The 138,321-nt window shown below is 46.1% G+C and overlaps 10 protein-coding genes and 1 long non-coding RNA gene across 23 annotated transcripts; 8 read left to right on the forward strand and 3 right to left on the reverse strand.

Moving 5' to 3' along the window:
- The first annotated feature begins 13,629 nt into the window (after positions 1–13,629).
- pou3f1 (POU class 3 homeobox 1) lies at positions 13,630–16,358 on the forward strand. The gene is given in 2 exon segments (XM_088998573.1): positions 13,630–14,467; positions 14,470–16,358. Coding segments are annotated over 2 exon segments (1,140 nt in total). The 5' UTR covers positions 13,630–13,900; the 3' UTR covers positions 15,043–16,358.
- Positions 16,359–29,837: 13,479 nt separating this feature from the next.
- utp11 (UTP11 small subunit processome component) lies at positions 29,838–35,022 on the reverse strand. The gene is made up of 8 exons (XM_088999539.1): positions 34,712–35,022; positions 33,771–33,832; positions 33,588–33,690; positions 32,658–32,786; positions 32,458–32,551; positions 31,822–31,952; positions 31,619–31,729; positions 29,838–30,722 (listed from the first exon to the last, which is right to left on the reverse strand). Exons 1-8 carry the CDS (start codon positions 34,769–34,771, stop codon positions 30,639–30,641), a joined length of 774 nt encoding a protein of 257 aa, XP_088855665.1. The 5' UTR covers positions 34,772–35,022; the 3' UTR covers positions 29,838–30,638.
- Positions 35,023–37,301: 2,279 nt separating this feature from the next.
- On the forward strand, positions 37,302–52,607 carry fhl3a (four and a half LIM domains 3a). 2 transcript variants are annotated; one of them, XM_088998606.1, is made up of 7 exons: positions 37,302–37,489; positions 41,302–41,538; positions 46,363–46,543; positions 46,822–46,996; positions 48,017–48,186; positions 48,262–48,448; positions 49,394–52,607. In XM_088998606.1, the coding sequence occupies exons 3-7, from the start codon at positions 46,388–46,390 to the stop codon at positions 49,543–49,545; spliced, it is 840 nt and encodes a 279-aa protein (XP_088854732.1). In that variant the 5' UTR covers positions 37,302–37,489; positions 41,302–41,538; positions 46,363–46,387; the 3' UTR covers positions 49,546–52,607. The 2 variants fall into 2 exon arrangements, with proteins under 2 accessions (XP_088854732.1, XP_088854731.1); XM_088998605.1 differs by lacking the exon at positions 41,302–41,538 and having other exon boundaries at positions 37,304–37,489.
- A 1,814-nt stretch (positions 52,608–54,421) lies between these two features.
- Positions 54,422–62,590, forward strand: gnl2 (G protein nucleolar 2). Its single transcript, XM_088999038.1, has 15 exons — positions 54,422–54,625; positions 55,978–56,059; positions 56,146–56,240; positions 56,641–56,780; positions 56,943–57,127; positions 57,216–57,282; positions 57,586–57,744; positions 58,060–58,173; positions 58,343–58,471; positions 59,262–59,366; positions 59,450–59,608; positions 60,998–61,521; positions 61,829–61,893; positions 62,187–62,281; positions 62,403–62,590. The coding sequence occupies exons 1-15, from the start codon at positions 54,562–54,564 to the stop codon at positions 62,544–62,546; spliced, it is 2,127 nt and encodes a 708-aa protein (XP_088855164.1). The 5' UTR covers positions 54,422–54,561; the 3' UTR covers positions 62,547–62,590.
- Positions 62,581–66,411, reverse strand: dnali1 (dynein, axonemal, light intermediate chain 1). 2 transcript variants are annotated; one of them, XM_088999040.1, is made up of 6 exons: positions 65,893–66,411; positions 65,082–65,200; positions 64,849–65,018; positions 63,986–64,164; positions 63,302–63,466; positions 62,581–63,238 (listed from the first exon to the last, which is right to left on the reverse strand). In XM_088999040.1, the coding sequence occupies exons 1-6, from the start codon at positions 65,962–65,964 to the stop codon at positions 63,203–63,205; spliced, it is 741 nt and encodes a 246-aa protein (XP_088855166.1). In that variant the 5' UTR covers positions 65,965–66,411; the 3' UTR covers positions 62,581–63,202. The 2 variants fall into 2 exon arrangements, with proteins under 2 accessions (XP_088855166.1, XP_088855165.1); XM_088999039.1 differs by having other exon boundaries at positions 62,581–63,466; positions 65,893–66,199.
- A 143-nt stretch (positions 66,412–66,554) lies between these two features.
- On the forward strand, positions 66,555–70,224 carry snip1 (Smad nuclear interacting protein). Its single transcript, XM_088999592.1, has 4 exons — positions 66,555–66,976; positions 67,449–67,575; positions 68,380–68,906; positions 69,729–70,224. The coding sequence occupies exons 1-4, from the start codon at positions 66,843–66,845 to the stop codon at positions 70,003–70,005; spliced, it is 1,065 nt and encodes a 354-aa protein (XP_088855718.1). The 5' UTR covers positions 66,555–66,842; the 3' UTR covers positions 70,006–70,224.
- A 1,874-nt stretch (positions 70,225–72,098) lies between these two features.
- On the forward strand, positions 72,099–88,586 carry LOC148897275 (mitogen-activated protein kinase kinase kinase 5). 3 transcript variants are annotated; one of them, XM_088999122.1, is made up of 28 exons: positions 72,100–72,775; positions 73,371–73,510; positions 74,152–74,339; positions 75,140–75,308; positions 75,658–75,764; positions 75,853–76,023; positions 76,320–76,432; positions 76,767–76,926; positions 76,997–77,147; positions 77,631–77,735; positions 79,040–79,089; positions 80,231–80,326; positions 80,914–80,998; positions 81,071–81,204; positions 81,280–81,407; positions 81,478–81,614; positions 81,710–81,815; positions 82,439–82,596; positions 82,668–82,866; positions 82,934–83,105; positions 83,690–83,855; positions 84,281–84,448; positions 84,526–84,631; positions 84,800–85,025; positions 85,694–85,800; positions 87,241–87,338; positions 87,428–87,504; positions 88,253–88,586. In XM_088999122.1, exons 1-28 carry the CDS (start codon positions 72,382–72,384, stop codon positions 88,350–88,352), a joined length of 4,011 nt encoding a protein of 1,336 aa, XP_088855248.1. In that variant the 5' UTR covers positions 72,100–72,381; the 3' UTR covers positions 88,353–88,586. The 3 variants fall into 3 exon arrangements, with proteins under 3 accessions (XP_088855249.1, XP_088855248.1, XP_088855250.1); XM_088999124.1 differs by lacking the exon at positions 73,371–73,510 and having other exon boundaries at positions 72,636–72,775; XM_088999123.1 differs by lacking the exons at positions 87,241–87,338; positions 87,428–87,504; positions 88,253–88,586 and adding an exon at positions 86,176–87,200 and having other exon boundaries at positions 72,099–72,775.
- Positions 88,587–92,285: 3,699 nt separating this feature from the next.
- On the forward strand, positions 92,286–105,360 carry map7d1a (MAP7 domain containing 1a). 5 transcript variants are annotated; one of them, XM_088999131.1, is made up of 15 exons: positions 92,286–92,455; positions 94,681–94,749; positions 95,002–95,022; positions 96,516–96,679; positions 96,752–96,845; positions 97,501–97,623; positions 98,806–99,088; positions 99,998–100,179; positions 100,745–101,013; positions 102,100–102,204; positions 102,568–102,618; positions 102,691–102,754; positions 103,686–103,770; positions 104,540–104,702; positions 105,012–105,360. In XM_088999131.1, the coding sequence occupies exons 1-14, from the start codon at positions 92,425–92,427 to the stop codon at positions 104,688–104,690; spliced, it is 1,692 nt and encodes a 563-aa protein (XP_088855257.1). In that variant the 5' UTR covers positions 92,286–92,424; the 3' UTR covers positions 104,691–104,702; positions 105,012–105,360. The 5 variants fall into 5 exon arrangements, with proteins under 5 accessions (XP_088855257.1, XP_088855258.1, XP_088855261.1 ...); XM_088999132.1 differs by having other exon boundaries at positions 105,015–105,360; XM_088999135.1 differs by lacking the exon at positions 105,012–105,360 and adding an exon at positions 104,426–104,468 and having other exon boundaries at positions 104,540–104,659.
- Positions 105,361–116,567: 11,207 nt separating this feature from the next.
- LOC148897277 (uncharacterized) lies at positions 116,568–118,488 on the reverse strand. 2 transcript variants are annotated; one of them, XR_016115363.1, is made up of 3 exons: positions 118,350–118,488; positions 116,911–117,193; positions 116,568–116,842 (listed from the first exon to the last, which is right to left on the reverse strand). It is a non-coding gene; the product is annotated as an uncharacterized LOC148897277 (long non-coding RNA). The 2 variants fall into 2 exon arrangements; XR_016115364.1 differs by lacking the exon at positions 116,911–117,193 and having other exon boundaries at positions 118,350–118,472.
- On the forward strand, positions 117,229–125,258 carry thrap3a (thyroid hormone receptor associated protein 3a). Of its 3 annotated transcripts, XM_088999127.1 has the most exons (11): positions 118,349–118,488; positions 118,563–118,726; positions 119,354–120,127; positions 120,245–120,760; positions 120,825–120,997; positions 121,182–121,293; positions 121,465–121,549; positions 122,042–122,202; positions 122,358–122,523; positions 123,816–123,947; positions 124,035–125,257. In XM_088999127.1, exons 2-11 carry the CDS (start codon positions 118,710–118,712, stop codon positions 124,179–124,181), a joined length of 2,283 nt encoding a protein of 760 aa, XP_088855253.1. In that variant the 5' UTR covers positions 118,349–118,488; positions 118,563–118,709; the 3' UTR covers positions 124,182–125,257. The 3 variants fall into 3 exon arrangements, with proteins under 3 accessions (XP_088855251.1, XP_088855253.1, XP_088855252.1); XM_088999125.1 differs by lacking the exon at positions 118,563–118,726 and having other exon boundaries at positions 117,229–118,488; positions 124,035–125,258; XM_088999126.1 differs by having other exon boundaries at positions 118,421–118,726.
- A 111-nt stretch (positions 125,259–125,369) lies between these two features.
- mnmip1 (manchette microtubule inner protein 1) lies at positions 125,370–133,015 on the forward strand. Of its 2 annotated transcripts, none has more exons than XM_088999129.1 (16): positions 125,370–125,840; positions 127,010–127,167; positions 127,235–127,292; positions 127,364–127,473; positions 127,546–127,636; positions 128,391–128,452; positions 128,525–128,564; positions 129,065–129,159; positions 129,251–129,352; positions 130,309–130,429; positions 130,491–130,608; positions 131,542–131,698; positions 131,812–131,880; positions 131,946–132,103; positions 132,351–132,414; positions 132,480–133,015. In XM_088999129.1, the coding sequence occupies exons 1-16, from the start codon at positions 125,498–125,500 to the stop codon at positions 132,510–132,512; spliced, it is 1,779 nt and encodes a 592-aa protein (XP_088855255.1). In that variant the 5' UTR covers positions 125,370–125,497; the 3' UTR covers positions 132,513–133,015. The 2 variants fall into 2 exon arrangements, with proteins under 2 accessions (XP_088855255.1, XP_088855256.1); XM_088999130.1 differs by having other exon boundaries at positions 130,309–130,360.
- Positions 133,016–138,321: the final 5,306 nt, after the last annotated feature.

Genomic DNA, 138,321 nt, shown 5'->3' on the forward strand with positions numbered 1-138,321 from the left:
GCTGGAACGCCGCCGAGAGCTTCAACAAACGCCGGGCGGGGGTCCGCCGGGGGGGCGCCGCCGTCCTCAAACAAGCGACACAACACAAGACTAATTGCGCATTAATCAGCGGCGCTGCCGCGGTCGGCGTTTTGGCTTCCGGTTTGCCGACTTCGCTCGGTGGTCCGCCTCTCAAATTGCTGACGGACGGACGGACGGACAGGCTGGCACGGTCACCCCTCAACCCCCTCCCAAAATGGCTTCTTCAACTCCAATCGTCCGCCCCGGGACAACGTGAGCATCGCAGTCGAAGGGAACAAATGTTAGCTAGCAAGCTAGATAGCAATATAGCTAATAGCTAGTCAGCTAGATAGCTATCCAGCGATCCAGACAGCTAATAGACAGCTAGCTAGATAGCCGTGCAGACAGACAGACATTTATATTATAGTCATTGTAGATAAACTCCTCCATTATTCTTTACAATAATAATAATAATAATAATATTATTATTATTATAATAATACATTTCATTTCTAAGCATCTTTAAAAACTCTCAAGGTCACTTTATAGTCACAGGATCCGTTTTTTTCTGTGGGTGAGCAGCGGCAGCGACACCCGCCAGCATTCACTCAACCCGGAAGTAACTCAAATAGATAGCAAGCTAGCTAGTGAATAGATAGCTAATAGCTTGTGAATAGATAGCTAACAGCTAGCAAATAGATATCCATTAGCCATCGAATACATGGCCTTTAGCCAGCAAATAGATAGCTAATGGGTAGCCCAACAGCTAGTGAATAGATAGCTAATAGGTAGCAAACAGATAGCTATTAGCTAGAGAATGCCTCTGTCGAAACTGAAAATGAGCTAGTTAGCTAATAGATATCGATCAATAAGTTATTTTAACACAAGTTATGATTGACAATCATGATTGAGGGAACACCCCACCCTCCAAAGTCATACGCCCTTTGTTCGCAGGCTGACCCCCCCTCCAGACATCCCAGGGAAGACCCCCCTGCCCCCCCCCCCCCCCGTGCCCCCGAGTCTCCTTTGCCGCTCCGGTGGAAGCGGCAAAGATTAAAATGGAGGGGATTAGGTTCCCCTGCCCGGCCTGTAATCCCGCCAAACAATGCTGGGCGACACCGAGCGCCGAATCCCGAGGCGCTCGGCTAAGTCCTGCCCGTCGGTTAGTCCGTATGGAAGGGTTCTCTACCCCCCCCCCCCCCCCCCCCCCCCCAAAAAAAAAAAAAAAAAGACCACCACCTTCTTTCCTCGCCGGCCGCCGCCATAATGAGCCAACGTGGGAGATGCAATTGGAGGGGGCTGGCGAACCACTAATAGGGTCAATGGAAGAACCTGTTTATTATGAGGAGGGGGCAGCGACGGGGGTGCTCGGTGTTGCTTGGCACCAACCTTCCTTTTGTCTGCTTCAAGTCGGATTTTTTTTTTTTTTTTGGGGGGGGGCCTGTTTTTTGTGTGGTGTAATTTTGGGTGGGACCTCTTGCTGCTTTTGCCTCTTTTTTGAGGGGGTGGGGGCCGCATCAAACATCAACATCAGCCAATCATAACGAGTCCAATAAGAGCCAAAGCACTGGAAAGAAGGAAGTAAGGACGGTCCCCCTTTTACATACGTCAGTGTGGAGCTAGCGCCGAGCTTGTGGCGTGGCGTGGCGTGCACTCCTTTCATTTCATTGCACTGTCAGCTTTTATTAAAAGCCATTTTTTTGTTTCTGGAACGGATTAAGGTCAAAAATTGAGATATCACTGTATTTTTTTTTTTTTTTTTTTTCAGAATGGTAAGGCTTCTCCTCAGGCAGCGCTCGGTACCGGCGGCGGCGCCAGGCCGGCCTTGTGGGGGGTCTTCTGAGCCTAAAGGGGTGTCCGTGACTTCGCCCCCCACCCCTCTATCTCCACGTAGGAGGAAGCGGACGACGCCGAGTTCCGGGGGGGAAGCCGGCGGAAAGGTCAGACAGGCGGGCGTGTACCTCGGCGCTGAGGTGACGCCCTCATGGGCGTCGCCTAGCAACCGGAGTCAACACTGTTTTGCTTTTCCGGCAGGCAGGAAATATTAATAAAAATAATAATAATACATTTGATTTATAAGCGCCGTTCAGAACTCTCAAGGTCACTTTACAGTCACAGGATAAGTTTTTCTGTGGGTGAGCAGCGGCACCCACACGCGCCAGCGTTCACTCAACCCGTAAGTAACTCAAATAGATAGAAAGACAGCTAGCTGGCTAGCTAAGAGTTAGCTAATAATCACTCAACCCGGAAGTTAATCAAATAGATAGAAAGCTAACTAACTAGCTAGTTAAGATTTAGCTAATAATCACTCAACCTGAGTGTAACTCAAATAGATAGAAAGCTAGCTAGCTAAGAGTTAACTAATAATCACTCAACACAGAAGTAATTCAAATCGGTAGAAAGCTAGCTAGCTAAGAGTCAGCTAATAATCACTAAACCCGGAAGTAACTCAAATAGATAGAAAGCTAGCTAGATAGCTAAGAGTTAGCTAATAATCACTCAACCCGGAAGTAACTCAAATAGATAGAAAGCTAGCTAGCAAATAGACAGCTAACACAGTAGATAGCTAGCTAGATAGCTAACCAGCCAGCTAGACCACGAATAGATAGCTAATAGAGAACTAAGAGATAGCAAATAGATAGCAAGGTAGGTCGCTTGATAGTTAGCTCGATTGTCAGATGTGAGACAATCTCTTATCGTCAATGGATGCTACGGCTTCGTGTTTGCTTTCAACATTTAGCTTGTAGCAGACGTGCGCATTCCACCATGACGTCCCTGATGCATTGGTGAAAAGGACGCTTTGATCCTCTGCTCCTTCATTTAGATAGATAGATAGATAGATAGATAGATAGATAGATAGATAGATAGATAGATAGATAGATAGATAGATAGATAGATAGATAGATAGATAGATAGATAGATAGATAGATAGATAGATAGGGATAGATAGCAGCTGATGTTGCCGGCAGCTGATGTTGAAGTGCTTTCTCTCCAAGTCCAACTCGGTCCACATTTCGCCTGGCGTGAGAATTCCGTCCGAGTGAAGACAGAAGGTCTCGCGAAGCCCCCCACCACCTCCCCCTGCACGGCCCAGCAGCTGAGCGACGTGCGGCCACAATGGCCCTTTCGGGCGAGACGGCGCTAATCCGCCCTCGCCCCACTCAACACCCCCTCCGTCCTACTGCGCCGCTGAAAGGGGGCCTGTCAATCATAGCGTGACACCCTCGGGTCCCCGAGAGGGACGTGGAGGATTTACTGTACCCCCTCATTTTTTTTTTTTTTTTTTGGGGGGGGGGCGGAGGCTGATTAAAAAGCTCCTCACAGACAGCACAAAGAAACAGTTCACTCAACACGGAAGTAACTCAAATAGATAGAAAACTAGCTAGCTAGCTATCCAGCTACCAGATAGCACCTGATAGATAGCCAGCCAGATAGCTAATATATAGCCAGCCAACTAGCTAGGGAGCTAACAGATAGCTAGCCATCCAGACAGCTAATAGATAGCCAGCTAACCAGCCAGCTAGCTAGCTACTGGATATACAACAGATAGCTAGCCAACTGGATAGATAGCCAATACATAGCCATCCAGCCAGCTAATAGATAGCTATAATTTGTCTCCGGTAGAACATGCTGCATGATACTAGTGCAGCATGCACTAATTAGTATCATCATTAGAAAAAAGGACGCACTAGACACTTCTATTTGGGTTACTGTTTCCAGAGTTAATGGTGACGGGGAGACGCAGAAGAAGCTGTTTAAATGTCTGCTGGATTTGGTGCGCCTGAGGGGAGTCACTGGAAGAGGTGGTGGGCAGGATGCGGAGGGTCCAGTAGGATTTTTTTCCGCTCCCTTGTTTAACTTACAAATTAATGATGAAGACAGCCATGAATGCAGACGAGGGATGGAGAATGACGAGGGTTTTGACGGCCAAGCACGCGTTAGATCGCATGTGTGTTAGCACGTGCGCGCGTTAGCCGTCAGCTGAGCCGCGCGCCGACGCGCCGTCCGTCAGTCTCCGCTGATCAAATGAAGCAGACAGCGACGACCCCGGCGCACTTTGTGCCTCACAGACATTGGCCGGGGGGGTTTGGGGGGAGGGCTAACGGACGTGGAGGGGAGGGGCAAGTGCTTGACCAACCCCCCCCGTGGCCTCCGGCTAGCATCATCTCCCCGGTGCAGTAACTGCGTCTCCGTATGAAGTGTGACAACGTGACAAACTCCCGATTGGTCGCAAATGTGCGATCGTGCGCGCTAGTGCTTCCCCGTTGCTCGCGCTCACACTTCCAACGTTGGTTAGCTCATTCACAAATGTATTCGGGAATTGAAAGTGTGACGTAGAGCGCCATTCCCAAATTAGTGTGGGTTTTGTTCTTTCACGCTTGGGTGCCGATAAAGTGCTGGTCAGACCTCTGGTAAGGTTTTTTTCCCCTTCCACAATGGGTACCATTTCCCTTTTTCCATGTTAGCGCTTTATTAGAGCTTTGGCTGTTGTTCAAGCGCTATGTCAATCAACACGTGAATTGCATTGTACTGTATTTTGTACAGCCGCCCCCATTTCAAGCTCAGATAACTCCAAACCCATTAAACTGACGGGATCTGGAATATTAACTCATTCACTGCTATACCCAAATTTAATCTGGGATACTGAAAGTGTCAGGTAGAGTGCCATTCCATTCCATTAGTTCGGGTTTTGTTTTTTCATGCTTGGGTGCTGATGAAGCACTGGTCAGACGTCTGGCAATGTTTTTTTCTCTTCCACAAGGGGGTAGCATTTCCCTTTTTCCATGTTAGTGCTATCTAGCTAGGTATCTGGCTATCGATTGGCTAGCAAGCTGGCTTTCTATTTCAGTTACTTCCGGGTTGAATGAACGCTGGCGTGTGTGGCTACCGCTGCTCACCTGCAGAAAAAACTTATCCTGTGATAAGAATACCTTTGATTTCCAAGCGCCTTTCAAAACTCTCAAGGTCACTTTACAGTCACAGGATCAGTTTTTCTGCAGGTGAGCAGCGGCAGCCACACGTGGCAGCGTTCACTCAACCCGGAAGTAACTCAAATAGATAGAAAGCCACCTAGCTAGCCAATCGATAGCCAACAAATACCTAGCTAGATAGCCAGCCAGTTAGATAGTGGATATCTAGCTAGATAGCCAGATAGCTAATAGATAGCAAACAGCTAGCAAATAATAATAATAATAATAATAATAATAATAATAATAATAATAATAATAATAATAATACGTTTCATTCCGAAAGACGCAAATCCCCAAACTGTCGATGCGTAAGGAAATGAAGAGTCGACGCTAGCCAACGTGCTAGCGACTGTTTTGCAGCCCTGAGCGAGTGAGCTAGCGTGTGCTTGCACTTGAGCTGCCCCATCCTCATTTTGTGCCCCCCTCCCACATTTGCCCCCCCCCCCCTTCCCACAATGCACCTCTTAATGATAAATCAACAAAGGGCTCACATGAAAGAAAGACTCGCTCTCTTCTTTTTTTTTTTTTTTTTTTTGTAGCCGACGAATTATTCATCCAGCCGCGCGTTAGCACTGCGGGCTAAAATCCTGCAGCGTTGGGCGCTACCCTTTTAATTGCCAGAAAATGATACGGGGGGGGGGACGGGACAAAAGGGGGGATGGGGTGCAGAAGGCCGAGCTGAGGCGAGGAAGGGAATAGGAGGACAACACCCCCCCCTCTCCTCCCTCTCCCAAAAAAGATGAAAAAAGGGGCAATCACAAGTGAAGAGCCTCTCCACCCCGAGCGCAAAAAGAAAGATAGCAGTGGAGAGGGGGGGGGGGTGCGATGGAAGCCCCCCCCCCCAAAAAAAAAAAAGAAGTGGGATTAGGTGTGAGAGCCAGTTTACGGGGCTCTTTTTGTGCGGCCAACCTGCAGGATTACAGATAACAAATGTTTGCCCAGGATGGGCGGCCACCTGCTGTGAGAGCCAGAGGAGGAGAGAGCCCACTAAAACAGCCGAGGATGGCACGGGGGCGGGGTCAGGGGGGACAAAAAAGGCGGGCGCGGCCCAAAAGAAATCTTGGAGGACCTCGTCGCCAAAATGAAGTCGACCAAACAACCTTTCAAAAAGCAGCCGCGTCCATACGACCACTTTCTTTGCCCATAATAAGAATAAGAAGAATAAGAATAATAATAATACATTTCATTTCGAAGCGCCTGTCAAAACTCTCAAAGTGACTTTACAGTCACAGGATAAGTTTTTCTGTGGGTGAGCAGCGGCAGCCACACACGCCAGCGTTCACTCAACTCGGAAGTAACTCAAACAGATAGGAAGCTAGCTAGCTAGCTAGCTAATAGATAGCTAATAACCAGCCGGCTAGATTACTAGCTATCTTTTGTGTAGTTTTAAGGCTTATTTGGTCGAAATGTATGTCTTATGGTGACCTGGGAATGGATTATTCTCATTTTAATGGTTTCCTACTGGAAATTAATGTTTGGAATACACACTTTTCACCTTACGCATACTTTCTGAGAACCAATTAAGTTCGTAAGCCAAGGTATAACTGTATTGAGTTTTAGGACATTCAATTTAGCATAAGAAACCTTAGACTCTCTTCCTTCATCACACAAAAAAAGTCAATTCCTAAATTATATGGGTCTGGAGTTATCTGAGCTTGAAATGAGGGTGGTTGTCCGAAATACAATCCATACATTGATTTGTATAGCGCTTTTAAAACAGCTGAAGCTAGAACAAAGCGCTAACACGGAAAACAGGGAAATGCAAGGAAGGGAAAAAACATTGCCAGAGGTCTGGCCAGCGCTTTATCGGCACCCAAGCATGGAACAAAGAAAACGCCAACCTATTTGGGAATGGCGCTCTATAGGTCATCTTTTCAATCCCCGAATACATTTGTGAATGGCAGTCAATGAGTTAATTGTACTGTTTTTGTGGGGGAAATACGACCAAAACTTTGTCAATGAAAGAAAAACAAGGAAAGCAAGCGTGTAACTGCAGGCGCTGCTAAACGAAGCAAAAAGACCCCGAGTGACCGAGGGGAATTATTTGGCTCCATTAGGCAGGCATTAACATGAATTACTAGCTAATTAAAATTAAACAGCTCATTAATAACTTGGCGGCATGGGCCACAACGCCAAAGTCCTCTTCACTCGTGTGTGTGTGTGTGTGTGTGTGTGTGGGCCAAGAGAGCAATGGAGTGGGATAAAAGCCAGCAGCTGCTCCACAGGAGGCTGTGAGGGTCTTTGGAGAAGGGGGCTCTCATCTCTTTTTGTTGGGGCGGAAAAATAAAAGTCATCAATAATAATACATGGAACTGAAAAATACATATTTGCTTTGGAGTAAATCAGCCAAAGGTATCCATCCGTCTGTACCAAATGTCACTCTTATAGCGGCCCTTGGCTTACCAATTTAATTGGTTCCCAGAAAAGGTGTGTAAAGTGGAAAGTGTGTATTCCAAACATTCATTTCCCATAGGAAACAATTAAATTGAGAATAATCTGTTCCCAGGTCCCCATAAAACATCATTTCCAACTAAATAAGGCTGAAAACTACACACAATACAGCTTATTTTATGTATCATAAATGTGCTATGGTATTGTAATTAAACACAAAAAACTGTACTATATAATAAAGTGGTTTTATTGACCTTTGTGATGGTCGTTGATGGCTTGATGGAATGGATAGTGTCTCAAGGAGCTGTGGGTTGTACATTTTAGATGTTGTGATATTGCAACAGATGCAGGCAGACACACTAGAAACTTGATTAATAGCTGCTTCCCTTGCTTGTATGTTCTCTTCAAATTGTACAGATGGCTTGTGGAGCCTGATTGATGGGATATTTTAACCTTGCAGTCTACACTCTGCCTTTGAACTATCAATGAAGTTGAAACGAGTCCAAATTTCACTGTGTGAGAGTTTTGAAAGACACTTAGAAATGAAATGTGTTATTATTATTATTATTATTATTATTATTATTATTATTATTATTATATATGGGAATTTTGTAGGCACCGGAGGACAGGGTGGGGGGGACTTGGTCAGATTAGCCGTCTTCCCAGCATGCCGCCGTACATGAAGTGAAGTGAAGTGAAGTGGACTTGGGTGGGCGAGGGTGTGGAGGAGGGGGGTTCGCCGCACACCGGCGTGCCGACTGGAAGTCGGCGTGGGCCTCAAAGAGTGCTCCTGCTTGGCTTGAAAAGGGGGGTGTGGATGGTGAATTGGGGGTGGGGGCTTAGTCATCACGGGTGCCTGTTCCGTGGCGAATGGGCCGCCTTCGTGTTTGGGAGCTTCGAGTTGGGGAAAGTGACGACTAATTGCGCTCCGGTGCCGTCCATGAATATTCACGAGCGCTGTGTTCAGACCCCGTCTAATTAGTGGAGAGTTCCAAGAAGAAAGTGGCACCTCGCACCCACCCGCGCACCACCCGTGGCGGACCCCCACCGACTCCCCCTTCCGCTCAACACGCGGCTCTCCAGGGAAAGATGGCAAAGTAGCCCGAGTTCATGAGTCAAAAAAAAAGTGTGGGGGGGGGGGCAAGTAAAAGTTACCTGAAAAGCGCATATTTGGTCTTCAAAAAAACAAAATGGCTGCGCTTATCGATTTTTTTCTTCTTGCATATTTGAGGCCTATTATGCATGTCTATCAAAGCGCAGGCACACTCAATTATCAAGTGGAGAATTTCAAAAATGTAAACATGGGATGGAAACGGCCCCGGTGAGGTTTTTTTTTTTTTTTTTGGGGGGGGGGGGGGGCGCTCACCTTAAAAGTCGAATAAAACACTTTCAACAAAAGTCATACTTTGGACAAAGTGTGCAAAGTACTTCAAAAAATACAACCAAATGACTTCCAATGCAATATTTTGCCTACTTTTGTCCTTCAGACACGGATGGAAAAAGTTGTTTTTTTTTTCAATTTGACAGTTGCTGTGCCAGTCAAGCACAGCAACTTCACTCAGATTTCATCAAGAGGCAACGACATCAACGACCATCACAAAGGTCAATAAAATATATTTATTATACACTACAGATTGTTTCTTTCATTACAATACAATAGCACATTTATTATACATAAAATAATAAGGTCTATTTTTGTGTAGTGTTACGACTTATTTAGTATAAAATGATGTGTTATGGGGACGGGGAACGGATTATTCTCATTTTAATGGTTTCTTATGAGAAATAAATGTTTGGAATACACACTTTTCACCTTACACACACTTTCTGGGAACCAATTAAGTTTGTAAACTGAGGTACCACTGTATATATAGGGCCAGAGTTACCAGCACAACTTCAGTTCGCTGACGAAGCTCTTTGGATGAGAAGCCAAACATCCGACACCTCGAAAGAAGTCAAGAGGACGGCGGAAGAAACCTTTTCCTCGATGGACCAGCCACTGAGAGCCTACAGAGACGTCAGTCCATTTTGTTGCTCAGAGTTCAAGACGAAAATTTTGGGTCGTGGGACGACTTGCATCCCGATAAAAGTCGTAGGTGACGGATGGAGGACGTGGACACTGTCCTCCATGACAACATCCCCCCCCCCCCCCCATTTTGCTCACATCCTGCATGTTGACCTGATGTCATGCAAGAAACTATAAATTGACATGCTGGAGAATTCCAGCCAACAAAGAAGACCTTCATGTATACGAGAGGGGGGGGGACGGTTCCCCAAGAACCCCCGTAGCCCCCCCCCCCTGACTTTTTTTCTGCTCATCATTTTCCCCGATTGGTCGTCATGGCCCGTCTTTCCCTTCTGTGGGCTCCCTTTCATGGCGCGCACCATGGAGACGTGGTTGGCCGGGGGAAAAATGCACCGAGGGTACACGGGGGTGTTGATGGGGGCACCATTCCTCCACAAAACAAGCCCACCTCCTCACCTCGTGCCCCCCCCCCACACCCACCATCCCGCTAAGCATCTGGATGTGCCTTTTCCTTCCACTCAGCCACAAGAGTGACGCTGTGCACTGCGCTTTTTATAGACACCGCCCGCCGCAATGGAAGCAACACCCAAAAAAAAAAAAAAAAAAAACAAGTCAAGTAGGCCTGAAAAGATCCAAAATGGAAGACAAAATGCAGACGTGCCACAAATCGCCAAGAAACATTGCGGAGCGAGTACATTTTTAACTTTCTTGATTCTAAATGTTTTAATTTCTCAACTGCCAGAATAAAAAAGGCTAATCCAGCTAACATTGTCAGCTAGATAGTGAGTATATAGCTAGCTAGATAGCTAAATGATAGCAAATAGCTAGCTAATAATAATAATAATAATAATAATAATAATAATCCACTTCAAGAGCCTTTCACAACTCTCAAGGTCACTTCACAGTCACAGGATCAGTTTTTCTGTAGGTGAGCAGCGGCAGCCACACGCGCCACCGTTCAATCATCCCGGAAGTAACTCAAATAGACACAGAAACAGACAGAAAGTGAGCTAACCTGCCAATAGATCGCCAATAGCTAGCTAGCTAGCTAGGTAGGTAGCTATCTAGGTTACTACATAGCTATCTATTAGTTATCTATTAGCTAGCTAGCTTATAGATAGCAAATAGACCCTTTTTTCCATGTTAGCGCTTCGTACCAGCCACAGCTGTTGATAAAGCGATATCTCAACCAATATGCATGTATTGCATTGTATTTTGCACAGGCGCCCCCATTTCAAGCTCATATAACTCCAGGGCCATATCATTTAGGAATTAACTAGTTTTTTTACCAATGAAAGAAGAGCGTTTAAGGTTTCGAACCCTGTATTGTGTGTTGATGTAATCCTAAAACTCAATATTCTGTGCACCCTTGAATTGGAGTGAAAATGACAAAAACCCTGGCACTGGAGTGGACACATTTTTGCACATTGTCTGAGAGTCAATGAGTTAACTGATACTCGTAAGAGGGAGCAGTGAATGAGTTTAAAATGCAAATAATCACATTCCAATCGCATTGTCAGCATTTGGCCCTTAAACATGCCGAGCACAGTATGGCTCCGCCCCTCCAAATTGTACACACACACACACACACACTTTCTGTAGCGCAGCCTTACCTTCCAAAGTCCCCCCTCCACCCACCCAAAAAAATACCAATGTCACTCTGTCAATAAATCGACCAATCACGCGTGAGGGTTGACACGCGTCAAGAAGAAGAAGAAGAAGAAGAAAGGAAAGTGGTTTAAAGGCTTTGGCGGCGTGCGGCCCGCTGTCCACTTTGGAGGCGAATGCGATGGCGGCGTTGCAGATGCAACATTTGTTTCAAGCTCCGCATTTCCATTCAAGGACGTGATTGTGTTTGCAAAAGAGCCCTTTTGCATCTTTTGCAGGCACACCCCCCAGGACACCCCCACCTCACACACCTTCCCCCCACTCACTGTATGTACCTACATGCGCCTTAGTCTACATGTGTGTGTGTGTGTGTGTGTGTATGCCTCAATAACCAAGTCCCCACCGTGCAGAAAAAAACGTGTGTGTGTGTGTGTGTGTGTGTGTGTGTGTGCGCGTGTGTGTGTGTGTGTGTGTGTGTGTGTGTGTGTGTGTGTGTGTGTGTGTGTGTGTGTGTGTGTGTTGGTCTTTCTGTCTGTGTATGTCTGCCTTTGTGTGTGTATGTGTGCGTGTTTGCGTGCGTGTGTGCGTGTTTCTGTGTGTACGTGTTTGTGTGCATGTGTGTGTGCGTTTGTGTTGTGTGTAAGGTTGTGTGTATGTGTTTGTGCGTATGTGTGTGTGGTGTGCGTTTGTGTAAGCGTGCGTGTATGTGTGCGCGTGTGCTTGTGTGTGTAAGGACGTGTGTATGTGTTTGTGTGCGTGTGTGTGTGCGCGCGCGCGCGCCCTCAGCGTCTGGGAGGCTGCTTTGCAATTCATAGAATTGGTAATTTGCTATTGGGACAAAACGTGAAGGGAAAAAAGAAGCAGATCAAGCACGGGAAGGAAAGGAAAAGTGCGCGCGTGGGTGTGTGTGAGGGATGGATTACCTCCCTTGCGCACGTATATGAAAAAAAAATGTGCGTTAATGTGTGTGCGGTGCGAGTGTGTGTGTGCATGTGCTCAAATATATGCACACATTTGATTGATTTTGGGGGTCGTATTACATTCAAGCAGATGTCGACATGACATAACACGACAAACGAAATCAAGGCCTCCAGTGATCAATTCAAGTATCGGAATATTAGGAACACCTCACAGTTACACACACACACACACACACACACACACACACACACACACACACACACACACACACACAAGCAAAGCAAAGCAAAGCACTATGTTCAATTGGACGTTTGGTTTATTTTATGGCAGGCCCTAATCATGTCTTTTATTCTATATATAATTGTATTTTATTTATTGTATTCTGTTTATAATTGTATTTTTATTATTGTATCTATAACAATAATACATATAATTTCTAAGTGTCTTTCAACATGCTCAAGGTCACTTTATAGTCACAGGATCAGTTTTTCTGTGGGTGAGCAGCGGCAGCCACACGTGCCAGCGTTCACTCAACTCGGAAGTAACTCAAATAGATAGTAAGCTAGCTACCTAGCTAAGAGTTAGCTAACTATGCTTGTCTGTGTGTTGCACTGTTGTGACTTTAAAGTGTCCTTGAGAGCTTTGAAAGGCGCTTGAAATAAAATGGATTATTATTAATATGATGATGATGATGATGATGATGATTATTATTATTATTATTATTATTATTATTATTATTATTATTATTAGCCGAATTAGCATTTTTAAACCCCTTTTCCACATGTTTGCCTCGATTGTCTTTTTATTTGTTTTAATAATAAATGAATGAGCTCAATGAACTTATTGACAGGCAGACAATGTGCCAAAATGTGTCCAGTCCAGTGCCAGGGTTTTTGTCATTGTCACTCCAATTGGAGGACCTGAACAGAATATTGACTTTTCAGACGACATCAACATTCAATGCAGCGTTAGAAACCTTATATTCTCTTCTTTCATCAGAAAAAAAAACGAGTTAATTCCTAAGTTATATGGTTCTGGAGTTATCTGAGCTTGAAATGAGGGCAGATGTCCAAAATTCAGTGCAATACAGACATCCAAATTGATTTAAATACTGTGACTTTACCATCATAGGATAAGTTTTTTCGTGGGTGAGCAGCGGCAGCCAAACGCGCCAGCGTTCACTCAACCCGGAAGTAACTCAAATAGATGGAAAGATAGCTAATATATAGCTAATAGCTAGCCAGATAGATAGCTAATAGCTAGCTAATATATAATAATAATAATAATAATAATAATAATAATCAATTTCATTTCTAAGCGCCTTTCAAAACTCTCATGGTCACTTTCTAGTCATGGGATATTTTTTGTGGGTGAGCAGCGGCAGCCACACGCGCCATCGTTCACTCAACCCGGAATAACTCACATAGGTAGAAAGCTAGCCAGCTAGCTAATATATAGCTAATAGCTAGCCAGCTAGATAGCTTGCCAGCTAGATAGCTAATAGCAGGCTAATATAATAATAATAATCGTCATCATAATCATAATACAGTTCCTTTCTAAGCGCCTTTCAAAACTCTCAAGGTCACTTTCTAGTCACAGGATACGTTATTTTTTCTTTCTGTAAGTGAGCAGCGGCAGCCACACGCGCCAGCGTTCACTCAACCCGGAATAATTCACATATAGAAAGCTAGCTAACAGATGTCTAGCTAACCAGAGAGCTATTTGTCATGGAAGGTAATGTGAGGGGGGGGGGCGGGGCTTGTCACGTTTGTACTTTTAAGGTAAGCGGGACGCGCGTGAGAGGAAAGCCCCCCTCGCGCGCGCCCGCCACGCCCCTCCTTCCCTCCCTTCTCGTCCGGCGCGCGCCCCCGCGGGAGGCGTGTCCTCCCGCCGGCCCAAGACCTCCCCGAACCTCCGCCGACGCCGCGCGGGGCCGTAAAGCCCGCCTCGCGCGAGGCGGGCGCCACTCGCGCGAGGCGCAGCCATGGCGACAACAGCTCAGTACGTCCCGCGGACGTCGGCGCCGCTCATGCATCCGGACTCGGACCGCATGCACCAGGGGACCACCTACCGGGAGGTGCAGAAGATGATGCACCACGAGTACCTGCAGGGCCTGGCGGCCACCAACGCCGGCCACCCCGTCAGCCTGACGCACCACCAGTGGCTGCCGGCGGCCTCCAACGGCGACTGGGCGGGGGGGACGCACCTGGGCCAGCAGGAGCTGAAGGGCGGCCGCGAGGACATGGCGACCCCCGGCTACCACCACCGGGCGCACCTGCCGCACCAGCAGCAGCAGCCGCCGGGCGCCCACCACGGGGGCTGGGCCGGCGGCGGCGGCGGCGGCGGAGGGACCGGAGGCAACCCCGGACACCACCACCAGCACCCGAGCCTCCTCTACTCGCAACCGGGCTACACCAACCTGAACGCCATGCTGGGGAGCCCGCCTCCGCCCTTGCCGCCGCCGCCTCCGGGGGCCCTCCACCACGACCCCGCCGTCGCGGAAGGCCACCTGGACTCCCCCCAGCGGGCCTTCGGGCAGCAGCAGCAGCAGCAGCAGAGCTGTCGGACGAGGACGCGCCCAGCTCCGACGACCTGGAGCACTTCGCCAAGCAGTTCAAGCAGCGGCGCATCAAGCTGGGCTTCACGCAGGCCGACGTGGGCCTGGCCTTGGGGACCCTGTACGGCAACGTCTTCTCGCAGACCACCATCTGCCGCTTCGAGGCGCTGCAGCTCAGCTTCAAGAACATGTGCAAGCTCAAGCCGCTGCTCAACAAGTGGCTGGAGGAGACCGACTCCAACAGCGGCAGCCCCACCAACCTGGACAAGATCGCCGCGCAGGGGCGCAAGCGCAAGAAGCGCACCTCCATCGAGGTGGGCGTCAAGGGGGCGCTCGAGAACCACTTCCTCAAGTGCCCCAAGCCCTCGGCGCACGAGATCGGCGCGCTGGCCGGGACGCTGCAGCTGGAGAAGGAGGTGGTGCGCGTGTGGTTCTGCAACCGGCGGCAGAAGGAGAAGCGCATGACGCCCGTCGGCGCGCCCCCCCACGCGGGCGGGGACGCCGACGACGTCTACGCGCGGGACGACGCCGCCGCCGCGCTCCGCTCCGTGCGCGGCCCCCTGCGCTGACGCGCGCACGATCGCCGCGGCGGGCGCCGTCGCGGACGGACGCTTTTGGGGGACGGCGAGGGGGGGGGCGGTGGACGCCGGTCGACAAAATATTCCGGACCGAGATTTATTCACAAGATTGAAACCGGGAAGGAGAATCTTTCACTCCGTTTTTTGGGGGGGGACCTGAACGCATCACACGCCTGCGACAACAGCCAAAAAAAGGAAGAAAACACTGGAGGTGAAAGGTCAGCACTGGATCAACTTTTTTTAACTTTGGATGGTTTATTTATTTCCTCTATTATTATTTTTACATTGCGCGCACGCGCGCGTTGTCATTTTTTGGACACTGTCAGTCGAAAACAACCCTGATTCTAAATGCATCAGGAATCGCATTTTTTGTTACTTTTGATGGCTTATTTGTCATTATTATTTTCATTTCATAACCCGCACGCGCGCACGCGCGCTGTCATATTTTTTGGGACGTTTTTAAGTCGAAAACAACAGTGATTTTAATCACATGCGTGGTCTGATTTTTTTAAAAGCCTTAATTTAATGTTATTTAATTTTATTTTAAGCCCCCTTCACGTCACAATTTCTCAAAGAAAAGCAGCACTGTGGCTTTCCCGCCCCCCCCCCCATTTTTTTCTTTGCATGGAGCACTTATTTTGTAGTTGTCAAAAATGCGATATTTCAAAACCCCCCCCCCACCGCCACCCCATCGCCCCGACCCCACGCGAAGTTGGAACAACTCAGGTAACTTTCAGTGCCCCCCACACCTCACCCCCCACCCTAAGACCCCTCATGTCAAAAAGTTGACTTTCTGTGATAAAACTGAAAAAGCCGATGGGCATTGAAGGCAACGCGGCACTTTGATTCTTGCTGTTTTTTTGTGCGCGTGTGCGCGCGCGCGCCTACTCGACTTTTCAAATCATATTTATTTGACGTTATTGTGTGCATAAGGTAGCCCTCCTCTCCCCCCCCTAAAAAAAAGAACAGTGCTATTCACCGCGGGGAAAAAAATGCCAACTATGAAAAAAAAACAAGAAAAGAAAAGAAGAATTTTAAAGAAGGCGATTTTAGAAGAAAAAGAAGTGTAAATATGTCCGATATGTAAAAGTTGTATTTGTTCTCTTTGCTTTGTTTTCCGGGGCAGTTTTGTACACTTACTAATAATATCCCAAAAAGATATTTTAATATCATTTGTTTTTCTTCCGATGACTCATTTCTAAATATATATTTATTATTTCTTCTTCAACGTGCTTATTTTTCTTTCTGTTTTTTTTTTTTATTATTATTATTTGTTTGTTTATTGGAATATATCTTTCTGTATGTGATCAATATGTTGCAGTGGCTGCTTTCGCTCTTTTCTTCATCGGTCGTTCACGTTGATTGCTTTTGCAAAATGTCAACATTTCTATTTATGTTATAGTCATATTTTATTACTGACATAAAAAAGGACAATATTCCGGAAACAAAAGATGCTCGGTCGTTGTTGCTGTGCTTTATTTTTTGATTTTATTTCTTTGCTTTTTTTTAATTGCTGTCGTCCATCCGGGTGACCACAAATAATAATAATAATAATAATAATAATAATAATAATAATAATAATACATTTCATTTATAAGCACCTTTGAAAACTCTCAACGTCACTTTACAGTCACTGGCTCCGTTTTTTTTTCTGCGGGTGTGCAGCGGCAGCCTCACACGCCAACCCGGAAATAACATAAAGTTAAAAAAACACACACACAAAAAATAATAACAAATAATATGACAACACTTTGCAAAAACTTTGGCCAAAAGTGCTGTTGTGGATTTTTCCCGTTTGACGTTTGACCCCAATGCCCTCCCACGGGTGACGTGGATCTCCAATTTGGATGTTTTTTGTTTTTTGATCGAATCGACGACGAGCGTTGATCGGCACTTCTTCAACGTGGACCTCCCAAAAAAGGACACAAGCAAATTGTCTTTTAGAATTTATGGAGGCAAAAAAAAAAAAAAAAAAATCTCCGTGGATGTTTTTGGTTTTTTCCCCCCACTCCGAGTCGTAATTTGTCGGGTAATTTTCCGATGCCGAAGGCCTCGATTGGGGCTGAATTCCATTTCCGGCCTTGCAAAAGGCGATTGATTGGATTGGATTGGATATGCCTTTATTAGTCTCACATTTGTGTTTAAAATACGCGGATCTCGTTTCTTTTGGCGTGGAAAAAAAGTCGCGAGGGGAAGTCTCGCGAGGTGACGCCAAAAAAACGGGATAAAAAAACGCAAGCGGGATAAATCGAGAGTGAAAGTTTCACCCGAAGCACCCACTCAGTTTGGCTTGGATTTATTCGCGTGTTACTTTGGCGAAATTGCGTCTTATTTCCTTTTCTTTCTCTTTTTGAATGGTCGTCACTGAAAGGCGGGAGGCCGCGTGACGTACGCTTGAATTAAAAAGGCGGAAATAAAAGTGAAACAAAGAGAGAGAGCCATTATATCCGCGCTTTTCTACCTAACATTTATCAGCACTCGCCACGCTTTTTACAAAGTCGTTTCGCCATCGTCCCAACAACAACAACAACAACAAAAGACCATTACATGGCGGTCAAATGTGTCAAATACGCCGCTTGGGGGGGTGTTGAACGAGCGCTGACCACCCCTCCCGCTCAAATAAAAGCGAAAAAAAAAAAACCGAAGGAAGAAAAGTGCGCGCGTTTCCTTCCAGACGTTCAAGTGGGCCAAAGTGTGTCCGGGCCTCAGCAGGCCGAGCTAACACTCACTAGTGGGGCGTGAGAGCCCCCAGGCGGTGGATCCACGCTACTGCATACTGACTAGTCCCAAATGGATCGATAGAGAGCTAGCTAACTAACTTACCCATCTAACTAGCGACACACTGACAAGCCACAAATGGATAGATGTAGATAGAGAGAGAGAGAGAGCTAACTAACTACCCATCTAACTACCTAGCAAGATCGCGATCTGGCTGATAGCAGTAAGTGTGACGTCAGGAGGACGCCTTACAAAACGTCGCCAGCCAATCAGAAGTCTGCATTCGTACTTCCGGACTTTCCCCGCCAGCGTCATAAGCCCCAGGTGAAAGATTGAAAAAGATGACGCTACAAAAAGTAACCTTGAAAGCACGGTTGAAAGCGGAGTTGGACGTGGTTTGAAACAGACGACCGACGCAACGCAAACATTGCATTGTGGGAAATGACGAAGAGTGGACGGACAAACCACAACTGGAGCAAAATCATCAGCAAGGGAGATTTAGCATCAATGAAGCAAGCGAGCATTTGAGCGAGGTACATTTGCAAGTGTTATTCTCTTCTATATTCGGATTGGCAATCCTTTAATACTTTGCGACAATGTTTTCCTTGCCATTAGTCGTCTTATTGTGTTTCAAGTTGTAAAAAATGGAGCAGGGAAATTTGATGATAGATAGCTGGATAGCTAAAAGATAGCTAAATCGATAGCTAAAGACATCGCTAGATAGCTAAACAGCTAGCTAAAAATATGGCTAGATAGCTAGCTAGCTAGCTAGCTAAAAAGATTGCTAAAGAGATAGCTAGCTAGCAAAAGAGATAGCTAGATAGCTAAAGAGATAGCTACATAGATAAAAAGATATCGAGATAGTTATCTAGATAGCTAAAAAGATAGGTAGATAGCAAAACAAAGAGCTAGCTAGCTCACTAGAAAGCTGATCGATAGCTAGACAAATACGTCTTAGCTAGACAAATAGTTAAAAAGCTAGATAGCTAGATAGCTAGACAGATGACAAAATACTCAAGAGCGCACGATGTGGTATAGCTTGAATATTTGACAAATACATTGGAGCAAAAGACGTCATGTGCTTAATTGGAGCAAAGTGACTGACAAGGCCAAAATGTCCAACTGAGATCTCAATTTCTGAGAACTACAAAAAAAATTACCTGTCACTCATCTGTTTTGTAAATAGCTAGTTAATAGATAGCTAGATAGATACATGGCTAGATAGACAGCTAATAGATATCTAGCTTGATAGCTAGCCAATCTATCGCTAGCTAGATAGAGAGCTAATAGATAGCTAGAATGCAGCGTAAAAAAAACCTTCGACTCTCATCTTTCATCAGTAAAAAAACTAGTTAATTCCTGAATGATATGAGCCTGGAGTTATATGAGCTTGAAATGAGGGCGCATGCACAAAATACAATGCAATAATAAGAATAAGAATAATGATGATGATAATGATAATAATAATGTATTTCATTTACAAGCGCCTTTCAAAACTCTCAAGGACACTTTACAGTCACAGGATATTGTTTTCTGCGGGTGTGCAGCGGCAGCCACACGTGCAATCTATCCATATTGGTTAATATAGCGCTTTAACAACAGTTAAGCTATAACAATGCATTAACAGGAAAAATAGGGAAATGCTGCCCCCTTGTGGAAAAGAAAAAAAAACATTGCTAGAGGTCTGACCAACTCTTTATCAGAACCCAAACAAGAAAAAAGTTGAACAAATTGGGGAATGGCGCTCTACGTCATTTTTTCAATTTCTAAATAAATTCTTGAATGGCGACCACGGCAGAAATTCTGAACATTTTGGGAATCGTGGGGGCGCCGCTAACCGCTAAACCCCATACTGTCCTTTATTCCATCCAAGTCGTCCTCGACAATCACGCCATGTTTTTTGAGGGTTCGTTCAAAAATGGCCAAAGACGGTGCAAAATTTGGAGAGGAAAGCCTCCAAAAGCAACATGTGACGCAAAAGGCTCCATTTTGTGTAGGTCATAAATGCTCAAGTCTGGCAGTGAGTAAGCTAGGAGGGGGGGTGGGGGGGGGGAAATCAAATGAAAATAAAATGAAAATGGCCCCCCTCGCCCACCCAAAAATAAATAGATGGGAGTGGAATAATGCCCGTTTTTTTATTTTTAACTTTTTTTTTGTGATGAAAAATTCCGTGTGTTGACGGGGTTCAAGGTGTCCTCCCCGGAGTGACTTGAAAGGGTGGGCAACAATGCGGAGAAACGGCGGCTTGTTACCATATGAAATGGAGACCCCAACGCTGGCTCTTGCGTTATTTATGATCGGGCAGGTGGGGGGCACCCTTCCCTTGCCTTCTCTTGCCTTCAAGCCTCCCGGAAGAGAATCTTCACACAAGCCTTTGAAGCAAAGAGCCTCTTGCACGCCTTTGAGGGGCGTTTTCCAAGCGCCTCAAGTGTCTGTCTGTCTGTCAATGCGTTGGATCTCGCCATCTTTGCCTCCCGGAAGCTTCGCACGCTCCCTTTCAATTTTCCCGCCTGCGTTTTGGGTCCTTGGTCGCATCCAGGCCGGATGAGCGTCGCCGGCTGGACTTTGGAGTGGGCTCATCCTCCATCCAGTGTCTCCAGCGGCTCCAAAATGATGCTACTCGCCACTCGGCTGAGAAATGGCGGCCGTCGCAATCAGAAAACCTTGAAGTCATTGACTGCCAGACTACATGAACGTTCAAGGAAGAAAAGAGTTAATTCCTAAGTGATATGGGTCTGGAGTTATCTGAGCTTGAAATGAGGGTGGCTGTACAAAATACAATACAATACATCCATATTGGTTTCTATAGCGCTTTAACAACAGCTGAATCTGGAATAGAGCGCTAACTTGGACAAAAGGCAAATGCTGCCCCCTCGTGGAAGGCAAAAAAATTGCCACAGGTCTGGCCAGCACCTATTATAATAATAATAATAATAATACATTTCATTTATAAGCGCCTTTCAAAACTCTCTCTTTACAGTCACAGGATCAGTTTTTCTGTGGGTGAGCAGCGGCAGCCACACGCGCCAGCTTTCACTCAACCTGGAATAACTCAAATAAACAGAAAGCTAGCTAGCTAGCTGATAGATAACTAATATCTAACTAGCTAGCTTATAGATAGCAAATGTATAGCTAGCTAGCTAGCAAAGAGATCGCTAGCGAGATAGCCAGATAGCCAGCAAGACTACTCAAGTCATAATGTAAAAAAGAACAGGAAGGACCCGTTGTACACTTTCTATTCATTAGCTATCCAGCTAGCCGGCCAGATAGCCAACAGCCAGTCGGCCAGACAGCTAATAGCTAGCTAGCTCCAAAAGGGGGGCAGGCGGGGCTTTACGTGGCATGGAAATGATATTCCGTTGGCTTGATTGATTGACACGACAGGATGTTTGTCTCCAGCCAACGAAATTGACCTTTTGGTTTATTGAAAAATCAGAAAGCCCCCCCCCCCCCCCCCCCCACACCCCACAAGGGATGAAAAGCAGGTTGATGTAGGGCAAAAGACTAAGCGTAGGCCATTGAAGCTGCACCGTCTGACCTTTGACCTTGTCAGCTGTGCTGTTGGTCTCTGTGTGTAAAAGTCACGCGGGCACATCCCGGTCTTGACGCGGCAACGGGGCCATCGACACCCGTTGAGCCCCCGGGGATGAAGCGAAATGCCGCTTTAGACATCCAAATCCATCCATCCATTGATCTATTGATCTATTGATCCATCAATCCATCCGAGTTAACCAACCAATATGTTATTATGAAGGTTTCTTTCACGGCAGTAACACAGGGGCAATACGTTAGCGCTCGCTAACAGGGCAGCTTACAAAAATATAGCAAGTCGCTGCGAGCCCTCTTAACTTTATTCTTATTTTTTTTTCCCTCACTTCACTTATTTTTATTTATTTATTTTATTTATTTTATTTATTTTAGCTAAATAGCTAGCTACCTGGCTTTTATCTAGCTATATAGCTAGATAGCGAGCTATCTATAAGCTAGCCAGCTTTCTATCTATTTGAGTGTTACTTCCGGATTGAGTGAAAGCTAGCGCGTGTGGCGGCCGCTGCTCACCCACAGAGAAACTTATCCTGGGACTGTAAAGTGACCTTGAGAGTTCTGAAAGGTGCTTAGAAATTAAATGTATTATTATTATTATTATGAGGACGGAGATTGCAAAACAGCTCAAATTGGTACGCCAGCGTGCTACTTGGGCGGCATTGTGGACGTGGTTGAATTGCTGCCATTCATGCGGCGGCGGCGGCGCGTAGGCCAGGCCGTCAGCGCCTTTTCCCGCAGCCGTCACAACCGTTTCCATTCATGGGGGGCGGAAAGGGGGGGGTTCTTTCGCAAGCGTTTGTCACCCTTCCAAGACCTTCCGTGGCGGGTGGGCGGGGCTAAATGCCAGAGCCCGATAATCAAAAGGGCATCAGAGATGGCCGTTGTGTGCGTACGCCCATGGGTGCCCGCCTGCGCGTCATCGGGATGGAAGGGGTGGAGCTTTAAGAGCGCATATTGTCCCCCCCCCCGTACCGCCTTAGCATTCCACGCCGGCTCGTTGCACTGCGGTGACGTGGGCGGTGACCTCTGACCCCATTACCCCCCATTGTGCCAGGCTGTTGACGGACTGTGTGATGCCAACATGTGAAGAGTCTACTTGACCTTTGGAGGAAAAGCTAGCTAGCTATTAGTTAACTATTAGCTAGTTAGCTAACTTGATCTATTTGAGATATTCACGGTTGAGTGAACGCTGGTGCATGTGGCTGCCACTGCTCACCCACAGAAAAACTGATCACGTGACTGTAAAGTCACCTTGAGAGTTTTGAAAGCCGCTTAGAAATTAAATGTATTATTATTATTATTATTATTATTATGTCAGGTGCGTGTGATGGTGAACTTGTCGTTGACTTGACGTTTGGATGAAAAGGACTAAAAGCTAGCTAGCTATTTGCTAGCTATTTGCTATTTATTAGCTGGCTAGCTTGCTATATAGCTGGCTCGCTAGCTATCTAGCTGGCTAACTATCTATCTGTATATCTATTAGCTATATAGCTAGCTAACTTTCTAGCTAGCTAGCTATTAGCTATATATTGTTAATATATAGCTAGCTAGCTTTCTATCTATTTGAGTCACTTCCGGGGTGAGTGAACGCTGGCGTGTGTGGCTACCGCTGCTCACCCACAGAAAAACTGATCCTGTGACTGTAAAGTGACCTTGAGAGTTTTGAAAGGCGCTGATAAATATATGTATTATTATTATTATTATTATTATTATTATTATTATTATTATTAAAAAGGACTAAAAGCTAGCTAGTTAGCTAGCTAGCCAGATAGCTATTTGCTATTTATTTGCTATCTATTTGCTATTTATTAGCTGGCTAGCTTGTTATATAGCTGGCTCACTAGCTATCTAGCTGGCTAGCTAACTATCTATCTGTATATTTATTAGCTATATAACTAGCTAGCAATTAGTTATCTAGATTAGCGTGATGGTGAACTTGTTAGTCTGTGACAATATTGTCCAAAAAATGAAAAAAAAAAAGCATATTTGGCGCTCAGATCCCACGAGAACAAAGCGAGCACTTGTCGGCGAGGGGGTCGAGTTTCTGCTTTCTTGCCATTTCCTATTGAGCCGTCACCCCGCCCCAACCCGCCCGTGACCCCCCAGGGTCAACGGCGAGGCGGGCGGAGTTCAAGCTAGGCCACGCGTCGGCCATCTTGCTCCCACCATCACCCAGTTGAGCTCAACATCAAAACATTATTGTCCCCTTCCGGGATCATCACATCACAACACATTGCTGTCTATTAGCTAGCTATCTGGCTGGCTAGCTAGCTGGCTACTGTTAGGTTAAAATGTTGCGCAATAAGGTAAATATTCAATTCAGTTCAAAATTGTTAAAATATTAAATGTAACTTAACGCTAATATTAGCAAAAATTGTTATGTTAGAATATTACACTACCTAACTTGCTACCTAGCTGGCTATCTATTTTCTATCTCTTTGCTGTCTATTAGCTACCTATCTGGCTAGCTGGCTATCTAGCTAGCTATCTGGCTTGCTACCTAGCTGGCTATATATTTGCTATCTATTTACTGTCTATTAGCTACCTGTCTGGCTGTATCTGGCTGGCTACCTAGCTTGCTATCTATTTGCTATCTATTTGCTGTCTATTAGCTACGTATCTGTCTAGCTGGCTGTTTAGCCAGCTATCTATTAAATATCTTGCTAGCTATCTTAACTATCTAGCGAGCTTTCGATCTATATGAGTTATTCCGGGTTGAGTGAACGCTGGCGCGTGTGGCTACCGCTGCTCACCCACAGAAAAAAAACTGATCCTGTGACTATAAAGTGACCTTGAGAGTTTTGAAAGGTGCTTCGAAATGAAATGGATTATTATTATTTGTCCATAATTACAAAGCGGCACACTTTTGCAGGGGGCCATTTTCTCTTCCGCCATGTTGTCACGTACATGTTGTCCCCTCCCCCTTTTATTTTTCCCTTTGCTGATGCGTCGTTACGCCGGCGGGCCGGAAGCGCCAAACGTCCGTAATGCTCCTTTAGCCTCTGAATACGTCCATTCCTCATCGTCTGGACTCCTATTACCTGGCCGGTCGGCGGGCCGGCGGGCAAGGTCGCGCCGAGCGATTAGCCATATTCAAAAAGCGCTCCATTATGCTAATGGCGGACAGCTAATGCGCACGTATTAGCGCTGATGGACGACTCTGCGACGGGCTCGCTGGGGTTGGTCGCAGTTCACTCGCCGTTGCTCGGTGCCTTGACCCCCCCCCCCCCCCTTAAACCGCCGATTTTCAACCAAACGCGGGCGCCATTATGCGCAAGGACGTTAGCCGTTCCACGCCGCGGCCGAACAATATGAGTCTTGGTCGCCTCGGGAGGCCGTGTGAGCGCTCAGCGCTAGCAGACATGTTAGCAAGAAAGGGAGGGCCACTCAGGCGGCGGTAAAAAGTAATAATGATAATAAATAATAATAATAAATTTCATTTCTAAGCACCTTTCAAAACTCTCAAGGTCACTTTACAGTCACAAGATCACTTTTTCTGCGGGTAAGCAGCGTTAGCCACGCACGCCAGTCTTCACCCCACCCAGAAGTAACTAATTGAGAGAAAGCTAGCTAGCTAGCCAATCGTTATCTAACAGATACCGAGCTAGATGGCCAGCCAACTGGCTAGCCAGCCAGATAGCTAATAGCTAGCAAATAGCGAGCAAATGATGATAATAATAAAAAGTATAATACAATAATTATACATTTAATTTCTAAGCGCCTTTAAAACCTCTCTAGGTCACTTTACAGTCAGAGGATACGTTTTTCTGTAGGTGAGCAGTGGCAGCCACACGCGCCAGCGTTCACTCAACCCGAAAGTAAATAGATAGAAAGCTAGCTAGCTAGCCAATCATTAGCCAATAGATACCTAGCTAGATAGCCAGCCCGCTAGATTGTGGATAGATAGCCAGCCAGCCAGATAGCTAATGATAATAATAATAAAAATATTAATATTAATAATAATAATGCATTTCATTTCTAAGCGCCTTTCAAAACTCTCAAGGTCACTTTAGCATTCACTCAACCCGGAATAACTCAAATAGATCGAAAGCTAGCTAGTTAGCCAATCGTTAGCCAACAGATACCTAGCTAAATAGCGAGCCAGCCAGCCAGCGACATAAAAAATCTGAAGATCATTTTGAGGATTAGCCGGCTAACGAAGTGGTTAGCAAGCTGGCTTCACAGTGTCGAGGTATCAGGTTCGATTCCAGCTTTGACTTCACGATGGGCCGTTTGCACGTTCTCCCCGGGCCCGCGTGGGTTTCCTCCGGGTGCTCCGGTTTCCTCCCACCTAACAAAAACACGCATGGCAGACTAATGGAACACTCACACACATTGTCCCTCAATGTGGACGAGAATGGTTGTTTGTCTCTGTGTGCCCTGCAACCGGTTCAGGGTGTCCCCCGCCTCGTGCCCGAAGACCACTGGGATAATTGGCTCCCCCCGACCCTCATGAGGATGAAGCGGATTGGGTGGATTTTGAGAATTTCAGCTTTGAATTGGATGTGACGTTTGGTCATTTAGGAGTCCCGGGGGGGGGGGGGGGGGGCGCTAGGGCGTTAACCTTTCCCGCTGGCTAAAAAGCAGCTAATGTCAAGTTATCTTTCCATTTGTTGGCTGTTTACAATGCAGAAGGCATACGAGTGGCACATCGGCCTTGCCGGAGGCAAGGCCGATCTATCGGGGAGGGGGGGCGGGTGTCGTCCCCCCCCCCCCCCCCCCAGGAGCCACTTTGACTGAGCGCTAGCATGTCGCTTCCATTGTGAAAAAGGTCCAATGCCACGCAAAAAAAATATGTTGTCCAAGATGACTAGGCGGACTAGTTGTCTTTGGTTTGTTATCAAGTGGAGTACTTTTGCTATTATGGGCCCGAAAAAGACCCCGCCACAGGCTAATGTTAAGGCCAAGAGGACACAAAAGAAAATGACGGTTGAGCAGAAGAAGGAGATCATGGAAAAACACCAACGAGGTGTGCGTTTGTGTGACCCAGTGTGTCCCAGTACCAGTACGCTAAGTCGACCATTGCTACGTGTGGCTAAGGGTGTTTCCGTGTTGTCGACAAGTTGAAAAACTTGTGTTGATTTGGATTAACGAAAAGCAGCTAGCAGGGGACATTGTGAGTGAGGGTATTATCGCCGAGAAAGCACGGCTACTTCACTCGGAGATCATCAAGAGGCAACGACATCAACGACCATCACAAAGGTCAATAAAACCACTTGATTATACAGTACAGTTGATTTCTTTAATTACAATAAAATAGCACATTTATTATACATAAAATAAAGTATATTTTGTGTCGTTTTAAGGCTTACTTAGTAGAAAATGATGTTTTATGGGGACCTGGGAATGGATTATTCTCATTTTAATGCTTTCCTATGGGAAATGAATGTTTGGAAGATGTACTTTTTGCCCTACACACACTTTCTGGGAACCAATGAAGTTCGTAAGCTGAGGTATCTCTGTCGGACGAATGTTGTGTCAACTGGGGGTGGGAGGAAGCATAAGAAATGTCAAGTAAACAGAAGGTGGCTCATGTGAGCGGTCGGGCCTTGTTTTCAGCTAGCTAGCGCTCCTCATTAGCCATGCACGCACGGCGTCTTGGCACTCCTCCCACACCTCGCGGCTCATCATCCTCATCATGGCGCCGGCCTTGGCTGCCGGCGCCAACCCACCTCCCCCCCCTGTAATCACACCCGCAATCACAGCATCTAATGAGGTTAATTAATTTGTATCAGCCCTTGTAGGGACTTGGCTGATGAGCCAGCCATAATGGTCTCCAAAAAGTGGGGGGTGCGGTTAGGGGAGGGGTGCAACCCCCTCAAAATGAGACGATAAACCAAGGAATCACCTTTTCCTCATCCCAGATTTCATTTTTATTTACACCCGTGCATCTAGCTAGCTAGCTATTTGCTGTTTATTAGCTATCTACCTAGCTAGCTAGCTGGCTATTAACTGTCTGGCTGTCAGCTAGCTAGGCTAGCTAGATATCTGTCATTCTATCTTTTGATCTAGCTAGCTTCTAGCTTCTATCATTTCTATCTTTTTGAGTTACTTCCGGGTTGAGTGAACGCTGGCGCGTAATAGATATCTACTAATAATAATACATTGTATTTATGAGCGCCTTTCAAAACTCTCAAGGACATAGCTAATAGCTAGCTAGCTCGCTAGCTAGATATCTATATTAGAACTGCAGCAACTTACAAACGAATTCACCTTACGAACGACCGTTCGTAACGTATTTCGTTCGTAAGTTGGGAGAGCGTCTGAAAATGTGCAGATGGCTCGGCCAAGTGCTTGTTTGTTGCCAGTCGGTGCGGCGGCCGTGTTCCCCCCAAAGTGGCCCGGGAACGGCGCCCCAAAAGTGAACGGCGGCGAGCTAATGATTCACTCGGGGGTTTATTTCTGCGTGACAATCAGCGGCTCTCGTCAGGCCGCTGACGAACCTAGCCTGATTAACACCCCCCTCAAACCCACCCTCATATGATTACTGCAATCACACGGGATAACCACGCGTGCACTGTCGCCAAAACCCCAACCTCCCTCACCGCCACCCATCTAGTCTCACACACACACACACAAGGTTGCCGATCAGAAATGTCGTGCACGCAACCAAAACAACCCCCCCCCCCCCAAATTCTTTTGGCAACGTGATCAACAACACAGAAAGCAGCATTTCTATTCACAGCCCGTTTTTTTAAAACGTTTCTTGTGCCCGTCACTTGTCAAGAGGCACGAATGGCCCCAAAACAACAACAAAACCACGTCAGTCACACCCTAAAATGCTTCCGTGATACCTTGACTTACGAACAAAGCTTATAACAAAAAACAAAAGTGAAAAAATGAAATTTTGACTCGTTTCAACTTTATTGATATCTAATTTAAAACACATGCTTTTCTTATAGTCACACCAGCTGAAAAAGGCGCGTCACAACAACATCCGTGACACTCTGACGTAGGCGGAAGTATACGCCCAAACATGTCAGGTATTTGAGTACACAGGCTGGAAGAAAAGAATGTGTTTTAACATAGATATCAAGCAGACAAGATGAACTTAATACAGCAACTAACTTTATTGATAGTTCAAAGGCAGAGTGTAGACTGCAAGGTTAAAATATACCATCAGTCAGGCTCCACAAATAACAAGCCATCTTTACAATTTGAAAAGAACATACAAGCAAGGGAAGCAGCTATTCGTGAAGTTTCTAGTGTGTCTGCTTGCGTCTTTTGCAATATCACAACTTCTAAGATGTACAAACCAGAGTTCCTTGAGGCACTTTATGCAAAACGCGATCCATTCCATCAAGTCGTCGACCATCACAAAGGTCAATAAAACAACTTTATTATACCGTACAGTTTATTTCTTCCATTACAATACAATGGCACATTTATTATACATAAAATCATGTGTATTTTGTGTAGTTTTCAGGCTTATTTAGTATAAAATGATGTTTTATGGGGACCTGGCAACGGATTATTCTCATTTTAATGCTTTCTTATGGGAAATAAAAGTTTGTTAGACATTACACACTTTCCAATGAGCTGAGGTATCACTGTATTTTGTGTAGTTTTAAGGCTGTTTCGTAGAAAATGACGTTTTATGGGCACCAGGGAACGGATTATTCTCATTTCAATGCTTTCTTATGGTAAATAAATGTTTGGCAGACGAACTTTTTGCCTTGCACACACGTTCTGTGAACCATTTAAGTTGGTGAGCTGAGGTATCACTGTATGCTTCCACACCACATTGAATGATAAACACAGACACAATCAAAGAGAGACGACAGTCGGAGACAAGGACGCCTCCGCTCGTTAAAACCTTAATGAACATCTCGCCAAGGCATCTCCCTAAATGATGGCCTGACAGTCATCGCGGACAGATGGTGCCCCCCCCCCCACGGCAAGTCACGGGGTGCTAGCTTGGGGGTTCCCCTCCCCCACCCGTCGTGATGCAAATTTAATCCATTGGATTACTTGTCGCCAGGCAAACCCCTTTTTTCTTTAAAAGAAGCTTGGATCATCCCCAACTTTGCCAAACGCTGCGCAAAACACAACAGCCATCTTGGTCGTCCTCTGGTCGGCCATCTTGGTCATCAGCCATCTTGCCTGATCAGAACTTTGCGACCCAATAGCAAATGATGTCCCAACCATAGAAGAAGAAGCGGAATGCGACGTGACGTCAGGGCGCATGACGTGCATTTCGCCCCCCACGTCACTCACCGAGACCCCGGCCGGCCTCCATAAACCGAGGGGGTGGAGGTCAAAACACTATGTGCGCAGTTCCGGACCCCCGCGCAGACACGGCGCTGTTCCAGCTCAGGGTGTCCTTTCATTGTCCGGCCCTCCCCCACAGAATCCGCCCCTCCGTTCTCAAGACCGGAAGGCGTCGTTGCCACACAGCCCAATGCCGCCATCTACCGCCACAAAATATCACTGACGGCAGGAGCCATGTTTTTGGTTTTTTTTTTTTTTTTTCCCCTTTCCTGATGAAAAACTGATCAATCTGATCAATGAATCACACCTGAGTCATTCCAAAATTTAATTTGAGCACATACAAAAACAAAAAAAAGGATTTTACAAAATGAGCCCAAGCCCGCCATGCTCTTGGACTGATAATCATAATCATAATTTCATTTCTAAGCGCCTTTCAAAACTCTCAAGGTCACTTTACAGTCACAGGATCAGTTTTTCAGTGGGTGAGCAGCGGCAGCCACACGCGCCAGCGTTCACTCAACCCGGAAGTAACTCAAATAGATAGAAAGTTAGCTAGCTAGCGAGCAAGATATAGCTAATAGATAGCTGGCTAGATGTAGGATAATAGATCAATTCTATTGTTCAATTGCTGCTCTGCATCATTTTTACTGGTATGAGTACAAAAGTGGACCTATTTCATTGCGTGTCCTCAAATGTTGGTCTTTTCTCATGCACAGATGATATAAAAATTATTCATATAAATAATGTAAATATTTGATGTGCAAATTGTAATTTTATTGCAAGTTATTGTGAATGCACGATGACTATTTTTGTGTGACTGTCAGACAATAGCATGCGTCTTAAAATAGCTATCTGGCGGCTCCCTAGCTACCTAGCCGGACATCTATTTGCTATCCATTAGCTATCTGGCTAGCGACCTAGCTGGCTATCCATTTGCCATCTATTAGCTATCCGGCCGGCTTGCCAGCTATCGATTAGTTATCCGGCTACCTAGCTAGCCGTCCATTTATGAGCCAGCTAGCTCCCCCATCTACTTGGGCCTCTCTCGCCCAAGCGGCGGCCACTGCTCACCCAAAGAAAAACGTCTCCCGAAAGGCGCCCAGAAACAAAACTCAGCGTTTCCTCTTGGTCTCAAACTTGTAGATGGCCGCAGCGTTTGCCGTCTCCTTCTTCACTTTGATCTTCTTGTTTTTATCCTGTAGGAAACATGGAACATCCTGTTTGCCATTTTTTTTTTTTTTTCACAAGTTGCCAGACTTAAAGGACAACCGACGCCTGCGGACAAGTTGTGTCCATCATTTGTCAAATGACTTCTACTGACAAAGATTTCACGGCATTTCGCTAGATTTGACCTTTTAAGACTCGTGCTGAATATTAGGAAGTCTTGTTTTTGAGTTGCCTTTATTAGTCTCACAGTGGAGAAATTTACATTTCACAGCAGCAAAGTGATGAAAGTTGGAGACGATTCCTGACGTGACGTCACGTCAGGAACGCCCCTGACCGAGAAAGCCACACACAATGCATTTTGGGTACTTTTTTGCTCTGAAAACACTGTGTTGATGGCGAAATGAGAAGGAAAACATATAAATAACACGATGGTGAATGGTTGCGTGTTGCACCAAGACTACTATTTGATACTAGTTGACGCAAATTCCCAGCAGACAAATCAGCCCATTTCCAACGAAGCTTGGGCGCCATCTTGTGCATTTTCTGGGACGCTACGCATCAGTCCTGAGGCCTCAAAATGACCCCCAACAACTCCTTCAATCGATTGAATCCTATTCATAAGTCACAAAAAAAGAAGCCATTGTTTTGATTCTGGCGTGACGTCACGACAAGGGGGCGGGACCTTCTGAAAGTGGCCACTTCCGCTTTCATTTTGAAGTCGTTTTGGGACACTTTCACTCATTTTGATTGGTGTTTTGCATTTGACTAAAACTATCAGCCTGCGCGTTTTGGCTATTTTAGATGCTAGCCATCAAACGTTTTTCTGATGGCAGTTTGGTGTCGGTTGTCCTTTAAGGATTCACTTAGCGTCTCGGCGCCGCCCCCCCAACCAGGTCGGCAAAACCCGTCTTGACGGGTGAGCTACCTGGAGGTCCTGGCGCATCTGGAGCTTCTGGCTGATGACAAACAATTTCTTCTCGCGGTCGATGCGCTGGGACAGAAGCTTGTACTCGTGCCTGCGTTCCCTGGACAGCTTCTGCGATGCACACGACCACGGATGGACAGAGATGTCACTCACAAAGATAGTTTTTCTGTTAGTTTTTTTTTAGGCGGTTGGAGGCGGCCGACCTCTTGGGCGCTAGGCAGCGCGGCTCCCAAGATGTGCTTCTTGTTTAGCGTGTCCACCGTAGGCCTGTTGTACACGCGGCCCACCAGCTCGGGGACCGTGTTGAGGTGCTCGGACAGCTCGAAGGACTCCACTGGAAAGCAAAAAGGCAACATGACGATAGGCTACCTAACTAGCTAGCTATTACTTATTTATTATCTAGCTAGCTAATTTTCAGTTTCGACAGAGTTATTCGCTTGCTAATAGCTATCTATTCGCTGGATATTAACTATCTATTTGCTAGCTGCTTGCTATCTATTCGCTGGCTAATAGCTATCTATTTGGCTAGCTGCCTAGGTAGCTAGCTATTTGCTATCTACCTTCAGAGTTTTGAAAGGTGCTTAGAAATGAAATGTATTATTATTTGCTATCTATTAGCTAACTAGCTGGCTATCTATCTATTTAGCTAGCTAGCTATTTGCTCTCTATCTTAAGTTGAGAGTTTTGAAAGGCGCTTAGAAATGAAATGTATTATTATTATTATTATTTGCACTGAATTTGCTCTATACTAGCTGGCTATCTATTAGCTTCATTGTTTTTTTTTTTTTTTTGCTGATGGTCCCCTTCGCCCTTTGGGTGCTCCGCTTGTTTATGATGACCTTGTTTTTTGGAATCCACAAAAAAGGTGTGCTGGTTTTCCTGATGGCAGACGACATCCAGAAGGTGGAGACTTCCTTTCAGCCTCTCAATTTTCTGCGGGGCAGAAAGGTAAGGATGTTTTGACATTTGGCTTTTCCAATCAGTTCCCGTTCCGTGGTTATCATCACATTCTTGCATCATCCGTCGCGTGCCAACTCACGTTGACTTCGGCGAGCCGCTTCATCTCGACGTATTTGACGTCTTGCGTGGTCATCACTTTCCTCTGCTCCTCCGTAACCTCCGCCTCCTCCTCTGCTTTTTTCCCCTTTTTGCTGATGTGGGTGCCATTCTGACAACGACACTCGCCATTAGCGTCGCGGGGAGGTAACAAAACGGTCACAACTAGTCAACTAGCTAGCTATTATGGCTCCCAAACGGCTCCTTAGTTTGGTTTTCGCTTAAATTAATTAACTACCAAAAATCGTGTAAACTTATGCGGAAAAACGAACTACTCATGTACAAAATATCACATATTTGTCTTTATACGGCTTGATTTATGTGTACAGAGTCGTGATGAGAATGTTCAGAGAGCCGGTTCTTTTGGCTCGGATCACTAAAAAGATCCGGCTCATTTTTCTCCCAAACGGCCCCTCAGTTTTTTGTTGTTGTTTAAATTAAATACCAAAAATCATGTACAAGTATGTGAAAAATGAATTACTCATGTAAAAAATACACTATATCAAATATTTGTATTTATATGTGCACAGAGAGCATCCACTAACTTTCCCTTTCCCTGTAGTTACTCTGGTCTGATGATCAGCTATCACTAATTTGCTTTTCATATTAATAATGCTTTCATACCAACTAGTAAAAAATGGAATCATAATAAGAGCATAATGTGATAACATTTATCTACCTGTCCATCCAAACCCCCCTCTTCTCACCGCTGCCTGTCTCTGTAATTCTCCCCTCCCTCCTCTACTACGGATCTTGACCAATCACGTGCGGCTTTAACCAAAGACTTGGGGCGGGTAATAGAGGCCAAAAAAAAAAAAAAAAAAAAATTGTCTCCCATTTCCGGCTCTTTGTTAGTTCGCGAACGACACCTCACTCGTCAGAACGCATCCATCGTGGTCGTCGTCTCCGTTACCTCCAGCTTGGAGTTGATCATGTGGTAGTAAAACTCGTCAGGATTCTTCTCCAAAGCCTTCTTGCGAAGAGCCAGCAGTGTGTTTTGTTTCTTGTGGTAGTCACTGTTCAAAACAAACAACACGTGGAATCAAGATGGCAGCTTTATGGCTGTACACGTTGACTTACTACGTATTTGACTTACTCGGCACGCTTTTTGTAGTCTTTCTTCTTCTGCAGTAAGCCCAAGTGCTTCCTAAATACAGGCTGACAAAAGCAAACACGTTCAACGGCTCCATTTATTTGTGATTCAATTTTGTTATTGCCGTTTCTACGTACGCTACAGTTCGCTATATTCCACCGCCATTGTTTCCGTCCAGTTAAGCGAGCGCACTTTTTGTATTTTTGTGAAGTACGTAATCGTTTTTGGGGGGATTGTCCAAGCTATGAAGCTTATGATGACGTATTACACATGTTTCCCTCCATGCTAGTTCTTGAAATTTCCCAATACGACCACGAGTTTTAGGTAAGTTGACGCTCTTTTTGCTAACGTTAAACGCTAAAGTTATGATAGTTCCAACTGTAATAAAGAACTCTGTCGCAGATTTTCATAGTTTTAACTGTCATTACAGGCAGAAAATCCCCTCATATTTCCAAAATTAAAAAGTCCATTATTTCCTTATTATTTGTCATAGATCAATAAACTATACATCATTTGAAAGCTATTTAAATAGACTTTAATATGCTATTAGAAAATGTGTGATGAATTATTATTGAATTTTTTGTGCAAAGACATGATTGGGGTCATTTCACTGATTGATGTCACCTGCCAACGAGCTAATCATGTGATACCCGGATGTTGTAAAGCCTTTTTATGAGCATGCGCATAATAAATGTTTGTTGAGTTCCCAGACCGATGATTGACACGCCTTTGCATCATTTTTTTTCTCTCTCGTGAGTATTAGCCGTCGTGAAGGCAAACTACTATCTTGGCGGCTGTTTAAAAGCTACGACTGCTGCCGGAATGTCTAGCGCAACACATTTCGATGCTATTGTTATGATGACTTTGTATTTCGCCACCTTCCCGGTGCGCCCGACACGCTTCGTGGTCTCACCGGTCGCCGAAACTTGCCCAAAAAAGCTCACCTGAGATCTTTCTTGGTGGTTTCGCTGTCGGGATTTCAGCGCTTTCCTGAACGACGACATGTTTGAGAAATGTTCCAAAAACAGAGGCTCGTACAACACCAACCTTTTCAAATCAACGAGGTTACAATTTTATCGAGCCGGAGGGAAGCGAGAGACCATGTTGTTTCCCTTTTCCGCTAGGGACACGCGGTTTCCTGTTTCCTGTTTCCGCGTTCGCCACAAAAATAAAATGATTCCTTCTGCGTTTGTTTGTTGGGCACAAATGTCACACGACGTATGAAATCATCATACACGTTAATGTATTTTAATGTAAGGTTTACAGCAGCGTATAATTTGGAATAAAGTCCCGGATGGCAATATTTGTTCCGGTTGTAATATTGCGTTGTTTCCTTTTCCGGTAGGCGTACGTAGTTTCCTGTTTCCGCGTCAGCCTTCCGCAGATTGGCCACAAAAATAAAATGATTCTTTCAGCGTTTCTTTGTTGGGCACAAATGTCAGTTAATGTATAAAATCATCATACGCGTGAATGTATTTTTAATGAAAGGTTTACAGCAGCGTATAATTTGGAATAAAGTCCCCGATGCCAATAGGTATTTGTTCAGGTTGTAATATTGCGTTGAAGGCGGCAGAGGTCGCTGTCGCGCCGTTTGGCGTGCTTTGTCCGGAAATTCAAACGTCATTAAAATGCAATTTAATTTCCAGTTTGTGTGATGATATTTAACAAATAATTAGTCTCCCAAACGCGTTAGCATTTGTTATGTTGTTATTAAAAATACAACAAAAACATCCTGTGTCTGATTGTAAAAATAAAGAAGTAGAAGAAAAAGTTAAGTAGAATAATAATAATAATAATATTATAATAATACATTTGATTCATAATAATTATAATAATACATTTGATTTATCAGCGCGTTTCAAAACTGTCAAGGTCACTACAGTCACAGGATCTTTTTTTTTTCTGTGGGTGAGCAGCGGCAGCCACACGCGCCAGCGTTCACTCAACTCAGAGGTAACTCCAATAGATAGAAATCTGGCTAGCTAGCTAATACATAAATAATAGCTAGATAGAGAGCTATACAGTCATATTGCTAATAGCTAGCTTGTCGCTTAGATAGCTAGTTAGCTAGCTAACAGATAGCGAATAGATAGCTAGTGTTAGGGCCATTATAACAGCTAGCTAGATAGTTAGCGAACAATTGTTCATCATATCGCCCCACAACTTGTAAGGGAGTTGCCAAGCAAACCGGCAGGGAAATTGTACTTGGCATTTTGAAAGATTAGTTTTTTTTGTGTGGTTTTTTTTTCGGCAGATCCGCTGGAATGGATTCTTCAAACGTTCCACTTGAAATCGAAAATAGTTGGCCTCATTTTCGGCCGTGTGTCTAAAAAGTGATTTTATTTTTCCGTCTGTCGCTCTCTGAGGAACATTTTTGGACACCCCTGATCGATATTTAAAGAAATATGTGGTAGTAGACACACACACACACACACACACAAACGCATACACAGGAATATAAATAAAGTCACATACGTTTTTAAAATGATATACTGTATTGTATATTTGTCGTAAATTAATTTAAAGGACAAGCGACGCCTCCGGTCAAGTTGTGCCCGTAATTTGTAAAATGACTTCTACTGAGCGTATTTGACAAAGATGCCACCGCATAGCCATATCGCTAGATTTGACCTTTTAAGACTCACACTGAATATTCAGGAAGTCTTGTTTTTGAGTTGGTGACGAGTCCTTACGTGACGTCACGGTAGAAGCGCCCCTGACCAAGAAAAGTGACACACAATGCATTTTGGGTACTTTGTTTGCTCTGAAAACTTTGTGTCGATGGCGGAATTAGAAGGAAAACACATCAATAACGCCATGGTGAATGGTTGCGTGTTGCGCCAAGACTACTATGTGATACTAGTTGACGCAAATTCCCAGCAGACAAATCAGCCCATTTCCAACGGAGCCTGGGCGCCATCTTGTGCATTTTCTGGGACGCTACATTGCTGTCATTGACGGCTCAAATTGATATGGGAGGACTCCTTTCATGGATGGCAAACATGTATGCTTTCCTCTTCAGAACTTATTTGAATCATATTCATAACTGGATGCTGAGTAACAAAAAAGCATCTTCTCTCAATCTGAAGCCATTGTTTGGATTCTGGAGCAAGGCAAGACGTCTGCCGTGATGTCACGAACAAGGGGGCGGGACCTTCTGAAAGTGGCCACTTCCGGCTTCGATTTGAAGTCGTTTTTGGACACTTTACTCACTTTTATTGGTGTTTTGCCCTTGACTAAAAATATCAGCCTGCGTGTTTTGGCTATTTTAGATGCTAGCTATCAAACGTTTTTCTGATGTCGGTTAGAAAACAAAGAAATTTGGTGTCGGTTGTCCTTTAAATGAACCTCGCCAAAAGAAGCGGCTCTCTAAAAAAAGCCGTAATGTGTAACATGAAAGTGATGAGTCAGTTGCTCTTCAGCATCGGAGGAGAAAAGGAGGAAGGGCGGGGCGGGGCTTCCTTATTTGGAAATTGAGTGATAGGGGAGAAGGGGGGCGGGCTCTTATGACTCACTTCCGGAGTTGTAAAAAAAAGAAACCGGCAACTTTTTATTTTATTTCCAGCACACGCGCTTACTCGCTTGCAGCGACGAGTTTTTTTTCTTCCTTCCTTCCTTCCCCCTTCAGCAGGCGGGCGACGCCGGACCGAAGCGACCTCGGCACCCGCCCCGCAGCGCTCGACCCCCGGGCGCCCCGCTGTCAAGCTCCCGCTTCATACCTGGTAGGACATGGCGACATTTTGAGCTTATTTCATCAATATTCTTCCTCGCGCGCCTTCGATGCGTTTGTATTGTTCAGACTTGCCTGCGATGAACGACCGCGGCAACGTCATTCCAAGTCAACTTTTCAGGAGGAACTTTAAGGAACCCTTGAAGGCAAAAAGGAATGCGTCCAAAAGACAAATGAAAAGTAAAGTCGTGTAGTTTATTCAATACATTGTCACAATAAAAATTGTAAAGAGCGTACATTGGGAGACTAAATTAATTCTCCAAAAAAGACTTGATCAACATGGCTTGCAGGGATAATACGAGTGGGCCTCAATCGGCTGTACGTTTGCACCTAAAAGCTAGCAACCACTCTTTTGACGACAATGAGGTGAAAATCTGAGCCAAAGAACATCGATGCTTTGAAAGGGGACGAAAAGAAGCGATGTTCATAAAACAGCAAAACCCTGCACTAAATCGCCACGGTGGGGTGAGATTCAATTTGGATCGTTCGTACAACAGCCTGCCTAGGCAACATAAGATTAGTAATGCTGATGCGGTAATACCAGAGCAAATAGGGCAATCAGGTCTGTCGTGAGTCAGGAGAATAGGAGCAATCAATGGAGCCGCATGGAGTAGTCCTCTGCTCCCCCCAACCTGAGAGCAGGGACCTATCATAGCAGAGTCCGGCACCGCCACGTCTGGACAGTAGGTGTATATATATATATATATATATATATATATATATATATATATATATATATATATATATATATAGGGCCGAAACTTTAGTTTGCTGAGCAAGTTTCTTGGATAAGAAGCGAAACGTCCGACACCTTCAAAGAAGTACAGATGACGGCTGAAGAAACCTTTTCATCGATAGCTAGCTAATAGATAACTAATAGTTAGCTAGCGGGCAAGCTAGCTAGTTAATCAGCCAATAGATAGCAAACAGATAGCCAGCAACGGTGACCCGTTCAACCGGGAATAACTCAAATAGATCAAGTTAGCTAACTAGCTAATAGATAACTAACAGCTAGCTAGCTTTCGCTGCAAAGTTCTGGCGAATCACAAATCCTGCATCAACGTGGTTGACTTTGAAGGGAAACAAGAAAACGTTCTGAGTGGAAGTGGAGTCAAGTCAGCTTTTATCGTCAAATACGAGTGTCTGAAACTCGTGAGAAAAAGTTGGCGGACAACTCTGAAAAGTTGCCTGCCCGGCCGGCCATCAAGTTGCCTGCCCCGTTTTTCACAACTTGAAACACAATAAGACACGGACTAATCGCGAAAAGTGTTGCGAAGTATAAAGGATTGTTTTAAATCTCTCAAACGTTCGTTTGGCAATTTGCGTACTCGGTACGGCAGCCAATCAGAAGCCTGTTTGGTGCTCCGGTGCATACCGTGACTGTAAAGTGTACTTGAAAGTTTTGAAAGGGGCTTAGGAAGAAGTCCACGTGGCCTGTAGCGCTCGCTTTGCTTGTTGCTGTTGCTTTATTGAATAAAACAAACGTTTGAGTAGAAAAAAAAGCATTTTTTGAAGTTGTACGCCCCGGGCCTCATTTGACATGCGTCAAAGCTATCTATCTATTTTCTGTCTATTAGCTATCTAGCTGGCTACCTATCTTGCTACCTAGCTAGCTATCTATTTGCTGTCTATTGGCTATCTGGCTCTTTAGCTAGTTATTTGCTATCCAGTCAACTAGCTCTCTATTTGATAGCTGTTAGCTAGCTAGCTAGCTAGCTTTCTCTCTATTTGAGTTATTCCGGGTGTGGCTACCGCTGCTCACCCACAAAGAAAAACTTATCCAGTGACTGTAAAGTGACCTTGAGAGTTTTGAAAGGCGCTTAGAAATGAAATGTATTCTTCTAAACACTTGTGACTTGAACTCTGACGCGAGTATTTCTGTGATAGGGGCTTAAAAAAAAAGGCCAGCCCTGACAGGAAGGCCTTCGCAGAAGGCTAAAGAAACCGCAGCGTGAGTGATGTCACGGCAGGAAAACGTGCCAACCAACGTCGCTTCAGGCAAATCCAAAGCGAACGCTCATCATCGGCGGCGGCGGCGTTTTCCTCCGCAAGCTGTAATTTGAGTCACGGCGGCCAACGGATGGCTAATGGAGGGAAAAAAGACTGCCGGCTAGCCAAAATTCCTGGCATAAATGAGGTCAAGACGTGCAATTTGTGCCCTCCGCTCCTCCCTGCCGGGAGATAAATGGCGCCTGACGTTTTTACGCCGCCTCGTTACAACTCGGCAAGAAATCGAACCTTTTCCATATATGCCATTATGCACTGCGCAACACTTCTTCTACTAGCCATCTAGCTAGCTACCTCACTAAGTGACCTTGAGAGATTACAAATGACATGGATTATTATTATTAATACCTATCTAGCTATCCGGCTAGCTCACTAGTCAGCTAGTTAGCCAATAAATAGCTGTAGGTAGGTAGGTTGGTACGTAGGTAGGTAGATCGCTAGGTCAGTAGGTAGGTTGGTTGGTAGGTAGGTAGGTAGGGAGGTAAGTAGATAGGTAGGTAGGTTGGTACATAGGTAGGTAGATCGGTAGGTCAGTAGGTAGGTTGGTTGGTAGGTAGGGAGGTAAGTAGATAGGTAGATAGGTGGGTAGGTAGGTAGATCGATCGGTAGGTAGGTAGTTCTGGAGGTAGATAGGTAGGTCGGTAGTCAGTCGGGAGGTAGGTAAATAGATAATTTTTGTTTCCGGCGGTGTTGGGGGTAATGTATTCGGCGGCTGCTGGAAGAAAAGTCCAGGTTGTATTTTTTGGGGTGCGCCTTCTCCGCCTGGAAAGACGGTCGTTTGTTTGCCAGCGACTGGTCGCCCAACGAGGCATGATGAAAGAAAGCGTTGTTCTCCGCCGTCGCTCGTCTTTTCGCTCGAGTATTGACGAGCTTTTGGCGCAAGCGTTGAAGTCGATTGGATCCATCGCAAAAGTCGGCGGGCGGCCGCGGCGCCGCTTGAATGGTTCCATAAATGGCAGAAAGTGTCGCCGGCGCGGCTATAAAAGGACTTTGGGCTCGTCCGCCAGCGGACGGACGCTTTGCAGATTTACCGCAGCAAACGGCCAAACGGGGAATTTCCAATAGTACGTAGACGTTGAGAGGAGAAGGAAAGGGAAGGCAAGGCAAGGAAAGGCAAGGTAGGGGCCTGTCGCGCGTCCGTCTGTCATTGACATTAAAGGACAACCGACGCCTCCCGACAAGTTGCGTCCATCATTTGTCAAATCACTTCTACTGAGCGTGTTTTAAAAAGGAGCTAACCAGAGTTAGCGATGGATAACCTCTGTCATTTAGCTAGCTAACTTTCTATATTTGAGTTATTCGCGGTTGAATGAACAATGGCGCATGTGGCTGCCACTGCTCACCCACAGAAAAACCAGGACTCCTCCCGTAACAAAGCTAATAAAATGAGTGGGTTTCGACAGATGCGATCCTCGCACAGTACAGGATTTTCCATCGTGCAAGGCGCACCCCCAACCAATGCTGTATTTTCACACATTTTCCACATATAAGGCGCACCCACCGGACTATAAGGCGCACCTAACGGATTATTCTCATTTTAATGGTTTCTTATGGGAAATAAATGTTTGGCAGACAAACTTTTCACCTTACACACACTTTCTGGGAACCAATTAAGTTTCATAAGCCGAGGTATCACTTTATAATATATGATTATATCATTTAGGTTGTCAATTTGAGAAGATTTTTTTGTTTCACTTTGCACACCTCCCCCCCCCCAAAAAAAAAACCTGCATTCCTCTGGCAGATCTGGTCAACATCAACAAATTGTTTTCACCTCAACGTCTTTTTTTTTTTCAGACGTTTGCAACTTTGCCCCCTTCTCGCCCTGCTTTTCATGGGCCAAGACATCCCTTTTTTTGGGGGGGGGGGGGGGGGGCACTTCCAATGCCAACCGTGGAAGTGAGCTCAACAAGTTAAATGGAGGCCAGACGGTGAGCAAAGTCAAGCCAGAGAGGCTCCATGACACAAGCGGCATGACTTCACCGACAAAGTATTCCCCCCCCCCACGTGCCCCCCCCCATCCTTTCTTGCATGGTGAGTGGAAAGCGTTTGGGCTTTTAATTAATACCGGAGAGCAAATTCAGGCCAATTGACAAATTGACAAATTGAGGTGTTGATTCTTCGGGTTGGGGGGGGGTGATCATCAATGCCCCCCACCCCCGCCCGTATCTTGCCCTTCTTTGCAACGGCGGCGGCAGCAGAGACTTTGTGCATGGCATTTTTTCTCCATGTTCGATGATCAAGAAGATGTGCACCACATGGGGCGGATTATTGGATTGGATTTGCCTTTATTAGTCTCGCAGTGGAGACATTGACATTTCACAGCAGCAAAGTTATCATCATAATAATACATTTAATTTAGAAGCGCCTTTCAAAACTCTCAAGGTCACTTTACAGCCACATGATACGCTTTTCTGTGGGTGAGCAGTGGCAGCCACACGCGCCAGCGTGCACTCAACCTAAAAATACAGTAAAGTCTCGTTATATCGATATTCAAGGGAGTCGGAAAAAATATCGATATATCCGACCCTGTTTGCATGTAATTTTCTCCGTGCGTGCATAGAAATAGTATCGATAGAACCGGGACTATCGATATATCCGATATCGATATAACGAGACTTTACTGTAACTCAAATTGATAGAAAGCTAGCTAGCTCAGCGATAATAATAATAATAATAATAATAATAATAATACATTTTATCTCCAAGTGCTCTTCAAAACTCTCAAGGTCACTTCACAGTTAGCTATCTAGCTAGCCAATTAATAGCTAGCTAGATAATAACCAATAATATAATATAAGTGCCTTTCAAAATTCAAACATAGCTAATAGATAGGTAGCTGGTTAGTTAGCTATATTGCTACTAGATAGCTAATAATAATAAGAACAATAATAAAAATAATACAGTGTATTTGTATGTGGCTTTCAAAACTCTCAAGAACATAGCTAATAGATAGCTAGCCAGATGGACATCGATATCGCTAATAGATAGCTAATAGAGGCGGACGGATGGCGCTTTGGCTTTGGCATTTTCCTCTTGGCCCGACTCGTCCATTTGCGAGTTTCCGCGGAAAACCAGTGGCGGCGTGTTTGTGCGTTGCCGCGGCGATGCCCCGTGCCAGAAGGGGCCACCTGAACCTATCCGGTCCCTGGAAAGAAAAAGGCAAGCTCGCGTTCTCCGGCCGGCAACTCTCCCCAAAAAAGAGGGAGACACGCCGGAGTCCTCTGCATAGTTTCTTCAACGCAAAGCAGATGTCAGCCACCATTTTTTTCTCCTTCAATGTAGGTCAAGAAAATGGAGCTAGCTGCCGTCAAAATATAGCCGTGCTCATTGCGCAGATCCTTCAGCGTCCTTCACGACGGCGTGCCAGGAAATTAATGACTTGGGGCCGCCGTCATTGTTCTTGGTACAGTCATACCTCGGCTTACGAACTTAATTGCTTCCCAGAAAGTATGTGTAAGGCAAAAAGTGTGTCTTCCAAATATTAATTCCCCATAGGAAACCATTGAAATGAGAAGAATCCGTTCCCAGGTCCCCATAAAACATAATTTCCAACTAAATAGGCCTTAAAACTACACTCGGTTTTAGCTAACAAACTTTTCGCCTCACAAACATCAAATTGACGTGAATATAATCTTGGCATACAAACTATTTTTCTTTTTTGTCCTCTATTCCCACCCCCAGTCTTCGGTTAAAGCTGCACGTGATTGGTCAAGATCTGGTAGAGGATATCGTCTGGAAATTTGTCATCCATTGATGATTTCAAGGCTAGCCACGGATGCTTCGAGAACTTAAAGCGTCGTACAGGGATTCATGGTGTCATTCGTCATGGTGAGGCAGCCACTTCTGACCATAAAGCTGCCAAAGCTTACAAAGAATCATTGCTCAAGATGGCCACTCCATTCCATCAAGCCATCAATGACCGTCACAAAGGTCAATAAAAACACTTTATTTTACAGTACACTTTATTTCTTTAATTGCAATACAATAGCATTTTTATTATACATAAAATAAGGTTCATTTTGTGTAGTTCTAAGGCTTATTTAGTAGAAAATGATGTTTTCTGGGGACCTGGGAATTGATTATTCTCATTTTAATGGTTTCCTATGGGAAATTAATGTTTGTAATACACACTTTTTGCCTTACACACACCCTTTCTGGGAACCAATGAAGGTGGTAATCCAAGGTATCACTGTACCGTGACCGCGTGGACGGCAATCGGCGGGCAAAGTTTCCGCTGCAGAGTGAAAGCTCCGCAAAATGGCCGGCGGGCAATCGGCGCTCGGGCGTTCACCAAAGGAATTTGACAGCAACGGCAAGACTCGACATTGACTTGACGGCGGCGTGTTGCCGTTGCGGCTTGTTGCCTTTGTTTGGATGAGACCGGGTGCTGACGGCACCACATTCGAGGTGTTACGCGCCTCTTTTGCACGCGCGCTGCCCTGCCTCGGAATGATTGGCGGCCGCGGAGGATTGCGCAAGGTGGAGGAGACGCTCGCAGCTTCGGATATTTGTCAAGGATGGACGACAAGCGATGTTGTTTTCTTTCTTTCAGGCAATTTGCTCGCGCTAGCACGGCGTCGATGACTTTCAGGGTGTACAGTGATACCTCGGCTCACGAAGGCTTTAGCGAATGAACTTATCGCCTTCCAAACATTAAATTTGCGAGCATATAGTCTTGGCTAACGAGCTAGTTTTCAGGAAACACACGGAGCGCCGCAATGAGTGATGTGTCGCTTCTCCGAACAAGGAGCTGAAAAGTGCAGCTGGCTTTTTTCCCCCTCTATTCCCCCCAGTCTTCGGCTAAAGCTGCACGGGATTGGTCAAGGAGGGAGGGGACACACGCAGCGGTGAGTGGGGGGAGGGAGTGAAATGGTGAGAAAATAGATAGAAAACACAGTGAAATTTGGACTTGTTTCAACTTTATTGATAGTTCAAAGGCAGAGTGTAGACTGCAAGGTTAAAAAGGTCAATAAACCGAATTTATTATCCCGTACAGTTTATTTCTTTCATTGTAATACCATAGCACATTCATTATACATACAATACGGTCTATTGTGTGTAGTTTTAAAGCTTATTTAGTTGAAAATGATGTTTTATGGGGACCTGGGAATGAATTATTCTCATTTTAATGGTTTCCTATGGGAAATTAATGTTTGGAATACACACTTTTCGCCCTACAGACACTTTCTGGGAACCAATTGATTTGGTAAGGCTGTCTAGGGTTTTCCTTACGACGAACTGTGCGTCGATCGACTCGCAATGACATTCTTTTTTCAGAATAGCGTCCGTCCATTTTTTGTTCCGTTTGGAGGGAAAATGTTTCCGGCACGCCCATGCGGCGTGTTTCGAAGTTGCGAGCGAGCGGGCCTCCAGCACCAACGCTAGCGCACGTTTTGTCTTGCCACTGCGGCTTCTGGAAAAGCAAAAAAAACAACAAAAAAGCCTGGGCGCGGTTTGCCGGCGCCCTTTTTTGGGGCTTTATATTTGTTTTCAAATGACGGACGGACGGACGGACCGTGCGACCCGTTGGTGAAAGTTCAGGTGACGAAAGTGGCGGGGGAGGGGGCGCCGCTTCTCCTTCCTCATTGCCGACTGCTGAGTCCAAACGGGCCCCCAAAGTGTTTTACAAGCGGTAGACAAAGCATGTGTCAGGCCGTTGTATCAACAGGGAGATGATCTGCAGCGCGGCGGCCGTCAGCGAGTCTTCCAAAAACAAAAGCGCTCCACTCCCACGCCAGTCGAAAAAGGGAACATTGGGCAGAGTTCCAACAGGCTCGCGGAATACACGGATATCTTGCCTTACAAACGCTTTAGCTAACCAACTTTTTGCCTTGCGAATGGTTACATTTGCGAAAATAGAATCTTGGCATACGAACTATTGAAGTTTCTAGTGTGTCTGCCTGCATCTGTTGCAATATGTCAACTTCCAAGTACAACCCAGAGCTCTTTGAGACACTTGATGCAAAAAGCTGTCAACCTAGCTAAACACGACACAATTGATGAGGAACTTGGTTAAATTATCACCGAGACAGAGAAATCACAGCAACTTTACTCATATATTGTCGAGTGGCAACCTGGAACTTCGTCATCCATTGATGATTTCAAGGCTAGCCACGGATGCTTCGACAACTTGAAGCGTCGTACAGGGATTCATAGTGTCATTCGTCATGGTGAGGCAGCCATTTCTGGCCATAAAGCTGCCAAAGCTTACCAGGAATCATTCCTCAAGATGGTGGAAGAAGAAGGCTACGTTCCTCATCAAGTGTTTAACGCTGATGAAACCGACCACTCCATTCCATCAAGCCATCAACGACCATCACAAAGGTCAATAAAACCACTTTATTACACGGTACACTTTGTTTCTTTAATTATAATACCATGGGATATTTATTATGCATAAAATAAGGTATATTTTGTGTAGTTTTAAGGCTTATTTAGTTAAAAATGATGTTTTATGGGGACCTGGGAACGGATTATTCTCATTTTAATGGTTTCCTATGGGAAATTAATGTTTGGGATACACACTTTTCACCTTACACACACATTCTGGGAAACAATTAATTTTGTAAGCTGAGTTATCACTGTACTTTTCTTTTTCTGCACATATCGGGGGTGGGGCCATGAAGTGCTGCAGCCGCAGGTGAAAATACAATACATGCTTTTCCTTTTTTTTTTTTTTTTTTTTTTGCAGACTTGCTTTTTCCTTCAGATAGTCGAGCACACGTCACTGTTTCCTTTTGTCGTTCCGACGACACAAAGCAGGACGGGCCACCCCCCCCCAACCCCCCACCCTCTTGGCGTGGGACCAAGAATGGGTCCATGTGTGACCCGTCTGATTTTTGCGCTTTGTTTCAGGGCCGGTGTCCGGGCGAGCGCTGCCATGGCGGAGCGCTTCGACTGCGACAACTGCAAAGAGTCCCTTTACGGCCGCAAGTACATCCAGTCGGACGCCAGCCCCTACTGCGTCCCGTGCTACGACAGCCTTTTCTCCAACACCTGCGACGAGTGCAAGGAGCTCATCGGACACGACGCCCGGGTGAGTCGCCCGGATGCCATTTGGGCCTCTCACCGCTCCAACACGTGCTCGCTAGCTTGATAGATGATCGTGCCAGCTCGGTTGCTAGATAACAATACATTTTCATTTCTTTCTTTAATTTAAAATTGCCTTTCAAAGCTTTGAGATAGCTAGCTCAGTTGCTAGCTAGCTTGATAGATGAGCATAGAATTTCCCAAGTTTGATTTGCTTTGACGGGTCACCTGGACTGTCTTCCTTTTCCATTCTGATATGATCTTGTTTACCCCCCTGGCCCCCAGGAACTGTTCTACGAGGACCGTCACTACCACGAGCACTGCTTCCGCTGTTTCCGCTGCGACCGCTCGCTGGCGGACGAGCCCTTCACCAACCAGGAGGAGGCGCTGCTCTGCAACGACTGCTACTGCAACGAGTTCTCGTCCAAGTGCGTCGCCTGCGACAAGATCGTCATGCCAGGCGAGCCGACGTCCGTCCGCCTCTTTGCACTTTGCACGCAAAATGTTCGCTCCCATAATAGCAAAAGTACTCCACTCGATAACAAACCACATCTGCACTCAAAGAAAGGGGGTGACAAAAAAAAACTAGTCTGCCAGCCTCCGTGACGCTGTGTGGTTTGGTTCGTTCGCCAAAAACTAGTTTGTCTGCCAAGACTATATTCTCGTGAATTTATAATAATAATAATAATAATAATACATTTCATTTGTAAGCGCCTTTCAAAACTCTCAGTCACTGTACAGTCACAGGATACGTTTTTCTGTGGGTGAGCCGTGGCAGCCACACGCGCCAGCGTTCACTCAACCCGGAAGTAACTCGGATGGAAAGCTGTCTAGCTAATAGATAGCTAGCTAGGCCTTCACTCAACCCGGAAGTAACTCAGATAGAAAGCTAGCTAGCTAGTAGACAGCTAATATATAGCTAAGTAACTCAGGTAGAAAGCTATTTAGCTAATAGATAGCTAACTGATAGCTAGCTAGGCCTTCACTCAACCGCTTATGATGTAATGTAGGGAAAGATGCACGTCTGCTACGAGCTAAATGTTGAAAAGAAACACGAAGCCGTCGCATCCATTGAGGTCAAGATATTGTCTCACATCTGGCGTCCCGCGTAAATCCGCTTCAATCCCAAGCTGCGACAGTTCCACAACCGCTTCGGCGCTGTACCATCCAGACGCAGACTGTCCAACACCACCAACCTTTCCGCTGAACAAAACAGGACTGTGAAAATGCTGCCCATCGTAGGCACAAAAAAGCACAATGCTGCGTTCATGGAAAGTAGGAATTTTCACATAACACAATACAATCCAAAATTCCATTTATTAACCAATAATTGAAAATATTGACTGTAAAATGAATCAAATAATTGAATGTTGGTAAGGGGAAAAGTTGGTGCGCTAAGGCGATGGTAAGCTAAGGTGTGAGTGTATTTTGATGGTGTTTTTGGATGTGTGGCGCGGGGGTGCGGGGCAACCAACCTCAGGTACGAGGAAGCTGGAGTACGCGGGCTCCACGTGGCACGAAGGCTGCTTCGTCTGCCGAGCTTGCGAGCAGCCAATCGGCTCCAAGTCCTTCATCCCCGACAAGGACGAGCACTACTGCGTGCCGTGCTACGAGGACAAGTTTGCCCCGCGCTGCACGCGCTGCCAGCAGGTCGGCGAAAGCGACGTCGACGCCGCCGTTTCGCCGAGTGCTCGTACCCACGCCGTTGAAGCGCTCTCTTTCCAGACGCTGGCGAAAGGCGGCGTGACCTACCGGGACGAGCCGTGGCACAAGGAGTGTTTTGTGTGCAGCGGCTGCAAAACGCAGCTAGCCGGTCAGCACTTCACCTCGCGCGACGATAGCCCCTACTGCCTCAAGTGCTTCGGGAGCCTCTACGCCAGCAAGTGCCACGCCTGCCGCAAACCCATCACAGGTAAGAGTCGTCATTCCCAATCATCAGATGGCTCTTTTATCCTCTTAAGGCGAGCGCGCTAACTTACCGCTAACCGGCTAACTGCCTCCAATCTTTTAGCAAATACAAACATCATCTCACAGGTGTCAAAGTGCCAAAACTGATCCAAAAAAGCAAATCAAACTTGTGAAATTCCATGCTCATATCGAGCTAGCTAGCGACTGAGCTAGCTATCTGAGGGCTTTGAAAGGCCGAACTAGCTAGCAACCGAGATAGCTAATAATAATAATACATTTGATTACTCAGCGCTAGTGACTGAGCTCACAACCGAGTGAGCGAGCGATCTAGCGAGCTAGCGTTCGAGCGAGCTAGTGACCAAGATGGCTAGCGACTGAGCTCGCAACCGAGCGAGCTAGCAACTGAGTTAGATAGCAACCAAGCTAGCTAGTGACTAGCTAGCAACTGAGCTAACTAGTGACCGAGCAAGATAGCGATCGAGCTAGCTAGCGACCGAGCTAGCTAGTGACTTGCTAGCGACCGAGCGAGTTAGCTAGCGACCGAGCTAGCTATCCAGATAGATGAGCATGGAATTTCACAAGTTTGATTTCTATTCAGCTCGCTGGCTAATCGCTTCTAGCGCGGCTTTCAAAGTTAAGGCCTGGGGGCCAAAACTGGCCGCCACCTCATTTTATTGGGCCTGCGAAAGCAAATCAAGCATGTCCATTTCCAAGATAGTTGCTAAAGTCCCAACCAAAATGTCAGTCATTATTCTTGACTTCAAATTAGCTATTCATTCATTTCTGATCACCACTCACTGGCTAAGTAGCCCCGAAGCGGCTAACCTTTGTTAGCTTCTAGCTAGGATCGTTTGAGCCCTCCGGTGGCTCGCTTTGTGGACTATGGAAGACCTGGACCGTGGTTGGACCGTGGTTGGACCGTGATTGTCCCCCTTTTTGTTTTGTGCAGGTTTCGGCGGCGGCAAATACATCTCGTTTGAGGAGCGCCAGTGGCACCAGCCGTGCTTCACCTGCACGCGCTGCTCCGTGTCGCTGGTGGGCGCCGGCTTCTTCCCCGACGGCGAACGCATCCTGTGCCGCGACTGTCACAACAGCCTCTAAAGAGTCCTCCATCGCTCTCAAAAAGGTGACGCGGCGCTCTCGTCCCATTCCATGGCCGCGACCCAAAAACATTGGCCGTTTTCGCCTCAGCCGTCTTTCCAAGATGGCTGCCGCCGCCAAACGCGGGCTCATTTGGAAGCGTTGCGGTGGGCCTTTGTGCTCAATATGGCTGCTTCAAACCAAAATGGCCAACTTGCTTACGCTTCGGCCATGTTCACGCCTTCCCAAACAGGTGATTTACTTGTCGCCAGATCCAAGGGAGCCCATCAGCATCACGATGATCATCATGGTGATCATTATGATGTAAATTTCTCCACTGTGAGACTGATAAAGGCAAATCCAATCCAATCATCAGAATCAGAATCAGAATCCCTTTATTCGTCCCGCAATGGGGAAATTTGCAGTCCACAGCAGCAATTGAAGAGGGATGGGGTTGGGGTGGGAGTGAAAGGATAGAAAACAAGATATTCTAAGCATAACAAATCATCATGATGATTATCATCATCATCATGATGATGATCATCAATGGTCATCATCATGATCATCATCATAATGTTGATGATCATGATGATTGATGATGATCATCATCAACATGATGATCATCATCAATTATCATCAATCATGATCACCATGATGATCATCAACATGATCATCATGATGATTATCATGATTAATGATCATCATCATCATCATAATGATCATGATGTTGATTGATGATTATCACCATGATCATATCATCATTATGATCATCAATCTTCATAATGACCATCATGATCCTCATCATCATCATCATGATCATTATCATGATGATGATCATGATGATTATCATCATGATCATCATCTTCATGATGATCAAGATCATGATGATGAGGATCAAGATCAACATCATATTTTCAGTTTAAACGCCATCACTCCAGGCCAGTGTAAATAACGACACAAAAAATATGACATTTCTTTTCTGACAGGCTTCTTGCTCACCATCAAAAAAAGTTAATTTTGTTTGCACTTTTTGGACAATGTTGCGTGCACATAAATAAATTAAAAAAACACCAAAACCGGGCACAGAACCACTTTTTTTTTAATTTGATTGCTCAACTTTGTTCCATTTTTTTTATTGTTCTTAATTTTCTTCAGGAGCTTTTAGCTTTTAGCTTGTCCTGTAATGCCACTTTGTGCCTGTTGAGATGCAAGCCAATCACTCGAGATGAATTGAAAAGTTTTGTTTGAGGTGACAGAAAAAAAGAACGGAAAAGTTGCAGTCGTGCCTCACGTTTGAAAAGTTTTCAACATTTCCCCAAAAGTTTTTTTTCTCTCGTCTACACGGTGATGCAATATTCGTCCGCTTTTGACCATCCGGAAGATAAATCCAGCTGGCTACCTAGCTAGCTTTCTATTTGCTATCTATTAGCGAGGTAGCTATCTAAATGGCTAGTTAGCTAGCTATTAGCTGTGTTCTTGAGAGTTTTGAAGGGCGCTTATAAATACAATGTATTCTTTTTAGTCAGGAAAAAAAATGGTGTTCACTCAACCCAGAAGTAACTCAAATAGATAGAAAGCTAGATAGCTAGCCAATCGCTAGCCAACAGATACCTAGCTGGATTGCCATCCAGCTAAATAGTGGATAGCTAGCCAGATAGCTAATAGATAGCAAACAGATAGCAAATGACAATAATAATAATAATACATTTGATTTATAAGCACCTTTCAAAACTCTCAAGGTCACTTTACAGTCACAGGATAAGTTTTTCTGTGGATGAGCAGTGGCAGCCATACGCACCAACGTTCACTCAACCCGGAAGTAACTCAAATCAATAGAAAGTTAGCTAGCTAATACATAGCTAATAATGCTAATCATGATAATTATGAGAATAATGATGATGATAATAATAAAAATAATACATTCTATTTATAAGCGCCTTACAAAACTCTCAAGAACCTAGCTAATAGATAGCTAGCTAGATAGCTAGCCAGTTAGCTATATCGCTAATAGATAGCTAGCTAGGTAGCCAGCTCGATTTATCTTTCGGACAGTCAAGTTATTATTATTATTATTGTTGTTATTAGCTATCGATTAGCTAGCTATCTTTCTATCTATTTGAGTTACTTTCGGATTGAGTGAACGCTACTGCATATGGCTGCCGCTGCTCACCCACAGAAAAACGTATCCTGTGATTGTAAATGGACCTTGAGAGTTTTGAAAGGCGCTTAGAAATTAGATTGATTATTATTATTACTGTAGTATTATCATCAGCTAGCTATTTGCTATCTATTAGCTATATGGTTGGCTAACTAGCGATCTAGTTGGCTATCTATTCACTATCTAGCTGGCTGGCTATCTAGCCAGGTATCTGTTGGCTATCAATTGGCTAGCTAGTTAGCTTTCTATCTAGTTGAGTTACTTCCGGGTTGAGTGAACGCGTATGAATCAAATGTATTATGATTATGATTATGATTATCATTTTGCCACTTTGCTGCCTTCAAACCGTTTGAAGCTTTTCCTTATGTTTTTCCTTCCCAACGTTCCTTTTTTGCCAATTTCTTTTTTTTTTTGTTTTTTTTTTTTAGCCAATCGATCGTGTCTTACTTTTATGTGCGGTTCGAGTATGCATTTCTTTTATTTTGTATTTGCGGGATTGTTTCTAGATCTGAATTTGGTGTCATTTCATTTTTTATATTTCTTGTATAATAATATGAATACATGCCTACAAAGGGATTTGTTCATCATTGTGAAGTCATTTTAAATGAACGTTAAGTGCATTATGTGGAAAGATTTTGACGTTTGATTCATTTACTATTTGGGTGTTTACTTTTTTTAGTGTGTTTTTGTCATTTAAAATAATTATTTGGTCCGTATTTTTGGTTTTGGGCGGTTAAAATATGTTTTATGTACTTTTTTTGTGGTTTTTCTTGTTTGTTTTTTGTACATGGGGAAAAGTGTTTATTAATAACCACTTCATAAAAAAATGTGAGTATGCCAAATATCACTTCATGGTAGATGAAAAATTGAATACACAAAATTTGTATTCTTGATCTTTCTATTAAATCTTTCTTTCCTTGTTGGATGTGAATGTATATATCATTATATACAGGTAAATACAATGTATTATTATTATAATAAGAGGGGGCCGGAGTTTGCGTGTCATTTGGCCTCCGAGCCTCTGTTCAACATTTTGAATGGATTTCGACTTATGACCAGCTCGACTTACGACAACCCGTACTTACGACCATGACCTCCATACCCTATTTTATTCCATTTTAATTCTACGCCTGGCACCACAACGCGCTAGCAGGCCGGCAACACGTCCAACAATTTTGGCCAGCCAGCCAGCATGTCACTCTTGCACAGCAATCGACCATGTGACGGCACCACATGGGGCGGAGGTTGCGTGTCATTTAGGCTCTGAGTCTTTATTCAACATTTTTTTTAAATGGTGGGGGGGGGGGGGTTTAAACCATAGTTTGGTGTGAATAACGATGTGAATAGACAGGATTGATCCATCGATGGAGGATTTATGCATCGTCCGAATGCACGCTCAATAAATGGAAGGATGTGGACGAGATGGCGTGTCGGTGCTGGTGTGCCGCTCCATCTTGTCTTGCAAACATGTCGTCAGCTCGGCGGTGCAAATTTGGGTCAGGCCACTGTTGATGCTGACTCGACTGTTTGTTTGGCCACCTTGCTGCAGTTGGACTACATACGGCAGAACACACGCACGCACACTAAAACCCCATCGTCCTTTCAGATTTTTCACCAAAAAAGGAAATGGAAAACTCGCAGCGTGGAGGGAGGAAGAGGAAGAGGCGGGGGGGGGGGCAAAAGGGAGGATGTTCACATCTGGACTCGACACTTTCAGCGGGGGGTCAGATTTTTTTTTTGAAAGCGGGGGAGGGGGGCAGGCGGAAGGTGGAACTTGTGTTCAACTTGAACTTGATTTTATTGATCTTTCCGTCGAAACATTTAAACAATCGATACGCCGCCGCTGGTGATGAGACACTTTTCTCTCTTTCTGTCGTTAAATGAAAGATTTTTAAATCAGAGTGGCGTGAAAACAACCAAATCGACTCGAGTGTGTCTGTCACGGCTTGTTTGTGGTTGCCGTTTGAATCTCGTGTGTGATTTTAGCACCCGCTGGTGGCTAATCGTCTAATTACAGATACATTCATCCATTTCTGATCTGCCCCATAATAATAATAATAATAATAATAATAATAATAATAATAATACATTTCATTTCTAAGTGCATTTCAAAACTCTCAACAGTCACAGGATATTTTTTTCTGCGGGTGAGCAGCGGCAGCAACACGCGCCAGCGTTCACTCAACTCGGAAGTAACAAAGTTAAAAAAAACAATAATAACAAATAATAAGATGTGACTTTTTTCGTCTCGCAGTGGAGAAATGTACATTTCACAGCAGCAAAGTGATGAAATGAAGAGCAAAGGAAAGAAAGAAGTAAAAAAACATAATACAGGAGCTGCTGGAAAAGCACCCACTCTTGTGGCACCTTCTTGAAATAAAACAAAAAAAACTAAATAACAAATAAAATGACAACACAAATACACGGAGTGTCATTCATTCTTCAGCACTTGCGTACCCTCTTTGTGACATGAAGCAGTTCTAGATGAAAGAGGAGAGGATCAAAGCGCTAATATAATCCAAACATTTTTGAAAGCAAATAATTACTATTATAAAAAATATATATAAAAATAGAGGTACGTACATACAATATTTATGGTAATATATTCCGGTTTGACCTCATTTTAAAACTAATTATTGACACTTTCGTGAAAATACGACAAATGATTGACGTTCCTCGGCCGCTTCGGTATTGCTGTTTGATTGGCCATTTTTGTCGTCGCCCTTGGATGACGTCACCGCCACTCAGGACACTAACACGTGTCGCACAGGGTTGCGGTGGTGGGGGAAATAAGTTCACTTTGTCGGCACCCCGTTATAGATTTTTTTATTTTTTATTTTTCCTACGTTGTTGACGGCTTTGCCGGATAAATTGTCAAGATGGTGAAGCCTCAGTTCAAGGGGAAGAGCTCGATTAATCCCTCCTCGTCCAGCAGCAACCCGGGTAAGTAAGCTAACGCCGTTAGCATCGCGGTTTGTTTATACTTCGACGACTGACATTGAAGATAGGCTCAACTTTTGTTCAAACTGGAACCTTGTTGCCTCTGGAATGAAAACTGCTTCTGTGTTTAGAAGTCATCGATTGACACTCAAAATTTTGTTCATGAAAGTGCGCAATGAAATATTACACATGCGTATGTCGATGAGAAGAAACCTTCTCATCGATGGACCACTCCTGTACGACTGAGAGCTTACACAGACGTACACATGCGTAAGGTTTTTTTTTCTCACTAAGGAAAAATTGAGCCGTTCGTAAAGTCACAGTGTGTCGCAGGTTGACAGGTATGGTCATGACACAGTTAAAACCATGAAAATCTGTGACTGAGTTCTTTATGACAGGTTAAACTGTCATAACTGTCTTCATTTTTGGCACATCTTAACGCGTAAGGTACCATTGGAAAGCTTTTGAAATTCTAAACAAGAACACAAAAGAAGACAACCTGCGAAAGATTCTACCACTTCTATGAGTTATGAAAATACAACTTGGTCACCTTTATAAACTGTACTGTTAACAAAAAGAGCGTCAACTTCAATCCATTTATTTGCCCCGTTTTTCGTTGTCGTATTGGGAAATGTCAAGAACCAGCATGGAGGGAAACGTGTAATATGTCATCATAAGATGGATAGCTTGGAAAAAAACCATGATGTACTTGTCAGAGATATGACAGTCAGACAGTGTGGACAGAGACTCGGAACCAGAAAGATTGTTCCTACTGCCGGCAGGAAACGCAGTCACACATGCCATATGTCGGAATTCTGCGTCCATCTGCCAAGCTATTTATTGAGAGTTTTAAAGAATTAAAGTGATACATTAGTAAAACATAGTTTTCTTGATTATAATACCACACCTCCGGACGTTCTGAGCACCGACAACTGTAAGCAATAAAACATTGTGTTTCCCGTGAACGGCTAAGTTTGTATCCTGGCTAGTGACCTCTTCCTGTGATAAGGAAGTCCTAAATTACTCCTGTGACCGTTCAACTTGCTGCGTCCGTTGACCTGATTGACCCCAGGTTGTCCGCGCTTCAATTGTGTATTGAGTCACAAGTGTTGACTAAGCGTACAACAGAATGAAACTTTTAAATATGATAACTTCTAACTTATTCTGTCTAATCTCTATCAGTACTTCACAAAAATGCAATGAGATACCGCTGCGAGTACAGAGTGCGCTTGCTTCACTGGACAGAAACAACCGCGGCTCCCTTGAAAATGTGCTGTTATAGCGCTGCAGGTCAACTGCTATTTGTAGACAACGATGACTTCTTTTTTTTGTGTGTGTGTGTGTGTTTTGGACAGATCGGGTCAAAGGTGGCGGTAGCCACATGAGGGACCGCTCCACCATTCAGCGTCTGAATATGTACAGGCAAAAAGTTCGATGGTAATTGATTTGTCTTGTTGTGGATTTCAGTAAGCGAATGTTCAGGTGCTTGACTTGAGCTTGTGCTTGTGTCCTTTGCTTGCCAGTAACAACAGAGGCAAAGTCATCAGGCCCTTACAGTACCAGTCCAGCGTGAGTTCCGGGACGGTGGCCAGAGTGGAACCCAACATCAAGTGGTTTGGTGAGTTTGCAAAGGGGCATATAGTCTTGGCTAACAAACTAGTTTTCAGTGGACGAACCAAACCACACCACACGGTGGCTGGCGGACTACTTTTCCTCACCGAAATAAATGCTTACAAGACCAACTTTTCACCTTACACACACTTAATGGGAACCAATTCAGTTCGTGAGCTGAGGTAGCACTATTTTTTTTTTTTTTTTTTACACCCGGGACCGATTCACAGAACCCGTCGGCTTCGACTCAACCCAGGTTACGAACCACGACTGTAGAAGGCGTGTCATGTCATCAGTTTAACATGTAATCACCAAGGTGTGGAAGGCCAAAATTAAACGTGGACGAAAAGGGGGGTGCAATTGATCCTTTTTTTTCCTATGACGCGCGTTCGTGTCAAATGTTTCAGCAAACACGCGGGTGATCAAGCAATCGTCCCTGCAGAAGTTCCAAGAAGAGATGAGCGCCGTGCAGAAGGATCCTTACCGCGTGGTGATGAGACCGAGCAAACTGCCCATGACGCTGCTGCGCGACCGAGTCAAAGCTCACGTGAGTGCAAACCTCAAACATCTTACCTCCAAAAGTGGCTCTCAAAAGGATTTGCCGCTAAATACGTAGCGTACGCCCGACGTACAAGTTGCACACCCCGGGCGTCCGGGCAGGCGTTATTTCAGACACCGAGTAAGTCACCTCCGTCGTTTGCTCGGGCAGAACTTCAAGGTCCACATCTTAGACACGGAGGCTTTCGAGACCACCTTTGGACCCAAGGCTCAGCGCAAGAGGCCCAGTTTGGTGGTGTCCGACGTCAAGGACCTCTTGGAGCGAGCCCAAGCTTCCACCGTGAGCTACGACGCCGACAAGGACAGAGACCTGGTGACGGAGGACACGGGGGTCCGGTAAGGCCCGCCCATCAAAGACTTTTCCCACCTTACCTTCCACAAAACACTTGATGTGTGACCACGCCCCTCCCTCCCCCCTCGACAGGGATGTGGTCCGCCAAGAGATCTTCAAAAAGGGCCAGTCCAAGAGGATTTGGGGAGAACTTTACAAGGTATTCAAGCCCAGTTTTTGGTCGGGATTACCGTACTTTCTGGGGTAAAATGCGCCCCCCCCCAAGCCTTGATTTTCTTCAAAAGATGACCCTGAGCCTTTGTATACTATCCTGTCGTGTAAACGTCGCGTGGGCTATTTTTCAACTTACGACCGTTTTACCTCGGATATTACCTTTATATGGAAAAAGTACACCATGAGGGGTGTGTCATATACTCTGTGGGAAATAAGGTGCTTTTTGAAGCAATAGTTTCAAAGTATAATGCCTCCCCAAAATCCTCCATTTCCTTGTTGTCTTTGCCAGGTGATCGACTCGTCGGACGTAGTGATCCAAGTGCTGGACGCCCGCGATCCAATGGGCACCCGCTCGCAAAGCATCGAGGCTTACATCAAGAAGGAGAAGTCCTGGAAGCATTTGATCTTTGTGCTCAACAAGTGCGACCTCATCCCCACCTGGGTCACCGTCAGTAATCGTCATCATCATCATCATACATTTCATTTCTTAGCGCCTTTCAAAACTCAAAAGGTCACTTTACAGTCACAGGATCAGTTTTTCTCTGCGTGAGGAGTGGCAGCCACATGCGCCAGCGTTCACTCAACCCGGAAGGAACTCCGATAGGAAGCTAATTAGCTAGACATGTGTCCAGCTGTTGGCAATCTGGCTATCTATTAGCTATTTATTAGCTAGCTGGCTTAGACTGTTAATAGATAGCTATAACAGAAAGCGAATACAGTGCGCCCGACGACCCGTCCGACGCTTTTCTTCTCCTTTTTTCAGAAACGCTGGGTGGCGCTGTTGTCCCAGGAGTACCCCACGTTGGCCTTTCACGCCAGCCTCACCAACTCGTTCGGTAAAGGCTCGCTCATTCAGCTCTTGCGGCAGTTTGGCAAGGTAATAATAATCAGAATGAGAATCCATTTCATTTGCAAGCGCCTTTCAAAACTCTCAAGGCCACTTTACAGTCACAGGATCAGTTTTTTTCTGTGGGTGAGCAGCGGCAGCCACACTCAACGGAGTAGACTTTTTCAGCCCCTTGACCTCCCGTTTTGTCTTGTCGCAGCTCCACACGGAGAAGAAACAAATCAGCGTGGGCTTCATCGGTTACCCCAACGTTGGCAAGAGTTCGGTCATCAACACTTTGCGCTCCAAGAAAGTCTGCAACGTGGCGCCCCTCGCCGGGGAAACCAAGGTAACCTTTCTCAAACCCAAACGCCAAGGATGCAAGTCGCTAAGGAAGACACCGCGCTCCCGTGATTTCTTATTCTGACGGAAATAAAAAACCTGAAACAAAAGTTCCGTCCGCAATTGACACTTTGACCTTAAAGTCACAATTCTGACGCTATCTCAGAATTGTGACTTTATGGCTATTAGCTATATATTTGCTAGCTAATAGATATCTATTTCCTAGCTAATAGCTATCTATTCGCTAGCTATTACCTATCTATTCGGTGGCTATTAGCTAGCTAGCTAATAGCTATCTATTTGAGTTACTTTCGGCACCTTGAGAGTTTTGAAAGCCGCTTGTAAATGAAATGTATTATTATTATTATTCTCAGAATTGTGACTTTAAAGTCTGAATTCTGACTTTAAGATGAGAATTGTGACTATCTGGCTAATAGCTATCTATTCGCTAGCTAGCTTGCTATCTATTTGAGTTACTTCCGGGACCTTGAGAGTTTTGAAAGGCGCTTAGAAATTAAATGGATTATTATTATTAGAATTGTGACTTAAAAGTGAGAATTCTGTTTCCACGCTACGCTAGCAAACACCGCGTTGCCATTCAGTCCATCTGATGTGAGGGTACGGTATCAAAGGGCGATCTGATCTTTCAACAACAAAAACGACATGTCTAAGTTCCAAAAGCAAAGAAAAAAAAGCTGACGAGACCAAGAACATTTTCCACCATAATCCGTTCCAGAAACCTGTTTGAAAAGCAAAAGATTTGAGTGTCCGCACGCCATCTCACGGCTCCCTTGCAGGTGTGGCAGTACATCACTTTGATGCGGCGAATCTTCCTCATCGATTGTCCCGGCGTGGTCTACCCGTCGGAGGACAGCGAGACGGATATCGTCCTGAAAGGAGTGGTACGTCGGACTCGCGACTTCCCTTTCCGCGTGTGTGAGCGGTCACGTGGACTCGCCCCGCCCCCTTTTCCTCTTTCGCCAAGGTCCAAGTGGAGAAGATCAAGAACCCGGAGGAGCACATCGGGGCGGTGCTGGAGCGGGCCAAGCCCGAGTACATCCAGAAGACGTACCGCGTGGCCGCTTGGACCTCGGCCCAGGATTTCCTGGAGAAGTTGGCCTTCCGCACCGGAAAACTTTTGAAGGTGGCTCAGAGATCCCGCCAGAGATGCATCGTCACATTCGTATTCGTTACCTTGGAAACGTTTTGGGTTGAAGGCCTCCAGGCATAGTTGGTTGTCTTGAATTTAACCGTGTCCAAAGTCCGTTCCGGGGCCCAAATGCGGCCCCCGATCCACTTTGATCCGGCCCGCAGCCTCCCGTCATCAAATCGATCATGTCGAAGGAAGACATCGGGAAAGTCGCGCTGCTACCTGCGTGTGCCAAGTGCTGCCATCTACAGGCTCAATTAGGAACTGCAACTTACTGCACGACATTCAATTTTCTCAAATGGCGATTTTATCAATTATTCTAAAAATTCTGAAATGGTGATTTTCAATTTTTTTTAAATTTCTAAACTGGCAGTTTAGTAAATTATTTAAGAAAATTCTAAAATGATGATTTCAAATGGTTTTTTTCTATATATATATATATATATATATATATATATATATATATATATATATATATATATATATATATATATATATATATATATATTTTTTTTTTCCAAACTGGTGATTTTCTAATTGATTTTTAAAATTCTGAAATGATGATTTTAATTTTTTTCATTAATTATGGTTTATAAATTTTTTTAACAATTCTAAAATGATTTTCAATTTTTTTTAATTTTATAAAATTGTGGTTTTTAAATTAAAAACCATTCTAAAATTATGATTTTCTATTTTTTATTTTATAAAATTGTGATTTTTATTTTTTTTATTCGAAAATGGCAATTTCCAATTTTCTTGTAAAATGGCGGTTTTCTATTTCTTTATTCTAAAATGGTATTTTTTTCTAAAATGTCAGTTTTCTAATTAAAAAAAACATTCTCATATGACGATTAGCATTTTTTTCTAAAATTTTCTATTTTGGGTATTTTAAAAAAATGACAAAAAAACAATCTAAAATGGACACAATAAAAAAGAACAAGTTCAAGTTTTACAAAAAAAGGTTTCTGTTAAAAAATGAAGTGAAATGAATATTCAATTTTGAGCCAAAAATCATGCTTAATATTGATCAAAATAAAATTAAAAAAAAAAACAATTGTGAAATGAATGAAATGAATAGTTCGCTGATATGTTTTTAATTGCTGTTCTTATCAGGGTTGTCAAACTCCGGTCCTCCATGTTTTCCAAGTCTCCCTGTTGCAACACCGCCTCAGGTCCGTTGCAACAGGGAGACTTGGAAAACATGGAGACTCCAGGACCGGAGTTTGACACCCCTGCGTTATATGGAAACAATGCCCGCCACGGTTGCCCCTCCCCCCCGACAAAGCAAAAATGGTCATTTTTGACGGTTTATTCTATTTAGCAACTTTGTTTCTATTAAAAAGTGTCTGATTATTTTTTTTCCCAATGCGATTTGTGCCTTAGGGCGGAGAACCGGATCTGACCGCCGTCTCCAAGATGGTGTTAAACGATTGGCAGAGGGGCCGCGTCCCCTTTTTTGTGCGGCCTCCGGGCCCCGAGGACGACGAGCGCCGGGAACCTTTGGCGGCGGAAGCTGCGCCGCCGGCGCCAGACGTCGCGCGGGAAGTCCAAACGGAAGAAGCCGAAGACGAAGAGCAGCGCAAACGACGGCAAAAGGAAGAACTTGCGAAGATTGCGGCGGGCGTGCGGCAGAACTTTGGCAAGATCAATGTGGCGCCCGAATTCAACCGGGAGGACTTGGTGCCCGTGGAAATGCCCGACCTGGACATCTCCGGCTTGGAGGAGGAGGAAGAGGAAGAAGAGCAGGAGGAGGAGGAGCAGGAAAGCCAGCGGGAGGCGGTCGCCCAAGAGAGCGCCCCCGCCCACAAGAAAAAGTCCAAGAAGGCGCTCGGCGAGCTGGACGCAAAAATCGCCAAATACAAGCAGTTTCTGGACCGGGCCAAATCCAAGCGCTTCTCTGCCATCAGGTCACTCGAAAAGAACAACATCCATCTATCTATCTATCTATCTATCTATCTATCTATCTATCTATCTATCTATCTATCTATCTATCTATCTATCTATCTATCTATCTATCTATCTATCTATCTATCTATCTATGCTAGCTAGCTAGCACAGTAGCTTTTTTTTGACAGTTTAATTGATCATTTTTTGAATGTAAAATCGAGACTTTTGATAAACGTGCACACAGTTAGCAGAGTTGCTACTTTGATGCGCTTGTTCCAAATGTGAAGCTAACTTGATTTTTGTTTTCGTTGTTAATTTTCATGACAGGATCCCAAAAGCCGATTCCGACAAATTGTTGACCAGCCTCAAAGCCAAACAAGTGCGGACGCAAGGTAACAATTCATCACATTTCATCATACTTATGGAAGAAGAGAGTCTAAGCTTTCCTTCCGCGTTGTTGAATGTTGATGTCGTCCTAAAAGTCACGATTCTGCGGGTCCTCCAATTGGACCCGCGACAATGACAACAAGCCCGGCTTTTCAATAGCCAGACGAATTTGGGAATGGCAGCGAATGAGTTAAAAAGACGTACCTTCTAACTTATTGCCTCCCTTCTAAATTATGCGTAGCATTTTGCGTCGTCCCTCATCTCATTTGCATCTCATTACGTTTGTATTTCATGCCAGCGACGACGCAGAGAACCAAAAAGAGGAAAGCCGACGACGCCAATGAGCAAGATGAGGAGGATTCCGCCCCGCAACCCAAACTCTCGTCCAAACAGGTAAACGTCCAACGTTTTGCTCCTCCCTATTTTCTTCTTGTTGTCATCAATCTTTCACGTTAGATTACAAACAAGGTGAAATGCAAACGTTTTTGATGGACGTGTTGTTTTGCTTTGACAGCGCCGAGCGATGGAACGCGCCAAGCGCTCCAAGAAAGTGGGCTCGCGCTACTACCAAACGCACAACGTCAAGAACAAGAACAGGAGCAAAGACGCACAAGCGCCAACGGCGCACGGCAAAACAGCAAAGAGGGCCAAGCGCTAACGGCTAGCAAGCTATCACATTAAAAAAAAAAAAAAAAACTTTCACCACGCTTTATTTGAAATCCGTCTTTCAGTGGTACAGGAGTGGTCCATCCATCGAGGAAAAGGTTTCTTCAGCCGTCATCTGGACTTCTTTCAAAGTGTCGGATGTTTCACTTCTCATCCAAGAGGCTTCGTCAGCGAACAAAAGTTTTGCTGGTAGCTCTGTGTGTGTGGGTAGGTAGGTAGGTCGATCAGATCGATAGATGGATGACTGGCCTGATTGCTCCATTCGCTCTGGTATCACCTCATCAGCATGACTAAGCATCGTGCTAACGATCTAAGAAGTCTGTTTTAAGCACGATCCAAATGCAACCTCACCCCACCATGGCGATTTATTGAAGGCTTTTGCTGGTTTAGTAGGATTATTTGCATTGTTTTACTTTCCACTCAGATCACATGCCGTCCAAATTGCAACCTGCCGTTGCTTAGCTAGCCGTTAGCATTCGTAGCTACGAGTAAGATTTTAGTTTGCCGACAAAGCCTCTTGGAGGAGAAGCCAAACGTCCGACACGTTCAAAGATAACGGCCGAAGAAACCTTTTCCTCGATGGACCACTCCTTGTTTTCAATTTTCCTGCGTTTGTAGCCATGTCGCCCGCGGCAGGTGAGACCTTCTTTACTTCTTTGTCGTGAGCATCCCTTCCAGTTGAGCCTAAAAGAGAGAATTGACGCCGACGTCAGGAAGGAGAAGCGCTGAAAAGTGGACGCGTCGTACCTTGAGCTGCTGGTTGGTCCTCTTCAAAAACTGAATCTGCTCCACGTTCTTCTTGTCCTGCCTTTCCCGTTTTGCTTGCTCCTTCCTGTCGTTGGCGAGGCACTCGGCCTTCTCGGCGTCGAGTCGCGTCATCGCATCCTCTTTTTCTTTCTCCAGACGGCTAATCTGCACGCGTCAAAAGGGGGCGACAGCCATCGGCTTCGTGTCGACACTAACACGAGCGTATCGTCTCGGCTGACAAACTAGTTTTTTGGCGTACGAAACAAACCACACGGCGCCACGCTGGCTGGCGGACTCGTTTTCTTTGAGTGCAGACGTGGGTTGTTGTCGAGTGGAGTACTTTTGCTATTATGGGAGCTTTATTACACTGTACACTTTTTCTTTAATTATAATACCATAGCACATTTATTATACATGAAATGAAGTCTTTTTTGTATCATTTCATGGCTTATTTAGTCGGAAATTATGTTTTGTGGGGACCGATGGGAACAGATTATTCTCATTTTAATGGTTTCCCATGGGAAATTAATGTTTGGAAGATGAACTTTTCACCTTACACACACTTTCTGGGAACCAATTGAGTTTTTAAACTGTATTTTGTGTAGTTTTAAGGCTTATTTAGTAGAAAATGATGTTCTACGGGGACCTGGGAACAGATTGACTGTGCGTTGATGGGCGTCTTACGGTTTGCAGCGCGTCCGCCTTGTCCTGCTCGGCCCGCAGGGCTTTCCTCATGCCGAAGACGACGCTGCTCTCGTAGAGCGTCTGGTAGGCGGCGATGGTGCTTTGGAGCTCGTCTCGCACGCGAAGCAGCAGCAGGCCTCGCTCGGCGCAGTTGACGCAAACTTGGCGGATCAACTCGTCTTGGCGACAACAATTCAGAAGCAATCACTTGTCCAAAGTCTCAATTATAGAATTTGCGCGTCGTCTCGGGGGAAAAAAAAAAAAAAAAACGGGTCACTGTTTCTGGCTATCTAGCTAGCTGTCTATTTGCTATCTAATGGCTGTCTAACTAGCTAGATATCTATTACTGATCTATTAGCTAGCTAGCTAACTTGATCTTGCGCGTCGTCTTGGAAAAAAAATGGGTCACCGTTGCTGGCTACCTAGCTAGCTATCTATTTGCTCTCTATTAGCTGTCTAACTAGCTAGCTATCTATTAATTCTCTATTAGCTAGTTAGCTAACTTGATCTTGCGCGTCATCTCGGAAAAAAAACGTATCACCGTTGCTGGCTACCTGGCCAACTATTTGTGATCTATTAGATGTCTAACTAGCTAGCTAGTTATCTATTAGCTAGCTAGCCAACTTGATCTTGCGCGTCGTCTCGGAAAAAAAAACAGGTCTAATAGTTGTCTTGCTGGCTATGTATTGGCTATCTATTAGCTAGCTAGCTTCCTATCTATTTGAGTTACTTCCGGGTTGAGTGAAGCTGGCGTGTGGCTGCCGCTGCTCACCCACAGGAAAAAAATATCCCATGACTAAAGTGACCTTGAGAGTATTGAAAGGCCCATTTTAAATGAAATGTATTATGATGGTGGTGGTTACCAAAGCACTGCGAGTACAATTCCCGGCGCACGGGGCAGATGCCGGTTTCCAAGGCCCGCCTCTGCTGCAACTTCCTGTCCAGCGTTTCCTCCAAGTTGACCACGTCGGCCCGCGTACTCGGCGCGCTGGACACCCGCTGGGTCCACATCTGGTTGCCCTCCGTCCACTCCCTGGACGTGCGGGATCGCTCAGCTTGCGCCTTTCTCTGGGTGGGGGGAGGGGGGGGCACTCACCTGGGCGGGAAGATGACGTTCAGGATGTCCTCATTTTCAGCTGGCCCCGATTTGGTTTTGGGCGGAGGGGGCACAGGCGAGTCGACGGCCTGATGCGGGCTCACTTTGAATGGACGCCCCTACACGGGGAAAAGTGTCTCCAAAAAAATTAGCATTCTAAAATTTTCAACTTTTTTCTCAAATATAGTTTTTTAATTTTTTAACAATTCTAAAATGGGGATTTGCTTTTATTTTACAAAATGGTGATTTAATTTTTTTCTAAAATAGTGATTGTCTAATGTTTTTCAAAATTCTAAAATGGTGATTTTCATTTTTTCCTAAAATGGCGGTTTTCTATTTTTTTTTCATTATGAAATGGTAATTTTCTACTTTTTTTCAATTATGTTTTTTTTATTTTTTTAAAATAATTCTAAAATGAGGATTTTCTTTTATTTTATAAAATGGTGATTTTATTTTTTATATAAAATGGTGATTGTAAAGTGTTTTTTAAAATTCTAAAATGGTGATTTTTCGATTTTATTTTTTAAATGTGTGGGTTTTTTTTAATTAACGATTATAAAATGATGATTTCTGTTTTTAATAAAGTGGTGATGCTCGCCCATCTTAATTGGGGCATTGCTATTTGTGATTGCGCAACAATAGCACCCGAGACTCAGTATAAAAAAAGCCACCAAGCTCTTTAAATTTAAGACAGAAAAGGGCTTGAACACAATTGCCACGCCGTTTGGAATTCCATTTCAGCCTTGTTCAAGTCGATTATTCGAAAATAATTTAGTTTGCCATTTTTCAGCTTTTCTCTGGTATCACTGACCTTCCCCGCTTTCCTCGCGGTGACTTTGGTGATGGAAATCGGAGTGTCGTATTTGAGAAGAGACTCGTTCATCTTTTGGGAGGCGATAAGATGTTTTTTCCCGAAAAAAAACTCCAGCAGCAGATTGGTTTCGACTTGGAAAAAAAAGTTCGCGTTGACGTGTTTCCGTCGTCATGGCGACGTTCTCCTACTGCGATCGATTCTGTTCGCCCCGAGTGGGCCACTCTTTTTGGCCGCTTTTCACGCATTTCGTTTACAACAGAAGTACAAAAATGGGTTTTCATTTGTAAAATGGTAATGCTTTTGTGGCGTGTTTTGATAAGCGATTTTTATTCATGTTAAATGTTTTCTTTTAGCAAACGGAAATACAGTGACAAACACTTCGTTCGCCGAGGCGAATTTCCCCGGGCTCCCACCGGAAACGGAAGTAAAGAAGCCATCACGGAAGCATGTTACATTGCTATCGCAAAATTTGTTTTCGAGAAAGTGATCACATATTATAATGTGTTTGGATAAGTGATTTTTATTCTTGTTAAAATTGTTGTTTTTACCAAACATAACTACAGCGACAAATACTTAATTCGCCAAGGCGAATTTCCCCGGGCTCCCACCGGAAGCGGAAGTTATGAAGTCATCACGTAACATAGTTCCATTGCTACTCGCCACGTTTCTTTTCGAGAAAATGATCACCAGTTATAATGTGTTTGGATAATGATTTTTATTCATGTTAAAACTATTGTTTTACCAAACGGAGCTTTAGCGATAAACACCTAATTCACCGAGGCGAATTTCCCCGGGCTGCCACCGGAAGCGGAAGTAAAGAAGCCTTCACCTAAGCTAGTTCCTTTGCTACTCGCTAAGTTTGTTTTCGAGAAAATGATCAGCGACCGTTAAGCCGAGGCACTCTACAACTTTTTTTTTCTCCGAGCGATTCTTTTCCGTTAAGGAAAATGTCCAAAGAAAAACGTCACAGTCGAAGAGACTCGCCCGAAGTGAAAATGAAGGTGAAACAAGAGAAGCTAAGCCCGGCCAGGCCGCACCAAACACGCCGCTCCACCAATGACAACAGAAGAAGAACCAGCAGGCCAGTTCTTGTTTTCTTTTTAGGGCTTTTAGTTGGAATATTTCTATCGTTTAACTTTTCACTCAGATCACGCGCCGACCAAATTGAAATATGCCGTTGCTTGGCTAGCTTAGCTAGCCGTTAGCGTTCGTGGCGCTACAAACTATCGAACTTCGGCCTTGTGCTTTTTATAATAACAACAACAATAATAATACATTTAATTTCTAAGCGCCTTTCAAAACTCTCAAGGTCACTATACAGTCACAAACAAGAAGTTTTATTTTATGCGGGTGGGCAGCCACACGCGCCACCGTTCACTCAACCTGGAATAACTCAAATAGATAGAAAGCTAACTAGCTAGCTAGATAGCTCATGGCTAGCTAATATATAATAATAATAGGTAGGTAGTAGTAGTAGTGATAATAATAGTAGTAGTAATAGTATTCAAAACGTCTTTTTTTAATGCTGACTATTGACCAACGTGTCCTTCCAGGTCGCCTGTCAGGTCGAGGGACGACCGGTCGTCCGGCAGGAGAGAGACCTCCTCCCCGGCCCGGCGAGCCAGCAGATCCCCTCGGAGAAGAAGTCCTCATCGCGGCGCAGATGTCAAGTTAAAGCGGGTGAATTTCCATCGCAATCGAGTTCACGCCACAACGACAAAAATGATTTGCGACGCCGCATCTGACCGCTTGTATGACAGGGGGGTCAAAGGCCATGTCAAGTGGGCCGAAACCATTCAAAGTACAGCATACATGCTAGAAAAAGTTCACATCTTTCATTAGTTTTGGTGTAAAGAAGCACAAGAGGAAAATGATGACATCTCACGAACATTCCTTTTACACAACATTTTGTTTCATGAACAAATTTACTTTTATCATTCACAAAGATGCATTCTAACTGATCCCAATGATTCTACAGCGGCACAAAACTTTAACAATAAATTGGGATCAAAAAACATAGGAATGCACTTTAATAAAAATAATAAAAACATTTCATTTCTAAGCACATTTCAAAACTCTCAAGGTCACTTTATAGTCACGGGATATGTTTTTCTGTGGGTGAGCAGCGACAGCCACACGCGCCAGCGTTCACTCGACTCGGAAGTAACTCAAATAGATAGAAAGCTAGCTAGCCAATCGATAGCCAACAGATACCTAGCTAAATAGCCAGCCAGCTATATAGTGAGTAGATAGCAAGCTAGATAGCTAGCCATCCAGATAGCTAATAGCTATCAAATATTAATAATAAGAATACTACTACGAATAATGACACAGTCACAGGATAAGTTTTTCTGGGGGTCAGCAGTGGCAGCCACACGCGCCAGCGTTCACTCAACCTGGAAGTAACTCTAACAGCTAGCTAGCTAGCTCGCAAATAGCTAGCCAGCTATTTAAACAAGCTTTCTTTTGCCAACTGCAAACCAGGAGCGCGACGAGCAACGTCACGGCGGAGAAGATCCGAGAAGACACGGCGGGCAGCCTCAGGAAAGGCGCGAATCGGAGCGGCCGCGCGACGGCGACAGACGGCGGGAGCGGGACGACGACGCCGCGGCCGCCGCCTCGCAACAGGCGGAGCGGGAAAAGCATCGGCGGGAAAAGCGGCGGCGGCGCGAAGAGAACCCGGAGGAGACGGACTTTGGCCGAGCGGACGGCGCCGACCAAAGTCCGTCGGAACCCCCCGCCGACAAGGAGAAGCCCAATTTCGGGCTGTCGGGAGCGCTGACGGAAGACACCAACACCTTCCGCGGGGTGGTGATCAAGTACAACGAGCCGCCCGAGGCCCGCGTCCCCAAGCGCCGCTGGCGCCTCTACCCCTTTAAGAACGACCGGCAGCTTCCCGTCATGTACGTCCATCGACAGAGCGCCTACCTGCTGGGGAGGCAGCGGAAAATCGCAGACATTCCCATCGACCACCCGTCCTGCTCCAAGCAGCACGCCGTATTCCAGTACAGGTGAGGGCCGCGTCCGACCGGCCGACCGGGCCCGTTCGCTACTTTGGATTTGTGGCCAACATGACCCCTTTCTCCTCTTTTGCCACCTCCAAAATGGCGGCCGTCTAGCACGCTATTGGCTTTGGGCTTTCCGACCACGCTTAGTTAGGCTTTCAACCTTGGGAGAGCCTTTCTCACAGGGGTTAGGCTTTCAAAGGAGGGGGTTTGGGGTTTAAAATAGGGTTTCCAACCAGGGTTAGGCTTTCAAAATAGGCTTAGTGTCAACCTTGGGAGGGGGTTTCAAAGTAGGCTTCATCACGACAGCAACGTGAGGTAAATCCAACCTGAGCTGCCATCTTGGTTCAAGTGAGTACAGAGCTACAATGACTTTATAAGCTAGCTAGTTTTCAATCTACAGTATTTGAGTTACTTCCGGGTTGAGTGAACGCTGGCGTGTGTGGCTGCCGCTGCTCACCCGCAGAAAAACGTATCCTGTGACTGAAGTGACCTTGAGAGTTTTGAAAGGCGCTTACATATTAAATGTATTATTATTTTAAAATACACTACAAATGAAAAAAATTACATTTCTCCACTGCGAGACTAATAAAGGCAAATCCAATCCAAAACATCTCGATAGCTAGCGAGTAGCTATAGAGCTATCGAGGCGACTAGCTATCAAACTAGATATCAGTTGGCTATCTATGAGCTATCTACTAGCTGGCTAGCTAGCTTTCTATCTGTGTATTTAAACTGACCTTGAGAGTTTTGAAAGGTGCTTAGAAATCAAATGTATTTTGATGATGATGGCAACTAAAGTCTTGCGTTGTTTGCGGTCGCGTTCAGAGTGTCGGAGTTCACGCGTGCGGACGGCACGACGGGGCGGCGGGTGCGACCTTACATCATCGACTTGGCGTCGGGCAACGGCACGTACCTGAACAACCAGCGCATCGAGGCGCAGCGCTACTACGAGCTCAAGGAGAAGGACGTGCTCAAGTTCGGCTTCAGCAGCCGCGAGTACGTCCTGCTGCACGAGTTCTCCGACACCAGCGAGGTGGACGCCAAGGACCAACCCGAAGACGACGACGACGACGCAGATGACGACGAAGGCCTGGATGAGTAAAACAAACCAAAACCAAAAACAAAATAAATCCAAGTAGGCTGGAGAGCCAACCGGATATGAATCATGCGCTCAATAGCGCCGCCCCCGTGGACAGACAGACAGACGTCCCCCCCAAACCCCAGACTTTTATTTTGTAATTTTCCTCACATCAAAATGAAGGCGTCGACATGTAAATTGACAACATTTTTCTACTGTAAATAAAGACTGTCAAGTATTGGACAGCCTCAAGCTAATTGTAGAGCTAATGATGCTAGTGAGACTCAATCTGCAGCACATCTGCGCCTAAAAGCTAGCTAGCTAGCTAGTTAAAATCTTAGCGAAAGAAAATCGATGCTTTGAAAGAGGAGTCAAAAAAACATTTTTTGGGGGTAAAACAGCAAAACGCTTTCCTAAATTGCTTTCTGGTTTCATTTAGAATGTGCTTACAACAGACTTCTTAAGCCGATACCACGTAGGCTTAGTCGTGCTAATGAGCTCAACCTAAGCTAGGGATAATAATAATAATAATAATAATGGTATACTGTGTTTTAATTAAAAATGGAACTGATAAATTCATTTTTTATTCAAATTAAAACAGTATCAAGTAGGTTCAAATGGAGTATAAAATTAACAATAATATAATTACAGTAAAGTCTCGTTATATGGATATCGGTTATATCGATAGTCCCGGTTATATCGATACTATTTCTATGAACTCAAGGAGAAAATTACATGCCCGCAGGATCGGATATATCGATAGTCCCGTTATATCGATATTTTTTCCCACTCCTGAAAATATCCATATAACGAGACTTTACTGTATATAAACATATGCTCTCTATTTGCTATGTAGTTGGCTCACTACCTGGCTAGCTAGTTAGCTCTCTGTTTGCGATCTAGCTGGCTAGCTAGCTATTAGTTAGCAAGCTAGCTTTCTATCTGTTTGAGCTACTTTTGGGTTGAATGAACGCTGGCGCATATGGCTGCCGCTGCTCACCCGCAGAAAAACTTTAAACTGTAAAGTGACCTTGAGATTTTTGAAGGGCGCTTAGAAATGACAAGCATTATTATTATTCATTTCATTTATACGCGCCTTTCAAAACTCTCAAAGCCACTTTACAGTCACATGACAAGTTTTTCTGCTGGAGCGTTAGAGGTAATCACAGTGGAGAGGTAGTCAGATTGGCTAATGAGGTGAAATCAGAGCCAGGGATAGAACAATCGTTGTAATCAGATTGGTTTCAGGGAGTGGTCCACTGCTCCCCCAACCTTAGAGCAGGGGAGAACCTATCAGAGCAGATGTCTTGCACCGCCACCTCTGTCCATTTGGGATATATGGCCACCACTCCTCGACACAGACGTCCGGCTAGTTTTGTCTTTTGTCTGCATCTTCTCCCTGATTCGCCTTTTGCTATTGGCTGAAAATGACGTCACGAAGGCCACAAGAGCTCAGGTAAGCCTTGAAGGCGACATGTGTCTTTCGCGAACGAGCTGCTTCTTAAAGCCGGATCTCTGAAGTAAACGAAGAGAGCCGGTTCCTAACAAGGAGCCGGAAATGGAAGCTGACTTTTTTTGTCCTCTAGTCCCCGCCCCCAGTCTTCGGTTAAAGCCGCACGTGATTGGTCAAGATCCGTGGTAGAGGAGGGAGGCGAGAATTAGACACGCAGCAGTGAGGAGAAGGGGGGATGAGGGGGGGTTTGGCTGGACAGGTGGACAAATATTATCATAGTATGCTGTTGTTATGATGATATTTTTACTAGTTGTTATGATAGCATTATTAATATGAAAAGCAAATGAGTGACAGCTGATCGTCAGACCAGAGTAACCACAGGGAAAGTGAAAATTAGCATCCGCTAGCTCTGTGCACATAGAAATCAAGACAAATATTTGATATAGTGTATTTCTTACTTGAGTAATTTGTTGTTCACATCCTTATATGTACGTGATTTTTGGTAGCAACTAAAAACAAACAAACTGGAGATCCAAAAGAGCCGGATCTTTTTGAGTGAGCCGAGCCAAAAGAACCGGTTCACTTTGGAGACCCGCGAAATCTCGGCTTTGGTTTGAGCAGGTTGCCACCTTGACTCTCGCGAGATGATAACAATCTGTGTTGAAACAATTAGAAAACTTCCCGAGTGCAATGGAGGGGGGGGGTGTCATTTCTTGCGCAACCCACCGACACCAAAGTAGAAAAACCGCAAAGGTCAGCGCGGAAGTGAACAAGCCGCGACAAGTCGGACGCCAAAGGAGACGCGACCGGAGACGCGCGGCCATCCGCTTTCCCCGAAGACTCTGGGCGGAGTTTCGGGAAAGTTCCCCCGAGCCTCCGGGGCGGACTCGGACTCGCACCTGAGGGTCTCCCCGCGCCAGAAGGAACCAGCGCCGCGCCACCGCGACATGTACACGACGGAGCGGCGGCGGATGAGCCTCCGGCGGGAGTCCGCCGGGGGCTCGCGGGCGTCGGCGGGAAGTTTGTGGCAGGACCCGCTGGCCACGGAGCTCAGCGGCCGCGGCCTCGCCGCCAGGACCTGCGTCGTCTCGCCCCGGAACCGCGGCCGGGCCGTGTCGGTGGCCTACGTCGCCAACGACGGGGACGGCGAGGCGGCCGCGGAGGCGACCGCAGAGGCGGAGGAGGCGGCGGCGGTCGTCGCGGCCGCCCCGGCCGAGCGGCGCTTGTCCCTGGCTTGCCTGAGGGAGGCGTGCGCCGACACGCGGGCCTCCTTGAAAAGCATCCCCTTCGAGAGGATCTCCATGGCGACCACCGACGTCCTGGACAGCCTCTACAACGCCGGTCAGTTGGACAACTTTGTCGCACTCCGAACTCAACAATTGGCTCCAAAACAAACAAACAAACAAACAAACAAACACAGTCTCCCTTTATGTCAAGTAAACGACAACATTTGACTCTCTGCTACTTTCTACTATCTTTGTGACTGCCTTATTCCCTGTATAGGATAGCTGTCCTTGTTAAGCACTTTGTTACAACTTCAGCGCTATGATATAAATCAATATCAGAATCAGAAAGCCTTTTTGTAATCTCACAATGGGGAAATGTGTAATGTACAGCAACAAAATTTAAACATAAACAAAGTATTCTATTCTATATATGTATTGTAGTGTATTTTTGAATAATCAAGAATCAGAAAACCTTTATTCGTCCCACAATGGGGAAATTTGCAGTCCACAGCGGCAATTTGAAAGGGGGAGGGGTAATAATTACTACTACTACGACTACTAATACTACATAGCTAGCGAGATAGCCAGCTAATACATAGCTAGCCAGATAGCCAGACAGCTAATGGATACTTAGCTAGATAGCTAGCCAGATAGCCGTCCCTGCCTGCCTGCCTGCCACGATGATTTCTGCCAACTGGGTTTCCTGCCAGACGTGGCCGTGGTGGAGATGAGCGACTCTTTCTGCCAAGCGTCCCTCTTCTACCACTTGGGAGTGCGAGAAAGTTTCAGCATGACCAACAACATCATCCTGTACTGCTACGAGGAGGACGCAGACCTGCAGGCCGTCAAGGTGGGACGGCGTTCCCCAAGGCTCCTTCACGGGGCCGAAATGAGAGACCTTGGCTTACAAACGCTTTAGCTAACGGACTTTTCACTTTACGAACATTAAATTCGCCAGAATATAATCTTGGCATACCAACTAGTTTACATTGCTCGCTAATCTTTGTTTACATTTTGAACTTCCTGATACGTCATATCCTGCCTTCCCTTACATGATGTCGCATTTACATCCTTTCGCGTCACGCGCTGCGCGTCGTATAAAATGTTCTCCCTTACCGTCAAAATAACAAAATAACAACACTGGCAATGCATTATTCTCATTTTAATGATTCATTATGGGAAATTGAGGTTTGGAAGGCACACCTTTCTCCTTACACACACTTTCTGGGAACTAATTAAGTTTTTAACATGAGCTATCACTTTATTTTGTGTAGTTTTAAGGTTTATTTAGTAGAAAATGATGTTTTATGGGGACCTGGGAACACATTATTCTCATTTTAATGGTTTCTTATGGGGAATTGATGTTTGGAAGACACACTTTTCGCCTTACACTTTCTGGGAACCAATTTTTGTTTGTTTGTAAGCTGGGGTATCGCTGTATTTCATGGCTGAATGCTCTCAACCAGAGTCGTCCCATTTTGTGGCCTTCAGGAGCAGTGCGGAAGCTACACGTTCCTCCCTTACGTGGTGACGTCTCAGGGCAAAGCGTTCGCCTGCGACGGCACGGCCATGGCCGCCATCCAAGAGCTGATGCGGCCCGCCTTCCAGCTGGACTCGCTTCTCACGCCGCTGGCCGACAGACTGGCGCAGTTGCTCAACAACGTGGATGTGCAGTCCAGGTGAGCCTTCACCGTCCTCATGCAGTGATACCTTAGCTTAGCAACGCTTTAGCTAACAAACTTTTCGCCTCACCAACATTAAATTTGCGAGCATATCACCTTGGCTGACGGACTAGTTTTTGCCGTATGAACCGAAGCACGCGGCGCCACGGTGGCTGGCGGACTAGTTTTCTTTGAGTGCAGACGTGGTTTGTTATCGAGTGAGCGAAAAAGACCCCACCGCAGGCTAGTGTTAAGCCATAGGGAACGCAAAAGAAAATGACGGTCGAGCAGACGAAGATCATGGAAAAACACCAACGAGGTGTGCGTTGGTGTGACTACTATCGGTACGCTGAGTCGACCATTGCTACGTGTGGCTAAAGGTTTATGAAGGCAATAGAAGGGGTTGAAAAACGTCTGTTGATTTCGATGAACAAAAAGCAACTAGCGGGGGACTGTGCGAGTGAGGGTGTTATCGGCCAGAAAGCACGGCAACTTCATTGGATATCAAGAGGCAACGACATCAACGACCATTACAAAGGTCAATAAAACAACTTTATGGTACAGTGCAGTGTATTTCTATCATTACAATACAATAGCACAATAATTATACATAAAATAAGGTCTATTTTGTGTAGTTTTACGCCTTATTTAGTAGAAAATGATGTTTTTATGCGGACCTGGGAACGGATTATTCTCATTTGAATGGTTTCCTATGGGAAATTAAATATTGGGATACACAGTTTTCGCCTTACCCACTCTGTGTGGGAAGTGTGTAGTTTTTCTGACGGAAATGTTTGTTTGTCTTGTGTGCGCGCCAGCGAATATTTTGGCGAGTCGATTCGCCAGGAGATCCGCTTGGCCAGGGAGCGCTTGGGCGGCGAGGCCCTCAGCCAGGAGTTGAGTCGCATCCAGATGCGCTTGGACAGCGTCGACCTGCTCACCCCCGACATCGTCATCAACCTGCTGCTGTCCTACCGGGACATTCAGGTCACTACTTGAGGACCGGCTAGAAAGATCACAATCACAATCAGAAATTTCATTACTAAGCGCCTTTCAAAACTCACTTACAGGTAAGGTAACAGGCTAAGTTTTTCTGTGGGTGAGCAGCGGCAACCACGCGCGCCAGCGTTCACTCAACCCGAAAGTAACTCAAATAGAGAGAAAGCTAGCACGCTAGCTAATCGATAGCTAATAGCTATATAGGTAGCATGAAATATACAGCTAGCTAGCCAGCTAGCTAGCAAATAGAGATCTTATGTTGATCTGATTCCATTCTTGTTACCGATTTACTCCATTTGAACCTACTTGCTCCTCTGTTTTGCTTTTATTTTGACAGGACTACGACGCCATGATCAAACTGGTGGAGATGCTGAACAAGCTGCCCATGTGCCTGGTGGCAAGGCACCAAAATATTAAGTTCCACTACATTTTTGCTCTCAACAGGTAAAGCGCTTTGGTTTCCCGTCGGCTTCTACTCTGGCGTCCGTGGACATTTTGGAGCTCATTTGGATTCTTTGGTGGCGGCCGACAGGAGGAACCGGGCGGGTGACCGCGCCAAAGCTCTGGAGGAGATCCTCCCCATGGTGGAATCGGAGGGCAAGGCGGTGTCGGACGTCTACTGCCTGTGCGGTCGCATCTACAAAGACATTTTCATCAGCTCGGACTTCACCGACCGGCACAGCAGAGATCAGGCCTGCTACTGGTATCACAATCGCAATCGCAATCGTACATTTCATTTCGAAACTCTCAAGGTCCCTTTACGGTTACAGGATAAGTTTTTTTCTGCGGGTGAGCAGCGGCAGCCACACGCGCCAGGGTTCACTCAACCCCAAAGTAACTTAAATAGATAGCGAATAGATAGCCGATAGCTAGCGAATAGATTACCAATAGCTAGCTAGCACATAGCTAGGTATTAGCCAGCGTATGCGCCCTTTGCCCCCCCCTCCTCCCCAAGATCCCCTTTTTTCATCCAGCGGCTGCTTCTCGCCTCTCGCTTAGGTACGGCAAAGCCTTTGAGACGGAGCAGACGCTTCACTCGGGGATCAACAACGTGGTCCTCCTGATGGCGGCGGGTCACCACTCGGATTCCTCCATCGAGCTGCGCAAAAAAGGTCCCGTCGCACGGCCTTTTATTCATCATCATCACAATAACAATCCATTTCATTTATAAGCGCCTTTCAAAACTCTCAAGGTCACTTTACAGGCACAGGATCAGTTTTTTCTCTGGGTGAGCAGTGGCAGCCACATGCACCAGCGTTTACTCAACCCGAAAGTAACTCAAATAGATAGAAAGCTAGTTAGCTGGCTAATAGATAGCTAGGTAGCTAGCTAGCAAGATATCTAGCTGGATAGCTAGATAAATAAAACATTTTTTTTTTAAAATTAATGATTAATACAACTTTTTTTTCGTCTTTGGTCCCGCCTGTGAATTTGGTTGTTCTCCAGGCGTGACCTTGAGCACCCTGCTGGGCCGCAAGGGCAGCCTGGAGAAGATGAAGGACTACTGGGACGTGGGCTTCTACCTGGGCGCTAACATCCTGGCTAACGGCCACAGGAAAGTCATCGAGGCTGCCGAGAAGCTCTACAAGCTCAAGGCTCCCCTTTGGTGAGGCCTCGCTTAGCCAAATGCTAACGCACGGCGCCCGGATTTCGTCTTCTTTTTCTTCTGCTTCCAGGTACGTGGCATCGGTGATGGAGACGTACGTTCTGTACCGGCAGTTCGCCAAGCCTCCCGACGTGACGTCTTCCAAACGGGACACGGCCGATTTCTGGATGGAACTGCTTTTGCAGTACTGCCAACCCGCCGTCCTCACCGAGCGCTGCCCGGTCGGTAACGCTCTAGCAAAATCTAGCTAGCTATTAGCTGGCTGTTAGCTGTCGGCTATCTCTTAGCTGTTTATTCGCTATACAATAGCTAGCTAGCTTTCTACCTTTTTGAGTTACTTCCAGGTTGAGTGAACGCTGGTGCGTGTGGCTGCCGCTGCTCACCCACAGAAAAACTTATCCTTTGACTGGAAAGTGACCTTGAGAGTTTTGAAAGGCGCTTAGAAATTAAATGGATTATTATTAGCTATCTATTAGCTAGCCAGCTCGCTTTCTATCTATTTGAGACATTGTGGGTTAAGTGAATGCTGGCGCATGTGGCTGCCTCTGCTCACCCAGAGAAAAACTGATCCTGTGACTGGAAAGTGACCTTGAGAGTTTTGAAAGGCGCTTAGAAATCAAATGGATTATTATTATTATTATTGTGGTTGTTATTGTTGTTGTTGTTATGATGATGATTGAAGGAAGGTCCAACATGTTTTTCAGGTTCTCATCCTGGAACCCAGCAAAGTCCTTCAGCCCGCGCTGGTGTCGGTCAGCCAGGGGGACCAAAGTCGCACCGTGCAGCTCAAACACGTCACCCCCTTTAAGGTACGCCCCGCCCGCCTGCAGTCGCGCACCCGCTAAGTCACTGGTGTCCAAGTCAAGGCCCGGGGGCCATATCTGGGCCGCCACTTCATTTTATTCGGCCCGCGAAAGCAAATCAAACTTGTAAAAGTCCACGCTCGTCTATCGAGCTAGCGATCGAGCATGTTAGCAAGCTACCTAGCTGTCTTTCTATTCAGCTGGCTAGCTAACCGTTACAATGTGGCAAAAAAATAAGAGTTTGACACCCCTGTATGTTAGCTAGCTAGCTAGCTCACTCTTTTTCTATTCAGCTAGCTGGCTAATCAATCCTTTACATAACAGGTGTCAAAGTTAAGTCCCGGGGGCCAAATCTGGCCCGCCACTTCATTTTATTTGACCCGTGAAAGCAAATCAAACTTGTGAAATTACATGTTCATCTTTCAAGCCAGCTAGCTAGCAACTGAGCTAGCTATCTGAGAGCTTTGAAAGGCACTTTTAAATTAAATAAAGAAATGAAAATGTATTATTATCTAGCGACCGAGCTAGCGTGATCGGCTAGCTAGCTAGTGATTGAGCTAGCTAATGAGTGAGCTAGCTACTTAGCTCACTCTTTTTCTATTCAGCTAGCTGGCTAATCAATCCCTTACATCACAGGTGTCAAAGTTAAGTCCCGGGGCCAAATCTGGCCCGCCACATCATTTCATTCGGCCCGTGAAAGAAAATGTCGTCTATCAAGCTTGCTAGCTAGCTCGCGATCAAGCATGTTTGTGAGAAAGCTATCTAGCTCTTTTTCTATTCAGCTAGCTGGCTAATCCCTTATATCACAGGTGCCAAATCTGGCCCCATACTTGATTTTATTCGGCCCGTGAAATGACATGCTCATCTATCGAGCTAGCTAGCTAGCTAGCAATCGAGCTTGTTAGCGAACTAACTCGCTCTCTTTCTATTCAGCTAACTCGGTGAACTTGAATAAAGAAGGAAATGGAGCTATCAGGAAGGAAGAATAAATCCCTTTTTAAATTGCGACCCTCATCACACACTTTGGCACGTACAGTCCTGAACATTCTACGCACACGTCTGCACAATATTTGACATACTTTTGCGTACGGGACTCTGCAACGTTGAGGTGAGCGCTGGAAGCCAAATCGCGAGGGTGTGGCGGCGTTTTGTGTGCGGGAATGTGCGTCCCGCCTCGGGATGTTGACTTTGTTTCTTCTTCAGGGTTTGCGCGTATGCCAAGTGGACCTGCAAAACACGGACCGAGCCGCCTTGCCCTCGTCTCCTTGTCACCGATTTCTTTGAATGTCTTTGTTTGTTTGTGCCAACAGAAAGGCTTACACCAGTGGACTTTCCCGGCTGCCGCAATCCGCGGAGTCAGGTATGCGGCGGCGTGTGCTAACAAATCCTCAAGTCGGCCTTACACAAACCAGTTCTTACGCAAACCGCCGCACGCGTCACAAGTCAAAACATCAAACGCGCCGCGCAATTCATGAATAATAATAATAATACTTTGAGTTTCTAAGTGCCTTTCAAAACTCTCTAGGTCACTTTACAGTCACAGGATAAAGGTTTTCTGTAGGTGAGCAGCGGCAGCCACACGCGCCGGCGTGCACTCAACCCTGAAGTAACTCAAATAGATAATAAGCTAGCTAGCTAACGGATAGCAAATAAATAGCGAATAGATCGCCAGATAGCCAACAGCTTACAGCCAGGTTGTTAGACAGTTAATAGATAACCAGCTAGCTAATGGATAGATATGAAATAGCTGATAGATAGGCAGATTGCCAGCTGTCTAGCTAATGGATAGAAAATAAATAGCTAATAGTTAGCCAGATAGCCGCCAGCTAGACAGCATACCGTCAGGCTGTTAGACAGTTAATAGCTAACCAGCTAGCTAATGGATAGCTAATAAATAGCTGCTAGATCGGCAGATTGCCAACAGCTAGACAGCTGTCTAGCTAATGGATAGAAAATAAATAGCTAATAGTTAGCCAGATAGCCAACAGCTGGCCAGCTAGACAGCTAATAGCTAACTAGCTAGCTAATGGATAGAAAATAATACATTTAATTTCTAAGCGCCTTTCAGAACTCTCAAGGTCACTTTAGAGTCACACGAACAGTTTTTCTGTGGGTGAGTAGCGGCAGCCACACGCGCCAGCCCGCATTCACTCAAGCCGGAAGTAACTCAAATAGATAGAAAGCTTGCTAGCTAGCTAATAGATACAATAATAATAATAATCCATTTAATTTATAAGCACTTTTCAAAACTCACGGTCACATGTATTTCTAAAAAGTTCAACAGCTAGCTAAAATGGCTATCTAGTAAGCTAATTCTTGTCAAGCTAGCAGTAGTTAACATCATGCATCTGGCTATCTAGTTAGTAAATGCATGGATTTGGAAAAAAGTTGTTTAGCGCAACAGCGAGCAAAAAAAGGTATGTTTTGAATAATTAATAATTAATTGATAATGTGAAAATGCTTTTGTTTGTTTGTTTGTTTGTTTGTTTCCCACGTTGCAGCACATCAAAGATTGACGAGCGCAGCTGCTTCCTGTACGTGCACTACAACTCGGACGACTTCCAGCTCTGCTTCCCTTCGGAGCAGCACTGCAAAGGGTGAGTGCCAGGCAGGGGGGGGGGGCGTCCTCAATGTCAAAGTCTCCTTTGGAGTCCAAAGAAATACAGTGATAGCTCAGCTTACAAACTTAATTGGTTCCCAGAAAGTGTGTGTAAGGCAAAAAGTTCCTCTGCCAAACATTTAGTTCCCATAGGAAACCATTAAAATGAGAATAATCCGTTTCCAGGTCACCATAAAACATAATTTTCTCCCAAATGAGCCTTAAAACTACACAAAATAAACCTTATTTTATGTATAATGAATGTGCTGTGGTATTGTAATGAAATAAATAAATAAATAAACAAACTGTACGATATAATAAAGTGGTTTTATTGACCTTTGTGATGGTCGTTGACGTCGTTGCTAAAATTGAAGCTTCTGCGGGTCCTGGAATTCAAGTGACAATGGCAAAAACCCCGGCAGCAGAGCGGTCGCCTTTTTGCACATCATCCGGCAGTCAATGAGTTAATGGGCACTCGGATGATCAGGTTTGGGGTTTTGGGGGGCGGGATTGAGTGACAGCTGTCCTATTTTGGAGCGTATTCCCAGAGATGGATTTGAACTCGATTGTCTTTTATCTCCCGAGTTTCTGCGATGTGGTCGGTTCTCTGCTCCGTCCGGCTGAGGACTCCCCCGCGGGTCTCAACCATCTGAGCGAGGGGATCCTGGAGGTGGGTCGCCGCCCCCCGCGGCCAAGCCAGACTGCCACTTTGTGTCCAAAAGTCGGTCGGCCCTGCCCGCAGTACGTCTACGAACGCAACGAGACCGGCGACAAGGTGGTCCTGGGAAAAGGCACGTACGGCGTGGTGTACGCCGGCAGGGACCTGAGCAACCAAGTGCGGATCGCCATCAAGGAGATCCCGGAGAAGGACCGCACGTGAGGGAACCCCCTCCCTCCAACCTGCGAGGTTCCTCCCGGTCCGCCGCTCACAAAGTGTCTCCCTCCCGCCAGTTATTCGCAGCCGCTCCACGAGGAGATCGGCCTCCACAAGCGGCTCAAGCACAGGAACATCGTCCAGTACTTGGGTTCCGTCAGCCAGGATGGTTTCATCAAGATCTTCATGGAGGAAGTGCCGGGAGGTTTGTCCCCCTCCGACCTCCTGAAACGCAAGATGCGATCGAGTCCGACGAGAGGTTTCGGGGCCTGCAGGAAGCCTTTCGTCCCTGCTGCGTTCCAAGTGGGGTCCCCTGAAAGACAACGAGGCCACCGTCATCTTCTACACCAAGCAGATCCTGGAGGGGCTGCGATATCTCCACGACAACCAGATCGTCCACCGCGACATCAAGGCAAAGCCACCGTCCGCGCTGGCCCGGCGAGGTTTGCGCCCGCCGCGCCTCTCATAGCGGCTTTTGTTTGGGTGTTTTTGGGGGGCGGGCTGCAGGGCGACAACGTGCTGATCAACACCTACAGCGGCGTCTTGAAGATCTCCGACTTTGGGACCTCCAAGCGACTGGCGGGGATCAACCCCTGCACCGAAACTTTTGCTGGTAACCAATGGCGAGCCGTGCTTTTCACATCGGGGCCTTCGGTGAATCCATCCAAGCCTTCTTAACTCTTTGATGACGATACGACCTCGACAGCAGCTGCGACTGCAACTCATCGATAAATACATGGAACGCTAGCTAGCTAATAGATAGCCAGCCAGCCAGATAGCTAATAGATAGCAAATGATGATGATAATAATAATAATAATCAAGGTCACTTTACAGTCACAGGATAAGTTTTTCTGTGGGTGGGCAGCGGCAGCCACACACGCCACAGTTCACCCAACCCGGAAGTTAATAGATAGGAAGCTATCTAGCCAGCTAGTAGATAGCCAATAGATAGTTAACCACTTAGATAGCTCTATAGCTAATAGCTAGCCAGATAGTTAGTCAGCTCATACACTGAATGTCACTATTAAATACACAGATAGAAAGCTAGCTAGCCAGCCGGTCGATAGCTAATAGATAGCCACTTAGGTAGCTAGATAGTTAGCTAATACGCTGAACGTCAGTTCCGAAGAATTCCTGGACAAATCGAATTCACATCAGTCTGTGATTCAGACCTTTTGAGGCCAGCAGAGAAGGCCTCGCAGGTGACAGCGGCGACCTTTGTGCTTTTTTGCCAGGAACGCTGCAGTACATGGCGCCGGAGATCATCGACCAGGGCCCGCGAGGCTACGGCAAGCCGGCGGACATCTGGTCCCTGGGCTGCACCGTCATCGAGATGGCCACGGGCAAGACGCCCTTCCACGAGCTGGGCAGTCCTCAGGCCGCCATGTACAAGGTCAGGACGCCGTCTCGGACCCGGTCCGGGATCTCGGCGCCGGCGTTGACGGGCCTCGGCGGCGCTTCCAGGTGGGCATGTTCAAGATCCACCCCAACGTGCCGGAGAGCATGTCGGCCGAGGCCAAGCGCTTCATCATGCAGAGTTTCGAGCCCGACCCGGACGACCGGGCCACGGCGGCGGACCTGCTCGGCGACGCCTTCCTCAAGTCGGCCCCCCGGAAGAAGGCCAAGGCCCCGCCGGAGTGGGACCCCCGAGACTCCTCCGCCGGTGGGTGGGACCCCCTCATCCGTCCGGGCGCCGCCACGCCGCCGTCTGACCTCGGAGCCTTTCCCAGGGGACTACCAGCGCAGCCTGTCCGTGCCCGTCTCCGTCCTGGTGGAGGACGCCGACTCCTGCCCGGACTCGGTGGACCTGTCCTGCTCGCTGGACTTCAGGGGCGCCCGCCGCGCTGACTTTCGAGAGCATTGCGTCTCGGAGAGCCCGCCCGCCAACGGGCGATTCCTGCTGTGAGTAACCGGGCCCGATTAGCCGCATTAGCTCACCGCGCTAGCTGGAATGGCTTCATCGGTCTTGATGAACGGACGCTTTACAGGGCACGCTTCACCCGCAGGCCGCATTGTGTTTATGGATTAGCCGGCAAGCTCAATAGAAAGAGAGCTAGCTAGCTCAATCACTAACTCTCGATCGCTAACGAGATGGATCGCTAGCTAGCTTGATAGCTAACTAGCTCCATTTGCTGAATAGTTTGATTACTAACTAGCTTGTTGCTAACTAGCTCGATCGCTAACTAGCTTTGTTGCTAACTATTTCGATCGCTAGCTATCTCGATGTATGAGCATGGAATACCCCAAGGTGGATTTCCTTTGGTGGGCCGAATAAAATGATGTGGCGGGCCAGATTTGGCCCCGGGTCTTCACTTTGACACCTGCGAAGTAGTGGACAGCCTTGTTCGCTTTGTCATCGCGGACGTGCGGCTGCTAGCGTCAAGGCGCTAATTTTGTTTTCCTCCCATCTGCAGCGTCGCGCGCGTTATTTTGGCGGGGTACGGGGGCGGGACTTGTTTTTGACGCCCACCCTGTCGTCCGTCCAGGGTGCCTGAGGACTCCACGCTGGACGTGTGCAGCCCGGCGTCCACCAACGAGAACTTGGGCTCCTTCATGCTGAGGAAGGACAGCGAGAGGAGGGCCACCCTGCACCGCGTGCTCAGCGACGACATGGCCCGCGTGGTGGCCAACATCCAGGAGGCCTTGCCGCAGGTACGTCCACGCAAGAAGAGCTCCGCGACGTTTTCTTTCCATTGCCAGACCAATAAAGGTTAGCTAATAAGCCTCCGCGTTGCAAAATAATCATAATCATAATCATAATCCATTTCATTTCTAAGCACATTTCAAAACTCTCAAGGTCACTTTACAGTCACAGGATCAGTTTTTCTGTGGGTGAGCAGCGGCAGCCACATGCGCCAGCTTTCACTCAACCTGGAAGTAACTCATATAGGTAGAAATCTAGCTAGCTAGCCAATAGATTCACTCAACCCGGAAGTAACTCAAATTGATAGAAAGCTAGCTAGCTAGCTCATAGATAGCCAGCCAGATAACAAGCTGGCTAATAGATAGCTAGCCAGCCCGCAAGATAGCTAATGATGGAGAGGCCCTTGACCCTTCTTTGTTTTTCAATCTCCCAGTCGGAGCGGTCGTCGCTCACGTCGGACCGCATCACCGATCTGGTTGGCTGCCTCCGCTCCAACATCTGCTCGCCGGACAAGAGGCGGCTGAGCAGAAGCCTGCGGGGCCTCTCCGCCGCCGTGCCTCTGCGTGGCCTGCAGGCGGTGCTGTTTGGCTTCCAGGACGCCGTATGTGGACCGAGTGCGGTGGCACCCAACACGTTTATCTCCTTAGCTCCGATGGATCGTGTGCGCCCTTTGCGCAGGTCAAGAAGGTGTTGAGGCAACAGCAGGTGAAGCCTCACTGGATGTTCGCCCTGGACAATCTTCTCCGGCAGGCCGTGCAGGACGCCATCACCGTGCTTCTCCCAGGTGCCATTCCACCTGGGAACGGATTATTCCTATGGGAAATGAATGTTTGGAGTACACACTTTTCACACACACACAAGTTCTGTCAATAAACAATCAAAAACCAAGACCGCCGAAAGTCCAAAGACGGTGGGACTGATGTTGGTATGTGGTTCCATACCCCCGCGTTAGAACTGAAGCTCCAGCTGCAGTCGTCATTCGAGAGCGATGATGGCAGTCTGGAGGAACCGCCGGCTAACACGGACGGCGAACGTCACGAGGACGAGGATGCGGCGGTCGTGGAAGGCCAACCGTGCGAGTGTCCGGACAAGATGCCGACGGGGGCTGCCGACGCCATCCTGGACGGTAACTGCCCGCTCAGCCGTCAACTGAGGGATCTCCGACTGGAGACCAGAAGGTGGATCACACTCACTGCATACATATCGAGCTAGCGAGATAGCTATCTTGCTAGCTTGCTATTATTCTATTTATCTAGCTATCAAACTGTCGAGATATCAAACTATCTAGCTAGCTATTTAGCTAGCTAGTTATCTAGCTAGCTATCAAGCTGTCTAGCTAGCCGTTTATCTAGCTACCTGCCTATCTAGCTATCAAGCTATTTAGCTAGCTTGCCATCCATCTCGCTATCAAGCTATTTATCTAGCCATCTATCAAGCTATCAAGCAATTTATCTAGCCGTCTAGCGAGCTATCCAGCTATCCAAGCATCTGGCTATCAAGCTAGCCATCTATCTGGCTTTCAAGCTATCTATCGAGCTATCTAGCTAGCTATGTAGCTAGCCATCCATCTAACTATTAAGCTATCTAGCTAGCTTTTTAGCTAGCCATCCAACTAGCTATCAAGCTATGTATCTAGCTAGCCATCTAGCTAGCTATCAAGCTATCTAACTATCAAGGTATCTAGCTAGCCATCCATCTAGCTATCAAGATTTCTATCTAGTTAGCCGTCTACCTAGCTATCTAGCTAGCCAACCATCTAGCTATCAAGCTATGTATCTAGCTAGCTAGCTGTCATGGATTGTGACCGGCATTTGACTTTGACACTTCGTGTCCTGTCGCGTTTGAGACTGCTGAGCCTGCTGAGTGACAAGGAGCGAGAGTACCAGGACCTCCTGAGAACTTTGGTCCAGAAGAAGCAGGAGGACATCGATGCGCTCAGCGGACACGCTAACGGTAAAACTTTAGCTTTGTCATCATTGGCGGACGACAGAGAGAGAGGGAGAAAATGGATAGAAAACTCGTTTCAACTTTATTGGATTGGATTGGATTGGATTGGATATGCCTTTATTAGTCTCACAGTGGAGAAATTTACATTTCACAGCAGCAAAGTGATGAAAGGAATGAATAGTTCAAATCAATAGGATTGATAGTTCAAAGTTAGAGTGTAGACTACAAGGTTAAAATATCCCATCAATCAGGCTCCACAAATTACCCGCACAAGCCATCTGTACAATTTGAGAGAACATCCAAGCAAGGGAACCAGCGATCAATGAAGTTTCTAGTGTGTCTGCCTCCATCTGATGCTGTTGCAATATCACAACTTCTAAGATGTACAACCCAGAGCTCCTTGAGACACTTGATGCCAAAAGCGATCAACCCAGCTCAACAGAACACAATTGATGAGGAACTAGGTCAAATGATCGCAGAGAAAGCACGCCAACTTCACTCGGATATCGTCAAGAGGCAAACTGGAAGTTCGTCATCCATTGATGATTTCAAGGCTAGCCACGGATGCTTCGAGAACTTGAAGCGTCGTACAGGGATTCACAGTGTCATTTGTCATGGTGAGGTAGCCACTTCTGACGACAAAGCTGCCGAGGCTTACAAGGAATCATTCCTGAAGATGGTGAAAGAAGAAGGCTACGTAAGAACGTAGCCTTCTTCCAACAAGCACAACGCCCTGGAGTAGCGAAAACGCGTCAACGAAACAAACAGAAGGGTCCAAAGAAAGGAGCAAGAAGCATTGCACCCAAGAAAGCACAAGTGTTCAATGCTGATGAAAGCGGCCACTCCATTCCATCAAGCCATCAATGACCATCACAAAGGTCAATAAAACCACTTTATTATACAGTACAGTTTATTTCTTTAATTACAATCCAATAACACATTTATTATACATAAAATAAGGTCTGTTTTGTGTAGTTTTAAGGCTTATTTTGTGGGAAAATGATGTTTTATGGGGACCTGGGAACGGATCATTCTCATTTTAATGGTTTCCTATGGGAAATGAATGTTTGGGATACACACTTTTTTCCTTACACACACTTTCTGGGAACCAATTTAGTTTGTAAGCTAAGGTATCACCGTACCTCCATAGCACTTCCCTGTACTTTTTCCCCCTGGCATTTCCATTTAACCCTCTCAGTACCGCCGCCTGTTGGGCATCTGTGGCAATGCAATAGCAGACTCCAACTTGTTTTTTCTTTTTCTCTCGCATTTTATTTGCACTTCATGGCGTCTTTTTTGTCTTGTTTGGCCTTGGCGGAGGCCTTCATCTCATGACCTCGGGCCTTCGGCTTTCTGCACGACCGCTTTCTGTCACCTGACTCGCTCGCTCGTGACGGTTCAGGTGGTTGGATGCTTAGATGTTTCCATCACGTGTCATGTGAGTAGATGGCAGCTGGACCGGACCAAATAGAGACGATCCAGATGTGAAGGACATGGTGGACTGGCTGCAGACCATCCCGGTTGACCGGCAGACCGTTGAGAAGGTAACTCCGCCCGCCTGAGGCGACATCCATGTTGGATTGCTCCATCCGTTGACTTCCTGTTGATTGTTGTTTTTGTTTTCCCTCCCCAGTTGGTGGCGCACAAGTTCGCTTTGGATTGTCTTCTGCAAATGGCTGCCAGGGATGACTTGATGTACTGTGGCATCAAGTGAGCGCGCTCGCAATATCTTTATGCTAACAATAATTAATAATAATAATAATAACAATGCATTTAAAAGCACCTTGCAAAACTCTCAAGGTCACTTTACAGTCACAGGATAAGTTTTTCTACGGGTGAGCAGTGGCGGGCCACATGCACCAGCGTTCACTCAACCCGAAGTAACTCAAATAGATAGAAAGCTAGCTAGCTAGCCAATCGGTGGCCAACAGATGCCTAGCTCGATAGCCAGCCAGCTACATAGAAGGCTAGCTAGCTAACAGATAGCTAATAGATAGCCAGCTAAATAGTTAGCTAACTAGCTAGATAGCCATATAGCTAATAAATAGCCAGCTACATAGCTATCTACCTAGACAGATTGAAAATGGATAGCAAATAAATAGCCAGTTTGGTAGCTAGCTAATAGATGGCAAATGGATAGCGAGCTAGGTAGCTAGCTAGATAGCAAATGGATAGCCATCTAGATAGCTAGCTAATAGATAGCATTTTCATCAGAGAGTTGGATCCTCATTTTGAGCCCAACAAATCCACGGCCGCATTTAAATCACTCTGTGTCATGACATTCATTGTCCACACGATGGCGTAATGGAGCAAATGAAGCCTTGCGAGGCTTCATGATGCCACTGTGGCTTGCGTCGCTTTTTTGTTGTTGTTTTGAAGTCACACTTACCTCATTTTGCATTTCTAAATCGAATGTGAAGAAGATATTTGGTTGACGCGCTCCCAATTTGCGTTTCAGGGGAGGGATGCTGTGCCGCCTGTGGGCGGCCATTACGGCCCGCCGCCGCACGGGCCGACCCGCCGCGCTCGACCGGGACGGTCGCGCCTCTCCACTTTGACGCTTTTGATGGACAGGCTGGACCCGTTTGGGGCGCTGCCATTTTCTTTGCTCATCTCAACTCCTTCTTTGCACATTTCAATGTCAATATGTCACATATATCATCTCCATCCATATACAGTGATACCCCAGCTCACCAACTTCATTGCTTTCCAGAAAGTGTGGGTACGATGAAAAGTGTGTCTTCCAAGCATTAACTTCCCATAAGAAACCATTAAAATGAGAATAATCCGTTCCCAGGTCCCCATAAAACATCATTTTCTATGAAATAAGCCTGAAAACTACACAAAATACAGTGATACCTCAGTTCACAAACTTCATTGGTTCCCAAAAAGTGTGTGTAATGTGAAAAGTGTGTCTTCCAAACATTAATTTCTGATAGGAAACTATTTAAATGAGAATAATCCATTCCCAGGTCCCCATAAAACTCGTTGGTGTTTTTCCATGATCTCCTTCTTTTGCTTGACCGTCAGTTTCTTTTGTGTCTTCTTGCGCCACTAGCCTGTGGTGGGGTCTTTTTCGCTCCCATAATAGCAAAAGTACTCCACTCGATAACAAACCAAGTCTGCACTCAAAGAAAACTAGTCTGCCAGCGCCGTGTGATTTGGTTCGTCCGCCGAAAACTAGTTTGTATGCCAAAATTATATTCTGGCGAATTTAATGTTTGTAAAGTGAAAAGTTTGTTAGCTAAAGCGTTCGTAAGCCGAGGTATGACTGTATATTGCTTTTTACGTCTCATGGATTCCGTATGGCTCAATGTGAGCAATGCATGTTGTGGGACAAACGAAACCAGTGGCATCTCCATTTTTCTTTCATAAAGTTCCGATCTTTTCAGGGGTGCTTTGTTTGCTTGTCACGGGTGAGCCGAAGCCCCCCAGACAAGTTTTCCTCGAGGATCAGTCAGCAGCTATATATAGCTAGCTATATAGTTGTCCCATTGGCTAGCTAGCTAGCTATTAGCTATCTAGGTAGCTTTCTGTCTATTTGAGTTACTTCCGGGTTGAGCGAACGCTGGCGCATGTGGCTGCCGCATGTGGCTGCCGCTGCTCACCCACAGGAAAAACTTATCCCGTGACTGTAAAGTGACCTTGAGAGTTTTGAAAGGTGCTTATAAATGAAATGTATTATTATTATTATTAATGCTTCAACACTTTGCCGTCACTTGAAACCTGTGGAAGCATCGGTGAAAAAGAGAAGCGTGCCTGTTGACTTTGTTGCTTTATTTTGCTACTTTGTTCGCCAAACGGCTCCATCAACGCCCCTTCTACCCCGACCTCCGTGTCCCCGACCCCCAGAGGTCAAGAGAAGCCCCTCCCACCTGCTACTCGTTCATATTTGATCTCCTGAGTTGTCCCACCCCCAATCGCCGGCCATTTTTCTTTCTTCTTTTTCCATCTTTGGTTGTCTTGGTAATGAAAGCAAGTTGGCGGGGGACTGACGGGGGCCTCGTTAGAGATTGGGGGTCCCACAGGGGCCTTCTATTATTGTAGCGGTTTGGCATTGCTAGCGGACTGGAATGCGGCAACAAGAGAATGGAACGGAGGGAGGGGTGCATCTGATGGGCAGTTTGGAGGGGACGGACGGACACGTGATGTCATCGTTGGCTGTGGGATGACAACATCCCTTGTTCGGTCCATGAGAGTCGAGTCGAGGGGGGCGGCTGGGACACGTACTGAAAATGTGTACACCCCCCATCGCTCATCACAATCATCTTTATTGCCAATATGTAGAACACGCTGCACTAGTATCATCCCAAGAAAAATGGAGGCACTAGACACTTCCATTTGGGTTATAGTGAAGGAAATCCCGGCTCTTTCGGCTCTCAAACGGCTCAGCGGTTTGTTTTTTGACCTTGAAGAAGCTGCTGGATTCGGTGTAGGTGGCGCCTGCCGTGAGGGGAATTGCTGGAAAAGGTGGTGAGCAAGGTGTGGAGGGTCAAGTAGGATTTTAAGCGCCCTTGTTTGGATTCTTGCAGTGTGCAAGTCCTCCAGAGTGGACAAACTATGCCAAAGAGCCGTTACTCACATGCATTGTACACTGTGTGTGTGTGTTTGTATGACTAGTCTTGTGAGGACCACTAACATTTTATAGCATACATAGTGAGGACATTTTTGACAAGTGAGGACCTTTTGGCCAGTCCTCACAAGTGTTTCATTCTAAAGGCTTATATAGGGTCTATATATGCATCTGTTAAAGTTTCAGAGAGGTCCTCACAAATTCACCCAAAAGGATTGTTTTTGTGTATTTTCGTTGCACTTGGATACACACACTTTTTACTCACTGTGCGTGTGCATGTGTGTTTGTGTGGTTAATGAGAGGAAAAAGTTCATACCACAAAAAGTAAAGGTATATTTTAACCAAATTCACAGCAGGGGTAAGGACTTTGAATGTACCCATTCAGAGTCCTCTCTCCCACTGTTATTTCAGTTTCAAGTCCACTTGTTATTTTTTTTTTTTTTTTTAAAGAAGTGGGAAATGCTGTGAGATTTAGTGTTCTATTGTAACACTAATTCTTATAAAATTATAGTATTGCGTTATTGTTTCACTTATAAGCAATGGTGGTCCTCACTCCTGATCTGGAGTTATCCGGACCTCTCAAAACCATTGAAACAGGAATGTGTCCGTGTGTGTGTGTGTGTGTGTGTGTGTGTGTGTGTGTGTGTGTGTGTGTGTGTGTGTGTGTGTGTGTGTGTGTGTGTGTGTGTGTGTGTGTGTGTGTGTGTGTGTGTGTGTGTGTGCGCGTGTGTGTGTGTGTGTGTGTGTGTTGCAGCTGCATTATCAAAATCAAGCCCTTTCTTTCATTCAAGGAAATGGGAGTCAGGGTCCCCCCCCCACCCCACCATCCCTTTAACTTTATCCAGTTGCAGCGACATATGGGCTCGGGAGGGGGGGGGACACATTGAGGGTCGAGCACAGCTCAACAGCTGCACAAAAGAGCCCGTAGTGGGTCTTTTAAGATGGGGTCACCGAGACCCCCACGACGCCCAAGTGTGTCGTTCACCCCATTTTGGACAAAACCCGCAAACCCCCCCCCCCCCCCCCCCCCCCCCCCCCCCCCCCCACCGCCTTTGCAGATGCTTCCACAGGTGCTCAAGAAAAAAGACCGGGGGTCAGTGAATGCGACGTCATCAAGATGCATTCACGGTGTCATTGTTATTGGAGCATCCCAAAGCCAAAGAGCTGACTGACAGACAAAGTAAGCCTTCTCTTTCAATCAACTATGTTTGGCTTTAACTCGACGTTTATTTTATCCCGTGTTTTAAAATCATTAAAAGTGTTTGAGTAGAATGAAACGAACATTCAAATTAAATGGATGATGATGATGAATACAACTTATTTTCATCCAGCAATAATTAAAGTATCCCAGTGGCCACTCATAATTTACTTCTAAAACGTGTACCCCCGTTTTAGAAGTAAGTTTTAGAAGTCCTTGGGGGGGGGGAAGCTTTGCTCGACATTTTTGGGCAAAGAAAGAAAAGTTTTCAAATTTGCAGTCAGTGGGAGCAGCCCCAAATGCCCCAAATACATTGTTTTTCGGCGGGAGGAAGAAACCAACACAAACGGGGAGAACAGCACCACTTTTTGCGGGGACGCGGGTGGATAATCGTTATAATAACCCAGATAATCTCGTCAATGTGAATTTTAGAATTATATGGTGTGTAACATGATTTTTTAATGCGAAAATTTTGAGGGAAAAAAAGTCGCTGAACATTCATGTGTGGCCCCTGTTATTGTAATGGTACGGTCCGGCCCCGCCAGAGGCTGCCGGCTGGAGCTCAGCAATTTCAGCATCAACTGCAGCCATTAGCGCAGCCAAACACTTTCTCCTTTTCGAAGCACCCCCCAAAAACAAACCAACCCAAACCAAACATTTCCATAATCCTAACGATGTATGCGGACCGCGTTTGGTGACATTTTAGGTCCATTTCCCACTCGACGCGGAAACAACTCCGGCGCCGTCAAGTGCGTGGCAAGTTGAAGCCGTCCTGCGCGAGGGATGAACGGACGGCCGGGCGGCGGGAAGTCGCCGCTTGGATGAAGGCCACCGCGACGACCGCGACCAAGACGACGACATGGAGCCAAATGCCGAAGCGGTGGACGGACGTAAGTTTTTTTTTTCCCGCTCGTATTTGAGGAGAAATGTCGACGGGGTGTCGCGTCCCGTTGGATGGAACACTTGACTTCCTTCGATGAAAAAAAAGGTTTCTTCAGCTGTCATGTGTACTTCTTTCAAGGTGTCGGACGTTTCGCTTCTCATCCAAGAGGCTTCGTCGGCGAGCCAAAATTTGCTGGTAGTTTTGGCCCTAAATATACGTATCCCAAAACGTCCGACACCTTGAAAGAAGTCCAGATGGCGGCTGAAGAAACCTTTTTTTTCATCGGTGGATCACTCCTGTACGCTTACGCAGACGACTTGACTTCCTTGTTGTTTCCGCGTCGGCCTCTCTCCAAAATCACATTTGTCTTATGAGGTGGACCCCCCTCACCCGCCTCCACTACTCTCTTATTTTATTCACTCACTCAGTCGCTATGTATCTTAAAATGCTAAGACGAAATGTAAACGTTGTAAAAGCACCTCTTGTGTGTTATCCTCTTCTTTTTCATCTAGAACTGCTTCATACAACAAAGAGGGTGCAGAAAGTTCTTCGGATTGAATGAGTGTCACAAATTATTGTGATTATTATCATTGCATTACATGACATTATTAATATTCTTAACACAACGCCGTTCCAAAAGCATTCAAATAAGATTCGGTAAAAAAAATAAAACATACTTTACAAAATTGCTTGATTTAATTTTTCCTTCTATTTTATTAATTAGCTACCAAGCTAGCTCTATATTTGTTATCTATAAGCGATCTCGCTAGTTATTTAGCTAGCTAGCTATTAGTTAGATTTCCAAATAATCGGCGACTCTGTTGGACCTTTAAACAAAGGGGCTGGCGGCGAGTCAGCACTGCGCTTCCGATGCGTCTGGGCCCCTTTTGCCCCCACCGCCGTCCCCCCTTTTGAGGGCACCAAGCGGCACACGAGGGGCAGCTCGATTGCTCTTTCCAACTTGGCCCGTCTTTGGCCTCATCTGCATTTTTGTGTTCCACGCCAACTTTGTGTTTGCTCATTTTATGACAACCATCAAGTCGTCGTCCTGCTGGAGGCGCTTTTTTATTTAGAATCATAATTATAATACTTCACATCCTTTCTAAGCGCCTTTCAAAACTGCCAAGGTCACTTTACAGTCATAGGATAAAGTTTTTGTGTGGGTGAGCAGCGGCAGCCACACGCACCAGCGTTCACTCAACCAGGAAGTAACTCAAATAGATAGAAAGCTAGCTAGCTAATAGATAGCTAATACCCGGCTAGCTGGCTATTAACATATATTTATACATAAAACATAACATCATACAGTATATAACACTTTTTGATTAGGCTTGAGATAGCATTTAGCTAACTAAGCTAACTTTCCTTTTTATTTTATTTATTTTTTATTTTTTGTTGTTGTTGCTGTTCTTCAGACTTTAAGGCAGCAGAAAATCAAACAGAATTTCAACAAGTTTACTTCCGGTTAGAGTGAACGCTGGCGCTAATGGCTGCCACTGCTCACCTGTACAAAAAAAAATATGTGATTGTAACTGAAATAGATAGAAAGCTAGCTAGCTAATAACAATAATTGTGACCTTGAGAGTTTTGAAAGGTGCTTAGAAATTAAATGTATTATTATTATTATTATTATACACGCCGCTGGCCTCTCCCGCGACTTCTTCTTCTTCTTTCGGGGCTAACGCTGCCCTCCAGTGGACTTGTAGTCAATCACTCCACACTTTTTAGATGGGTCGCGGCCGCAGTCAAGGTTGTGAAAATAAAAATGTTATGAAGGCCTGGATTGATTCAGCCGGAGCACTACTGAAGGCCTAGCGCGGCACCTCACGGGACCACGTGGGCCTTCCGCCGCGCCAAAAATACCAAATTGGCTCAGAGGTTTTTTTTCAAACGTGTTTTCTTGCCGCTTGACGTGCCTGGTGCACTGGATGGCGCCGATTGTGTTTGATGCCAAACATCTGGACGGCGAAATCCCGGCAAAAATGGCGTTCACGAAGAAGACCCTTCAAACGCACGCCGATATTGCTGCCGCGTGAATTTTTGGCATGGCCGCTCTCGCCGTCGTAACGTGGACGTCCTCTCTCTCTCTCTCTCTCTCTCTCTCTCTCTCTCTCTCTCTCTCTCTCTCTCTCTCTCTCTCTCTCTCTCTCTCTCTCTCTCTCTCTCTCTCTCTCTCTCTCTCTCTCTCTCTCTCTCTCTCTCTCTCTCTCTCCCTCTCGTGTCGCACGGCAGACGCGATGACGACAGGGGCGAGGCAGCAACTGGCTAAGGAGCGACGAGAGGAAAAGGTCAAACATCTGGGTAAGTGGCACGGGGGCTCCCCCTCCTGGTGGGGTGGGCGAAGAAAAAAAATGCAGCCTGCTCATTTGCATGCTTTCCGACGGAAGAGCTTTAGGGCCAGCTTGAAAGATAGTTTTTTGTAGAGAATGGGGATTATTCAGAGAAAAAAAAGTCACACGTTTGCTAGGTTGAAAGTCTCAAATTTGCGAGTTTGAAACTCACAAGTTTATGAAATTAATATCTGCTTGTCTTTTCTTGCCCCGCCCTCTGCAGAAGAGCTCAACAAGCGTCAAGGTGAGTGACCTGGCAGCAGCTAGCCCAAAACGCCCTAGCTCATTTTGCTCATTTGGTTCCGTGTCACTCCATTCTGAGAGATCAGAATCAGAATCAGAATCATCTTTATTGCCAAGTATGTAGAACACACAAGGAATTTGTTTCCGGTAGAACACGCTGCACTAGTATCGTCGTCAAAAAAAAACTGCTAAGTGGCACTATACAGTTCCATTTTGGCTACTGTTGATTTTGGAAAGGTCGCCGGGCGGTCGCGACCGGTCCTCCGACAATTGATCCATGGCTTCAAATTTCACGCTGCTCTCCAAGACATGAGCCGGCAACAATCCAGCTGGTGCCGTCTTGTTTGGCTTGAAGTACAGTGATCCCCCTGCTACTTCGCAATTCACTTTTGGCGGGTTCAATTCTTCACGGCATTTTTTAGGAAAAGAAAAACGTTCAGGAAAAAAAATGTGGACTGATTGGGCGCTTTTGTACACGGCTGTGGCTTGATGGGTTCCCAGCGCTGCGTCCACCAACTTAGCACCACCTCCTTTGCAGATTTTTACTTATCGTGGGGGGTTCTGGTTCCCAATAACCATGATAAACAGGGGATTACTGTACAGTGACACCTCGTCTCACCAACGCTTTAGCTAACGAACTATTTGCCTTACAAACATTAAATTCGCAAGACTATAAGGGCCGGTTACAGAAACACAGAGCAGCACATAAAACAGGATCGGCAGACGACCGAGAGAGTGAGAAAATGGATGGAAAACAGTGAAATTTGGACTTGTTTCAACTTCATTGATAGTTCAAAGACAGAGTGTCGACTGCAAGATTAAAATATCCTATCAATCGAGCTCCACAAATAACCCGCACAAGCCCTCTGTACAATTTGAAGAGAACATCCAAGCAAGGGAAGCAGCTATTCATGAAGTTTCTAGTGTGTCCGCCTGCATCTGTTGCAATATCACAACTTCTAAGATGGACAACCCAGAATTCCTTGAGAGACTTGATGCTAAAAGCTATCCATTCCATCAAGCCATCAACAACCATCACAAAGGTCAATAAAAGCACTTTATTATACGGTACAGTTTATTTGTGTGTTATCAGTGTGTTTCATGGGGACCTGGGAACGGATTATTCTCTTTTTAATGGTTTCCTACTAGAAATTAATATTTGGAATACACACGTTTCACCTTACACACACTTTCTGGGAACCAATTAAGTTTGCAAGCTGAGTTATCACTGTATTTTGTGTAGTTTTAAGGCTTATTTTGTAAAAAAACGATTTCTGGGAACGGATTCTTCTCATTTTAATGGTTTCCTAGGGGGAAATTAATGTTTGGAATACACACGTTTCGCCTGACACACACTTTCTGGAAACCAATTAAGTTCATAAGCTGAGGTATCACTGTACTTTGAAAGCCTTGTCGCGAAGACCTTTCACGTTTGGATCAGGCCTCCATCCATTTCATCCAATGTTCTTCTGACGCTCCTCCTTCCCCCCCTAGCGGTGAAGAAGAGCCAGTGGCTGGAGAAGGAGGAGAAGGCGCGGCGTCTTCGGGAGCAGCAGCTGGAAGGCCGGCGGAGGAGGCTGGAGGAACAACGCCTTCTGGCCCAGAAGCGCCGCGCCGCCCTGGAAGAGCGGCAGAAGCAGAAGCTGGAGAAGAACAAGGTCCGTCGCTGGCCCACAACCGCGCCCGCCATTTTGGGGAAAAAAAGGTCTTTTTCATCATCTGCTCTCCAGGAACGCTACGAGGCGGCCATTTTGCGATCCGCCAAGAAGACCTGGGCCCAAATCCGCCAAGAGAGATGCTCTTGGGCCGCCAACCGCAAGGAGGGTGAGTAACCCGGGACGCCAAGTCAATCGGAATCTTTGCCGCGCTGTCCAAGCGGACCACGCCACGCCACGCCTCGCCGCTTTTGGGGCCGACGCACGCTTGCTCGTTGTTTAGGCTTAAAGTTGCAAAAGTCCCCAGAACCACCTTGAGTTGCACTTTTTGGATTGGATTGGATTTACCTTTCTTAGTCTCGCAGTGGGAGAAATTGACATTTCACTGCAACAAAGTGATGAAATGAAGAGGACAGGAAAGGAAGAAGTAGAAAAACACAATACAGGAGCTGCTGGAAAGGCAGCCATCTTGAAGTCAAAACAACACTAAAAGAACTAAATAACAAATAATATGACAACACAAAGACTTCTGTACCTTATTTGTGACATGAAGCAGTTCTAAATGAAAGAGGAGAGGATCAAAGTGTCCTTTTCACCAGTGGATCTGGGACGTCATGGCGGAATGTGAACGTTAGCTACAAGCTAAATGTAGCTACAAACGTCAACGTTCATGATGGAACGACGAATGTGCTTTCTCCAGCCTAATTCTTATCCAATCAGATGCCGCTCCAAAAACTGTGGACGCCATTGGTCGGACGCGTCGGGGCTTCGAGGCGGCCCCCGTCACCTTTGTTCATTTGTTGTTTTGTCGTGTTTGCCGGCAGGCCGTCACGCGGCGCCGAGGCCGTGGGAGAGCAGCGTCGTGGAGCGCCTGATGACGCCCACCTTGTCTTCTTTGGCTCGCAGCCGCAGCGCCGCCGGCGTGCTCGCCGACGGCAAAGATGGACGTGAGTGGCCATCGCTCCTTCCACAAACGCCCAAACTCAAAAGGAGGCTCTCACAACCTCTTTCTTCAACACGTGAACGCCACAGCAAAGTCATCATTTCACCACACAAAATATTTGATATCGTCATTATTAGAATACATTTCATTAATAAGCGCCGTTACAAACTCTCAAGGTCAAGCTTTTTTCTGTGGGTGAGCAGCGGCAGCCGCACGTGCCAGAGTTCACTCAACCCAAAAGTAACTCAAATAGATAGAAAGCTAGCTAGTTGTGTGACAAAAGTGTTTTATACCAAATATTTATTGGCCTTTTACTAATGCCTAATATACTTTAACATTCAAATTTTATTGTTTTATACATTATATATTTTAGATTTTTTATATTTTTTATATTTTCTATATTTTAGATACTTTATATATTTTATATATTATAATGGACATGTGTGTATGCATATCATAATGGACAAAGGTCAATAAAATGACGTTATTATACGGTACAGTTTATTTCTTTCATTACAATACCACAGCACATTTATTATACATGAAATAAGGTATATTTGGTGTAGTTTTAAGGCTTATTGTGTAGAAAAGTATGTTTTATGGGGACCTGGGAATGAATTATTCTCATTTTAATGGTTTCCTATGGGAAATGAATGTTTGGAAGACACACTTTTGGCCTTACACACACTTTCTGGGAAGCAATGAAGTTCGTAAGCCGAGGTCTCACTGTATTTTGTGTAGTTTTAAGGATTATTTTGTAGAAAAGTATGTTTTATAGGGACCTGGGAACAGATTACTCTAATTTTAATGGTTTCCTATGGGAAATGAATGTTTGGAAGACACACTTTTGGCCTTACACACACTTTCTGGGAAGCAATGAAGTTCGTAAGCCGAGGTCTCACTGTATTTTGTGTAGTTTTAAGGATTATTTTGTAGAAAAGTATGTTTTATAGGGACCTGGGAACAGATTATTCTAATTTTAATGGTTTCTTATGGGAAATGAATGTTTGGAATACACACTTTTGGCCTTACACACACTTTCTGGGAAGCAATGAAGTTCGTAAGCCGAGGTCTCACTGTCGAAGCGTCTCACACTCCCATTCAGTGTGTGACACATGAACACAACCAGCAGGTGGCGCCACCTCCGTCCTATCAGTTTTGCTTGAATCGGCCTTCCGTCCCCCAGAGTTGCCGCTGTGCCCCCGCTCTTCTTCCGCCGGTCCTTTGACGCAGCGCACCCACCGGCCCCATCGCCGCCGTTGCGTGGAGGAACGCCGGAGGGCGACGTCCGGCACGCCCGACATCGCCCAGCGCCAGCACGGACGGAGCTCCACGCCCGGCGGCAAAAAGGAGAAGAAGGACAAGGAACGGGAGAACGAGAAGGAGAAAAATGCCCTGGCCAAGGAGAACTTCCTCAACAAGAGGGCCGGCCTCTTGTTGCCCACCGGGAGACGCACAACAAACATCAGGTCAACAAAATACACACACACAGCTATCGATCTAGCTAGCTATCTAGTCACTATCTGGCTGACTGGCTATCTAGCTAGGTAGCGATTGGCTAGCTAGCTTTCGACCGATTTGAGTTACTTCCGGGTTGAGTGAATGCTGGCGCGTGTGGCTGCCGCTGCTCACTGTGCTGACTGAAGGTTTTGAAAGCCGCTTAGAAATACAATGTATTATCTAGCTATCTATTAGTCATCTATTAGCTAGCTAGCTAACTTGATCTATTTGAGTTATTCCCGGTTGAACGGGGTCACCGTTGCTGGCTACCTAGCTAGCTATCTATTTACTATCTATTAGCTGTCTAACTATCTAGCTAGCTAGCTATTAGTCATCTATTAGCTAGCTAGCTAACTTGATCTATTTGAGTTATTCCCGGTTGAACAGGGTCACCGTTGCCTGCTATTTGCGAACTATTATCTGTCTAGCTAGCTAGCTAGCTAACTATCTATTAGCTATCTAGCTAGCTAACATGAGCTATTGGAGTTATTCCCAGTTCAGTGAACATTGGCGCGTGTGTCTGCCACTGCTCACCCACAGAAAAACTTATCTTGTGACTGTAAAGTGACCTTGAGAGTTTTGAAAAGCGCTGATAAATGAAATGTATTATTATTATAATAATTTAGTTACTGCACCAACAACGGCGACTCACGTAAAAAAGCTGGTGTAATTGACTACAAGTCCACTAGAGGGTAGCGTTAGCCAGGAAAGAAGGCCTTGCAGAAGGCCTCGGTGCCTTGACTAGGCCAGCTGTGGTTTAAAAGGGTTTTCGTTGCCGAAAGGCTAGCGAGTTACAAAAAGATGCCATTGATGGCGTAGCGCAGATGAGGTTGCAGCGATATCTGCTAGCTTAAAGCCGCTTTCCGTGCTCCGTCCAGTCCCGGTCGGCCATCCCGAGCGCGGCCGTCGTCGCCCTCCGCAACCAAGGACGGGAGGGCCTCGCCGAGTCCCGGCCCCTCGACCCCCAAGGGACGGGCCGCCGAGGTGGACCGCCAGACCTCCTCCCCCGTCCAACTGGGCAGAATCGGGCTTCAGCGCACCCCCGAGAAAGACAGTCGCCGTGAGTCCAGCTAGCTTTCTATCCCAGTTACCTCCGGGTTGAGTGAAGGCCTAGTTAGCTGCTATCTGTTAGCTATCTATTAGCTAGCTAGCTTTCTATCCAAGTTACTTCCAGGTATAGAGAAGGCCTGGTTAGCTATCTCTTAGCTGTCTATTCGCTAGCTTTCTATCCGAGTTACCTCCGGGTTGAATGAAGGCCTAGTTAGCTAGCTTACTATCCGAGTTACTTCCGGGTTGAGTGAAAGGCCGAGTTAGCTATCTATTAGCTAGTTAGCTATCTGTTAGCTGTCTATTAGCTAGCTTTATATCCGAGTTACTTCCGGGTTGAGCGAAGTTAGCAATTTCTTAGCTATCTATTGGTTAACTAGCTTTCTATCCGAGTTACTTAGCTATTGGCTGTCTATTAGCTAGCTAGCTGTCTATCTGAATTACTTCCGGGTTGAGTGAAAGCCAATTAGCTATCTATTAGCTAACGAGCTTTCTATCTGAGTTACTTAGCTATCTATTAGCTGTCTATTAGCTAGCTAGCTTTCTATCTGAGTTACTATTAGCTGTCTCTCTTGAAGGTTCTCCCGCTCGCAGAAGCGCGTTAGCGTCGACTTGCCACGTCTCGCCGTCGCCCAAGCCGGCGGCCGGCACCAACGACCCCGAAGAGGCGGCCCGCGTCCTGGCCGAAAAACGCCGGCGGGCTCGCCAGCAACGAGAACGGGAAGAGGAGGAGCGCCCGGCCAGGGAGGAGAACGAGGACGAGGAGGACGAGGAGGAGGAGACCAGGCGGCAGCAAAGGACGGATGGACAGCAGCTTCTGGCTGAGGACATACGGCTGCAGAAGCAGGTACGCCGCAACAACAAGTCCCTTGACAAACTTTCACTTTCAATCTGTTGTTTTCATTTTCGGGAATTTGGCCCCACGATTACACTTGACTTTGACACCTGTGATGTCAAGGATTAGCCGGACAGCTGGATAGGAGAACTAGCTGGCTCGTTGGCTAACTAGCTCGTTTGCTAGCCAGCACGTTCGCCAGCTCGCTCACTTGCTTGTTCACTTGCTAGCTCGTTCACTCGCTCGTTTGCCAGCTAGCTCATTCGTTCGCTAGCTAGCTCATTCGTTAGCGAGCTCATTCACTAGCTAGCTTGTTTATTCACTAGCTAGCTCGTTCGTTCGCTAGCTAGCTCGTTTGTTTACTAACTAGCCTGTTCATTAGCTAGCTCATTTGTTCGCTAGCTAGCTTGTTCGTTTGCTAGCAAGCTCGTTCGGCAGCTTGCTCGTTTGTTCACTAACTCGTTCATTCGCTAGCTAGCTTGTTCGTTTGCTAGCTCGCTTGTTCACCAGCTTGCTCGTTAGTTCGCTAACTCGTTCATTTGCTAGCTAGCTCGATCATTTGCCAGCTAGCTCGTTCATTCACCAGCTCGCTCGTTCGCCAGCCAGCTCATTCGCTAGCTCACTTGTTTGGCAGCTATCTCGTTTGCTAGCTAGCTCGATAGATGTGCATGGCTCTTCACATGCTTGATTTTTTTGCAGACTGAATAAATTGTTGCGGCTGGCCAGAGTTTGACTTTGACACCTGTGGTGTTGCTCTTGTTTTTATTTTCTTGTTTACGTGCCATCATTTGCTGCAAAACTCTCTGCTGAGATTATTTTCCAGCGTAAAAGTCGGGAATCACACAACGGCTTGCGTTCCATTGAGAAGTTTTTTTTTGTTTTTTTTTTTGGAAGCGAAACAAAGCCCAAGTGTCCTCGTCAAACGAGTCATTTTCCAGAACCAAAATAAGGCCAATGTGGTGGACGAGCAATCATCGGGGTGGGGCCACACCAACACCCGGCGCGGCGCGTGGCTACAACCGCCCTCCGCTACTTGTCTTTAGAATTGAAAAAGTGGGAGACAAAAAAAGACCAAAATGTCCTCGATTGCGTCCTCAGAAAGGCGAAACTCAGGCCAAAGCTCGCCAGGAGGCGGAGAAGCAGCGCCTGGAGAGGGAGAAGCACTTCCTCAACGAGGAGCGAGAAAGGCTGGAGAGGAAAAAGGTCGGCTATCCACAAGCCTGCTAGCTAGCTTTCTAGCCCAGTTACTTCCGGGTTGAGTGAAGGCCTAGTTCGCTATCTGTTTAGCTATCTAGCTAGCTTTCTATCTGAGTTACTTCCGGGTTGAGTGAAGGCCTAGTTCGCTATCTGTTAGCTATCTATTAGCTAGCTAGCTTTCTATTTGAGTTACTGCCGGATTGAGTGGCAGCCACTGCTCACCCACAGAAAAACTTCCTGTATCTGAGTTTTGAAAGGCACTTAGAAATGAAATGTATTATTATTATTATTATAAGCAGATCAATAATGTTTTTTTTTTTCCCCCCAACGTGTCCATCTGAATTTCCTGTGATTGGACTTTTTCCGCAGCGCCTGGACGAGATCATGAAGAGGACGCGCAAATCGGACGCCAGCGTCAAGGTACGGCGGCTCAAAGAAACGCTCGCCTCCTTCGATCCCAACGTTATCCATTTTTCTTCTTCTCCCCACAAGGAGAAAATGGCGGCGCTGCCACGGCTTCATCCGCTCGGCGACAAAGAGGCAGAGAGGGGCAAAGGTCAGCTGCGTCCTTATTTTCTACTAAATAAGCCTTAAAACGACACAAAATATAGTGATACCTTACTTAACTTAATTGGTTCCCAGAAAGTGTGTAAGGTGAAAAGTGTGTGTATTCCAAACATTAATTTCCCATAGGAAACCATTCAAATGAGAAGAATATACATACAAAAACATCATTTTCTACTAAATAAGCCTTAAAACTACACAAAATACCACCTTATTTTTTGTATAATAAATGTGCTATTGTATTGTCATGAAAGACATAAACTGTACTGTATAATCAAGTCGTTTTATTGGCCGTTGATGTCGTTGCCTCTTGATGATATCCAAGTGAAGTGGCCGTGCTTTCTCGCCGATGATACCCTCACTCACACTGTCCCCTGCCAGCTGCTTTTCATTAATGCAAATCAACAGAAGTTTTTCAACCTCTTCGATTGCCCGAGACCGTTGCTTAGATAACACAGGGACACCCTTAGCCACGCGTAGCAATGGTCGACTTAGCATACTGGTGCTGGGATGCTAAGTCACACAAACACACACCTCGTTGGTGTTTCTCGATGATCTCCTTCTTCTGCTTGACCGTCATTTTCTTTTGTGGCTTCTTCGGCTAAACACTAGCCTGTGGTGGGGTCTTTTTCGATCCTCCAAAAAAGCCAAAGTATCCACTCGATAACAAACCGCGTCTGCGCTCAAAGGAAGGGGGTGACAAAAACTCGCGTTCCATGCACCGTGGTGCGGTTCGACTGTGTGGTTTGATGTTCTTCCGCCAAACACTAGTTCGTCAGCCAAGACTATATGCTCGCGAATGTAAAGTTTGTAAGGCGACGAGGTATTAGTGTAAATGATGCGAGTCTCGTGGCCAAAGTTCCGATCCACAAAGTCTGACGCAACGAGTCACAAGAAACAACGCACGTTGGTTGTCTTTGCAGATGGCGACCTTGCGGATCGTCCGAATGTCAACGTGCACCACAACAACAACAACCAGATGGAACACGAGACAAAGACAAGACAAAGGTGACGCTCAAGCTCATTCGTTGTTGACGCTTTGGAGGGTTTACCTTGCTTTGTTTGTTTTGCTTTCTTTGCTGGTGCTTTTCGTTGTGTGTCTTTCGTTGACTTGAAATATGCTGCTCGGATTCTGTCCAAGTGCGCCAATTTCCAGGCGACTTTCTTCTCATTTGGATCATGTGACACATTCCAGAATAATAATAATAATAAGCTAGCTAGCTCTCTATTTTCTATCTAGCTGGCTAGCTACCTAGCTCTCGATTAGCTATTAGCTATCTATTAGCTAACTGGCTGGCTGGCTCGCTATCTGGCTGGCTATCTATTAGTTATATAGCTAGCTGTCTATCTATCGGCTATTTATTAGCTAGCTAGCTTTCTATGTATTTGAGTGTCTTCCGGGTTGAGTGAACGCTGGCGCGTGTGGCTGCCGCTGCTCACCCACAGAAAAACGGATCCTGTGACTGTAAAGTAACTTTGAGAGTTTTGAAAGGGGCTTAGATATGAAATGGATTATTATTAGTAGTAGTAGTAATAGTCGTATTTATTTATTTATTTGTCATTTATTTGTTTGTTATTTATTTTTTATTTATGATTTTTGGATTATTATTATTATTTATTATTATAATTTGTTGTTATTGATTGTTATTATTGTTATTTTTAGGATGATGATGATGATTATTATTAAATTGCCGTTAATGACTTAGGTAAGGTAACTCTTGTAAGCAAAATGGCAAGCGTGACCTTACCAAGGGTTGATGGCTTTGTTTGGCCGCAGCGCGGCGCTCCGGACTCAGCCCAACGGGGTCCAGCCGCCCGTTGGCGAGCGCAACGGCCACTTGGACGACGGCGGCGGCGCGCGGAACGCCCCGAGGGCGGCGGGGACGCCGGCGACGTCCCGGCTATCGACGCCGACGACGCCTACGTGAAGAAAACGGCGGGTATGATGTCACGTGACGCAGGGCTCTGCTCTTATTGGTCGATGGCACGTGAACAGGAAAAAGGTGGCGTTGGTTTTAGGGAAGAGCATTAAGGGCCAGCTTGAAATATCGAGTATTTTAGAGATGGCGGATTATTCGCAGAAACTTGAAACTCAAACTTGCAAATTTGATAGATTTAAAGTCACAAAGTAAAGCCTTGGTAATTTTCGGTATCTCACTATTCCAATGAAAAAGTTGTTTTGGGAGCTTGATGATGAAATCAATTTTCTGTATTTGTGTTGACTGCTTTTTATCCTTTTTTTTTCCCAGAAGTGTTGTGACGCGGCGGCGGCGGTGACGGCGGCACCTCTACCGAGCGGCGCCATGCCGACAGCCGTCAGTGACTCTTTTTCTGCTTTTGTGGGGGTGCGAGTGAAGCGGCGACGGTCCGCCTGCACCTTCTCCTTCTCCTGCTCTGCGTGAGTGAGTGAGTCAGTGAGTGAGTGAGTGAGTGAAGCCACGTTGGCGAGGCAAGCGCGGTTCGCGCCGACGTTGGCGCCGCTTTCACACCAAGTTTCTCCAGAGAGGACGCAAATATTGGACGTCGCCACAATCCGTTTGGGTTTGCGCTGTCTGTCCGCTCCCCGAGACGTCGCGTTCAATTAAAAAAAAAAGATGACCCGGGGGCTCTTTGCGCTTTCTTTCATTCAGAATGCAAGAAAAAAAACGTGAGCGTCAAGAGAAAAGTGCTCAGCTCTGAATAATACCACATAAATAATCATAGAATAATTAAGAATACATTGAATGCCCCCCCCCACCGTGACATATTTTCAGTCTTTTTATCAAGTTCAATTTTGAGTTGCTTTTACAATTCACTCTTTTCTAGTAATTCCACCGATGATAATAATAATAATAATAATAATACATTTCATTTGTAAGCCCCTTTCAAAACTCTCAAGGTCACTTTACAGTCACAGGATCAGTTTTTCTGTGGGTGAGCAGCGGCAGCCATATGCGCCAGCGTTCACTCAACCTGGAAGTAACTCAAATAAAAAAAAAGCTAGCGAGCTAACAGATGGCTAATATATTAGCTAGCTATTTAGCCGGTGACCTAGCTACCACTTTATTTACTATCTATTTGCGATCTATTAGCTATCTGGCTGGCTCATTAGCTTTTGAGCCAGCCAGATGGTTAGCTATTATGTATATATTAGCTAGTTAGCTAGCTATCTAGCTATTTAGCTGGCTACCACTTTAGTTGCTATCTATTAGCTACCTGGCTGGCTCATTAGCTATTGAGCTAGCTATTAGTTAGCTTTCTATCTATTTATTTTCTGTACCTGGGCCGCGGCTATTTTTAGCCGGCAGCGGAATCCGAGCGCCAAACGTGGGATGAGCGGAGATTGTTGCGCCGGTTCCGTCTTGTTGTTGGACCGGCGCCATCTTGTTTTCGCGCCCGGTTGAGCTCGGCTCGGCTGTTTCCCGTTTCCGTTGCCACTTTGAAGCTTTGCATCGAGCTTGCCGTCCATTCTGCTTTTGATTTGCACTCTGAGCGCAAAGTTGCTGCTGCTGCTGCTTTTGTTGATGGACGATGATGACTTTGGTTGGTTGGTTGGGGGACGGGGGGGACGGGGGGGCGTCTGCCTTCCAGTTGGGACCTTGTTGCCTTCCAAGCTGCTGGCTGGAGGCCTTCTTGTGACGTTGCCACGGAGGCTTGGCACCCCGACCGCTGGAAAGTAACCACAGAAGACTCGCAACCCCCAATTTTCTGGTTTCGTTGTGCTCAGATGTGAGACGGCCGGCGCGTCTTTTCTTGCTTCACTTGCTGACTACACACTTTTATTTATTTATTTTTTGCACTTCAGTGAAAAAAATGGGGGAGGGGGGGCACGCATGCTTTGAGAAAGTGCCATTCAAAAAAAACGTGTGTTAAAAATAAATCAGGGAGGAAGGAAGGAAGGAAGCGAGGGAGAAAGAGTGAGGACGGAGCGACACGGCACAAAAAACGGTACGAGAAAGCACAAGGGCCCTCGTGTTGAAACAGTTTTGTTTCCTGCTGGCCAACATTTTCAAATGTGCCTGTTTTTCTTTCTTTCTTTCTTTCTTTCTTTCTTTCTTTCTTTCTTTCTTTCTTTCTTTCTTTCTTTCTTTCTTTCTTTCTTTCTTTCTTTTTCTTTCTTTCTTTCTTTCTTTCTTTCTTTGTCTTTCACAAATGCCACAAGAAATGTCAATCAAGCCACACAGGAAAGTTTTTTTGCGTGTGGGCGGGTGGAGGCAGAACCAGAAGAGCAAATGAGCTGAGCCTGACGGGCACGACGTCGAGTGCAGCGGAAAACTCCCGAGAAAAGAAAAAAAAAACAAACCGCGTTGGGCGAGACGGACGCCGTCAAGTCACGTCTTGACTTTGCCGCCGTCGGGCCACGCGGGCTCTAAAAGCGCCTGGAAAACGCTCTCTGACCTTTTAGCCTTTCATTACCTCCCTCTTATTATCATCAGAATCATCATCCATTTCATTTCAAAACTCTCAAGGGCACTTTACAGTCACGGGATCCGTTTCTCTGCAGGTGAGCAGCGGCAGCCACACACGCCAGCGTTCACTCAACCCGGAAGTCACTCAAATCCATAGAAAGCTAGCTAGCTACAGAATAGATAGATGATAGCTAGCAAATAGATAGCCAGACAGCCAACAGCTAGTCAGCTAATAGCTAGACAGGTAGCTAATGGATAGCTAACAGCTAGCCAACTAACTAATGGATAGCAAATAAATAGCCAACAGCTAGCCAGTCAGCTAGACAGCTTACAGAAAGATAGCTAATAGATAGCCGCCAGCTAACAGCCAGCCTGCTATACAGTTAATAGCTAGCTAGTAGATAGCCATCCAGCTAACAGCTAGCTAATAGATAGACAACAGCCAGCCAGCTAGAAAGCTAATAGCTAGCCAGCTAGCTAATAGATAGCCGCCAGCTAAACAGAATTCAAGTAAACCAAGCAAATGTAAATGGGATGAGTAGATGTGTGGGAAGGCTTCTCAAAGGAGACTTTTTGGGGACGCGTGGGAGGAAAAATGGCCGACGTCCTTGGTGAAAAGGAAGTCGAGACTCCTTTTCATGGCTCCGCATGATCATGTTGACTCTCCAAAGAAAAGTCCTCCTGCACTCGCTGGAAAACGTCCCGCGGCGGACCGCCCGGTGCCCGTACGGGGGGTTCTTCCGGGCATCGGCCCACCGAGAAAACAAAGACACATTTAGGGCCTGCGCCGAATCCCCGGCGGCAGTTGTCCTTTCTTCTGATTGGACGTGGTTGCGAGTGACACCCCCCCCCACCGGGAACCTCCAAGGAAGGCATCTGCTTCCATTTAGCCAAATAAAAGGTTCACTTTGATTTCTTCCCATCTATCAACAGAGCTAGCTAGCTAGCTCTGTTTCTATTGAGCTAGCTAGCTCATCCCTTACATCACAGGTGTCCAAGTCAAGGCCCGGGGGCCAAATCTAGCCCGCCAAATCATTTTATTCGGCCAGTGAAAGCAAATCAAACTTGTTAAATTCCATGCTCATTGAGCTCGCTAGCCAGCAACCGAGCTAGCTAGCAACCCAGTGAGCAATCCAGCAAGCGACTGCGCTAGCGAGCTCGGTACATGAGTCGGATTTGTATTCAGCTAGGTGGCTAATCTTGGCTCGCTAAGCTTTTTCTTGGGAGGTGAAGCCGCCGTGAGACATTCCAGCGCGGAAGCGCCGCTGTGACGACATTACGACGACTTTGCGGCGAGACCCGAAAAGTCGCCATGTTAGCGGACGCCGTCGCGCTGCTCGCATCCGCGCCAGTTGACGGCGAGTGTCAACCGGCAGAAATCTCACAGCTGCTCGCCCATAAAAAACGCCGAGGCTCCTCTTTAATTGAGCAGCCGGAGCAGACGTACTTCCTGCGTGTTTTGCTAGAAACCAAACACGTCACGCCGATTGTGGGCCACGCCAGCGTGAAAGCAAAGAAGCTTTTGGACGTTTTGTTTCTGCTCATCCATAAAACATCATTTTCTACGAAATAAGCCTTAACAATACACAAAATACATCCGTTTATGAACTTAATTGGTTCCCAGAAAGTATGTTTCAAGCGGAAAGTTTGTCTTCCAAACATGAATTGATAAGGACGGCGCCCCAGTTGACGCGTGTCAAATTCTTCTCCTTTGATTTTGAGCTTCAACTTAATGTTGTTGTTTGTGGTTGTTTTTTTTTTTTTTTTTTTTTTTACCCACAAAGCACAATGAAAGTGTCCGTTTGGAACAATGGACGCTGTTGTTGGGCCGAAACGGCGATTCGCTTGCTTGGCTATTTACAAGCGCTAACCGCAAGCAGATGCTGTAAACGCCAGAGGTACCTTGACATAATAGGGGAGGATTGGGCGCCGCGCCGCGCCACCTCACCTTGGTTCTGCTTTCTGCAGACGCCTTACAAGCCCCCCCGCTGCTTTCACAACATTCTATTTGTTGCAAGGAAGTACTTCTAAGCACGCACGCCATCTACTTACAGAGTACGGCTACAGATACTACTCACTTCAAGTACTTGTACTCTTCATCGCAAGTCGTTCTGCTGCTTACTGGCTCACAAGAAAATGCTCAACAAACACCAAAAGACAACAACCAAGAATCATTTCAATTTTGCTTCAAGTTTTTTTTTTTTTTTTTTTTTTTGGGGGGGGGGGAGCAGTTTTTCATCTCAGTGACTTCATTTGAGGCTGTTGTCAATACCACTGGCAACGTAAAATGGCTGCCCTCTATAGCGACAACAGGCCACCTGTCCTTGCCTGTGGCTACGTAACATGGCTCCGTCCTGGCGACAAGAGGCCGCCCGTCCTTACCGGTGACGGGAATGAAGTCCTTTCAAATTCTGCTTTCATTTATCGCGTAGGATTTTCCTTCCAGAGTCCACAAACGTTTTTATTGCTTTTCAAATTTAGAGCTTAGCGTGGTTGTAGCCTGATGTCTTCAGCCGTATAGTTGAAGCTCTACCTAGCTAGCTAGCTAGCTTTCTATCTTTTTGAGTTAGTCCGGGTTGAGTGAACGCTGGCGCGTGTGGCAGCCGCTGCTCACCCACAGAAACACTGATCCTGTGACTGTAAAGTGACCTTGAGACTTTTGAAAGGCGCTTACAAATTAAATGTATTATTTGTGATGTTAAACGCACAACGTCCGGCCTGCCTGCCTGCCTGTTTTCCAGCTGGCACCAGACCTGATTGCGATGCGCTACCCACCAGCTGGCATCAAAACCATCCCGATGACTTGTATCGTGAGCGTTGCTTCTGGAAGAAACGGAAAACGGGCAGGACGCCGGCCATCCAGGACCAAATTTGGACACTCCTGGTGCGTACGATGGACGTTGCTTGGTTGTTGTCACCCACAGAACCATGACTGACTTTTTGGAGGGTCTCGCTAACCAACTGTCGCAATTCATTCATTCATTCATTCCGAAGGTTTCAGGGTTCCGCCATGACATCGTTCCGAAACCGTCGGAGGAAGGTTTCGCTTTGACTTTGCAAATGAGACCGTGACAAGATAACAAGCCGTCGCTCACCAACAAAACAAGGCGGCCTTCTCAGCCTCCATTTCGACGTCAACTGATAAGCCGCCGGCCGCACTTTGTAAAGCGTCAGATTTTAAATTATTTTAAGAGAGAGAGAGAGAGAGAGAGAGGCCTTGGATGACTCAGGTCGGAGCTGAAAGCCTGCCCCCAGCGCCCCCCTCCCCGGATCCAAAGTGAGCCGACTTTGGGCGTGACGACGTGCACCTCAACGGTCAGGGTGGGAACGGAAAAGTAAGGCGCTCATTTCGGCTCGGATCACGTTTGCATCACGTGGCCTTGAATGAGACGCTTTATTTTGGCATCTGCTCATTGCGTGGCTTTACTTCTGGTTTTTTTTTTGTAGACATTTTACTTCACTTTACAAACTTAATTGGTTCCCAGACAGAGTGTGTAAGGCAAAAAGTGTATATCCCAAAAATTAATTTCCCATAAGAAACCATTAAAATGAGAATAATCCGTTCCCAGGTCCCCATAAAACATCATTTTCTACTAAATAACCCATAAACTAGACAAAATACCTCAGCTTACAAACTTGATTGATTCCCAGAAAGTGTGTGTAAGACGAAAAGTTTAAAACATAATTGTCTCCTAAATAAGCCTTAAAACGACACAAAATAGACCTTATTTTATGTGTAATAAATGTGCTATTGCATTGTCGTGAAAGAATTAAACTGTAGCGTATAATCAAGTGGTTTTATTGCCCTTTGTGATGGTTGTTGATGTCGTTGCCTCATGATGATATCCGAGTGAAGTGGCCGTACTTTCTCAGCGATAATACCCTCACTCACAATGTCCCCTGCTAGCTGCTTTCCGTTCATCCAGAGAGGCTGCGGCCTTCTTTTTTTAACGTCTTTACTTACTTCTCACTCTCACAAGTTGTTGCCCATTTCTTTTTTTGTAGATACATATTTTGAAATCCCTCCATTGAAGCTTTTTGGTTCTGTCTACTGCTTTGTTGGCGCCGAGCATAAGCACATCTTATTCACGGTCGAGTTTAAATCAGCTATTTTATTATTTATCATTTTATTTACGATTCGATTGTTCTGTGTATGGTTCTTTTAATTGCAACGTGTCCTTGAGTGTTTGTGATAGAGATTAAACAGAATAAGAAGTTACCACATTTAAAAGTGCCATGCTTAGCTGGCCAACCCAACAATAGGCGCAGATGGCCTGGCCTCAATCTGAACACGGGCTGTTATCTTGTCATCTTCATCGAGGAGGTCTGGCCTTGGACGCAATTTACCACTTGGGAAACTCCTTCCTTGGACGCAATTTACCACTTGAGCTAATGAGCTCGCAGGAAGAGCTCATTAGCCAGGTTACAAATATATCAGTTCATGGAAAAGAAAATAAATATCCATGTTTTATTGCTTACAGCGTGCTATTCGAATCAGGAAAACCACGTTTTACTAATGTATCGCTGTAATTTGCATATAGAGTAAACAAACCCTGGTCGATGGCGGGAGATGCGTTCCAAAAATAGCCCGCCGTAGGTGAAAGCCGCCAAGCACAATGTAGTCAGCGTTTTTTTTTACACAACGCAAAAGTGTACATACTGCAGAACGAAACAAAAAATAAAAGCTCTTTTTTAATAGCTTAAAGAACGGTGTTGTAAAACAATATTTTGCCGCTGCGCCTATTCGTCGTGACTGCGCTGTAGCTGTAGCGTCTTTTTCTACGAAAGGAGTCTTTCTCTGAGAGAAGAACATTGTGAGCGCTAGTTGTTGACATTCTGTGGGTTTTTTTTTTTTTTTTGAGGGAGAATAGAGAAGAGCTCATGGAGCAGAATGTCATCAAAGCCAGCGTGTTTGATTTTATTCTGCTTTGTTTGCAGTGTTGTTTCTTTTACTTTGTTTGCACATTTGCATGCCATCAATAAAAAAAAAAAAAGATTTTTTTACCCGTGCACAAAAAGTGAACCGCGAGGGATCACTGTATTGTCAATGAATAGCATGTCAGAGGGCTGCAGAATTTGGGCGTCTGTCTTGGATGGATACGTCCCCTGCCGGCAGTAAAAGACAATCTTCCTGTGATCCAACCTTTGTCCACGGTGTCCGATCAAACATCTCTGACAGTTCGGAAAGGCGCTTGGAAATTAAATGTATTATGATGATGATGATGATGATTCGTCTGTGTAAGCTCTCAGTCATACAGGAGTGATCCATCGGTGAAAAGGTTTCTTCAGTCATCATGTGTACTTCTTTGAAGGTGTCGGACGTTTCACTTCTTATCCAAGAAGCTTCGTCAGCAAACTAAAGTCTTACTGGTAGTTTTGGGATATATATAAGGGCTTATTTGAGGGCTTTCTTATTCACAATCTGCTGTCATTCATTTCAAAAGCCATAATGCCAGTGTTGATGTCTTTCAATGGCTCTCTGTTTGTTTGTTTTTGACAGCGATGTGCGCTTGCATGAGTAGAGAAAAAAAAAAGCAAGGAAGGATCGGCGCCCCTCCCCGTTTCCTGGGACTCGTGCTCGTGCGCGAGCGGGCTGCCAAAAGTCAGGCGGTCGCGCTGCAGCTTCACAACAGTTGGACAACTTTGGACGCCGGACGACAAAGCTGAGCGGTAAGTCACTTGACTCTTTGTCTTTCGGGGAGGGGTCAACGTGCGTCAGTTGTCCCTCAGATTACAAACTTATTTCCTTCCCAGAAAGTGTGTGTAAGGCCAAAAGTTCGCCTGCCAAACATTTATTTCCCATAAGAAACCATTAAAAATGAGAATAATCCGTTCCCAGGACCCCATAAAACATCATTTTCTCCGAAATAAGCCTTAAAACGACACAAAATACTGTGATACCTCAGTTTATGAACTTGTTTCCCAGAAATTATGTTTAAAGCAAAAAGTTCGTCTGCCAAACATTTATTTCCCATAAGAAAGCAGTAATATGAGAATAATCCGTTCCCCGGTCGTCATAAAACATCATTATATACTAAATAAGCCTTAAAACTAGACAAAATACAGTGATACCTCAGTTTACGAATTTATTTGGTTCCCAGAAAGTGTGTGTAAGGAGAAAAGATCGTCTGCCAAACATTTTTTTCCCACAAGAAACCATTAAAATGAGATTAATCCGTTCCCAGGTCCCTATAGCCTTAAAACTACAAACAATAGACCTTATTTTATGTGTAATACATGTGCTATTGGATTGTAATGATAATACCTTCGCTCACACTGTCCCATGCTAAGTGCTTTTCATTAATACAAATCAACAGACATTTTCAACCTCTTCTATTGCCTGAGACCGTTGCTTAGACAACACAGAAACACCCTTAGCCACACGTAGTGACTTAGCATACTGGTACTCGGACGTCATTGGTGTTTCTAGCTAGGTAGCCGCATAACTAATCCATAACCAGCTAGATAGCTAGCGAACCAGCCAGATAGCTAATAAATAGCCAGCGAGATAGCTAGCTAGATAGCCAGTATATAGCTACTAGATAGACAGCTAGCTAGGTAGCCGTATAACTAACAGATAGCCAGCTCAATAGCTAGCGAGCCAGCCAGATAGCTAATAGATAACCAGAAGATAGCTAATAGATAGCCAGCTAGCTCGGTAGTTGAAGGGAGATGGCGAGCTGGCCGTCCCGAGAGGGTGCGGCCTTCTTTTTTTAACTTTTCCGTTGGGGTGCGGGATTGAAGAGGATCTGTTTGATCAGCGGCAGCTGTCCGCGAGAACCCGAGAACGCAAGAACGCACACCATGACGACCGTTTTTGCTGGCGCGACGTGAATGTGCGTTCAATTTGCTCCGGCGTCCCGTCGCGTCGCATCGCATCAAAGGATCAACACAAAAGCCTCGCCAGTCGGCCATCTTGAGCTGATTGTGTTGGAGAGGCAACACCAACGCCACGACGTCGCGCGTCTTACGGACGCGACCAAAATAAATCCCACTTGGAGGCTTCCTTCCCACAGTCGTAGGCTTGTGTTGCTGCCACCACTCAAAAATAGGGACAACCTGAACGCCGTGAAAGTCCGAATCCTCAGTCGGGGACGTACGGTGACGTTTGACGCGGATGTTTTCGGGCCTGTTTTTTGGGGTGGACGTTTTGGAAGGACGTCCTTCAAAATGGCCTCCGCCAATGGACGCTGTGGATCAGGGGTGTCAGTCGTTTTTTGTTGTTGTTGTTGGCCAAATAGATTGAGGTGGCAGGACAGGTTTGGCCCCCGGGCCTTTACTTTGATACCTTTGATGTAAAGGATTAGCCAGCTAGCTTAATAGAAAGAGAGCTAGCTCGATAGATGAGCACTGAATTTCACAATTCGATTTGCCTACCCGGGCTGAATAAAATGATTTAGCGGGCCGGTTTTGGCCCCCAAGCCTTGTCTTGGACACCCGTGATGTAAAGGATTATTCAGCTAGCTGAATAGAAAGAGATATAGCTAGCTCACTCCCGAGCTAGCTTGCTAGCTCGATAGATGAGTACTGAATTTCACAATTTGATTTGCCTACGAAGGGCTGACTTGTCCTGTCAGACGCGTTTCAAAGACGCACCCCCCCCCCCCCCCCCCCCCCCCCGAGCCCTCCGACCTTTGACCCGCGAGGCCCAAAGGGAAGCGGCAACTGGGCCTATTTTGCCAGGATAGAGCCCTAAGTCATCGGCGGCGGACCAAAATAGCGCCGAGGCGCTTCAGCTGCCGGCGTCCTTCTCGTGTGCCCAGATGGAAGTCTGTGGATTCGTCTGACGGTCTTCATCAAGCCCCGCCCCCTCCTGAACCGCGGCGTCCCGGCCAAAAGCATCAAGACTTGACACAAGAGCTCTCTCTCTTTGCGCACTCGGAGACGCGTATCGAGTTGCGCGCCGCTAGTTTGCTAGCCGGAATGAAGCGGCAGCTGCTCTGCTTGTCCGTCTCTGTCGGGACTGTTTGGATGTCCTCGTCCCGGATTGGACGCTTTGCTCCAATCAACGGCGACGGAACACCCGTGGGGGTGTGTCTATATGACACTGCCGTGCGCCGCACACACCAGAAAATACGCTAATTGCAGCAGCAATTTCAAAAATACACAAGGGAGACCCCATCGTCGAGATCATCTGGCTGGCTACCAAGCTTGCGACCTAGCTGGCTATCTATTTGCAGTCTATCTGGCTGGCTACCTAGCTTGCTACCTAGCTGGCTATCTATTTGCAGTCTATCTGGCTGGCTACCTAGCTTGCTACCTAGCTGGCTATCTATTTGCAGTCTATCTGGCTGGCTACCTAGCTTGCTACCTAGCTGGCTATCTATTTGCAGTCTATCTGGCTGGCTACCTAGCTTGCTACCTAGCTGGCTATCTATTTGCAGTCTATCAGGCTGGCTATCTGGCTGGCTATCTAGCTTGCTACCTCGCTGGCTGTCTATTTGCTGTCTATTAGCTAGCTCTGTGGCTATCTATCTGGCTTGCTACTTAGCTAGCTATCAATTTGCTATCTTTTTTCTGTCTATTCGCTAGCTATCTGGCTGGCTATCTAGCTGGCTATTTATGAAAAAAAAATGGCGCTGATTGGGCTGCCGACAGATTCCGGAGGAACAGCTGCGCGTCATTAGCGATGAAAACCACGGAAACAGATGGCGGGACTCTGGAAGTGGGCTTTTAACGGCGTGACAAGGAACGAGGGATGTTTTGGGACAATCCGCCACCCGCAGTCTCAAGTCTCAAACCGCAACAAGTCGATGAATCTTTGGACGCGATGGCGCTGTCCCGCCCCTTTGCTGTGAAATCAAGCCCCTCCCCCTCCTTCCTTTCCGCATCGGTACCAGAAAGACATTGAAAGAGGGGATGGGGAACTGCCGCCGCGGCTTGGACTTGAAGCGGATTGACGTAGGACGGGACATGTGAGACATTCTCTTTTGGTCAATGGATGCTACAGCTAGCTTGGTGTTTGCTTTCAACATTTAGCTTGTAGCAGACCATAACAAACTAGTTATCTGGCTATTTAGCTGGCTAGCTGTTATCTGTCTAGCTGGCTATGTAATGGCTATCAATTTGGCTAGCTACTTACTTGAGTTACTTCCGGGTTGAGTGAACGTCGGCGCGCGTACCTGCCGCTGCTCACCCACAGAAAAACTTGTCCTGTGACTGAAAAGTAGCCTTGAGAGTTTTGAAAGGTGCTTAGAAATTAAATGTATTCTTATTAGTATTAATATTATCTCTTTTGGTCACTGGATGCTAGCTACAGCTTGAAAGCAGACAGGAAGGAGCCTGTAGCTAACGTGCACATTCCACCATGACGTCCCTGATCCACTGGTGAAAAGTACGCTTTGATCCTCTCCTCTTTCATCTGCTTCATGTCACAAAGAGGGTACCGCAAGTTCTGAAGAAGAATGACTCTGTGTCTTTGTGTTGTCATATTATTTATTATGTTGGGTTTTTTTTTACGTCAAGATGGTAGTGCCTTTACAGCAGCTCCCGTATTTTGTTTTCCTACTTCTTTCTTTCCTTTCCTCTTCGTTTCATCACTTTGCTGCTGTGAAATGTCATTGTCTCCACTGCGAGACCAATAAAGGCTAATCCAATCCAATCCAAATGCAGCAAAAAGGTTCGTCGTGGGAGCCTCACTTGCCCTCAAATGGTGCGATGGAATATGACCCTCAACCTCCCGCATTTTGTGTCTGCGCAAAAAGGAGAAAAAGCCATAAAATGAAGAGTTTTACAAGCTGTGTGAAAGTCTAAACCGCACCGAGATGCCCCGACTGATACAGTGGCTCCATTCTGGCAAAATGCGCATGCGGTGAGAAGCTGGAGACAAAGAGGCCCCGTCGACGCAGATTTCAAATGGTCACTTTTAGCCGACCGCTGCTAAATGCGACGCATGGAACAAAGTCCAGCCGTTCGTTCGTCCGTCTGCTTGCTTTTCACCGTCGTCCGGATTGGACGCCTGCCGTCGTTTGCAAGCCAGCGTTTCCCACATACACACAAACTTCATTGGTTCCCAGCGAGTGTGTGTAAGGCCAAAAGTTCATCTGCCAAACATTTATTTCCCATATGAAACCATTAAAAGGAGAATAATCCGTTCCCAGGTCCCCATAAAAGATAATCTTCTACTAAATAAGCCTTAAAACGACACAAAATACAGTGATACCTCAGTTTACAAACTTAATTGAGTCCCAGAAAGTATGTGTAAGACCAAAAGTTTGTCTTTCAAACATTTATTTCCCATATGAAACCATTAAAATGAGAATAATGTGTTCCCAGGTCCCCATAAAACACAATGTTCTACTAAATAAGCTTTAAAACTACACAAATATAGTGATGCCTCAGTTTACAAACTTAATTGAGTCCCAGAAAGTATGTGTAAGGCCTAAAGTCTGTCTTCCAAACACTTATTTCCCATAAGAAACCATTAAAAGGAGAATAATCCGTTCCCAGGTCCCCATAAAACATAAATTTTGACTAAATAAGCCTTAAACTACACAAAAAGACCTTATTTTTTGTATAATAAATGTGCTATTGGATTGTAATTCAAGAAATAAACTGTACTGTATAATTAAGTGGTTTTATTGACCTTTGTGACGGTCGTTGATGTCGTTGCCTCTCGATGATATCAGAGTGAAGTTGCCGTGCTTTCTCGCCGATAATACCCTCACTCATACTGTCCCCTGCTAGTTGCTTTTTTGTTCATCCAAATCAACATAAGTTTTTCAACCTCTTCTAATGGCTGAGACCGTTGCTTAGACAACACAGAAACACCCTTAGCCACACGTAGCAATGGTCGACTTAGCATACTGGTAATGGGACTGCTAAGTCACACCAACGCACACTTCATTGGTGTTTTTCGATGATCTCCTTCTTCTGCTCGACCGTCATTTTCTTTTGTGTCCTCTTGGGCTGAACACTAGCTGGTGGTGGGGTCTTTTGAGGTCTCATAAAACCAAAAGTACTCCACTCGATAACAAACCATGTCTGCAATCAAAGAAAGAAGGTGACGAAAACTAGTCCGCCAGCCACCGTGGCGCCGTGTGGTTTGGTTCGTCCCCGAAAATTAGTTTGTCAGCCAAGACTATATTCTCGCGAATTAAATGTTTGTACAATGAAAGGTTCGTGAGGTAAAGCGTTTGTAAGCTGAGGTATCACTGTCCTGTTCTTTTTCTCTCTTCAAGTTGAAGGCGCCCGGCCTACCGGCAGGGATGTCCAGAGCCGTGAGATCCGCCTCTCGGTCCCGGAGTCGCTCCAGGTCCCGGTCGCGTTCCCGGTCCAGGTCCAGCTCACGCTCTCCAAGCAGCCCGTCGCGACCGCGCTCCAGGAGACATCGTTACAGGTAGGCTTGGATCACAATGGAAATGTCTTTTACCCCGATTGATTTTGCTACTCGTCCCTTACCGGCAAGCATAGAGTCAAACGGCATTTGGGTACAGCCCTCCTGCTTCTCCTCCTTCTCGGTTTTGGGCCACGTGACGTAGCTGGATTGTAAGCGCGAGTCGCTGCCATTAGCGGGCAGAGCGTCTCAGCGCGCCGCCTCGTCAATCGCTCGCGATCCCAATGAAAAAAAGGAGGCGGTGAGTCTTGTTCTTTCTTTGCACTTTTGCACGTCTCTCGAGTCTCCTTTGAGGTTTTTGCGGTTGCCGTTGGACCGGCGCCTTACTTTCGCTATAACTTGGTCCAACTCTGACGGAGAAAACCTTTCCGGCCATGCGCTCTGCCTTGTAAAGACAAAACGTAGCAACGGCTCCTGGCCATCATTTGCAGACGCGGCGCGCCAGAGTCACCGCGTGGAAGCGTGGCGGTCCTGCATCTTCTGTAACTTATTTGCCGTGACGTGCAAGCGAATGGAAAGCAACCGAGGAGACGGGCGGGCGGTTGACCAGGCCTTTTGGAGAACATTTCAAAGTGCAGACTGGAAAAAAAAAAAAAACTATGAATCTGGCAGGCGCAATACCTGAAATGAAAGCCTCGGCACCGGCTGCACTTTCCACATTGTCCAGTAACCCAAATCCAGAGGTAGCAAAAGTACTCACTTTACAAGTACAGATACGTGTGTGTGCGTGCATGCGTGTGTGTGTGTCTGTCTGTGTGTCTGTGTGCGTGTCATTGTCTGTGTCTGTGTGTATGTGTAAAAAAAACCACCAAGGCTAGACATGGACACCAAAACCAGACAGGAAATATCATTTTTCTCACTCTTGCAGCTCCAGGTCCCGGTCTCGAACGCGGTCCCGGTCACGATCTCTGTCGCCACTTTACCACCGTGACAAGAAATACCAAAACAGCCGCGAATTCCAGGGCTACCAGCGCGGCTTCCGGAGGCCGTACAACTTCCGAGGCAGAGGACGGGGCTACTTCTCCCGCGGGCGCTACCAGCGTGGCGGTGGCGGTGGCCGCCGCGGAGGGAGAGGCCAGCATCACCACCACCACAACAATGGCCGTAACAACTGGAAAAATGAGAGGGCGGACCCGCAGAAGCAGGAAAACCAGTCCCGAGGGCGAGCCGGCCCCCAGAAGTCCTCCGCAAGCCCCCCTCCTCCTCCAGCACGCTCCCTTTCGCCATCGTCCCGGCGTTCCAACGCTTCCTCCCACGGCTCCTCTCCCAAAGCCTCTTTGGCGGCTCATCCGAGTGGGAATGCCGTGAACGAGGAGCCGTCGACCTGCGAGGAACCCAAGAAAGACCAGGCGCGACAAGGTCCGAGCGCTGGCTCAACCGAGGGGGGCTGCAAAGTCCCGGAGGAATGCAACAGCACTCCGATGAAAGCTGGGGTGGAAAATCCGGACCGCCAAAACCGCCACCAGGCAGCCCCGAAGGACAGTAGCAACAGTGCCCCTTTGTGGCGGGCGGGCGGTTGCGCGCCCTGTACCGATGTCTTGTCACAGGAAGCGCTGGAGAGAATGCTTTCCAATCTGGACGTATTCAAGAGTCCAGAACTCCCGTCCGGCGCTAAAACGGCCATCTCCGCCGCCTTTGCAAAGTAAGACCTGTTTCCTTCTTGCGTCGGCATCGCTTCTCCGCATACGCACAAAGTTGTCGTGCTAGCTCTGTCTTTGTTTTTTTTCTGTGGGTGCGTGTGTGACCTCGCTCGGTTCAGGTTTCTGGCAGACTACACGGAAAAGCCAAAGGCCGCCTCGGAAGACAGCAGCATAGAGGCAAAGACCGCCGAGCAGGATCAAGCCCGCGACGGGAACCCTGCGGCGGCAGACTCCAAAGTGACCTTGAAGCATTTCCTCACGGATCCGCCTCCTCCGTCAGACCAAGAGCCGCCCGCCGAGGCTCACCCAAAGCCTCCGGCTAACGGGGATCCGGATGAGCCCGCTCCGAAGGTCACGCATACGTCCGCAGAGTCGCTTGACGACTTGGACTGGTGGCGACTTGGAGAGGATGGTCGGACCGACGTGGCCCGGCGGGAAAGGTCCTTTGAAGAAGTGGCCCGCCATCCCAGCGGGGCGGCCAAACCTCCCTCGGCGGCTCTCCTGCCGCCGCTGAGGCGGACCTTCAACGGGGAGACCTTTACCGTGGTGGAAGCGGACTGGCCGCCGCTGTCCCTGCGAAAAAACGAGCCCGAGGTCAAGGTCAGACTGGATTTCCACGGCGACGGCTCAGTCGGGTAAGCGCCCCCCTTTGAGGCAATGCTGCCGCTGCTGCATTGGACTCACTGTTCCCGCCTTCAGCGCTTCCCAGACGTTGGCTCTGGAGCGCCGGTTCTCTCAGGACCTGGCGCGGTGGTCAAAGAGGGGCGGCGAATTCCGCGCTATCTTTCAACACGTCGGAAGCGCCCCGATGCCGAAGACGCCGTCCGAGCTGTTTGCGCAGCACATTGTGGCCATTTTGCACCACGTCAGAGGTGAGTTGACCGCCGCCGGCGTACTTGACCGATCCCGGAACATTCCGGGGTTGCTCCCATGGGCTTTGCGGCCGTTGCGGGTGAAGTCCCCCGACGCGGGTCCATGCAGACGCTAGCTGGAGTGAACCCGCGTCGGATATTTCCTCACCGAGGAGCGAGATTAAGCCATTTGCTTTGCGCACAGCCCAGCACTTTGCGCCTCCCCGACTGACTCTGAACCAGCGATTCACCGTCTACCAAAGACGAGCTGCCGAGAGGGAGTCCGCCAAGCCCAGAAAGAGTCCCCAAATTCACAGGTAGTCGCCCTCAACCGGGGGTGAGGTTTGCTCTCCGTCGTCCAACCTCAACTCATGTTTGTTTTTCTTTGTGGGCAAAGGTCGGTCCTTCGCTGTCCCGTCGGATATTGTCGTCGTGGCGACGGACGCCGACCGCCCTCTTAATCGGTGTCCCCCCTCTCCCCCTGACAGGAGAATCGACGTCTCGCCGAGCGCTTTTAAGAAACACGCAAAGCTTTTTGAGGCGATGCAAAGCTCGGAGGATGGCACGGACAAGGTGACTCCATATTTTGAACTATGACGTTAAAAACGAGGGCGCACTGAACGGCACCAGTCCGCCCACTCGCCCGCCCGCCGCCCCATGAATGAAGGCGGCGCTTGGACTTTCAGTCGTGAGTCGGTTTTTATGTGGGCCCGAGCTTTGCCCGTGGCTCGCAAATAAGATCGAAACGTGGACGCTGCGCCGCCCAAGCCGCTCACAGGGATCAGCCGGCGTAAGTATCCAAAAAGAGACGCGCTTTGCAACTCTGTTTGCGTTTCGTTGGCGATTTTACTGCGCAAAGATGATTTTGGTAGCCCAAAACCGGCGTCGAGGCCCTGGGGCTCCGATTGCAAAAACCAGCCAAACCGATTTGAGTGGGCTTCGCTGTTACTTGGACCGTCACCCTGCGCACCGCCGGGTTTAGTTTACGCGCCATCTCGTTAGCCGCTCCGGCTCATCAACTAGCCGCCACACGACCGACACTTTGCTCTGTTGTGCGTCGCTCAGGACAAAAGCGGGGGTGACCCAACGGACCTGCGCTTGGATATCGAACGGCGGAAGAAGCACCCGAGCGCCCAAAGAGGTTCCCGTCGGGACGGGGGCGCCCGTTCCCCGGACCCTAAACCGGACCAATCGGAGGAAACCTTTCCCAAGAGACCCAAGTACAGGTAACATCCGACTTAGGACCGAGTTCCGTTACGACCAAACGGTTGTTAAGTGGAAACGGTCGTAAGATGAAATGGTCGTAAGTCGAAATCCGTTCAAAATGTTGAATAGAGACTCGGAGGCTAAATGACGTGCCCTTTGCCCCGCCCCCCTGTAGGATGGGCGAGATCAAGTTGTCCCGCTGCAGCTCGTCCTCGTCGAGCTCCTCAAAGTCTCACGCGGACGACGCGCCCGAGGTCGACCGCGCAAAACATCGCTCGATCGGCGCTCGGCTCGCTTGGACTGAGGCGCCCGCGGAAAAGGAGGCGCGTTGGCGCCAATGCGTAAGTCACCTTTGCATGTTGTCACTTGCAATTGGAACCCTGGCAACAAGTTGGGGGCGGGGGGATGCCTACATTCTGCGCTGTCCGCACCAGGGCTAGCAACGCTAACTTCTACCTAGGCTAATATCCAGAAAAGGATATGACAGAGAGGTGGGGGGGGGGGGCAGTATGCAGTGATACCCCAGCTGACGAACTTTTCGGTTTACGAACGTTAAATTCACGAGAATACGAACTATTTTTCGGTATACACACGGAGCTCCACAATGAGTGATGTGTCGTTCGTGAACGAGCCCGTTCTTCAAATAAGGAAAGGGCAGCGGGCTTTTTTTTGTCCTCTATTCCCCGCCCCCAGTCTCGGTGAAAGCCGCACGTGATTGGTCAAGAACGCAGCAGTGAGGGGGGCAGGTTTACAGAAACACAAAGCTGCAAATTCAAATAGATAGGCAGACGACAGAGAGAGAGTGAGAAAATGGATAGAAATTTTTGGACTCGTTTCAACTTTAGTGATAGTTCACAGGCAGAGTGTAGACTGCAAGGTTAAAAAATCCCATCAATCATAGCTCCACAAATAACCCGCATAAGCCATCTGTACACTTGATGCAAAAAGCTATCAACCCAGCGAAACAGAACACAATTGATGAGGAACTAGGTAAAATGATCGCAGAGAAAGCACGGCAACTTTACTCTGATGACGTCAAGAAGCAACCTGGAAGTTCATCATCCGTTGATGATTTCAAGGCGAGCCACGGATGCTTCGAGAACTTGAAGCGTCGTACAGGGATTCATAGTGTCATTCGTCACGGTGAGGCAGCCACTTCTGACCATAAAGCTGCCAAAGCTTACAAAGAATCATTGCTCAAGATGGTGGAAGAAGAAGGCTACGTTCCTCATCAAGTTTCATGCTGATGAAAGCGGCCACTCCATTCCATCAAGCCATCAACGACCATCACAAAGGTCAATAAAACCACTTTGTTTTACAGTTCAGTTTATTTCTTTAATTACAATGCAATAACACATTTATTATACATAAAATAAAGTCTATTTTGTGTAGTTTTAAGGCTTATTTCGTAGGAAAATGATGTTTTATGGGCACCTGGGAACGGACCATTCTCATTTTAATGGTTTCCTATGGGAAATTAATGTTTGGGATAGACACTTTTCGCCTTACACACTCTGTCTGGGAACCAATTAAGTTCGTAAGCCAAGGTAGGTTGGGGGATGGGGGGGACACAGTGATCAATGCAGTGGATTGATAGTCCCTCCCCTTTGTGAAAACTGCATTTCGGTTGTAGCAAGCAGGATTTAGCGCAAGCGGCTGGCGGAGCGCCAACGAGCGAGGAGACGGCGATGCAGGCGTGGCGGCCCCGCCCCAAGAGGACCGGCGGGATCAGGAAGGCGCTCCGAAGAGCAGAACCTACTTCCTGGTAGGACCACTTTCTTCTCGCTTTGGCTCTTTTTCGGTTGTTTTCTTAGCATTCGTTAACAGAGCGCGTTGGCGTCCGCCCATCCAGCACGACGACGGCGCCGGACGGGTGGACCCGGCTGGCCCGCGACCCAGATTCGTCCTCCGCAAAGGTGACGCCGGGGGGGCCCGAGACCCGTTCCCGGTCAACGGAGAGAAAAGCGCCGCCCGCCGTCCGCCTGATGGAAATACTTGAGCGGCCCGACGGGATTGGACGCGCGTCCACTGGCGTCGCCATCCGATTTGGGTCCTTCGCCGTCGGAGCTTCGGCAAAACACGCGTGCGCTTACGTTGGTTGACCTTCGGATTGGGGTGTTCCTTCAAACAGATTTAGTACCTCCAGCGGTCACCAGGGGGCGCTTCTCCCCATTCATTTGAATGGCCAGGCCATTTTCGCTTTCATTTATGTGGCGAAGTCCGCCCGATTCTGCGTTTTGGGAGATGATTCTGTTTTTACTGCAAAATGCAGTGATAGCTCAGCTTACAAACGTCATTGGTTCCCAGAAAGTGTGTGTAGGGTGACAAGTTTGTCTTCCAAACAATTATTTCCCATATAAGAAACCATTAAAATGAGAATAATCAGTTCCCAGGTCCATATAAAAATTAATTTTCTCCTAAATAAGCCTACATAAAATATACCTTATTTTATGTATATTTACCTTTGTGATGGTAGCAATGGCCGACTTAGCGTAATGCTACTGGGACGCTAAGTCATACAAACGCACAACTCGGTGTTTTTCAATGATCTCCTTCTTCTGCTCGCCCGTCATTTTCTTTTGAGTCCTCTTCGGCGTAACGCTAGCCTGCGGTGGGGTCTTTTTCGCTCCCATAATAGCAAAAGTACTCCACTCGATAACAAACCACGTCTGCACTCAAAGAAAGGGGGTGTGGAAAACTAGTCCGCCAGCCACAGTGGCGCCGCGTGGTTTGGTTCGTCCGCTGAAAACTAGTTTGTCAGCCAAGATGATATGCTCGCAAATTGAATGTTGAGTTAAAAGCTCAAGTATTCGTAAGCCGAGGTCTCACTGTACTCCATTTTTGTTTTTCTGCCGCTTGCGTACACACTCTGGCTTATGTTGTATAGCCACATTTTTTACATCAGATGCAGTTGGAATTGTCACACAAGTTGTGAGTTAAGTGATGTGCGTTATGCGGGCGTTTGTGTGACCGAAGACGTTTTATTAAATAGAACACTGACGACTACGGCTCAGTTTTGCGTCGCCATTGTTGTCAATCACAGTGCCCATTTAAAAGTGAAGGAAGAAATGAATAAACAACTAGTTTTCAAATTCTAATCAAACATAATGACTGTCATTGTGGTTTACATACGACAATTTGACATTTTTGGTTGGGACATTAGCAAGCATCATGACATGAAACAAATTTGATTTGCTTTCACGGGCCGAATAAAACGATGTGGCGGGCCACATTTGGCCCCTGGGCCTCGACTTGGACACCCGCGGTGTAAGGATTAGTTTGCTCGCTGAATAGATATCAAACTTGTGAAATTCCATGCTCGTCTATCGAGCTCAGTCGCTAGGCAGAAATGCTATCGGTGGACGTTATCCCCAGTCGAACTCGGGACCGAGACGTTCACGGCGAGCGAATAGTTGTGTGGTTGCCTCAGTGGGCCGTCAACCCAAGTTGGGAGGCGTCTTGGAGAACCGGCCTCACCTGTTTTTCCCCTGCTCGTCGCCTCCTTCCGCCTTGACGACACGAACCTCCCCCACAAGCCGCTTCATCGCTCTCGACTTGCCGCGACGAGCCTCGAGGAACACCGACCAAGGTTCGAAAAAAGGTCGCACGAGACGTCCAAGACTTCAGACTTCGGGGAAGACCAAGTGCGACGCCATGGGTGAGTCACGCCGCGGTTTCTTCTCCAATCCGACTCGCCGAATCAGTCCGACTTGGCCGGTTTGCGTTTGTTTTTGCTCGAGAATCGAGAAGACGTCGCGCTTGTAAACACGGGACGACGTTGACGACGTCCCCCAACGCCCCCAAAGTGAAAAGTCGCCAAACAAAACGTCGCGGGATTCGACGCCTCCCGTCGGAGGGCCGCGAAGACACCGAAACCAAATCAAGGTTTCGCTGTCGGATTGTGACAACAACACATTGATTAGGGATGTGACAAAAAGGTTTCCATAATATGTAATTCATCACACATGTTCTAATACCATATTAAAGTGCATTTAGATAGATTTCAAATGATGCATAGATTATTGTTGTATGACAAATAAGAAGGAAATAATGGACTTTTTAATTTTGGAAATATGAGCGCATTTTCTGCCTGTAATGACACAGTTAAAACAATGAAAATCTGCGACAGAGTTCTTTATGACAGTTGGAACTATCATAACTTTCTTCATTTTTGCCAAATCTTAACGAGTAAGGTGCCATTGGAAAGCTTTTGAAATTGTAAACAAGAGCAGAACAGACTCAAACTATACGATCGATTGCAGGCTGATTTTCGTCAGAAATCCAAAATGGCTGTCACTGAATACTAGGAAAGAAAACGGCCAGCTCTAGAAATAGAGATGCTAATGCTTCTTTTTGCTTGAAAGCTGGCAGTTATGGAGAAAAATGTATATTCTGCCACTTCTATGAGTTATAAAAATACAACTGCCTCGTAACTTTCTCCCCCGTTTCTCGTGGTCGCGTTGGGAAATTTCTAGAACCAGCATGAAGGGAAACACGTGTAATACATCATCATAAGATGCCTATCTTGGAAAATCCCACCAAAAACCATCACGTACTTCACAAAAATGCCGTGAGATACGACTGCGAGTACAGAGTGCGCTCACTTCACTGGACGGAAACAATGGCGGTGGAATATAGCGAACTGTAGCGTACCTACTATTAGCTAGCTAGCTAGCTTTCTATCTTTTTGAGTTATTCCGGGTTAAGTGAACGCTGGCGCGTGCGGCTGCCACTGCTCACCCACAGAAATACGTCTCCTGTGACCGTTAAGTGACCTTGAGAGTTTTGAAAGGTGCTTAGAAATGAAAGGGATTATTTGTGCCGCAGAGGTTCTGGTGCTGGTCAACTTCGAGGCCACCACGGGCGATGAGATTACGGTGCGAATGGGGGACGTGGTCAAGAACGTGACCGAGGCCGCAGAGGACGGCTGGCTGGAGGGCGAAGTGCGAGGCGAGCGAGGCATCTTCCCCGCCAACTTTGTCAAGGTCCGTTTGGCTAACACGGCGACCCGCTTCGCTCGCTCGGCCTTGTGCTAACGTGTGCTCTTTCCAGGAAGTGCCGCTCTCCTTGACGGGGGACGCCAAGCGGGAACCCAGAAGCATCCGAACAAGTAGGCCCCGCCCCCCGTCGCCGCTCGCTAAATCCGCGGCGCTCGTTAGCCGCCAACTTTGCTGTGTGCAGCCAAGCGGATCAAACAAGCCAGGACGTGCGAGGTGGTGTTTGGCTACAGCGCCGTCAACGAGGACGAGCTGCCGTTGGTGGTCGGCGAGACGCTGGAAATCCTCAGCGAGGTGAGACGCCAAATGTTGGATTATGAGGAGGAGGAGGAGGATGATTTCCTTAGCGTCTCTTTCGCGCTCCAGATCGAAGACGGCTGGTGGATGGGCATCAAAAATGGCCGAGTGGGGGCCTTCCCGTCCAACTTTGTCCGCGAGATCTTCGTGGCCCCCAAAGGTGCGTCTGCCGCCGACTTTCAGCTTTCCTCGTCTGAAAACATCATTTGCTATTGTGTTTTTGAAATTGGACGAAATAGAGTTAACAACAATGACGATGATACCTCCGCTTACAAACGAGGCAACGACATCGACGACCATCACAAAGGTCAATAAAACCACTTTATTATACAGTACAGTTTATTTCTCTCATTTCAATACCATAGCACATTTATTATAGGTAAAATAAGGTCTATTTTGTGTGGTTTTAAGGCTTATTTTGTTAGAAAATGATGTTTTATGCGGACCTGGGAACGGATTATTCCCATTTTAATGGTTTCTTATGGGAAATACATGTTTGGAAGACGATCCTTTTGCCTGACACACACTTTCTGGGAACCAATTAAGTTCATGAGCTCAGGTACAGCAACAAAGTCATCAGAACAAAGAGGTCCAAAGTAACAAACAAAACCATGACGAGAACATGACTGAAAACAGAGCAAACCTGCCAAAACAAAACAAACCCGAAAGGGTGAAACAAACCATGAGGCGACCGATCACTGAGCGGTCGTAGCAAAAGTCCTTTGAACTGCCACTGATGAAAAGGACCCAAGAGTCGTGCAGCTGCAGGCGGCAACGTGGGCTCTCGGAGACTTTTGGACCTCCTGGGGGTCTAGAGTCCCGATCTAGAGTGGGCTTTTCATTGGGTGGTTTTCCCTTGGTCGCTTTCTGGACGATGCGCGTGAACGACGGCGATGTGACTTTTGCGTCAACAGACGGCAAACACGGCGACAGCAAGGCCAGACCCAAGCTGAGCGACGCCGTCTTCAGCAAAGAGGTGGAGTAGCACCGCCGTCGCTCGCCAACGTGGCCGTCGTTGCGCTCACGCCGTTTGGGGGCCATTTTGTAGATCTCGCAGAGGGCCACCGTGCGCAGCAAGGCCAAAAACGGTAGGTGGCGCTTTCATCTTTCCTCATTCTCACTTGACGGCAAAGGGCAAACTCGACAAGTTATGGCTTGCTATCTATTAGCTATTTAGCTGGCTAGCTAGCTTTCTATCTATTTGAGTTACTTCCAGGCTGAGTGAACACTGGCGCGTGTGGCTGCCGCTGCTCACCCACAGAAAAACTGATCCTGTAACTGTAAAGTGACCTTGAGAGTTTTGAAAGGCGCTTAGAAATCAAATGTATTATTATTATTATTATTATTATTATTATTATTATCGTGAAAGTGCAAAAATGGCGACAGGTTGAAGTCTTGAAAATCTATTAGCTGGCTATCTTGTTATCAAGCTGGCTATCTAGCTATTTACCTCGCTAATGTATCTTTTTGCTATATAGCTAGCTATCAGCTATCTATTTGCTAGCTAATAGCTATCTATTCGCTAGGTATTAGCTAGATTATTCTGATTATTTTAGATTATTTGAGATAATTTGTGGTGTTTCGTCAGTGGTGGAGTGCTGTCAAGTCCTGTTTGACTACAAGGCCAAAGCGGAGGACGAGCTGGATTTGAAGATCGGCGACGTGGTCGTCCTCCTGAGAAAGGTTCCTGTCCACCTGTCCACCCCCTTCGTCCCCCCCTTCGTCCCCCTTGAAGCTCTTTTGTGCTCAGCGCCATTTTGTTTCGCCTCGGCAGGAAACCGAAGACGACGGCTGGTGGGAGGGCGAGCTGAACGGCCGTTGCGGCTTCTTCCCCGACAACTTTGTCATGGTCATACCGCCCGCGGACACTCTCAAGGTCAGCCAATGGACAAAACGTCCAAAATGCCGCCAAGCACTTGATTGGACGAAAAAACACGTCCGGAACGAGAAAGGAGACAGAAAAGTTCTTTCATCTGCCCCCACCAAGATGGCGGCTGGTGGGGGCGGCACAAGAGATAGCGCCCAGTTTATTAACTCATTCACCGGCAGACGGGACCCGCAAAATATTGACTTTTAGGACGACGTCAACATCCAATACGGCAGAAGAAACCTTAGACTCTCTTCTTTCATCAGGAAAAGAAAGAGTTCATTCCTACGTGGTATGGGTCTGGAGTTATACGAGCTTGAAATGGGGGCACACGTACAAAATACATTACATCCATATTGGTTGATATGGCGCTTTAACGACAGCTAAAGCTGGAACAAAGCGCTAACATGAAAGAAAAGGGAAATGCTGCCCCCTTGTGGTATTCCCGGAGGTCTGGCCAGCACTTTATTGGCACCCAAACATGAAAAAAAACAATCAAACAAAACCCGAACAAATTGAGGAATGGCGCTCTACATCATATTATCAATTCCTGAATAAATTTGTGAATAATAATAATTTTATTTATAGGCGCCTTTCAAAACTCTCAGGGTCACTTTACAGTCACAGGATAGTTTTCTGTGGGTGAGCAGCGGCAGCCACACGCGCCAGTGTTCACTCAACCCCAAAGTAACTGAAATAGAGAGAAAGCTAGCCAGCTAGCTAATGGATAGCAAATAGATAGCGAATAGATAGCGAATAGATAGCTTACAGCCAGCCAACTAATAGCTAGCCAAATAAATGAGTGAATGGCAGTGAATGAGTTAACATGGGTGACTGTGAGGTGGTTTGAAAAAGCCAATCGGCAACGGGCGCAGGAATGAACCCAAGAAGAAGAAGAAGCATGTTGAAGATGATTTGCTGTTTTTTTGTGTTTCCTGGCTCCCTTTGTGCGCTGTGTTGACCAGGCCGGCAACGAGAGCGTCCCGCCAGCGCGCAACCTCGCCAAGGAAGACTCGGGTACGTTTGGCGACGGCCACGAGAAAGAGGAAACGCCCGCCGACAAAGTGGCCCCCACCAAAAGCCAAGGTGGGCTCCAGGCAAAAAAGCCAGGAAGAACAAAAAAACCATTTGCTTTGCTTGCGGGCAGATGAGAAAGCGCAGCTGAGGGACCTGCGCAGTCACCCTCCCGCCAAAGTCAAGCTGCCCGCCATCCACAAACTCTCGCCCGCTCACACCAAAGACCAAAGCAACAAAGCTTCGCCCAAGTGAGTCATTGCCGCCACAAAATCACCTCAAAAGTCATGGCGACAAAGAGGTCCAAAGTAGCAAACAAAACCGTGACTGGAAACACAGCAAACCAAAACATTTGCCACCTCAACGCCTTGCTGCCAAAATGGCTCCGCTCCACTGCCGGGGTTTTTGTCATTATCACCGGAATAGCACACAATATCCAGTTTTCCGCAATCTCGTGACAGTGATAGCTCGGCTTACAAACGCTTTAGCTTACAAACATTAAATTCCTGAGGATATCAACTAGTTTTTGGCAAACGAACCAAACCGCACGGAGGCTGGAGGACAAGTTTTAGTCACCGCCATTCCTTGAGTGCAGACGTGGTTTGTTATCGAGGGGAGTACATCTGCTATGATGGGACCCCGCCACACGCTAGTGTTAAGCCGAAGAGGACCCAAAAGAAAATGACGGTCGAGCAGAAGGAGGAGATCATCGCAAAACCCCAAGGAGGTGTGCGTTTGTGTGATTTCTGTTGGTTTGGATGAACAAAAAGCGGCTTGCAGTGGACAGTGGGAGTGAGGGTATTATCGCCCAGAAAGCACAGCCACTTCACTCAGATATCAATAGTCAACTACATCAACAACCATCACAAATGTAAATAAAATGACTTGGTTATACACTACCGTTTATTTCTTTCATTACAATACCGTCAGCACATTTATTAGACATGAAGTAAGGTGTATTTTGTGTAGTTTTAAGGCTTATTTAGTAGATCATGATGTTTTATGGGGACCTGGGAACGGATTATTCTTATTTTAATGGTTTCTTATAGGAAATAAATGTTTGGAAGACGAACTTCCACACACTTTCTGGGAACCAATGAAGTTTGTAAGCTGTATTTAATGCAAAAGAGTGTGAGAGTGAGGCCGCAAAATGATGTCACCGTGCTGTCTGTCACTGGCGGCAGAGCCAACGGCCAAATGACGCCGACCCCGCCCAAAACCCCCGCCAGCAAAGAGGCCGATCGTTCGGACCCGGACGGCGGCAAGCTGAGCCACCCGACGGCCGAGCGAGCCAAGCCCCCCCAGAGGAGACCCCCCACGGGCGCCGCCGTCGGAGCGCAGGTAGCTTCTCCTCCACTTGACTCTATTTTGAGATGACTTGTACCCGTAGAAAAGCCACGCGGGCCCCGGCGAGAACCCGCGACCTCGGCGCCGCTAACGAATTTTCTCAACAGAATCCAAATGACTCGGAACAGGAAGTGAGCGAGAAGGTCCAACCCGAAAAAGCGCCCGGATTGCCAAAGGTGGGTCGGCTTGGCCATTTGCGGGAGAGCGCGCCCACAACCTTGGCTCTGATTTCTCCAAGCAGGCTGCGGATCAGCTCAAGGTGGACTTGCGAGCCAAGACGCCGCCTCCGCCGCAAAGCCCAAACGTGGCCCGGAAAGACCAGCGGGTGACGCTGGAGGGCCTGCGGGCCGAAGTCAAGGATCTGCGGGTGGCCTTGGAGCTTCTGCAGGCGCGACATCGGTGAGTTAGCGTCCGCCGAGAGCATTTCACGCCGCCATTCAGCTGACTGTACATGCTCCGTTTTTTATAGCTGACAAAAACGCCTTACTATATAAGGTCTTTTTTTTTTTTTTTTGTTCGGTTTGTGTGTGAGACCATTCCGATGTGCCGTCCTGTGAATTTGTTGTCGCGGTCCCGTCCTGGCTGGAGTCCACCAAAGGGACCAGAAGAACTCAACGCGTGTTTTTCCGCCTTTGTCTTTGATCAGACGCGACATCGGAGACGTGAAGGAGGAACTTCGGACCGAGAGGAATAAACGACAGACGTTGCAGGTCAGAGCGGCGTCCCGCGGCGCCGAACGGCGCGTGTTTCAAAACGTCCGTGTTTTTCCAAGCAGGAAGAAGTGGCCGCGTTGCGGACGAATCCGTAATCGACAAGCGCGACCGACGGCGGCGTGGACGGACGGCAAACAAGATGGCCGCCAAGGACCACGTGAAAGCTCCTGACACGTCGAGCCTTCCATTGACCCCAAACGGCAAACAAAGAGACCTTTGTTCTGCCGGCCTTACCGTCATTTCTTGGCTTTTGACGTTTAAATCATCGACGAGAAGAAAATATGCACTCAGGGAGATTTTTCTTTTGGGGGGGGGGGGGTGTTTCTAATTCGGGTCACATTGACCTCTGTTGCTCAGAAACGCGCTCCAGGGGGGAAAGACAAAAATGTCGTTTGCAAGTATACGTGTCACGGCTTTTATTTGTTAGCATTAATTGGGGATGCGATAAAACGGGAATGTGGCTCAATCGAGGACAAAATGGAGTTTCTGATTGATCCTGATGGTTTTGTTGCCTTTTGTGCACGGATGCTATTCTCATTATCTCCACGCGGGGGAGCCATCGGGAAATTAAAAGACTCCATTGGGACTGGTCCTTTTACCAATGTTAGCAACGCCCCCCCACACACACACACACATGATCACATTACTTTTTAGCGGAAAAAAACACCATGTACAGTAAGGCGTTTATAGCTGGAAAAAAAGATCACGGAAAGTAAGGCGTTTTTCAGCTTTAAAAAAAACGACCATGTATAGTAAGGCGTTTTTACCCGAAAAAACGACCATGTATAGTAAGGCGTTTTTATTAAAAAAAAGGACCATGTATAGTAAGGCGTTTTTACCCGAAAAAACGACCATGTATAGTAAGGCGTATTTACCCGAAAAAACGACCATGTATAGTAAGGCATTTTTATCCAAAAAAAACGACCATGTATAATAAGGCGTTTTTAGCTGAAGAAACGACCATGCATAGTAAGGCGTTTTTATCCAAATAAAACGACCATGTATAGTAAGGCGTTTTTAGCGCCAAAAAACGACCATGTATAGTAAGGCGTTTTTATCCAAATAAAACGACCATGTATAGTAAGGCGTTTTTAGCGCCAAAAAACGACCATGTATAGTAAGGCGTTTTTATCCAAAAAAAACGACCATGTATAGTAAGGCGTTTTTATCCAAATAAAACGACCATGTATAGTAAGGCGTTTTTAGCGCCAAAAAACGACCATGTATAGTAAGGCGTTTTTATCCAAAAAAAACGACCATGTATAGTAAGGCGTTTTTAGCTGAAGAAACGACCATGTATAGTAAGGCGTTTTTATCCAAATAAAACGACCATGTATAGTAAGGCGTTTTTAGCGCCAAAAAACGACCATGTATAGTAAGGCGTTTTTACCCGAAAAAACGACCATGTATAGTAAGGCATTTTTACCCGAAAAAAAACGACCATGTATAGTAAGGCGTTTTTACCCGAAAAAACGACCGTGTATAGTAAGGCGTTTTTAGTGCCAAAAAACGACCATGTATAGTAAGGCGTTTTTACCCGAAAAAAACGACCATGTATAGTAAGGCGTTTTTACCTGAAAAAACAACCATGTATAGTAAGGTGTTTTTAGCTGAAGAAACGACCATGTATAGTAAGGCGTTTTTATCCAAAAAAAACGACCATGAATAGTAAGGCGTTTTTAGCGCCAAAAAACGACCATGTATAGTAAGGCGTTTTTATAAAAAAAAACGACCATGTATAGTAAGGCGTTTTTAGCGCCAAAAAACGACCATGTATAGTAAGGCGTTTTTAGCTGAAATAAATGACCATGTATAGTAAGGCGTTTTTAGTGCCAAAAAACGACCATGTATAGTAAGGCGTTTTTATCCAAAAAAACGACCATGTATAGTAAGGCGTTTTTACCCGAAAAAACGACCATGTATAGTAAGGCGTTTTTATAAAAAAAAAACGACCATGTATAGTAAGGCGTTTTTAGCGCCAAAAAACGACCATGTATAGTAAGGCATTTTTACCCGAAAAAAAACGACCATGTATAGTAAGGCGTTTTTACCCGAAAAAACGACCATGTATAGTAAGGCATTTTTACCCGAAAAAAAACGACCATGTATAGTAAGGCGTTTTTACCCGAAAAAAACGACCATGTATAGTAAGGCGTTTTTAGTGCCAAAAAACGACCATGTATAGTAAGGCGTTTTTACCCGAAAAAAAACGACCATGTATAGTAAGGCGTTTTTACCCGAAAAAACGACCATGTATAGTAAGGCGTTTTTATCCAAAAAAACGACCATGTATAGTAAGGCGTTTTTACCCGAAAAAACGACCATGTATAGTAAGGCGTTTTTACCTGAAAAAACAACCATGTATAGTAAGGCGTTTTTACCCGAAAAAACGACCATGTATAGTAAGGCGTTTTTATCGAAAAAAAACCGACCATGTATAGTAAGGCGTTTTTATAAAAAAAAACGACCATGTATAGTAAGGCGTTTTTAGCGCCAAAAAACGACCATGTATAGTAAGGCATTTTTACCCGAAAAAAACGACCATGTATAGTAAGGCGTTTTTAGCTGAAAAAAATGACCATGTATAGTAAGGCGTTTTTAGTGCCAAAAAACGACCATGTATAGTAAGGCGTTTTTATCCAAAAAAACGACCATGTATAGTAAGGCGTTTTTACCCGAAAAAACGACCATGTATAGTAAGGCGTTTTTATCCAAAAAAACGACCATGTATAGTAAGGCGTTTTTATAAAAAAAAACGACCATGTATAGTAAGGCGTTTTTATAAAAAAAAACGACCATGTATAGTAAGGCGTTTTTAGCGCCAAAAAACGACCATGTATAGTAAGGCGTTTTTACCCGAAAAAACGACCATGTATAGTAAGGCATTTTTACCCGAAAAAAAACGACCATGTATAGTAAGGCGTTTTTACCCGAAAAAACGACCATGTATAGTAAGGCGTTTTTAGTGCCAAAAAACGACCATGTATAGTAAGGCGTTTTTACCCGAAAAAAACGACCATGTATAGTAAGGCGTTTTTACCCGAAAAAACGACCATGTATAGTAAGGCGTTTTTATCCAAAAAAACGACCATGTATAGTAAGGCGTTTTTACCCGAAAAAACGACCATGTATAGTAAGGCGTTTTTACCTGAAAAAACAACCATGTATAGTAAGGCGTTTTTACCCGAAAAAACGACCATGTATAGTAAGGCGTTTTTATCGAAAAAAAACGACCATGTATAGTAAGGCGTTTTTATAAAAAAAAACGACCATGTATAGTAAGGCGTTTTTAGCGCCAAAAAACGACCATGTATAGTAAGGCATTTTTACCCGAAAAAAAACGACCATGTATAGTAAGGCGTTTTTACCCGAAAAAACGACCATGTATAGTAAGGCGTTTTTAGTGCCAAAAAACGACCATGTATAGTAAGGCGTTTTTAGTGCCAAAAAACGACCATGTATAGTAAGGCGTTTTTATCCAAAAAAACGACCATGTATAGTAAGGCGTTTTTACCCGAAAAAACGACCATGTATAGTAAGGCGTTTTTATAAAAAAAAACGACCATGTATAGTAAGGCGTTTTTAGCGCCAAAAAACGACCATGTATAGTAAGGCATTTTTACCCGAAAAAAAACGACCATGTATAGTAAGGCGTTTTTACCCGAAAAAACGACCATGTATAGTAAGGCATTTTTACCCGAAAAAAAACGACCATGTATAGTAAGGCGTTTTTACCCGAAAAAACGACCATGTATAGTAAGGCGTTTTTACCCGAAAAAACGACCATGTATAGTAAGGCGTTTTTACCTGAAAAAACAACCATGTATAGTAAGGCGTTTTTACCCGAAAAAACGACCATGTATAGTAAGGCGTTTTTATCCAAAAAAACGACCATGTATAGTAAGGCGTTTTTATAAGAAAAAACGACTATGTATAGTAAGGCGTTTTTAGCGCCAAAAAACGACCATGTATAGTAAGGCATTTTTACCCGAAAAAAAACGACCATGTATAGTAAGGCGTTTTTACCCGAAAAAACGACCATGTATAGTAAGGCGTTTTTAGCGCCAAAAAACGACCATGTATAGTAAGGCGTTTTTATGAAAAAAAAACGACCATGTATAGTAAGGCGTTTTTAGCGCCAAAAAACGACCATGTATAGTAAGGCATTTTTACCCGAAAAAAAACGACCATGTATAGTAAGGCGTTTTTACCCGAAAAAACGACCATGTATAGTAAGGCGTTTTTAGCGCCAAAAAACGACCATGTATAGTAAGGCGTTTTTATTAAAAAAAACGACCATGTATAGTAAGGCGTTTTTAGCGCCAAAAAAACGACCATGTATAGTAAGGCATTTTTATCCAAAAAAAACGACCATGTATAGTAAGGCGTTTTTATTAAAAAAAAAAACGACCATGTATAGTAAGGCGTTTTTAGCTGAAGAAACGACCATGTATAGTAAGGCGTTTTTATCCAAAAAAAACGACCATGTATAGTAAGGCGTTTTTAGCGCCAAAAAACGACCATGTATAGTAAGGCGTTTTTATAAAAAAAACCGACCATGTATAGTAAGGCGTTTTTAGCGCCAAAAAACGACCATGTATAGTAAGGCGTTTTTATTAAAAAAAACGACCATGTATAGTAAGGCGTTTTTAGCGCCAAAAAACGACCATGTATAGTAAGGCGTTTTTACCCGAAAAAACGACCATGTATAGTAAGGCATTTTTACCCGAAAAAAAACGACCATGTATAGTAAGGCGTTTTTACCCGAAAAAACGACCGTGTATAGTAAGGCGTTTTTAGTGCCAAAAAACGACCATGTATAGTAAGGCGTTTTTACCCGAAAAAAACGACCATGTATAGTAAGGCGTTTTTACCTGAAAAAACAACCATGTATAGTAAGGTGTTTTTAGCTGAAGAAACGACCATGTATAGTAAGGCGTTTTTATCCAAAAAAAACGACCATGAATAGTAAGGCGTTTTTAGCGCCAAAAAAACGACCATGTATAGTAAGGCGTTTTTATAAAAAAAAACGACCATGTATAGTAAGGCGTTTTTAGCGCCAAAAAACGACCATGTATAGTAAGGCGTTTTTAGCTGAAAAAAATGACCATGTATAGTAAGGCGTTTTTAGTGCCAAAAAACGACCATGTATAGTAAGGCGTTTTTATCCAAAAAAACGACCATGTATAGTAAGGCGTTTTTACCCGAAAAAACGACCATGTATAGTAAGGCGTTTTTATAAAAAAAAACGACCATGTATAGTAAGGCGTTTTTAGCGCCAAAAAACGACCATGTATAGTAAGGCATTTTTACCCGAAAAAAAACGACCATGTATAGTAAGGCGTTTTTACCCGAAAAAACGACCATGTATAGTAAGGCATTTTTACCCGAAAAAAAACGACCATGTATAGTAAGGCGTTTTTACCCGAAAAAACGACCATGTATAGTAAGGCGTTTTTAGTGCCAAAAAACGACCATGTATAGTAAGGCGTTTTTACCCGAAAAAAACGACCATGTATAGTAAGGCGTTTTTACCCGAAAAAACGACCATGTATAGTAAGGCGTTTTTATCCAAAAAAACGACCATGTATAGTAAGGCGTTTTTACCCGAAAAAACGACCATGTATAGTAAGGCGTTTTTACCTGAAAAAACAACCATGTATAGTAAGGCGTTTTTACCCGAAAAAACGACCATGTATAGTAAGGCGTTTTTATCGAAAAAAAACGACCATGTATAGTAAGGCGTTTTTATAAAAAAAAACGACCATGTATAGTAAGGCGTTTTTAGCGCCAAAAAACGACCATGTATAGTAAGGCATTTTTACCCGAAAAAAAACGACCATGTATAGTAAGGCGTTTTTACCCGAAAAAACGACCATGTATAGTAAGGCGTTTTTAGTGCCA

The sequence above is a fragment of the Hippocampus bargibanti genome, linkage group LG06 (genome assembly GCF_051943395.1).
Source record: "Hippocampus bargibanti isolate YZ-2025 linkage group LG06, ASM5194339v1, whole genome shotgun sequence".
Classification (NCBI taxonomy): Eukaryota; Metazoa; Chordata; class Actinopteri; order Syngnathiformes; family Syngnathidae; genus Hippocampus; species Hippocampus bargibanti.

Bases quoted from the DNA above. Each gene is read 5' to 3' on its own strand.
- utp11 (XM_088999539.1), bottom strand. From the start codon at position 34,771: ATGTCGTCGTTCAGGAAAGCGCTGAAATCCCGACAGCGAAACCACCAA. The intron at 32,787-33,587 runs GTAACGGAGACG...TGTCGTTGTCAG, and splicing joins TGATCAACTCCAAGCTGGAG to AATGGCACCCACATCAGCAA. The intron at 31,953-32,457 runs GTCATCATAAAC...TTTGCTTTCCAG, and splicing joins TGTGGATTCCAAAAAACAAG to TGGAGTCCTTCGAGCTGTCC.
- fhl3a (XM_088998606.1), top strand. From the start codon at position 46,388: ATGGCGGAGCGCTTCGACTGCGACAACTGCAAAGAGTCCCTTTACGGC. The intron at 46,997-48,016 runs GCGAGCCGACGT...AACCAACCTCAG, and splicing joins CGACAAGATCGTCATGCCAG to GTACGAGGAAGCTGGAGTAC. The intron at 48,449-49,393 runs GTAAGAGTCGTC...TGTTTTGTGCAG, and splicing joins CTGCCGCAAACCCATCACAG to GTTTCGGCGGCGGCAAATAC.
- gnl2 (XM_088999038.1), top strand. From the start codon at position 54,562: ATGGTGAAGCCTCAGTTCAAGGGGAAGAGCTCGATTAATCCCTCCTCG. The intron at 56,781-56,942 runs GTGAGTGCAAAC...TTGCTCGGGCAG, and splicing joins GCGACCGAGTCAAAGCTCAC to AACTTCAAGGTCCACATCTT. The intron at 57,283-57,585 runs GTATTCAAGCCC...TGTCTTTGCCAG, and splicing joins TTTGGGGAGAACTTTACAAG to GTGATCGACTCGTCGGACGT.
- dnali1 (XM_088999039.1), bottom strand. From the start codon at position 65,964: ATGAACGAGTCTCTTCTCAAATACGACACTCCGATTTCCATCACCAAA. The intron at 64,165-64,848 runs GTAACCACCACC...GTTGTCGCCAAG, and splicing joins ATTGTACTCGCAGTGCTTTG to ACGAGTTGATCCGCCAAGTT. The intron at 63,467-63,985 runs GTAAGACGCCCA...TGACGCGTGCAG, and splicing joins AGGCGGACGCGCTGCAAACC to ATTAGCCGTCTGGAGAAAGA.
- snip1 (XM_088999592.1), top strand. From the start codon at position 66,843: ATGTCCAAAGAAAAACGTCACAGTCGAAGAGACTCGCCCGAAGTGAAA. The intron at 66,977-67,448 runs GCCAGTTCTTGT...GTGTCCTTCCAG, and splicing joins AACAGAAGAAGAACCAGCAG to GTCGCCTGTCAGGTCGAGGG. The intron at 68,907-69,728 runs GTGAGGGCCGCG...GGTCGCGTTCAG, and splicing joins CACGCCGTATTCCAGTACAG to AGTGTCGGAGTTCACGCGTG.
- LOC148897275 (XM_088999122.1), top strand. From the start codon at position 72,382: ATGTACACGACGGAGCGGCGGCGGATGAGCCTCCGGCGGGAGTCCGCC. The intron at 82,597-82,667 runs GTCAGGACGCCG...CGGCGCTTCCAG, and splicing joins CTCAGGCCGCCATGTACAAG to GTGGGCATGTTCAAGATCCA. The intron at 84,449-84,525 runs GTATGTGGACCG...CCCTTTGCGCAG, and splicing joins TGTTTGGCTTCCAGGACGCC to GTCAAGAAGGTGTTGAGGCA.
- map7d1a (XM_088999131.1), top strand. From the start codon at position 92,425: ATGGAGCCAAATGCCGAAGCGGTGGACGGAC. The intron at 96,846-97,500 runs GTGAGTAACCCG...GTTTGCCGGCAG, and splicing joins GGCCGCCAACCGCAAGGAGG to GCCGTCACGCGGCGCCGAGG. The intron at 102,205-102,567 runs GTCGGCTATCCA...CTTTTTCCGCAG, and splicing joins AAAGGCTGGAGAGGAAAAAG to CGCCTGGACGAGATCATGAA.
- thrap3a (XM_088999125.1), top strand. From the start codon at position 118,358: ATGTCCAGAGCCGTGAGATCCGCCTCTCGGTCCCGGAGTCGCTCCAGG. The intron at 120,128-120,244 runs GTAAGACCTGTT...CGCTCGGTTCAG, and splicing joins ATCTCCGCCGCCTTTGCAAA to GTTTCTGGCAGACTACACGG. The intron at 120,998-121,181 runs GTGAGTTGACCG...CTTTGCGCACAG, and splicing joins CATTTTGCACCACGTCAGAG to CCCAGCACTTTGCGCCTCCC.
- mnmip1 (XM_088999129.1), top strand. From the start codon at position 125,498: ATGCTCGTCTATCGAGCTCAGTCGCTAGGCAGAAATGCTATCGGTGGA. The intron at 130,609-131,541 runs GTGAGTCATTGC...CACTGGCGGCAG, and splicing joins AGCAACAAAGCTTCGCCCAA to AGCCAACGGCCAAATGACGC. The intron at 132,415-132,479 runs GTCAGAGCGGCG...TTTTCCAAGCAG, and splicing joins ATAAACGACAGACGTTGCAG to GAAGAAGTGGCCGCGTTGCG.